Source organism: Cryptomeria japonica, chromosome 5 (assembly GCF_030272615.1).
Source record: "Cryptomeria japonica chromosome 5, Sugi_1.0, whole genome shotgun sequence".
Lineage (NCBI taxonomy): Eukaryota > Viridiplantae > Streptophyta > Pinopsida > Cupressales > Cupressaceae > Cryptomeria > Cryptomeria japonica.
Genome location: NC_081409.1, coordinates 148,858,196 through 149,002,374, shown reverse-complemented (window position 1 = coordinate 149,002,374; position 144,179 = coordinate 148,858,196).

Here is a 144,179-nt window from a genome sequence, read left to right as displayed (position 1 = left end):
CATAGAGGTATGTTGATCGGTATGGTAGAAGACAAGTAGGTATTGCGACTGTCAGTAGCATCACTGGTAAGAGGTGATATGAAGTTGAGTGTTGGCATGACAAGTTGTTACCGATATAAAGGTAGGATGTTTTCTTGTGATAATGTTTGTGTTAAAGAAGAAGAGGGACAAAGAGATCACAAACCACTAGAGGTGAAGATGTGTTACCAGTGTAGTGTGCACTATTGGTTAGCAGTAGGAGAAGGTCTCACCAGTAAGGGATTGTGTCGGTATGATTTTGTTGAATGTTCAAATGTAAACCGACTTTGTGTGGGTGAGTTGAGTGTATGCCGATGTGATGCCAAGTGGGGCTAAGGTGGAAAGCATGCAAAGATCAGTGAAGTTTCCATCGACATGGTTGTTGGAACAGTTAGTCGACATTAATGAAACAACCACAAATCACGGGTCAATAACAGATTGATGCAACTCGAGGAAGAATGAATGATAGAGAAAGATCAAGGAATTTTTGGCACCTGGATCGAAGCAAATAAATCAGATCGCAGGAGGACCTCGATAAGGAAATGGCTGGGTCATAAATGAGTCAAAAGATTTCAAGGCCAAAAAATCATGGTAGGGATTGCTATCTTTAGCAAATATGCATTGGATGATAGAAAACGTGTACAGATACATTTATCCAATGCAGGCGATCGATCCAAGGAAGATTGGATCGGATCTAAGGAATATTTGGTCAGGAGAATGAAACCCTAACCACCCTTAGTTTAAATTTATTCTTGGCAGGAAAGCTCAAGATCAAATATGATGACCTGAGACTGTGATCAGTGCTACTGAAGAGTGAAGGTAAGTGTGAAATTGTTGTCTAAGAGCCGAAGAGAAAAACAATTGATGTGTTTATGAGTGAAGACTGTATCAGTAATTAAAAGCATGGTAAACTGATGTAAGGAACAAACCGACAGAGTTACCATAGGATGCAGAGGTGAAAATCTGAAGGAAGCAACATCTAATAAAGAGTGATCAGTGTGAGTTGAATTGAAAAGACATTGTGAGAGGGGACTTAGAAAAGTTAGAATCAACAGCAAAGTAAAGTTGTAGAGTGTGTGAAGGAAACACAGATAGATAAGGTTGAAACCAGTAGAGCAGAATATTGTAAGGTTTTAAAAATTCTTTTGCAACAGGGATCTCATTTGTATAACTGAGTTGGTCCTTAGTGTAGGGGTTGTATCTCCTTTAGGTTGTAGCCTATAAATTGTGTAGGGGTTGGTGCTCATAAATCAGGGGTTGATGCTCCTTTGGTTGGTGCCCTAAACTTGTAATCAGATCTTTTACATTGTGAGGTTGGATTGGAGCAAAATATCTCCAACAACTATTCTCACTGAGGTTTTTCCCACATTGGGGTTTCCTCATATATCTGGTGTTGTGTGATGCATCCTTGTGAATGAGTTATGTTGATGTTATAGAAAATCCTTTCACACACTTAGTTTGTACAGTTTGAGCTACTGTTTAGCACTCAACTTGTTTTATTTATTACCGATATATCCCTATTGAAGAAAAAATATTTAAATCACTGATTCACCCCCCTCTAAGTGATCCATTGTTTGAAACAAAGGGTTGCCATGAATACCAAAGGGGGAGAATGTTGGCATTTGACTGAACTAGTAAATGATTGATTGGTGAATGTGATGAAGAGATTGAGATTCATGTTTGATGACTAATTCTTGTGTTGTCATTGATGGAAATAATGTTTTGTAGTCATCTAAGTCTTGGAAGACAACCAGTAAGGTTTAATCGGTACAGAAGACAGTTTAATAGAGAACCGGTAATTAGGACTCCAATTGGTAAAAAAAGAATAGAGTTGCATTGATGCAACCAGTACAGGTGATTGATAAAGAGTTGGATGATGTGGTTTTAAAGAAATGATGGAGATAGATATTTGGAGCTATGTTCTTGACCGCAGTGGCAGATTGAACTGGACAAGTGAGATTTGATGTATAGAGTAGGCATTCTGATGAACACTTAACTGGTAGTGATAAAGTCACTTAAATCGACAAAACGAAAGAAGTTTTGTTTTATTTTTGGCTTGTTATGTCGGTCGCTGACACAAGTTCGGCGTGCAATATTATTTTGTCTAGATTCATTGAACCTAGGAAATTGTTCCAAGGTTGTAGCCGACTAAGTTGATGTCTATAAAAAATTTAAAGAGTTATGAGATAGATATGCGTATGTTGATGAGATCGAAGGCGAATATTGAGATTTTGATTGTGAGGATATTAGTGAAGCTCTGTATTGATGTGTTGTTGAAGTTTTGAGGATCTGAAGCAGGTCTTATTAGATACAAAGGTATTATATGAACATCATTTGAACTGTTGTTATCCTGACAGTTACAATAGGAAAATACCTTAATTGGGTAGGTCCTAACAGGCCTTAAGACTCTGATATAGAAGTACCTGGTTAAGGGATTTACAATGTGACTCATAACCGAGTCTGCTCCTAACAGGGCATATTTGTAAGACCTTAACCGATCAAGATTTCTATTCTGCAGAAAGTGAATCTTGTGGGTATTAACTCCCATCATGGTTTTTCCCTTTTGGGTTTCCACGTATAAACCTTTTGTGCTATGTGGAAATTATTTTATTGGGCATTAGCTTATGTGGTGATATTCCTCTTATGTTTGTTAACTTTTAAGTTGTTTAAGTTGGTGATCGAATTCATATTGTTTTTGTTTTCACTGATTCACCCCCCCTCGTAGTGCCTTATAAATTTATCAACAACATCTGCATCAACATGAATTACTAGAATCACATTATCATTATATTGAACTTCAAGAACACTAACTACAATGACTATCAACCTTGAAAAATAAACTGTGGAGCTCCAAATCATGAACCACTTAAAACAAAGATACACATCAATGTCCCAAACATTCCTCCAAATCCGCATAACAAGATATTACAATGCAGAGCAATACAGATCAAAATAATGAAAACTTCCATCACTGAATAATAGAAGAACTAGACACAACATAGACACCCATAACTCACTCAAATATTCATGCGGACCTCTTAAAATTACATTGAAACATCTATGCACAATCCTATACAAACCCTTTAATCCACAAACTCTGATCATCACAATATAGAACAAACAAACACACTGAACTTCACTACATCACTATCACAAACAAAGAAGTATGTTGACATCAATGACAACACATCTCACAAATATCTCCAAGCACATATTTTCAACATACTATGAATAATCTCTCCAAACATCCAACATAAACTACATGTATAAAGGAGCAATAATCATCACTTGCGAGTGGCTATAACACCCACCATGATGGCAACAAACATGCAATAGATATGCAGAAGCTTATGCAGTTGCAACACCTGCATTCTGTTAAAATAGATTCTTCTATATAAGCTCACATGTGTTGTCTATTAAGGGTTCATAATAGTAATGAAATACAACACATTGTGCCTAGTTCATATTTTGTGAGTTTGGTTTATGTGTTACATTTCATTTAAATGCTTCCTGTTTTAATAATATGGATGTAATTAGTGTATGTTGCATTGAAATTTTATGGTTACTAGCATAGTGTTATAGATTTTGTACCATATCTTGCACTCTTTCAATTTCTGCAATTGTTTATGTTTGGTTATCATACTATGCTTACCAGTGAACAATATTTAGAAGAATTAAAGGTTTTAATAAGATAATCAAAGCATGTTCTAGCGAGCCTTAGTGGGTGCTTCTCACAAAGATATTTGAAATCTATGCTTTGTGTTCTGTAACCTTAAACAATTTGTTCTCTTTCCAACAATAAAAGGTTTTGTAGTACTTTGTGTTATTTTGAGATGTTTTGATTATTCTTGAGAGAGAATTTAAAGTGTTGTAAAATATTTGGTGTATCACTTTAAATTTAAGTTTGTTTATGCGATCATCCTCTCCCTTTTCATCCCTCATAAATAAATGAAGAGCCAACTTCTAAAATCTCATAGGTTTTTCAATGAGGTGCATTTAGTCCCCAATTCATTGAACTTCACATAGGGTTATTTACTTAAGTTGTGAAATTTAAGGATCAACAATAAATATCAATAAATATATGGTTTTTCAAACTAGTAACATGACATGAAAATGGGAGTAATTGGTTATTAAAAATACAACATATCGATATGTGAAAATTAAGATCCTTGGAAATGGCTATGGATGGTGAATTTGTAAGTTTTCAAGTAAGGTCATAAAAAATAGATATTTGATGAGACAAGGATGTTCTAGATTGAATTGATTGAGTGATTAAGAGATGGAGGGTGGAGAAAGAGTTCTACTTAATTTTAAAATATATTTGGGAGATAGTTGTGAGATGAATGGTGAGGAATAAGAGAAACATTCCAATTATTTTATTCATTTTTGGATTCTTATAGGAGAGATTTAATTAATTAAATGATGAGGAAATATGATTGGGAATAGGGTAATGGATTAGGACTTAGTGAATATTATGAATAATTAGGATATGTAATAGGATTAGGACATGGACATTTTTAGATGCCCATGACATTATTGATAAAATTTGATTTAGTTTTGTGCCTAGTTTAGGGAAATACCTTAACATTTTTATATGGATATTAAAGATGCATTTTGTTCATATTTGAGCTCATGTACCTATAATTGTATGCACTTAACCCTATTATTTTTCCTTATCCCAATAATTGTGTTCATGCAATTCTAGTCTAATTGGTTTAATTGTTTGGTTTTGATCATTATCCAACTCTTATCCATAATATAATCTTATCATACACAAATGCAACCAAGTTATCTAATATAGGTCATGCCCATGGGCATGAGGTGACCCTCAGAGTCACAACCATGATCTAAATAGTTATGAAATAAAAATCAAGCATTTAGATAATTGACCACATCTTATAATTTAGTGCTAGACTTACTTTGCGCAAACATCCCTGATTTGGTGTTGACTTATATATATAAAAGGGAATTCACTACATTCATTTTTTAAAAATATATTAAAATAAAAAATCATCATCTTATATTAACAAAGAATCATTGGTTGGCACTCCCTCAGGGGTGGGCGATATGAGGTTAGATATAAATTCTTTTTGACAACTATTAGCCACACTCGGTCACATAAACTAGAAACTAGGGGTGGGAAAGAAAATTTTCAAGTTGTGCCCCTTACATTGGATTACTAAGAGCCCCTACAAGATCCGTGCATTATAGAGTCAATAGTTGTAGGGAATCGTTCGGTTCTACCCATCCCCAATTGGTCCAAAGAGTATATTTATCTATTTTGTTGACACGAGAAAGTGTTTGTTGACCACTATTCATTGGTTGGGGGTAGGCATGTTACGTATATAATCTAGCATACTAGTTTGGGCCCTTACCTTGTTCTAATGTAGGGTGACAGAGCTATCTTGTCAAGTCAAAGAACTAAGGGTGGCCTTGTGTCTCCTTCTCTATTCAATTTGTTTCCAAGTTGTAGGCCCATAATATAGACAAGCAGTGGTTCCACCAAGTGATAAGTATGGCCCCCCCATCCATATAGTTATGAAAGAAAGGCCCAAGTTCAAAACCTATAAAGGGGACAACTAGAATTGGAGGGCTCTCAAATTCGTATTACATAACTAAAAGAAAATAATAGTGGAAGAGTGCCAATCAATGATAAGTGTGGAAAGTTGTTTGTGGGGAAACTTGCAAGTAGAGTTTGTGGGGAGGAGTATTCGACTTTCTATTCTACATTTACATATACATAAAAATTTAGGGATCTAGCAATTAATATGACATATTTGATCATATTGAACATAACATACATGAATCACCTAGCAAGTATTCTAGAATCCACATACATGTTTAGGCTTGTTCACTATCAAGGTATTTTTAACTAATTATAACTTGCTGAAAAAACATCGAGACTAGAATAAATACTATAATCATTTATTAGTTTTGTTTTTAGAGAAATCATGGGGTAGAATTTAGATTGTTTCATGGGTTGAGTTCACATGCATAGATTACATAAAATAGGGTATCTAGTTAGATATAAAATTGTACAAGCATCCAAAGATAAAACTTTGAAGATTATTCTCATTCTCATTCATACATAGAACTATCAAACATATCTCGATACTCTATGACATTAGCGTCACTATCTTTATTAATTGACCCTAAATTTCTAATTGTAGAGATAAGTATTCTCTCTTTTATGTTATTAATATCGATAGACATTCTACAATGACAACATGAGTTGTGCAATAGCATGAGTGTGTTAAACAAAAATTCTTACCATTTGCCTTAAATTTGATAATCATTTACATATCAATTTATTTTTCAAAGACAAAAGACCTAAAGCCCAAACTTAATATTAATATAATTTAAAAGTATAAATATAAAGAACCTCTAGTTTTAAGAACACTAGAAATACAAAACCTTCTAAGCTCCCAGATACAACACCTAACATGAAGCGAAGGAGCACACTAGAAAATTGGATTCCCTAAAGCATATTTGCAAAATTATTGCACAATTACAAAGAGACCCACAAAATCACCCTCATTTACATTTCGTCGGATATGTAGGTTAGAGATTTGAGACAAAGTTGAGGATCCAATACTGGTCATGGTGACCCAATAAATTAGAGCATGAGAAAAATGTGCATTGAAGTAGAGCTAAGGGATCAAAAGGAATCATGGGGGCCTAGTTAACAAAATAGAAACCTGATGGTTTATGAGTTATTTTCCCCACAACCTCATTTTTTGAGTCAGTAGCCTCCTTCAGATGGTCATAATGACCACCTTTTGTAACCAAAGCTTGGTTTTGAAATATGTTAGTAACCCTTCTCTTGGCATGAGGCTCAATGGGAGACTCAAGTGGGCACTTCTAGAGACAGATATCTTTAGGCTCATGAGACTAGTGATTCAGAAGACAATGAAGAGCATTGAACATTGAGGAGAACTTGTAGACCATCGACAACTCCAAAATCTTTGAGTAAAGAGACATTTTATTTTCAAATAACTTGAAATTGTTAGCGTCCAAACTTATTTTGAAAGAATCATAAATCTTAACATAAATTGGGTTCTTTTTGAGAAATTTTATGGGGAAAATCCCCTAATCCAAGCCTTTCCTTCAAAGAGGTCATAATTTTTGATAATTTTTTCTAAAAATTCACCACATACAAAACCCTCATTAATGTATTGAAGAGATAATTGAACCATCATACTATAGTTTTGCATCAGGTCAAAATAGTTGGAGAGAAAAATAAACACCACTTGAGAAGGGTGAAAGTAGTGCGGGGCTTTAGGGTTTAGGAATTCGTCACCAATTAGGTTCTAAATTGTACTTTTTGTCTTAATTATTTATCTAAAATAGAAAAGAGTTATTTCATAATGACATAGATTCTTTTCTCTACTGCATCATCTTTTTTTAAATTTTTTTAATAAATTTAAGTATTTTTCCTTGATAAGATAATCAAATTTATATTTTAGTGTTGATGACTTACTTTCAATAAAAATAAAATAGAAAAAATAAAAAATAAAAAAACTATTTAAATGATACATATCTTTCAAAATTCACTTATAGATCTACAAAAGGGTATATATATATATATTATAAGAGTAGGAGTTGTTGAAAAATTCGATATATATATATATATATATATATATATATATATATATATATATATATATTATAAGAGTAGGAGTTGTTGAAACATCTCGAATTTTTTAGAATTTTTTTTTTTTGGTGATTGGACCCTAAGTTGTATAAAATATCCATTTAGTAGACACTTCCACTTGGAAAAGTTCTGGCCCACATATAAGTTAGCTATAATGAATCTATATAGACCATATGTTTGCCTAATATTACTTTTTAGTTAAAAATACTTAAATTCATTTGTGCTGATAAGTTGGCCTGAAACGTGACATAGTTTTGTACTTTTACTAGATTCACACATGTCCAATAGCTAAAATTTCTAGATTTCCTTTCGATGCTCCATAAAAATATAGTTCAATAAAACTTGAAGGTGGCTGTTTCCAACGAGTTGATTTTTTGTCAACTATGTTAACCTTTTTCTTAAGGAGACTTCCCATGAATGGGAGGGAGATAAGGTTCCATTTTGAAAGGATAGAACTATTGGACATTGTTGCTGCTAGGATATGTTGTTGTCATTGATGTCAAATATATTCTTGTGATTTATTTCCCCGATGGTTGTAGAGTGGTTTATTGGAATCATGGTTCGGTATATGGATTATTCGTAGTATCATTATTTCTTTCTATATTGGTTTCAATTATCTGGAAGCTTAATTGATCATATTATATGATCCGGTTTGCAGTTTAATTTTTCTGATCAGTACTTTGTAGAGTTTGGTATTTCCTCTAGTATATTCCGGTGTGATAAGATCTTGTGCTACAATTTTGGGAAAATGTTTTGGATGTTCATGTGTATCTTCATTTCAGATGGATCATGATTTGGTGCTCTGCAAGGTATCTTTCTAGTCCGAGTTGTTGTTGTTTGAGTGTTCTTGAGTTTTAGGTGTTGATTGATGAAGATTTGATAAGTGGTGTTGGTATAGCTATTATGGATGGTTCTTGTTGGTATTTTGGTATGGTTTTGTCATTGATGTCAACACCTACTAAATACAAGCACTTTGAAGATCCAACAACATTCATACAAGCAAGTAAACTATGCAACAGTTACTGGTATATGGTTCACTGACAGGATATAATGTTCACCGATACCTGGAATGATATGGAAGACACTTGGTAATGTCGAAGACATCGTGTGGACACTTTGTTTTGAAGAATTAATCATTGGTATATTCATATTTGCATATTTGCTTTTACCGGCAATTAGGTCCAGGTTATCTAGGGTTACATCGGTAGGTTTATCTTTTCTAGATCAGCATGGCACGCTATGGAAATGCATTAAGCCAACATGTTTAATCGGTTATTGCATCGGATATTATATTGTTTGTAAAATGATTTTATTGTAATATCCTATAGAGCCGACCTACTAAAATTGGTCTTAGGGTATGGTATAAATGCAAGATCTTATTTGTAAGATCAAGTGTGGAATGCGAAAAAGAATTGAGTGAAGGTATATGCGAGATCAAGCAGGGATATAGACGGAGACATTGTTTGAAGGTGAAGTTAGGTTTTTCTAGAAGCATATCAGCATTACACCGGTACTGAATCCAACATATGAAGATGCTATTTTGTGTAGTACATTCTTATTGGATTTAACCATCCAACTGTAGTCAATGTGACTCCCATTTTGTGATTGAGCAGTGAGCTCTAGGTTGTTTGCCTTTCTGCATGTGCAGACCCCATTTATGTACACTTACTATCTATAGTAGTATCATCTGATTGTGGGTAAGGTTTCCCAACGTGGTTTTTCCCCTTACAGGGTTTCCACATACAAATATTGGTGTTATGTGTTGTGGATGACTTTATGGTTATGTTTCATGCATCAATCCTTATCGGTATAACAATTTACTGTTAACACTGTCTACCAGCATATAGAACTAGTTTACCAGTATTAAGCATTAAGTTGATTAATTAGTTTTTGGTTAGAATTTATTAAGACAACTGATTCACCCCCGCCCCCCCTCTCAGTTGTCTCCAGGACCTAACAATTGGTATCAGAGCTTAGTCCTCTTTTATAGAAGTTTAACAACTTGAGGAAATCCAATGTCTACTAATTATTTCAGGAAGGACAGTCCTAAACTTAATGGAACCAACTATGGGATATGGAAGATCAGAATGGAGAAACATCTGAGTTGCATTGGTAAAGACATCTGGGAAGTTACTAAGAATGGTTATACTACTATTGTAGCTGGTCAGACTGCTCCAACTACCTTAGCTAAAGATGAAGAAAATGACTGCAAAGAAAGAGAAGCACTTTTGAGTGCATTATCAGATCAACAAATCATGGGATTATCAGATAGGTCTACTGCTAAAGCTATTTGGGATCATTTGGAAACACTGAATGAAGGATATTCCACAGTCAAGATTGTAAAACTTGAAACCTTTTGAGTCAGGTATGAACATCTGAAAAGGGAAGAAGATGAAAGGATTTCTGCTTTTATGGAAAGAGTATATGAAACTGTTTTGGGTATTAAATATTGTGGAGGAACCTTGAGTGAGGATGAAATTTTTTCAAAAAATTTAAGAGGTTTGCCACTTGCATATAAAATGAAGGTTACTGTTATAAATGAGTTGAGAACAATGCCTAATACATCAGTAACTAGGGATACATTGATTGGAAAACTTTCAGCCTTTGAAATTGAGGAATTTGGTCCTGTTGCTACTATAAAAACTGATTTAGCCTTTAAAGCATCAACATCATCTGCTCCATCATTTGACAAATCAGACTGGAGAGCCTTTTATGCAAAAGAACTTGAAGAATCCAGAAATGAGAATGAAGAGCTTGAAGAAATTGAAGCACTATTTGCAAGGAAAATGCCAAAAGGTCCAATTGGAAGTAAGTATGAAGGTAAAGCACCCTTTAAATGTTATAATTGCAATAAGATTGGTCATATGGCTTCAAGATGCCCTGATAGAAATTCTATACTAAGAGAAGAAGCTAGAAGAACATACAAGCCTAATCCTGAATATCAGAGACACGGATTTAAGAAGAACAAAGATAAATCTTGTTACATTGCTGATGAAGGTGTGACTAATGATTCTAATAAGGATCCAGCAGACAATGGATGGGTTTTTGTTGCTATAACAGAAGATCAACCGACACCTGCTGCTCAACCGGTAGAACAAGCCCTAGCAGCTAAAGTTGAAGCAAAGGATGAATGGATCATTGACTCCGGATGCTCACATCATATGATTGGAGACAAAGGTAAATTCTTGAACTTTCAAGAATACAATGGAGGTTTAGTAAGATTTGGAGATGACAAAGCTTGTTCAATCAAAGGTAAGGGTTCAATATCTCTTGATGGTAAGCATAACACTGACAATGTCTACTATGTTGAAGGATTAAAACATAATATTTTAAGTGTTGGTCAATTAGTTGAGAAGGGATTTCAGTTACAATTTAAAAATGGAAAATGCAAAATCATGAATAGAACTGGTTTGGAAATTGCAACCGGTAATCAGACTAGAAGCAATATCTTTCATTTGAATAACAGTGAAAAGGCATGCTTAATTGTACATATAGATGAAATTTGGTTGTGGCATAAGAGATTATGTCATGTAAGTTTTGATTGCATGGTAAAAATCAGTACTTCTAAGGTAGTTAGAGATCTACCTAAAATTGTGAAACCTCATAATACAATTTGTAAGGAATGTCAATTTGGAAAACAAGTTAGAGCTAGTTTCAAAAGTATTCCAGAAAAATCCAATCATGCTCTTGATTTAATTCACACTGATTTATGTGGTCTAGCTAGAACAAGAAGCTTACAAGGTGATAGATATTTCATGCTAACTATTGATGATTATTCTAGAATGTGTTGGGTTACTTTTCTCAGAGAGAAATCAGAAGCACTTGGAAAGTTAAAACTATTCAAAGCAATGGTTGAAAATGAAACCGGTAAGAAAATCAAATTGTAGCATCGGAATTAGGAATCATCACAAGATAATTAGATCAATCAAAACACAAGACATGATAACTCAATCATGAGAGCACTCATTGCAAATGAACCTAATCCTAAGCACACTCAATAGAGATATGAAAACAAAGCATTCAAAATGAAAGATTATGCAAACCAAATGCAGAATTGAATGCTCCTTCCATGCGGCTCCATTGTTGTTCTTTCCTCTTCAATGGATTTGTGGATCTCACCTACAAGTGCACACACAATTGAAAGCAAGTAGACGGGATTTTTGATCAAGAGTACTAGAAGCGTAAATTTGATAGTCTGATTAAGGATTAGGGGATTAAGAATCAAGGGATTTGATTGAAGAAAATCATCCAATTTATAGAGAAATTGGAGAAATGACAAGATTGGCATGATGCAATTCAAATGGAAATTGCAAATCAATATGACAAATTATGACAAATTATGCACTTTCCATGCACAATTTGATTGATTGATAATTGATGACAAATTATGACACATTCTATGTCAAAATTGATTGATTATCAATTATGACAATTTATGACAAATTGAAATGTCATTCCCATAGAATTAGGAGAGAAATAGGAGGAATTTGAAATTAGGAAATTAAGAAAATTAGAAAATTGAAATTGATGACAATTAGGAATTAGAAATTGATGGAAAAATAGGAAATTAGGAACTAGAAGAAATTAGGTAAATTAATTAATAATTTGTCATTTATTAATTAATTTACAAGAGGAAGAATAATTAGCCAATTAAATAAAAATTTAATTGTAATGAGAAGACCTAGGATTAATAAATAATTTAGTAATCCCAGAGGAAGAAATGACAAATTGGGTTAAATGAATAAATCATAAAACCCTAGAGGACGAATTAGAAATGCAAAAATGACAATTAGGTCTTGACAAAGGATCGTTGATATTGATTCGATCATGATTTTGAATTGATAAATGACCAATGTTGATAAATGATTTGATTGAGATTGGTTGACAAAAATTAATGACAAATTGACCAAATTGACATGATTGGAAAGGACAAGGATCGATGACGAATCGATCGCAATATGACAAGATCGACAAGGACAAAGATCGACCAAAATCATGACTGAAGGTTGTTGTCGACAAGACCAAATTCAAAGGCGAGATGATAGAAGAATGACTTGATGCTTGCAAATGATAAAAACCAAGTGCGTGACATAGGAGAAATGTTAATGCGACGCAAAAACCTAAAATGAGGCAATGCGCAAATGTTAAAGTATGACTCCGCAAGCGTTGACCATTTTTAGGTGTCTACATTTTGCCCCTCTTTGAGACAATGTGATTTTAAGAGTTGTTTCAAAGAATAATAATGAAAATGCCCCAGACAATAATAATGACATATGCATGCCCCCTCGAGGAATTGGCCGGAAACATGCAGAAAAGAGGTCAATTGATCGATAAAAAAAATGATAGGATCGAACAGACTGATAATCGGAGATCGGATGCAGGAAGGACAAGCAATTTAAGGTGCACAAGACTGCGACCAACATAAGATGGAGAGGACACACGTCCATCTATGTAATGACAAAGGGCTATAAATGAGACCAAGAGGTTGAAAATGGCTCATTTGCACTAGACAAGGAGGAGGATTTGTTGCTCTGGACAAGGACACTTGCAGAGAGATGGAAAACATTCCAATGGTGGATCACCTCGGAGAATGTGTACACACATTCAGACGACCGGATGACGCAGGAGCAGCGGTATGGATCTCAAAAACCCATGTTTTCAATTTCATGAATTTTGATTGCTTTCGGGACATTGGGGGGCCCACAGGGGATGCAAAAGGGGACTTCTGCGCTTGTGTCAGGTGTTCTGCGCTTGTGTAGGAAGACACAAGCGCAATTTACCTGACACAGGCACAGGTTCTCTGACACAAGCGCAAGAGTGCATGAAAACCTTAGTTGTTGGTCGAAATGACATGCAAATGATCTGAAAAGGGGGGATAAGGGTAGGATAGGTCAATGTAGATGAAAAACACCCTGATTGGACATGAAAATGAGGAAATGCAACCCGTAGGAGCAAACCCTGAAACTGACAAAATGATGCCCCGATTGTGATGCAGAGTCGACAATATCCGTTGATCATGCGGGAGAATCGACCAAACTATTTCATGCTACGTCATAGACTCAAGAGCACAGAGAGAGACACATTAGCAGGACTGGGGATATATTATATCACATACATGCCCGAGATTAGGGCAAACATAGGATTGCTTACCGCATTGGCAGAGCGATGGCATTCGGAGACTTCCTCATTCCATTTGGCGACTGGCGAGGTGATAGTGACTCTAGAGGATGTATGGCGCATCCTCCGCATTCTGATACATGGGGAGATGATAGAGTATGACCCAGTGACAGGGACAGATGCATTGTGCAGGCTATTTGAGTGTGACGCAGATGATCTGGACATTGTCGAGAGGGAGATCGGCTGGGAGAGCATGGCTTCCGAGTATGACCGACGATATGTGGTGATAGCAGTTGTGATAGCATGTCTAATAGCAGGCGATAGATGAGGACATGGATTCCCTATTGGATGGGGAAGAGTGCTGGAGCGGATGGCGACAGAGGGGACAGTGTATGCATGGGGACCATGTGTACTGGCTATGCTGTATTTTCAGCTGCATCAGATAGCATATCAGGGAGTTCAGACATTGAGCTGTGGAGTCACATTGCTTCAGGTATGGGCATTTGAGCACATAGCCATATGTCGACCGATTACAGATAGACAGATTGTACCACACCGACCATATGTGTATTGCTATGGTGGAGCACTGAGACAGGGTCCTTTTGGATACATATTGTACTGGCGACATGAGCTGGATAGACTGAGAGAGTTCATATGGAGGCCATATCGAGATTGCCCGAGATGGTCAGATGACAGTGATGAGCTACCATATTGCAGACAGGAGAGGTACCTGATTGGGCGACCAGTGAATCGCCAGAGAGGGTCAGATGACAGTTTGGAGAGACATAGGATGTACCTAGGAGGACTGCATGCTTTGCCCGATCTCATAGAGAGACGAGTCAATGGGGTAGTATGATTCAGCCACACATAGCCTATGTCGACTTTGCACAACTACAGCCGAGACAGTGGGAGTGGAGGTCAGATGTGGTGGATGCTAGGATGACAGAGGAGTATGAGACATGGTTTGCACAATGACGGCCAGTGCCTTTGACTGATCCTGACATTCCAGTACCTAGGAGACAGGAGGACTTCCCACTCATAGGAGAGGAGGGAGATGATGAGGATGAGGAGGATGACGAGGGTGATGATGATGACGGAGATGAGGATGAGGGAGATGGGGATGATGGTGGGGAGGATGATGAGGAGCCAGACTCAGCTGATCAGGAGACATTGCAGGATATTCCTATAGAGCTGGGGACAGCTAGGACAAAGGAGATGGAGATGTGCAGGGCTACCATAGGGAGTCAGTAGGATCACATTGAGACTTTAGAGAGACAGCAGGACCAGTTCAGAGCAGAGATAGCTAGACTCACAGCGGCTCGAGATGTAGCGATTGCTCAGGCACAGCGAGAGGAACAGAGAGTCACTGAGTATATTGGGTCGATTTGGGATGCCGGTGTACGGGAGCTAGGACAGATGCTGGTAGAGACCGGAGAGGAGATACGCCATTGGAGGACACTATATGAGAATGCAGTTCCACCAGAGCAGAGAGCACCTTCATATCAGGCACGATCGAGGACAGAGAGCAGGGCACGCTCTCAGAGGTCATTGAGCAGCATGGGGGTGAGTGGACCTATGAGACCACCACAGCCAGGACCAGGAGGGACATCAGCCGCGAGACATGGCAGGGATGAGGAGGACAGAGGGAGCACCCAGTGACAGAGGCACGTACTCCTTAGATAGTGGACATTATGTAGTTTGTCATTTTGTAGTCAGCCTGGGGGCCATACTTAGGACAGATAGTCCAATTTTGTACTCCGATATTATTTTGACATATGATATGATATGCATCGATATGAGGGGATGCAATGTGTTATGATTTGTAGTTATTTTTCATGTATGGATGACTTATGCATTGTGTATGAACATGTATGGGTGTATTTTTATGTATTTTTGATGTATTTATGAAATGGATAAAATGCTTGATATGATGCTTAATGTAATGCAAATGTACTAACCAAATGAATGCAGGATGCAGTATGTATGGTTGGAAATCGGAGCACTAGACCGAACTGACTATCCGACCGGATGGAAGAAATGTTAGTAAGAAGAAAATGAGACAGAGGACAGTTAGAGATGAAGAAAAACTTGTTTTCAGTAATGCACTTTGTAGGTGAGAACCTTTATTTTTATGTAGCAAAATGGATGCATAGCATCATGGCATGGAAGGCCAGAGCTGAAATGCAACCCTTTTTGCAAAAGACAGGCACATCACAGACAAATGACAATCACAATCAAAAAAAGAAAAGGGATCATGAACCATCTCGGTCACTCTAAATCACTCAGTGACATCATCGAGCGACATAGGAACATGATCGAAGCCAAAGATAAATCAATAAAAAGATAAGACTCACAAATTCAAGAAAATCAGACAACATCTTGATCTTCATTGTCAAAAGTTGAAAGTACTAATAGGACGATCATGCTATCTGGTTTCAGGAAATGCGGTACCCCGTCTAAGACAGGACATAGTCTGGTTTCGAGTATACCACACCCTGTATAAGACCCATGATAGTGTGCTAAGGACAAATGATATTGATGGTAACGTTCGATTGATATGACAATTTTGATCAGTTTGAATGTCTGGTTTGAAGGAAAAAGTTCATCTGTTTAAGCGTGATTTCATTAAAGCACAGCGTTGGATTGATTGTCGTTGGATGTATGCTCAGCGATTTGTCTTATGCACAAAAGGAATAATGTTATTGCAAAATGTTTGTTTTTTGGATTTTGATGTTTTTGAAATGTTTTTGCTGTTCATTTTTTCAGGACGTTATTTGATTTTTAGGGATTTTCATTTTTCAATTTTTAGATACTTTTTTCAGGACTTTATTCGATTTTTTTGAAGATTTTTTTTCAGGACATTTTTCAATTTTTTATGAGATTTTTTCAGGACATTTTTAAATGTTTTTGAGATTTTTTTCAGGACATTTTAAATTTTTTTTTTATTTTGGTTTTTAATGACTTTGCCCCCAGTGTCTAGCAAGGCAAGGAATATGACAGGTGAATAAATAGGCTTGCTGAAATGATGGTGGATAGAAGGAAGACAAAGGCCTTTTATCGTGGAGACAATGCGGATGCAATTTTCAAGGGCTATTGCGTGATGGGACAAGAGACTGGATATGACAATGTAAAGCAGGAACATGGCATTAGGGACATGTCAAGAGGTGTTTGAAACCATGTTTAAATTTTGCGTCCTTATGTCAGATCAAGATCAAGGAATGAAAAAGAGTGTATGGATAGTGATAAGATATGGATAGGATAAGCAAGACCAAGAATGGATAAGGGACATGGATTGAAGGTCGGGATTGGCTAAGGGACAGTGGCAGAAAGTTGCAATAAGCTAGGGAATATGGATGAAAGGTTATAATAAGCAAATGGATAAAGACCAAAAGCTATGATGGACTGAAAGCTGCAAACAAGATGCATGATGCTCATGATGATCCTCAACCTTGTCAAGATCAAATGTGGAAAAGGGAAATGGACATGATGGACAATAGGATATGAAGGGTAATGACATGGTATGATAGGATAATGAAGGGCAATAGGATATGATAGGATAAAACCTGCCCCCAAGTGTGGTGTGCAAGAAGTTCATAGATTACGCATGATGCCTGTTTGCCAGGTTTTCATCATCGTACTTTCCCAAAGCACCTGTTTGCCAGGTTTTCACTAGTGGACGAATTATTTTTCTTTACTTTTTTTCTTTTTCTTTTTTTCTCTTTTTTTTTCACTTTTTTTTTGTATTTTGACTTTTCCAATAGAAGATGGACACATGATAGGGGATGGAAGAAGGACTCAAGCATATTTTTTTTTTGGATAGTAGCCTTGAAATAAGTGGACCATGACCTTTAAAAGTATGCTCAAAGACATTGGTAGGATAAGGACATGGAAAATAAGATGAAACTAAGGCAAGGATTTATGCAAATGATTGGACCAAAGGGATCGAAGGATGGAAAATATGCATTGGATAATGGATAGGGTATTGGAAGAATTGGGCTTCAGTGGATGGAAATGAAGGCAAGATCGACATTGGCACACACCTTGAGGGGTGATGGATTGATGGAGGAAAAATGGATTTCAGATTGTGAGATTTTGACGAAGGAAGGCTATGGATTTTGGGACATAAGGGCCCAAAATGGATGAAGAAGGCAGCGGAGGAACAAATTTGAGAGGTTTGGATGGAGGAATAGCAACTTTGGATGCCAAGTTGGGTTGTTCTTTTTGTGCTTCAAGGAGCTTCTTGGGAATCCACATGGTTTTTGATTTTTCATGCTTTTGTGGTTCCTTGGAGTGCATTGCTTGCACAAGGGATTTAGGAACCCATATATATTTTGACTTTGCTTTATTTTGCTCAGTGGGCCTTTGTGGCCTTTTGGATATTTCTTTTTCTTTATAGATCATATTTTTCTTTGTTTTGACATGTCGATTATATTGGACATGTTGATCCTTGAATACATGTGGATTTTTAGACTTATGACTTTTATACTTGGCATCCAAATTGCTTGGAGGAGGAAAGGAATGCATGGTTGGATATGAATGAAATGGATTTCTTTTGTATGGATGGAATTTACTCAAGGATGTGTGCCTTTGCTGATGTTGCATAGGAGATGGAGGGATATAGGGACCTAGAATGGATGGAAGGGATGATGGGGAAGGTGGACATTTCGATTTTGACTTTGAAGGGATACCAACGCCTTGAGTGTGAACTCTGTAGCCATGACCATTAGTATATTCTTTGATATGAAGGGGTTCTTGCTCATGGAGGTCTACTCCTTTGCCTTTATGAATATCTTGACTTGTAGGAGACTCTTTTCTTTGGGACGAAGACGCGAGTCCATTATGAGGTGGATATGATATGAGAGAAATAATGAGATCTTGTAGTGGATCGGATTGCACCAAAGTGGAAGAACCCATTGTGCATGTCGAGGGTTCATGAACATCTTGCACTGACATGTTAGAATCATGAAGGGGATTAGGATCATGAGGGGGACTAGGATTGTGTAGTGGACATGGTTCAATGATAGGCTCTTCAAGAGATAGAATGGGAGAAATAATGGGATCATCAAAAGAAATGCGATCTTGGAGTGGATATGCTGGAGCATTAGGACAAGGAGATGGAGGAACAAGTGGATCTTGTGGAGGATCTAAAGGAATAATAGGGTCTTGTGTTGGAAATGAATTTGGAAGGATACTTTGATCTTGACAAGGAGGAAGATCATTGGATTCCCCTTTAAAATTGCTTTGCTCTTGACTTTCAATGGGATCATCGGAAAGGATGGAAGGGATATCTTGATCTTTCTGAGGAAGTGGAATGTCAATAGGATTTGAAAGGACATTTTTTTCATGAAATGGAAGGGGGTCATTTGGGATTGGATGAACTGGGATATCTTGATCTTGCTCGAGGAATGGAGTGTCAATAAGACTTTGGATAGGATGGACAAGAATAGGGGAATCATTGCGAGTGTCTAGGGAAATGGGATCCTGGTCAATAATTGGATGGGATGATAAGGTTTCAGGATCTTGATCTTGATTTGTTTTAAGACACATTTCTTCATGCTCTAAATTATCCTCTTGACATGAGGTTGAACTTTGGATATGCATGGAGGATTCTGACAAGGAATCAATGATTTGGCATGAAGGGGATGCACTTTGAATATTTGTGATGGATTTTGGCGAGGAATCAATGCTTGAAGATGAGGAAGAAGGACTTTGAATGGGGTCCTCTAAAATAGGTAATGGCAATAAAGTGCATGGTTGCATTGGGTCTTGTATATCTGAAACATGACAAGGATGTGCATCATGAATTGGATTATTTTGGCAATCAATTATGGATAGCTCTTGGATAATTGCATCCTTGGGGGTATTGTTTGATGAGGACAATATGGAAGATTCTTGGGAAACTTCTAAAGGTGTAGGGATAGATGCCACTGGAGAGTCAATTTGTTTATGGGGGGATGAGGCATTGCTAGACAAAATTGGACCACCTTTCTTTCGAGGTTTTGACATGATTGGACCTGGAATTTGAACTTGTTTTTGGTTTGATGTCATGTTTTGATATTGGACTTGGTTCAATTGTTCTGACATGTTTGAAACTTGGCTTGGTGTGTGCTGCAACCTTTGTTTTTGAATGTTTGGCTCTAATTGTTGATATTGATATGTTGATTGAACTTGTTGATATTCCACCATTGGTTGAACCATTTGTTGACATTGTATAGTTGGTTGGACATATTGTTGAAATTGGACCATAGGTTGTATTGGTTGTATATTTTGAACAATTTGTTGTGATGGTTGAAAATCTGATTGATAGTAAACACCTTCTTGTTCTTGTTGTGGAGGCACATAATGTTGAAATTGATGTTGTCTCCTTTCTTGAAATTGTTTCATCATCTCTATTTGTGAGAGGAGAGCTGGTATGTCTGATCCTTCAAGAAGAGATCTTACATCAATTGGCTCAATCTTTGGATTTTGACCTGGAAATTTTCGAAACACTTTAGACATTTGTGATCTATTCTTCACAATGTTTTTCACTCTTTGTTCCAAAATCTCATTTTCTTGAGCTAGTTTCTCCTCTAGTTTTTGTATTTGGAGACTTGTTTCATCATAAAAAGTTTGATCAATATTGCCTTGTTGTTGGGTTGGATAGAATTGTGATTGCATTGTTGGTTGATATGTCAAACTTTGTTGCATCATTGGTGCTTGGAACCTTGTTTCAATAGACATGTCACTATGCAAATGCAATATTTTTGGTATTTTTCAAGGACAATGTATGATATGCAACTAAATGCAAACTAAAATAGATGAAAATGCAATCTATGGCAAGAGTGCAACCTATGTTTTTGGTTGTTTTTCAAGATTTTGACAAACTTTTTGAAATGCAAATCTAAAAGAGACCCTTAGGAAATTGAAATGATGTCTAGACCTTAAAGGACAAAAGGACCAAGTGACAAAAGGACAAGATGACAATGTCTCCCCTATATGCTTGGATACTAAGCTAGGTTTGACGAAATGATATTGATGACAAAAGGACAAAAGACTTGATAAGGTCTAGACTTCTTAACAATGACTTAGGGTTTATCAAAGATTTGGATTACTCAAGTATGACAAGACCTAGCTTTGACACTATATGCAAAAGGACAATTACTATGATATGATAATGACTTAAGCTTAATGAAGAGACCTAAGGTATGCAAATATGAATGTATGACAATGGTATGACTTAAATGGAAGTGGACACATGCAAAGGGATGACCCTTATGCAAAGGAGTATGACCTAGATGAAACTTAACCTTGGTACTTGACAATGACTTTGCAAAATGCAAACCTAGGATGAACCTAAATCTAAGTGACATGTGGTGTTGAGACAAGATTTTGAAAAATGTTTGACAACCATGTTTGAAGGTGAGTTTTAAACTTTGTTGAACCTTTGTTGGATGAATGTCTCTTGTGTTTAATCTTATGTTGGATCAATTTGTTTTTGCTCTTTGAAATGGGATGCAATTCAACTTTTGACAAGCAAAGAATACAAGATATTGCAACTTAGACTCAAGATAATCATGCTCATTTCCACATTTCCTATGGTAGGCAAGGACATTAGGTACTTGAGAGGTAGACTCATTATGGGATTCAAGGAGAATACATAGATGCTTGACCCCACGGGCTCCCCTCCACGGCACTCACTTCTCAGGGCAGCCAAGCATCAGTCCCCATGGAAATCTCCCCATGGCGAACTTAGTATCTCTTCCAAGTATCCGAACTTGTCCTTCTCAAGCAACTAGAAGGGTTTTTGGCCTCTAAAACAAGGTGTTTAGTAAGGATTTCTGTTAAGCATTACTCCTTGATGTCACGCAAGCGTGATTGAGACATTAAGCCCATCAAGATACCAAACAAATGTAGTCGCGCAAGCACGATTTAGACCAGGAGGCCCTACTTAGATGTTGATATGAGAAAGAGTCCAAGGGTCATCACTTCCCAAGTAACTGCAATTCCCACGTAACACTTCCTTCAAAGCTTTCGCTCATCGGGTATTTTTTTATAGTGAGTTAGAATGCCAAGGAATTCTAGCCGTACTCACTTTGGGTCGTTCCCTTCTCACGATTATCACTTGCTTGCAAAAGAAAAGTGGTCGGGAAGGCAGGCCCTCTAAAGGAGACAAATAATCAAAGACATGAGCATGGTATCGAAGATCTGGATTTCTGATCACCCTAAGAAGGATGAGAGCATACTCTCCTACTCCAATGTCATACTCAACAATCAAAGCAAACAAATGTTCATTCCAACCTATTTAGAAATCACTAGGTGCCTAAAACATTAATTTCAAACACAAAGTTTAGTTGTTTCTCCAAGGCAACCTGCAAAACCCAAGTTAGAAGTTTGATATGCTTATTCTTTGACTATCGAACCTGCATAAAGTATGTTAGTAGTTTGTGAAATAATTCTTTGTCAAGCGTTTCGCCACAAAGCTACCAACAATGTTAGAAAATCAAGAGAAATAAATCACCATCAAAATTAATCCATAAATTTTGTGATTCTTTGTCCTCTTAGATTAATCTATGTGAAATTTATCAAATTTACCACCCTAGATTAATCTAGATAAAATTTGCATGAATGCATGATTAATTTGCCAAGCTAAATTAATCTAGATGAAAGTTGCATGATTTTGTTTTTTTCAAAATTTTGACCATTTACAGAAGCGTAATTAAAAATGTCATAACTTTGTCAATATTTATCCAAATTACAAACCGTAAAATGATCTGGAAAGGTAACAATGTGATCTAATAAACCCAGAAATCGTTTATTTTAATTCTGTACGATATTTTTTACGTTATCAATTGATTATGACTATTTTTTTCTTCGAAGAAAAATCTGCAATTTCTCCACAAAAAAATCTGCAACTTCACAAAACATTCAAAAAAATATTAGATCCAAGCATGTTCATGTCAGGTTCACCAATTAATGTAGCATCAAAATTAGGAATCATCACAAGATAATTAGATCAATCAAAACACAAGACATGATAACTCAATCATGAGAGCACTCATTGCAAATGAACCTAATCCTAAGCACACTCAATAGAGATATGAAAACAAAGCATTCAAAATGAAAGATTATGCAAACCAAATGCAGAATTGAATGTTCCTTCCATGTGGCTCCATTGTTGTTCTTTCCTCTTCAATGGATTTGTGGATCTCACCTACAAGTGCACACACAATTGAAAGCAAGTAGACGGGATTTTTGATCAAGAGTACTAGAAGCGTAAATTCGATAGTCTGATTAAGGATTAGGGGATTAAGAATCAAGGGATTTGATTGAAGAAAATCATCCAATTTATAGAGAAATTGGAGAAATGACAAGATTGGCATGATGCAATTCAAATGGAAATTGCAAATCAATATGACAAATTATGACAAATTATGCACTTTCCATGCACAATTTGATTGATTGATAATTGATGACAAATTATGACACATTCTATGTCAAAATTGATTGATTATCAATTATGACAATTTATGACAAATTGAAATGTCATTCCCATAGAATTAGGAGAGAAATAGGAGGAATTTGAAATTAGGAAATTAAGAAAATTAGAAAATTGAAATTGATGACAATTAGGAATTAGAAATTGATGGAAAAATAGGAAATTAGGACCTAGAAGAAATTAGGTAAATTAATTAATAATTTGTCATTTATTAATTAATTTACAAGAGGAAGAATAATTAGCCAATTAAATAAAGATTTAATTGTAATGAGAAGACCTAGAATTAATAAATAATTTAGTAATCCTAGAGGAAGAAATGACAAATTGGGTTAAATGAATAAATCATAAAACCCTAGAGGACGAATTAGAAATGCAAAAATGACAATTAGGTCTTGACAAAGGATCGTTGATATTGATTCAATCATGATTTTGAATTGATAAATGACCAGTGTTGATAAATGATTTGATTGAGATTGGTTGACAAAAATTAATGACAAATTGACCAAATTGACATGATTGGAAAGGACAAGGATCGATGACGAATCGATCGCAATATGACAAGATCGACAAGGACAAAGATCGACCAAAATCATGACTGAAGGTTGTTGTCGACAAGACCAAATTCAAAGGCGAGATGATAGAAGAATGACTCGATGCTTGCAAATGATAAAAACCAAGTGCGTGACATAGGAGAAATGTTAATGCGACGCAAAAACCTAAAATGAGGCAATGCGCAAATGTTAAAGCATGACTCTGCAAGCGTTGACCATTTTTAGGTGTCTACACAAATGTTTAAGATCAGATCAAGGAGGATAATTCACATCTAAGGACTTCAATACATTCTGTGAAGTGAATGGAATCAGAAGACAATTATTAGCACCTTGGACACCAGAACAGAATGGAGTTGTTGAAAAGGAAAAACAAAACTATCTTGGATGTAGCTAGAAGTATGTTATCAGACGCAAATCTACCACATGTGTATTGGAGAGAGGCAGTTAGCACTGATGTCTATACATTCAACAAAGTTCACATCAAAGCTGAAACCGGTAAGAATGCTCATGAACTATGGTTTGGTAACACTCCTACTCTTAAGTATTTCAGAATTTTTGGAAGTAAATGTTATATTAGAAGAGATGAGTATATTGGCAAATTTGATCCTAGAAGTGATGAAGGAATATTTCTTGGTTATTCATCTAAGAGCAAGGCATATAGATGTTTTAACAAGAGATTGCAGAAAATTGTTGAGAGTACAAATGTAAAGATTGATGAACAATTTAGAGGAACATCAAGGTATATAGACTCTGAACCGGCAATAGAAATTGTGACAAGTGAACCTATACTGAATCCATCGGTACAGAATGAAGATCCAGTTACCCCAGTATCATCAAAAGATTCCACAGTAATTGAAGAACAACAACAAACTAAGACACCCTGGTATGTAAGATTGAATCATTCTGAAGATCAGATAATTGGAAACAAATTTAAGGGAGTTATGACAAGAGAAAGATTGGCAAATGAAGAGGTATGTCTTATTTCTCAAATTGAACCATCATCTATCAATGAGGCATGTGAAGATAAATTTTGGATTAAAGCTATGGAAGAAGAATTAGGACAAATTGAGAAAAATAATAATTGGACATTAGTTCCCCAGCCTAAAGATAAAATGTAATTGGAACCAAATGGGTATTTAGAAACAAACTTAATGAAGATGGTAAGGTTGTCAGAAATAAAGCAATACTAGTGTGTAAGGGATATTCTCAGAAAGAAGGAGTTGATTACAATGAAACCTTTGCACTGGTAGCCAGCTTTGAGGCAATTAGATTATTTTTGGCTTTTGCAGCTCACAAGGACTACAAAGTTTATCAAATGGATATTAAATATGCATTTTTGAATGGAGATCTTGAAGAAGAAATATATATTGAACAACCTGATGAATTCTCTTTGATAGAAGACAATCATATGGTTTGCAGGTTAAGAAAAGCTCTGTATGGATTGAAACAAGCCCCAAGAGCTTGGTATGCAAGGTTGGATAAGTATCTTTTGAAGATTGGTTTTACTAAAGGAAATGCAGATAGCAATTTATATTACAAAATAACTAATGATGACATCTTGATTATTGAAGTCTTTGTTGATGATATAATCTTTGGAGGAGAAGATGGATTATGTAAGGAATTTTCTATTGAAATGCAACAAGAATTTGAAATGTCTATGATTGGAGAAATAAAATTCTTTTTAGGTTTACAGATTTCTCAGACTGATAAAGGTATATTTTTGAGTCAATCCAAGTACTTGAAAGAATTACTAAAGAAATTTTGGATGGAGAACCCTAAACCGGTAAGCACACCTATGACTACAAATGACAAATTATCTCAAAGGGATGAATCTACACCTGTTAATCAAACTAGATAGAAATCTATGATAGGAGGTTTACTGTATTTGATACAAACCAGACCTGATATTATGAATGCAGTATGTATTGTTTCTAGATTTCAGAGTAATCCTAGGGAAAATCATGAATCGGCAGTAAAAAGGATTTTCCGGTACTTACAAGGCACAACAAATCTTGGATTATGGTATCCTAAAGATGAAAATTTTGATCTATGTGCATACACAGATGCAAATTGGGCAGGAGATGTGGATGATAGAAAGAGCACCACTGGAGGAGCATTCTTTCTTGGAAAGAGATTAGTTTCTTGGTTGAGTAAGAAACAGAGTTGTACATCTTTATCAACATCAGAATCAGAATATGTTGCAGTAGCAACTAACTGTACACAGGTATTATGGCTTAAGCAAATGTTGAAAGACATAAAGGTAAAATGTAAGGAACCTATTACTATATATTGTGATAACACTGTAGCAATTGATATATCTAAGAATCTGGTATTACATTCTAAAACAAAACATGTTTCTATCAAACTGAATTTTCTAAAGGAAAAGGTTGAAGAAAAGGAGATAAAACTAGTTTATGTGAATACTAAAGAACAACTTGCATATATTTTCACAAAACCTTTGCCTAAGGAGACTTTTGAGGATCTCAGAGATCAGCTTGGAGTCATACCACCACCGATAGAGACTTAAACAGTTGATGATTGTCATCAACCGACAGAATTAAAAAGACAAATCTTTTATTCTGGTATTTGATGAGGAAGCTACTTCTCAGGGGGAGTAGTTGGTATTTTGTATGGTCTTAAATTTTGTAACTTTGGCATTTGATGTCAAAGGGGGAGAGATATCTATGGAAAAACACATTATCTTTTTGGGGAGAGATTTTTTGAAAAACACATTTAAGGAAGAGATTGGTATTGAAAATAATCTTTGGATAATCACATGTTACTCCCAGGGGGAGAAATGGAGATTGTAGGTTTTTGTATTTGGCATTTCTATTTTGCCACTTTGATGGTTTTTCCATCTTGTGTTGCCATCAATGCCAAAGGGGGAGATTGTTGGTATTTTGGTATGGTTTTTTCATTGATGTCAACACCTACTAAATACAAGCACTTTGAAGATCCAACAACATTCACCGGCAAGCAAGTAAACTGTGCAACAGTTATTGGTATATGGTTCACTGACAGGATATAATGTTCACCGGTACCTGGAATGATATGGCAGACACTTTGTTTCGAAGAATTAATCATTGGTATATTCATATTTGCATATTTGCTTTTACTGGCAAATAGGTCCAGGTTATCTAGGGTTACACCGACAGGTTTATCTTTTCCAGATCAACATGGCACGCTATGGAAATGATTTATTAGTGTTGTAAATGCACTAAGCTAACATGTTTAATTGGTTATTGTATCGGATATTATATTGTTTGTAAAATGATTTTATTGTAATATCCTGTAGAGCCAACCTACTAAAATTGGTCTTAGGGTATGGTATAAATCCAAGATCTTATTTGTAAGATCAAGTGTGGAATGCGAAAAATAATTGAGTGAAGGTACATGCGAGATCAAGTAGGGATATACACGAAGACATCATTTGAAGGTGAAGTTAGGTTTTTGTAGAAGCATATCAGCATTACACCGGTACTAAATCCAACATATGAAGATGCTATTTTGTGCAGTACATTCTTATTGGATTTAAGCATCCAACTATAGTCAGTGTGACTCCCATTTTGTGATTGAGCAGTGAGCTCTAAGCTATTGGCCTTTCTACATGTGCAGACCCCATTTATGTACACTTACTATCTGCAGTAGTATCATCTGATTGTGTGTAAGGTTTCCCACCATGGTTTTTCCCCTTACAGGGTTTCCACGTACAAATATTGGTGTTATGTGTTGTGGATGACTTTATGTTTATGTTTCATGCATCAATCCTTATCGATATAACAATTTACTGTTAACACTGTCTACCGGCATATAGAACTAGTTTACTAGTATTAAGCATTAAGTTGATTAATTAGTTTTTGGTTTGAAATTATTAAGACAACTGATTCACCCCCCACTCTCAGTTGTCTACGGGATCTGACAGTTCTAATGTTCTTGTTGGTGTTTCTTGATCATGTTCTATTTGTTTTGGTGGTCTGTATTGATTCTTGTGTGCATTCTTGGTGATTTTTTTGATCTGATGATATTCTTCGTGTAATGCAGTATTCTTGGTGGTGTAGCATGTTACGGTTGATCTTGGTGAGATTTTCGGTGGTGTTGTGTGTTTGGAGATTCAGTTTAGGTCCATGTTATGTCATGTATATCATTATATTGGTCCGATGGTCGATCTTTGTATCATGTGATATAATTTTTGAATTGTGAGATGAGGGTTTAGTCGACCTTGTTGCCAAGGTCGATGATCTGTATAAATATATAATCTAGTAATGTAACTTGAGTATTGGTGTTGTGTCTTAATTATCTGAGAGTGGTATATGTGGTGCTTAAGAGAATTTATCCTTCGGTGTGGTGTATGGAGCAAATATTGTTGCAGGGTAGACAAATGCGCTCAACTAGAATTGTCATCAAGCATAAGGAGATGTTATATTTGTAGTTCATGTAATCCGGATTGTAGTTCGATCATTATTTTAAGGTAGTGAACCTTCCCTAAGGGTTGTAGACTTTTGGGTTATCATATCTTGAGCAGTGAGCTCTAGGTAGTGATCCTGAATGCATATGCATTCCCCATTGTAATATTTACACATACTACTGTAGACTATCATTTTATTTTGGGTAGGTTTCCACCATGGTTTTTCCCTAAACTAGGTTTTTGTGTTAAAATATTGGTGTTGTGTGTTGTTCTATCAATTTTCTTATCTTTGTTGTTACTACAGTTTATCAAATTTGTATTTGAGGTCAAGTTTTATAATTCGATGAAAACTGATTCAACCTCCCGCTCTTAGTTTTCCTTCATTGTTGTTGCCAACAATTCGTATCAGAGCTAGATCCTCAGGAGGAATCTTGACCACTTGAGGAGATCTGGGATGACAATTGGAGTTATTTTCTTTAAGAAGGAGAGTTTGAGATTTGATGGAAGTAATTCTACTATATGGAAGAACCAGATGGAGGTGCACTTGAAATGTCTTGGAGAAGATTACTAGAAGATTACAAAGGATGCCTATTATGTTCCTTAGAATGGACCGGTTACTGCTGCTGAGATCAAGGATGCTGAAAATAAAATTAGAGCTAAGGAAGCATTGCTGAGTGCCTTGACTAATTCTGAGGTGAATAATGTGATGGGACTTTAGATTGCGCATGGAGAAGCTTGAGACCTTGTATGAAGGAGATAAACAAGTCAAATTTGCTAAGTTTCAAAGTTTGAAAGGAAGTTATGAGATGTTGAAGATGGGAGAAGATGTGAACATAACAACCTTCATGGATAAGGTGAATGACCTTGTCCTAGGTATTAGATGTGCTAGTGGAACCATTGAAGAAGATGAAATTGTTGCTAAGGTGTTGAGATTATTGCCTCCTACTTACAAACATAAGGTAGCTGCTATTGATGAAATCTGGTGTGTGACTACTATGAGAAGAGATATGTTGGTTGGAAAGATTGTTTCATTTGAATTGAGTGAGTTTGGGGAGTCACATGAAAAGTCTGAGACAACATTTAGAGCATCTATATCTAGAAAGCATAAGTATGATCCAAAAGAATGCAGAATATTCAGATATGAAAAAGAGAGAAGAGAAATGGAAGAGCAAGAAAGAGAATTGGATGAGCTTGATATGTTGATTGCCCAAAGATTGCCTGAAGGAGCTAGTAAGTATGATGGAAAATTACCTCTAAAATGTTTCTCTTGCAATAAGATAGGACATTTCGCTTCTAGGTGCCCAGAGAGAATGTCTAAATATGTTAGGCATGATAAATATAATAAGCATGATAAGAAAGATATATATGAGAAGAATGAAAAGTATGATAAGCCTTACAAGCCCAACTAGAAGTTTAAACATCAGAAGAACTATTACTATATTGTTGATGAAGGTCTTGTTGTAACCCCAAAATTCTATAATAATTCTTAGTACCCTTGGCATGTTAGTCATCACCAAGCTTTTGTATTTAAGATGGTGAAAAGATGAAGCTGAAGAAGTTTTCTTTTACCTAGCATAAAACCCCACATATTATCTCCATTATGCACTAGTCCTATGTGAAGAATGCTTGATAGACCCAAGGAAGATAAGTAAAATAACCTTCATTGAGCAAAATTTCATGCACATATCAAGATATTTAACCTGATCTAATAAATCAATGTTAAACATTAATATCGGGACAAAATTACTAAACATGAGGTCATGGCTGTCTATCAATAGAGTAAACTATTCTGACATGTGTCTTTCAAAATACGTTATGTCAATACAAATTTCATCAGAATCATATACAAGATTGGGGTAAGTCTAGAAGGTTATCCAGATGATGCAAGTTATCCTGACAAAGGAAAATAAATGAGAATTTATCAAAAAGTGTTATGCAAGCATATCAGAATGACTAATGAAATCGGAATAGTACACCAACATTGTTATGACTATTGAAGTTATCCCAATGGTAAATAGATAAAATGATATCGAGAAAGTTATTCTGATTATGAATTCACAATTGAGAAACTGATATCGGGGAAACCTATGGCGATAAAAGAAAATGAAGAAAGAATTCCTATCGGTATAACTAATAAGATCAGGATAATGAATCATCCATGATCTGATAGTATAACTTATTCTAAAAGTGAGTGTATGAAATGGCATTAGAACAACCATTCTGATAGCAGACTCTCAACCAAAATATCTATATCTGGATGACTTATAGTGATAAGAAGAATCAAAGGTGAAAATCGTAATCGGGATAACTTGTGAAGTCGAATATACAATTTTTAGAGATCTCGATGGTTAAAGTGATATCGATAGGCATCACCCAAGATATATTCGTCACAGTTAACCCAAAAAATTAGGATAAAGCTAGTGATGACTTGTCGGTATAACCCCTACTGAAATGGCATGAGAGAAAAGTAGTTATAAACACTGCCATATTTATCTACATCGACAAAATTGTCAAAACGACGCCAAACTTAGAGGCATCGATAGAAGAGAGTTAAGTCGATAATACACGTCAATTGAGCAATTCAAATTTCAAAAATATTACTCCATTGATTAGCAAATTGAAGCATTTATTGTTGCATGAACAACTTAAAGAGATCCAGGGAAAAGATGAAGCAGATCCTGAATCTGTGCAGAATTGTGAAGATCTGATGAAAATCCATAAAAAGTATCTGGAAGCACTGAGATCTGAGGGTGTTGATTTCCTTAGTGATGGATCAAATGACATCCTACCCCTGCTCAATAAACATGGAAATAAGAAGAAGAAGATGGATTGGCTTTGGGAATGGAAATAGGTGCTCAAGGATGTAATGAAAGCTGCCAAATTTGAGGATACCGACAAGGTGGAAAACTACATAGAGGGCATGGTGTTGATGGAGGTAGAGGCATGACATATTATTCATGACCATGACACTCACTTTAGCAAGGAATATCTGACACATTTAACCAAAGAAAAATTGTGCTTAACCAGATGATAATTAATTTCTTTCCAAAACAATGTTTAAGTTTATTTCCAAAATACTTTTTCAAAGGGTATAACCCCATGATATGTTATAATTACTTGATGTAATCATTTGCAATCAGGGGAGGTTTTTCATAGTTTTGTTTTTACAAGTTTTTAGAAGTTGAAGTTTCAAGTAGTTCTTATGTTTCAATAACAAGACTCTTATACAAAAGTAATATCAAGAAACTAGTTTCCTTCTTTGCAAATTGTGTTGTGGATGCTTTCATTTCAAGTCAGTTCTCTATTATTATTATCTAAGGTTGATAATTGCTTCTCTAAATCTCAGTGGGAAGAAATTATATGTTGTTACATGGTCAGATCATCAATATACATATGAGAATTGTTTTCCTTGCTATGTCTTGTTTAATTGGTCTTTCAAAAGGAATTTTAAATTCAGTTAAACTAACTGTGAAGTATATCATATAGTTATATAACATTGGAGATTGGGTTGTTGACAGATCCATCTAAAGGAGGATTTAAAAATTGTCTTTCAAAGTTATACATAAGGTTTGAAAGTGAAAGACTATATTGCCCAAAAGAAATAGGGCACTGGTCTATTGCATACAAATAATTTATCTACACTTTTCAATTTCATTTCTATGTTAGTAGGAGATTGAAGTAAAAAGTAGGAGAAGTCAAATAACCAAAAGCAGTCAGATAGTTCATCCCAAAGATATATGCCACTTTGAGATAAACACTAGGAGCAAAAGATACATAGTGCAATCTGCTATAAAAAGCACCAATTTGTTGAAATCGATTGGTGAGAAGGTATACCCGCCTAGGTCTTGTAGAGCCTAGAGTGAGGGAGTTAGAAACTTTAAAAGGTTCACTTTGTTAGTTGGTCGAATTAATTGGAAGGTTCGAAGAAGAGATTTGGCATAACCTTAGGACTTTTCCAATCTATTGATTTGAGAACCAACAGATTGGCGACTTTTCTGGGGAAACAAAGAAAGAAAGAATTGTGTTGTGGGAAAGAACTCAGGAGAAAATAATAACAAAATATTCCTCTTTAAGAGAGCTAGCAACTCTAATATAAGAAAACAAATTTGCATGTATGGTAGGAGGTCTCTGAGATAAGGATTTCCCTTCATACAATTGGAGTCCAATAAAAAATAAAATAAAACTAATCAAAAGAAAAACAACTCACTAAAATATCCAATGGAGCCTAGAAATGTATTCCTTGATGAATGGTACAATTAGTATAATGTTGAAAAGGAAAGCATTCAAAATCCATCTTTCAATGCACAAAAAGATTTTTTTTTAGCTGGCAGAGGAAGTGAAGACATGGATTTGACCGTTGTAGATAAAGCATGAAAATAGAAGCATAAAGCTCATCCACAAGGAAAATTTAATACTCCTCCTGGTTTCTCTTTTGGAGCCTCTAGCTCATGTTTAAGAGATTCTAGAATGAGTTGTACAAGTTCAGAAAACCCAAATGGATTACCGGGGTGGTTTGAAGGACTAATAAAATAGGTTATGAACACAACTATTGAAATGAAAAATCAGGGAATGACACAAGAAGACTTCAACACTTGTGTCAGGTTAGGCATAAAACTTGATGAAGATGACTTGGTCCATGATTTACAAAGACATAATAGAGAGGGCGTAAGAGTAAGTCAATCCCAAAGGCCCCATCAAGGAGGAGATTTTGTACTAGGGACAAATGGTGGAGGTCATAAATTCAGAGCATATAAAAACCCTTTATATCAAAGACATGACCAAAATCATACGCTAGGTAATTTTTCCCAAAATCAAAGCCATCCTCAATATATTTTGTGTTAGGTCCCAGAGATAACTGAGAGGGGGGGGTGAATCAGTTGTCTAATAAATTCAAACCAAAAACAACTTAACCAACTTAATGCTTAATACCGGTAAACTAGTTTAATATGCCGGTAGACAAATTTAACAGTTAATTGCTATATCGGTAAGGATTAGTGCATGAAACATAAAGACAAAGTCATCCACAACACATAACACCAATATTTGTACATGGAAACCCTGTAAGGGGAAAAACCTTACCTGAATCCGAGGAAGATACAAATGAGGACATTGTATTTATTGCTATCAAAGAAGACATATCATATCAGAAGGCATTGGTCTCTCACTTGGATAATTTAGATGAGTGGATTATAGATAGTGGTTGTTCACGCCACATGACTAGTGACCAAAGCAAGTTTCTAACATTGGAATAATTTGATGGAGGTGTTGTCAGATTTGGGAACAACTCTCCCTACATCATTAAAGGGAAAGGATCCATCTCCCTGAATGGTAAGAGTGGTGTAGATGATGTCTATTAGGTTGAAGGTTTGAAACACAATCTTTTGAGTGTTTCTCAACTCAATGACAAAGGTTACCCATTAGAATTCAAGAATGGAGTTTGCAAGATCTTTGGAAGCAAAGGTGAATTGATTGCAATAGGAAAACAAACTAGAGGTAACTTATTTCATTTAAACTCTAAAGTCAATAGTTGTTTGATTGAAAAAGTAGAAGATAGTTGGCTTTGGCATTAGATGTTTTTCCATGAGAACTTTGATAACATTGTAAGACTCAGCAAGTCAAAATCAGTAAGAGGTTTTCCATAGTTGGCCAAACCAGTGAATACTTTGTACAAGGAATGTCAGCTAGGGAAAATGACATCCTCAATCTTCAAGAGAAAATTAGATTTGGTTCATACTAACCTATGTGGACCAATGAGGACTTGGAGTATTCAAGGTGATCGGTACTTCATGATATTTACCGATGACTTCTCAAGGATGATTTGGGTCACATTCTTGAAAGACAAGACAAAAGCATTCAACAAATTTAAGGCATCTGAAGCCTTGGTTGAAAAAGAAAGTGGAAGGAAGCTAAAATGTTTGAGAACTAATCAAGGTGGTGAATTTACTTCAGAGGAATTCACTAGATATTGTAAAAACAATGGGATCAAGAGGCAACTATCTACACCAAGGACACCACAACATAACGGTATTGCAGAAAGGAACAACCGGTCAGTAGTTGAATTTGCTACGACTATGTTAATTCGAGGAGGTGTAGCTAAGACATTTTGGAGAGAAGTTGTCAGCATAATTATTTACACTATGAACCAAATACTGGTCAAAAGAGGTAAGGACAAAACACCCTACAAATGTTGTTATGGTAGATCACCAAATGTCAGTTACTTCAAAAATTTTGGTAGTAGATGTTCTATTAAAAGAAGTGATTACATTAGAAAGTTTCATGCCAAAAGTGATGAAGGCATATTTCTTGGTTACTCCACCAAGGGAAAAGCTTACAAGTGCTACAACAACCAGACTAAGAAGATCATTGAAAGTGTCAATGTCTGAGTAGATGAATTTCCTGAAAAATCTTAAGAAACTAGCAAGAAGAAGGAAGAAGAAGAACTAAACACACTATTTTTGGAACCAGAACTGATAAAGCCAAAAGTTAGAGAACTAAACTCAGAAGCCCCAATTCAATCGAAATAGGAAGGTCCAGCAGAAGATGAAGAAAGTAAAGAAGAAGAAGAACCTGATAATCAAGATCAAGTTATTACAAGGTATGCCAGACTTAATCACAGCCCTGATCAGATTATTGGAGATAAGAATGCAGGTGTGTTAACTAGAAGAAGGCTAAGAGAAAAATCTTGTATGATCTCCACCATTTAGCTTAGAATAACAAAAGAAGCATTTGCATATGAAGACTGGATCAAGGCAATGTAAGAAGAACTTGATCAGATAGAGAAGAATAGTACATGGTCATTGGTACCCAGACCGGAAAACAAGGATGTAATAGGCACAAAGTGGGTATTCAGAAACAAATTGAATGAAGATGGAGTAGTGTTCAGGATTAAAGCCAGACTGGTATGCAAAGGATATGCACAAGAGGAAGGTGAAGATTATGGTGAGACATTTGCACCAGTAGCAAGATTGGAAGGAGTAAAGACTCTACTTACATTTGCAACATACAGAGGATATAAAGTATATCAGATGGATGTTAAACCAACATTCTTAAATGGAATATTGGAAGAAGAAGTATACATAGAACAACCAGATGGTTATGCATTAACAGAAGAAAAGGATATGGTGTGCAAGCTACATAAGGCACTATATGGTTTGAAACAAGTACCAAGAGCATGGTATGAAATATTTCACTCTCACTTAGTAAAGATAGGTTTTCAAAGGACCAGTGAAGATAGTAACATATATCTCAAGATAGAACGAGATAAAATAATGGTAAGTGAGGTATTTTTTGATGATATCCTTTTTGGAGGTAATGATGATATGTGTCATGATTTTGCTAATGAAATGAAGAGTGAATTTGAGATGTCATTAGTAGGTGAGATAAAAAAATTCACAGGTTTGCAAATCCAATAGATGAAGGAAGGAATTGTTATCACATAATCCAAGTATGTGAAATAATTGTTGAAAACTTTTGGAGTGGGGGACTATAAACTAGTTGGAACACCAATGGTTATAGGTTGTAAATTGGCAAAGGAATATGATTCTGCATCAGTTGATGAAAAATAATATAGATCTATGATAGGTAAGCTACATTACGTTGTCCACAACAAACTTGACTTCAGAAAGATCCAAAGGAGTCACACATGATTGCAACCAAGAGAATTTTCAGATACTTGAAAGACACAATAGATTATGGATTATGGTATCCATATGCAGGAGACTTTGAATTAAAAGTCTATACCGAAGCAGATTGGGTAGGAAATGTTGATGACAGGAAAAGTACAATCGGAGGAGAATTTTTTCTTGGAGGTAGATTAATGTCTTGGAGCAGAAAGAAACAGAGTTGTATCTCTCAATCAACAACAGAAGTTGAGTATGTTGCAGCTTACATAAATTTTACCAAAGCAATTTGGATGAAGCACATATTGGAGGGTTTCAAGCTGAAGATATCATAAATGGTAAGAATTTTCTATGATAACACCTATGCTATAAAAATTTCTAAGATCCCGATGTTGCATGCTAGGACAAAGCATATAGAGTTGAAGTGCCATTTCTTGAGAGAGAAAGTTAAAAGTAAAGATGTATCACTGGAGCATGTTTCCCATAAAAAATAGCTAGCAAATATTTTTACTAAACCTCTACCTAAGGCTACATTTGAATATATTAGAGGTGAGTTAGGGTTTTTACCCATACATGAAGTCAACTGAGAAGATGTGGAAGACATTAATCCCAGAGCCTATTGAAAATCTTGAAGGAGGATTGGTGAAGAATGGAGCTAGTCCATAGGGGGAGCAGCTAATTGCAGATCGATGAAAGTGTGGATAAGAAATAGAATGGTTTATCTTCACTTTGGCATTGTTGTCAAAGGGGGAGAAGAAATGTATATGATTGATAGATTTATATGTTAAGGAGAGAAGAAAAATTGCAAACCAGTTACTAGCTAAAGATATGAAGATACAGTTGAAGGAGAGTATATGTTGACCAGAGAGTATGTTGACTAGAGAGTATATGTTGAAAAATGTAAACCAAGATTCCTATACCTGTGTATGCGCTTTACTCTCAATCATGACAATAAATGGTATTGATATTTGTATTGCCATCAATGCCAAAGGGGAAGAATGTTGGCATTGCATGAAGATTGCATTGAAGAAGTATAGTGTTGTCATTGATGTCAATAGAAACTGGTAATGAAGTAGTATAGCAACCAGTAATCAAGTAGTAAAGCAACCGGTATTGAAGACGTGAATTTCAACCGGTAACCCTAACCAGTTGGGAAGCAGAACCCTAACCGATGGAGCTTGGAGATCGGTTGTGGTGATCTATGACCGAATGATGATTGATGATGAAGATGCCATGTAAGCATGTTGCAAGTGACGAGTTTTCAAAAGGTTTTGGCCCATAAAGATAACCGTTTATCTTGGGAATAATCAAATGCATAGTATGAAGTAAAAAATGTGTGATGAGTTACAAGATTCAAAGTGCGATGATCTAGGAGTGGTTGTAGATGCCTAGAATAATTTAAAGTTGGTTTCATGCAATCTAATAGTCAATATTGAATCGATGTGTTTGTAATCTCTATGAGAATTGTAGGGTTTGTGTTGTGTTACCGACCTAATGTATTTTCTTATAAGGTTGATGATTTGACTCAATGAAGTGTTGGAAAACTTGATTAAGTGTGAAAGAGATTGTTGCCAAACCAGGAGGTGTGTCTACAAAATGATGTGAAGGAAGATAGGAGTATTAAAGGATCTGATTCAACAAGGAAGTATTATTTCCAGATCACTCAAGAACCTGTTGTTCTCTAGCTATTACAACAGTAAAATCCCTTCATCGGGTAAGTTTTAATAGGCTTGTTGTTAAAATTCTATAACCAAGTGATCCATTAGCAGGGTACTTGTAGTCAATCCCTTAACGGGGTGGTCCTTAACCAGATATGTTCCTAACAGAACACTATTATATAAGCTTCTAACCGATCTTGGCTCGTAATAGGGGGAACTTCATAAGAATTCAAAATACTTGTGGGTATTCATCCCCACCATGGTTTTTCCCATTTGGGTTTCCACGTGAAAAATCATTGTGTCAAGTGGTGAGAGATTGTGTGGATGTGTTTTTTTGGTATGGTTGATATGAATGATTGGTAAATCTGCATAGATATATCTAAATTGTTGGAAATGATCTGAAATGTGTTATTATTGGTATTACTAAAGTTGTTTAAGGTTTTTGTCAAATTGTATTTAAGTTTCATATCTGTTTCTTTATATCACTAAAGTATTAGGTCAACCGGTAAGGTTTAACAGTGCAAGTGTAGATTTGTTAAAGTGTCTAAACTAGTATACTTTGTGAGTTGTTTTTGAGTTGGAAATAAATTTGGTGAAAGCTCAGTTAATTTTCTATCTATTGATTCACCCCCACCCTCTTAGTAGTTGACTAGATCTTTATAGTTTTATCATATTATCACAATCGAGCACCCCCTTTCACCCATCCTTTTAATGATATAAACCCAAGGCCACTATTATGGAGGTTAATTTCAAACAAACCTGGGATATAATGCTTTGGATGGATTTGTGAACATTGATCATTACAAGAAGTTTGATTTCTCAGGAGTAATAGGTTACCCACACCCTATCTCAAATGATTTAAGAGCTGCTATTCCAAAACTCACAAAGAATGGAGCCATAACAGGGGAAGGACATTGTAATGTGTTTGATACTATGATAGAAGATTTTGGTTTTTCACCTAAATATGTTAAAATGAAATTATTTATGTAGTCAGTGACTAAAGATGCAAGAGATTGGTTTAGGGCATTAACAGATGCTTCAATCAGCAGCCTAGAAGAATTCAAAAGCCTCTTTTTGGAACAATATGGGGATCAAAACAACCTTGAATTTACTCTACATGAGATTATGACCATATAGAAGGAGCATACTGAATCAGTAATTGAATTTAACAAACGGTTCAATAAGGTGCTAAACAAAATTCATGACATATGAAGTCGGTGACTGAAGTAAGCATCCTCCATTATATGAGTGAATTTGATAGAAAGAATAATTATGAGATTAGATAAAAGAACCCATGTACCCTACAAGAGGCCCTGAAGATCATAATCACCATAGAAAATAACAAAAGAGTTGTTGGTAGAGTTGGGAAGAGGGATGACACAAAGTTGTATAACCCAAAAGCTCCTAGATAGAACAAGGAGGAAGACATGTTTGATAAAGTATTAAGTGCCTTAAAGATTTATCTATGAAAGTATGTAAACCCGATAGACCATAATTTTATAGACATGATAGACCAAAACTCCATGATATGCCTTACAACACAAATTGGAAGGATGGAAAACCAGAAGTTCCAAAACAAAACTCTAATAAGGATTTACCTGATCTGATTAGTAAAGGAAATTATATGACAGAGGACAATCCCTAGTGTAATGCATGTGATCTACCACATTCTCCACTATAATGTGTGGTGGCTCAAAGTTTGCAAAGTGAAGAAACAACATATGATCAATATGACCCTAATTAGTCAATACATACAATATCAATTTAGCCTTTTGATGGGGTAAATGATTATGACTCATCCGAAGATGATTATGAATATGATGTAAATGATCAAAGGTATAATCATTAGTGCTACATGCAACAAGTGTTTTCAAATCATGATGAAGAGGAGGACCCAAGGTTAAGAAAACCTACAGAAGAAGAACAAAAGGCATTGACCATTACAGTTGTGGCTCAAGCGAGGAGTGATTACAATCTAAGAAATAGAATTGTGAATCCAAATTAGGGGAAACCTAGGGGGTTATTTATGAAATAAAGCAACATGAAAACCAAATCATCAGCCACAACAGTAGCCAAGCCACAAGATGGAAATATTGCCAAAACAAAAGAAATCAACATTAAATTAGTCAAGAAATTGAAGAATGAACATATTGAGAAGATTGAGTCAAACACTTCATCTTTCAACATCACTAATGCATTATAATAGATGAAAATTTTAGTTCCTCTATTGGAGATGATGAAATTCCCTGGATATAGAGAAGAAACCATGAAAATGATATCTATTTTTCCCAGAGATTCGTATAAAGAAAAAAACCACCAAGCTCAAACAAAGGAGCAAGAAGAAGAAGTTGCACCTTTGGTATACTTGGGAACCATAATAATAAAAGATCCTTCACAAATAATCCCCTTTTATATGTCATTGATGATTAACAATAAATTGGTAAGAAATTGCATGCTAGATTCAGGAGCTACCATGAATATTATGCCTTTTGAAGTAATGAAATAATTGGGGATGTGGGTAGATACTACCTATGGAAAGTGATTCCATGGACAATAGGTCTTTCCTAGTGGTGGATGTCATGAAGCACATATAATTCAAAATTGTTTCCTACCCTGAGGATTCAAACAAAATAGATATAATAGTGGTGGATGTTCCCCCTAACTATGGGATGTTATTGTCTAGACAATGGTTAGGCTTGGTGGGAGGTCATGTTCAATTAGACCTATAATATGATAATATACCAATGAATGGGAATGGAGTAAGAGTAGAGAGGAAACCAAGATCCTCTTACATCATTGAAGACATAGACCCTAAACAAAACACCTATTTTTGTCATTCAGATGTGGAAAAATTCACAGTCCAATTGAGAAAGCTTGAGATAAAAAATACAGACCCCATTAGCTTTAGTCTCATGAAAGCATGAATCAGATATGGAGGATATATTTTGATGGGGCTTATAGAAAGGAGGGAAATGGAGTAGGAGTTTTTTTTTATTTCACCAAAAGGAAAAACATATAAATATTCATTCCTTCTATCATTTTATTGCACCAACAATACAATAGGATATGAGGCTCTTTTATTAGGATTAAATTTAGCATCCAAGTATGGGATAAAGCTCCTCAATATTTATGGAGATTCAGAATTGATCATTTCACAAGTCAAATCCAAGTATACCACTAAGAACACCAGACTAAAGAGATATAAAAATGAATGTTGGGATACTATTGAATGTTTTGACACCTTTTCAATAGAATGGGTTGATAGATCCCAAAAATTCATGGCATATTTTCTAGCTAATGTAGCCATCAAACAAGATGATATAACATGTTATGGTATATCTAAGGTGGAATTTAAAACTAGACCTTTTGTCCTAGATAACATATACAGTTGGCAAGTTTTTTAAAATGATGAGGATTTACTAAACTTCCTACATTGTATAGATAAATATGAATCCCAACAAGTTGATTTCATTCTTATGTGGAGAAGATTGATGGGAAAGAAACTATATTTGGGAAAGAAATAGTCCAAATAAAAACAAACAAGATCCCTAAAGGTCTTTTTTCCTTGGATAGGATATTTGACAAAGATGGCAGGATAGAAACAAATGCAGCACCAATTAAAGATGAGGATGTTGAAAAGATAAATCTTGGAACAAAGAATTCCCCCAAAAAATTTCTCATTGGTAAAAGGCTCACACCAAAGATAAGGGAGGAATTAATAGCATTGTTGAGGAAATATATGCATGTATTTTCCTGGTCGTATGATGATTTAAATACATATAGGGAGTGTTAGACACAATGCACCATTGAGAGGGGGAGGAGATGAATCAGTGGTTCTCTTTCACTTTTCCTTTGTCAATCCTATGTGAGCATACTGGTTGTTAGATCTAACTATGAACAAAATTACCAGTTAGTGAGGAGACTAACAAAAATGCAAATACTCACAAAGAGACATCACATAACACTAGGATGTACGAGGAAAACCCAAGATGCAAAAAACCTCGATGAGCAATGTTGCTGGAGTCTACTGCTCCAATACAGCCTCACAATGAAAACTTTGTTACAAAGTTTAGGGCACCAACCCAAGGAGCACCAACCCTTGATTTTAGGTCACCAACTAAAGGAGCACCAACCCCTGACTTTAGGGCACCAACCCAAGGAGCTACAACCCCTGCACCAAGCTACAACTCAGTGTTCACACTATAAGCTTCAATGACAAAAGTAGTTATCTTGTTACAAGTGAACCTTGCAACCTTTTCATATATCTTACTCTGTCGGTGAGATACTTTCTCTGCTACACCGACTTACTCTCCTACTACTCTTCACCTACTGCTTCTCTACTGAATCTCCTCCATAAACTCTTTGCACTTTACTGGTACTATACTCTACCGGTTCTCTTTCCTCCTTCTCTGCAACTCTCTTCTCAGGTGTTTTTGAGCACTTGGCTGATTTGCTCTTACATGCAGAAGTATCCCACTTTGCAGTAGCACAATGATCTTCTTTCCAGTAGCATCTTACAATCTCTTTGGTCTTCATACTTATAGACTAGTCTTCCTGCCAAAAACCCCATTCAAAATCTGGGCGGTTAGGGTTTCCTCACAATCCTTAAGGTCGATCAAATCCAATCAGATCTTGCTCGATCTGATCTACATAATATTCACCTGCACAAGTCCGCCATCAATGCGCTTTCCAAAACATGCTTTCCATCTTTAGCAGCCTACAACCAATTTGTCGGTATACATCATTAATGCCTCTGTTGTTTCCTTCTCGAGCTCTTCTATTAGCCTGATCTTCTTGCTTCGATCTAGGCACCAACTACTCCCCTGATCTTCTTTGTTGGTTCATTCCTCCTCCAGCCACATGCTTCTAACTTGATTCCACAAATCACGGGATCCGTTGTTAGTGTGCACCAATTGAGTTACCTAACTCCACATGACACTTCACCAACCTCTGAGAGCTTTCCACCTTGATCCCATGTGGCATCCATGTCGATTGACAGCCAGCTTGGCACTCCAAGTCGATCCAGGTAGGATAATCGATCAATCACCATACCAGTTCCTTACTTATGTTGGTTTGCAGACCCTTTCAGTCTCAACCATTCTACCAGTTATCTTATCATCTCTGCCCTCATCTTGAACTGTCAATGGAACTCTCAATCCGGTCTCCAGACAGGTAAATCCAAAGTATGTTCATTCCCATAATTGGGAGGTCTTCTGCATCTGCACCTCGCTTATATAACTGGTGGATTTGCATACCGGTTACCACTCTTGATGACACCATGTCATCAACCTTCACAAGACTCCATCTTCAATCAGGTCTTTTTACTTCAGACTGTATCTGCTTTATCTTGCCTTTCTTCCCAATCAATCTCATTCATTTCTCTACTGGTTTGTCAAGGTGATAAATACTTCACACTTCTCTTTCCAAACTATAGTGCACTCAATGCATAATAGGAGATAGGTTCCACTTACTTGGTGGAGTAACACCATCTTCTTTCTGCCATATGCTCATGTGACTTGCCTATTTATACAACATCTCTTCAAATAGGCATATGTGATCTTACGGGTGTTTTGCAACACAAGGTGATATCCAAGATATCACATCATGTACTCCTCCATATTAGTGTTGCACATACATCTCTACTACTGGTGATCATCCCATAATGGTTGACATCAACGACAACACAATGCCAATAGGGAGGACCATTTAGATAGAAGAAGAGACAAACCACTAAATCCCAATGCAAAACCATTTAGACAAAAGCAGAGACCTATTAATCCCACCTTGTTGCCTAAAATGAATGAAGAGATATTAAAAACGAAGGAAGCAGGGATAATCAAGTCAATTAGATAGTCAACATGGGTTTCAAATTGTGTTCCAATACGGAAGAAGAATGGTGACATTAGACTGTGTTGATTTCAGTAATCTAAATATATCCTCCTTAAAGGATAATTACCCAATGCCAAACATGGATGCACGCTTGCAAAAGATAACAGGATGTGAGCTATTGTCAATGATGCATGGCTTTTCTATTTATAACCAGGTAAAAGTGAAAGATTCATTATAGTTTAAAACTACATTTACCACCCCGTGGGGACATATGTATACACTAGAATGCCTTTTGGTTTGACAAACACATGACCTACTTTCCAAAGAGCTATGGATGTAGCATTTGCAGAATTGATCAATGTGATCATAATAGTATATCAAGATGATCTCACCGCATACTCAAAGAAATTTGAAGATCATTGTAGCTACCTTGAAAATATATTCATAAAAGCTCTAGAATATGGTATCTCTTTAAACCGCAAGGAATGACATTTTGGTGTCACAGAAGGGAAATTACTGGGACATATAGTTTCAAAGGAAGGGGTGAAAATTGACCCAGAGAGAATTGATGCCATTGATAGAATTCTCATTCCTAGAATAGTCAAAGCCATATAGTCAGTTTTTGGACAAATAAACTTTGTGAGGAGATTTACATCTAATTTTGTAAAAATTGTGAAACCTATATCTAATATGTTGAAGAAGGGTGCAAAATTGGATTAAAAAGTGAAGTAGGGATGCAATTGTGGGTATTAAAAAGGCAATTAAGGAAGCTCTTGCGCTAAAGTCTCTTGATTTCTCCAAGCCACTCCAAATATTTTTTTTTGCCTCTTATCACACCATTGTTGTTGTTATGTTGCAAAAGAATGATGAAGGTCATGAGAAGCATATTGCATTCTTTAGCAAAGCCTTGCAGGAAGATGAATTGAAGTATGATATTTGAAAAACAAGCCTATGCATTGATTAAAGCAGTGAAATTTTTCAGATCATATCTAGTAGGGGTGGAAGTGGTGGCATATGTTCCTAATGCAATAGTCAAGGACATATTCAGACAATCAGAGGTGACTGGTAGGAGATGTAGATGGATAAATCAAGTACAAGAATTCAATATAAACATCCAAATAACAAAAATAGTAAGAGGACAAGGGTTATTCATATTGATGGTTGAATCGAATTTGGAAGTTGCCCAAGTTAATAATGTCAGCCTAGAAGATGTTGTTATAAGTATAGAACAAGTTCCTTGGTACTCAAATATCACCTACTACTTGAAACATATGCAATGTCCTAAAGGTTTAGAGGAAAACCAAAAAAGATCACTCAAGTTATAGGCAGCTAAGTATTGTTGGTATGTGGCAACTGATCATCAAAGTATTGTACACTCAACAAAGTATTGTTGATGAAAAATGACATTGTAATCAAATCCTAAAAAGGCCGACTTCGTTTGGTGCCCTAAAAAAGCATGTTATAAGCGACTATGATGCTTAAGGAATTGTGAGGTTGATGTACTATTTTTGCTAGATAATAAGAAAGATTGGACGGATGTGTATGGTGGACGTAACCCATTCTGGGTGAACCATGTTAAATCTCTATGTTATTTGTGTCCTGTTTTATTCCTTTATCCTTTGTATTTAAATTTGCATATAATTGTTAGTTCATATTTGCTTCGGATCTGCTTGAAACCCTAACAATTGGTATCAAAGCGAGGTTTTCTATAAATTGGTAGGACTCTCAGATTTGAGTGGGAGCAATGGAGGATTCCAAATTCAAGGTCGAAAGTTTAACGGCCAAAATTATCAGTTATGGAAAATTCAGATGGAGGATTACCTATATCAAACGGATTTGTGGCGGCCGCTGGAAGGAAATGGAAAGAAAACGACCACAATGTCAGATGAAGAGTGGGACATTTTAGATAGAAAGGCACTGGGATCCATTCGATTTTGCCTTGCACCATCTGTAGCATTCAATATAACAGAAGCAAAAATGACTGTAGATTTGATGGCGACATTGGCTAAGTTGTATGAGAAACCCTCAACTTCGAATAAGATATTTCTTATGAAGCATTTGTTTAATTTGAAAATGAGTGAGGGAGGATCTATAGCATAGCACTTAAATGAATTTAATACAATTACCAGTCAATTGTCTTCGGTAAAAAATACCTTTGCAAAAGAGGTTAGGGCTCTCTTGATTTTATGTTCTTTTCTAGAAAGCTGGAATAGCTTGGTTATGGTTGTAAGTAACTCTGTCTCTGGTAAAAATACTTTGATATTTGATGATATTATTGGTGTTATCCTAAATGAGGAAATGTGAAGGAAAAGAACAGGTGAGACTTCAACATCATCAAATAGTGCTTTGAATGTGGAGAACGGAGGAAGATCAAAGGAAAGAGGAAAAGGCCTTGGGAATGAGAAGTCACAAGGGAAGTCAAAGAAAGGACTCTCTCAATCTAGAGGAAAGAAAGATTGCTAGTACTGCGGAAAGCCTGGTCTTCTAAAGAAAGACTGTTGGTCTCAGAAAAACAAAGAAGGAGACAAAAATGAAAATGACAATAAGGAAGCTAATATTGCAAGTAATACTTTACAAGATGCTTTAATCTTATGTTTGGATTAGGTTAATGATTGTTGGGTAATAGATTTTGGGGATTCATTTCATGCTACACCCCATAGAAAATATTTTCAAGATTATGTTCAAGGTGATTTTGGACAGGTATATTTGGGTGATGATGAGCCCTGCCAAATGGTTGGAAAAGGAAAGATAAAGATCAAGTTGCAGAATGGAAATGACTAGTTTCTGTAGGAGGTAAGCCATGTTCCTAATTTAAGAAGAAATTTAATTTCTATAGGGCAACTAGGTAGTGAAGGTTGCATAGTTACCTTCTGAGATAGTATCTGGAAGGTCACTAAAGGTGTGAAGGTAGGCACATTATATTTGTGTACTGGTAACACTTACTCTACCTTAGCTGCTACAGATAAAGTTACTGTAGAGACAGCAACAATAGATGTTGCAAGAACAGATTCGATAATGTGGCACCATAGGCTTGGGCATATGAGTGAGAAAGGGATGAAAATCCTTCACTCCAAAAATATATTGCCAAGACTAAAGAAGATTGATTTAGAGTTTTGTGAAAAGTGTGTTTATGGTAAATAGAAAAGAGTCAGATTTCTCAAGGTTGGGAAAGAGAAGAAGAGTGAGAAGTTAGAGCTTGTGCATTTAGATGTATGGGGACCGACTCAGGTATCATCTCTTAGTGGCTCTTGTTATTATGTTATTTTTATTGATGACTCAACCAGAAAAACATGGGTATATTTCTTAAAATAAAAATCAGATGTTTTTGAAACTGTTAAGAAATGGAAAGCTTTGGTTGAGAACAAGACGGTAAAAAAGTTGAAGTGTCTCAGATCAGATAATGGAGGTGAGTATTGCAGCAAAGCATTTGAAGAATAGCTCCTTAAATGGGATTCGAAAGCAGAAGACAGTTCCAGGAACTCCACAGGAAAATGGTGTGTCAGAGAGAATGAATAGGACTATCATGGAATGCGTGAGCAGCATGAGATTGCATGTTGGATTGCCCTTACATTTTTGGGTAGATGTTGTACATATTGTTGTCTATTTGATAAATAGAGGACCTTCAATCCCTTTGGATAGTGGTATTCTAGAGGAGGCATGGACTGGAAAAAAGGTAAATTATTCCTTTCTGAAAACCTTTTGTTGTGAAGCTTTTGTCCATGTTGATAAATAAAATAGAACCAAGCTTGATGCTAAATCTCAAAAATGTACCTTCATTGGATATGGGATAGATGAATATGACTATCAGTTATGGGATTTTGAAAATAAGAAAATAATTAGAAGTAGAGATATTATATTCAATGAGAAGGTCATGTATAAAGAATAGATGCAGGAAAATAAGCATGAACATGACAAATAAGAATATGTGGTGTTGGATGAGATTCCTAAAAATGAAATGCCATAGGTACCTGATGCTCAGCAACAACATATTGTTCCATAAATTCCTGCAAGTGTTAGACATTCTACAAGGTTAAGTAGACCCCGTGGAAGATTTTCTCCTTCCTTTTATTCTATTTTATTAACTGATTCTGGTGAACCAGAATAATATGAAGAAGCAATGTAGGTGGATGCCAAACAACAGTGAGAGCTAGGCATGAAAGAGGAGATGGACTCCTTGATGAAAAATAAGATTTGGGACTTAGTCCCTTTACCTGCAGAAAAAAGAGCTTTGCCTAACAAATGGGTTTATAGGCTGAAGGAGGAGGAAGGAGGTCAAAAAAGATTTAAGGCCAGACTTGTGGTAAAATGTTTTGCACAGAAGAAGGGTATAGATTATGATCAAATATTTTCTCCAGTTGTAAAAATGACTTCAATTAGAAATGTACTTAGTCTTGTGGTTGTAGATGATTTACATCTTGAACAATTAGATGTCAAAACCACTTTTCTCCATGGAGATTTGGAGGAGGAAATTTACATGTTGCAACCACAGGGATATGAGGTCAAAGGTAAGGAGAACTTGGTGTGCAGGTTGAAGAAAACTTTGTATGGCCTAAAGCAAGAACCCCGACAATGGTATTTAAAATTTGATAGTTTCATGGCTGAACACGGTTATCATAGATGTTATTCTGATCATTGTGTATATTTTAAGAGATTGGATAATGGTAGTTATATTATCCTGTTGCTTTATGTTGATGACATGCATGTTGCTAGGTCTAACATGCAACATATAAATGATCTTAAATAAAAATTATCTAGGTCATTTGCTATGAAGGATTTAGGTATAGCTAAGCAAATTCTCAGTATGAGGATTACATGGGACAGGAAAAATAGAACCTTGAATTTGTCCCAAAGTGAGTATATAAAGAAGGTGTTGAAAAGATTTAACACGTAGGATGCAAAAGCAGTTAGTACACCTTTGGCTAGTCATTTCAAATTGACTAAGGAGATGTGCCCAAAGGCACAAGAAGAGGTAAATAAAATATCTAACATCCCGTATTCATCAGCTGTTGGCAGTCTGATGTATACAATGGTATGCACAAGACCAGATATTGAACATAAAAAGGGAGTTGTGAGCATGTTTATGAGTAATCTGGGTATGGAACATTGGAATGTTGTGAAATGGATTCTTCGATATTTGAAAGGAACTATTACAAAGGCATTATGTTTCAAAGTATCTAATGTTGCTCTGAGTGGATTTGTTGACTCTGATCTGGTAGGTGATATTGATTCATGGAGGAGTACTATAGGGTATGTATTTACAATAGGAGGAACTGCAGTCAGTTGGATTTCTAGGCTGCAAAAGTTTGTTGCACTTTCAACCACTGAAGCTGAGTATGTTGTTGCTACAGAAGCCAGCAAGGAGATGATTTGGTTACAATGTTTTCTAGAGGAATTGGGTCAGACATAGGAGGATCACCTATTGTATATTGATAACCAGAGTGTCATTCATCTTGCAAAGAACTCTGCTTTTCATTCAAGGACAAAGCACATTCAGCTCAGGTACCACTTCATCCAGACTATTTTGGAGGAGGGTCAGTTATGGCTTGAGAAGATTCACACAAGTGAGAATCTTGTCGATATGTTCACGAAGGCAGTTCCACAGGAGAAGCTGATTTCTTTATCAGTTTCTATTGGTCTTCTTGATTGATAATTGTGGAATTTATACCAATCAAGTCCAAGTGTTTTATCCAGCGGATGCTGCAAGTACAATGGTGTCATCTAGTATCAGTCTCCAAGTGGGAGATTGTTTGGTGTGGAGCCTGATCAGTCTCCAAGTGGGAGATTGTTGATATGTAGCAACTAATCAACAAAGTATTGATCAGTCTCTAAGTGGGAGATTGTTGATATGTTGATGAAAACCGACATTGTAATAAAACCTTAAACAGGCCGACTTTGTTTGGTGCCCTATAAACGCATGTTATAAGCGGCTAGGATGCTTAAGGCATTGTGAGGTTGATGTACTATTTTTGCTAGATAATAAGAAAGATTGGATGGCTATGTATGGTGGACCTAACCCATTCTGGGTGAGCCACATTAAATCACTGTGTTATCTATGTCCTATTTTATTCCTTTATCTTTTGTATTTAAATCTACATATAATTGTTAGTTCATATTTGCTTCTAATCACCTTGAAACCCTAACAAGTATGTCTTGATAAGAGGGGACTTATATTGGAGAAATATAGATGGTGTGTTGTTATTTTTCTTAAACCAACTGTTGGCCATATAACAAGGATATTGAGAAGGTTGTTGATGATTATGGACATAACTGATTAAAGATGTTTTACTGTCTTGATATTATTATTTTGTCATTGATGTCAAGAAATTGATTTTCTAATTCAATATGATGTTGCCATATCTTAAGAAATATGATATGAAGATTATAAAGAAGTCGGTAAAGACATAGGAAAGAATATGATGAATAAAGGGATAAGTTATTCAATGGGCAACTCTATCGAGTCAGACAATGATGAGATCTTGATGTTTTAGATTGTTTTAACATCATACATATGTTGTAAAATGTAAAGGTTAATACTACACTATGTTATCAGGCAAAGAACCTAGTCGGTAAACCCTAAGGTTATCGCAGTCGGTTAATGAAGACAAAATGTCTATCGAGTAAATTTTAGTATTCAACGAGTTGTAACCGAGCTATAAAAAAATGCATTAAATGTTTACATGTGATATTTAATGAAAGAAGCTGATGAGCTAGAGCGGATCAATGATTGGCAAGCCGTGGAAGAAGTTTGTTAACAAATCTAAGGCAATGGAAAGTCGGCAAGAAGATCTATAGCTCAGATTGAACCGCATTACCCTAACACAAGTTCCAAGATGATTGTGCAAGTTTTGAGGCAGGGTAAAACATTTTTCAGATCATAAGATATAATGAACCTGGACAAGATTGAAGATCTGATGGCTATGATTGATCATGGGAAATGTGATCAAGGAGATTAAGCGGTTAGATGATTGTTTATAAATAAGAAACTGTTGATAAACAGTGGATGCGGGCAAGTGTATGCACAGGGATGCTACATAATGATCACCGAGCACAGAAGCTTGAAGACCTGTTGGAATAACAGAGTATTGATGCCCAATAGATAAACAAGAATAGTTCTATGTCTAGATTGTGTTGAACAAATAAGAATCTACTCTAGCATTTTAGATGTAAAGTTGCAGATAGATTGTATTACTGTTAGCTTGTGAAAGTAACAGGAAATCTCTTAACCAAGTGGACTTAACAGTCTTATAAGTAAATCCTCTAACAAGGTGACATTCTAAATAAGTGTTTGAAATCCTTTGACAAGGTCACTTCTAACAAAGTGAAGATCCTAACAGATCTGAGGGAAATCCCTTAACCGGGTCACATCTAGCAATGTGTTTTGTAATCTTTAATAGGATTAGCTTTTAACCGAGCATACTCTAGAAGAGTATATTTCTTAGTGGGTCTGAAATCCCATAGTGGTTTTCCCTATTTGGGTTTCCACGTTAAATCTGGTGTTATGAGGTTTATATTGTTCATATGCTTTTGAGTTTGCATGCTTGACATTTTTTATTCTATGACTGATATATGTTACCAAGGTTGAATCTGATGTTTTCATTGATGATTAAGTTTGTATGATTCAGCCCCCCCCTCTCATCTTGTTGGCTATTGGATCTGTACTTATATTAAGTATCAAAACTATCAATTGGTATCAAAGCCTTGGACTCCGAAAGGAAAGTTTAAAGGCACTTGAGTTAAAGATCCAAAGATGTATAAGAGGGATGCACCTAAGCTAAATAAGTCAAGTTTCTCTACATGGCAGAAAAGGATGAAGCTACATCTATAAGGAGTTGGAGAATATGCTATATACTATCTGGAGAATGATTTTGTTACACCGAGCACCTATCCATTGACTATGGAAGAGATAAAGGCAAAGCAAGAACACATTCAAGTAATGATTGAAATAACATCTACATTGACCAATTCTGAGTTTCATGATCTAGAAGGCTGCAATGATGCGAAGGCTATGTGGACTAAGCTCATATCTGTATATGGAGGAGATGAACATGTTCAAAGAGAAAAAGTTGATAGTCTAAGAGGACAACTTGAATCTATAAGGATGAATGAAGGTGAGAACATAACCCAGTACAGTACAAGACTAAAGGAGATTGTAAATCAAATCAAGGGAGCAGGAGGAACTATTGAAGAAAAGGATGTGACAAGTAAGTTGTTAAGAACCCTTCTACCTGCCTATGCAATCTGAGTCTCTGCAATCAATGAATTAAGGTCTATACCTAATATGCCAGTTTCCTTGGATGCTACTATTAGTAAGCTACATGCATTTGAGTTAAGTAATTTTGATAACAGTGGGTCATCGGTAAATAAAGTTGAATCTGCATTTAGTTCTTTTCATCTGAATGAATCTAATGATTACAATGAAAGAAAGTATAAGTACTCTGGAGGAGATCATAGTGGAGCAAGTGAAAGATTTTGGAAGAACATGGAGGAGGTACACAAACTGTATGAGGAAATCAGAAAGCAAGAAGAGTTTGAAGCACTATTAGCCAAAAGGTTACCAAGAGGCAAAGGTAAGTATAAGGGAAAACTACCCTTGAAATGTTTCAATTGTGACAAGATTGGACATATGGCTTCTAACTATCTTGATAAAGATTTCACTGAAAAGAGAGATTACCAAGATGACAGACAGAAAGATAATCATTACAAAGGTCACCGAGACTTCAGAAGAAGAGATAGAAAGACCTGCTTAATTGCTGATGAGGAATCTGAAGATGATAAATCAGATGAGACTAATACAGAGGAAGTTGTTTATGTGGCTATCAAGGATGGATCAGATGAAGACAGGTATGAAGAAAAAGCCCTAATGTCTCACATAAACACTAATGATTCTTGGAATATAGATAGTGGATGCTCACATCATATGACAGGAGATAAACACAAGTTTGTTATGTTAGAAGATTATGATGGAGGCTATGTTAGATTTGGTAATGATGCACCATGTCCGGTAAGAAGTAAAGGATCCATAACACTTCTTGATAAAGCAAGATGCGATGATTTTTATTGGGTTGAAGGTTTGAAATATAATTTGTTGAGTGTATCACAGCTAAACAACACAGGTTACTGAATAGAATTTCAGAAAGGAATTGTCAAAGTTCATGACAAAAATGGAAAGTTAGCTACTACCAGGACACAAACAAAAGGTAATACATTTCACCTTGACTCTACTCACAACAAGTGCTTGCATGCAAAGATTTATAACACCTAGTTATGGCATAAAAGGTTTTGTCATGTTAATTTTGATAATCTGATCAAGATAAGTAAGAAGCCTAGAGTAAGAGGTCTACCGAGTCTTGAAAAACCTGAGAATGTTATGTGTCGAGGATGCCAAATGGGCAAGATGACAAGATACAGCTTTACAAGTAAGTCCTACACTTCTAAGGGAATTTTAGATCTTGTACACACTGATCTTTGTGGTCCTATGAAAGTTCAAAGTTATTATGGTGATAAGTAATTCATATTATTTGTGGATGATTATTCAAGGATATTGTCAGTAATGTTTTTAAAAGAAAAATCAGAAGCTTTTCAAATGTTTAAGTGGTACAAGGCTAGAGTTGAAAATGAAATAGGAAGACAACTGAAATGTCTTAGATCAGATAGAGGAGGAGAGTTCACATCTGATGAGTTCAACCTATTTTGCAATGATCATGGTATTAAAAGACAAGTCTCTGCACCGAGCGCTCCACAGTAGAATGGAATAGCTGAAAGAAGAAACAGATCTATTGTGGATTGTGCTAGAACACTGATAATTGAGAAGAAGGTTCCACAAACATTTTGGAGAGAAGCAATAAGCATAGCTGTTTACACCTTGAACCGAGTTCAATTGAAGAAAGGTACTTTGAAGACACCTTATGAAATCTGGTATGGCAAGAAACCTAACGTAAGTTGTTTTAAGATCTTTGGAAGCAAATGCTATGTTCATAAAGATGATAGAAATGGAAAGATTGATAAAAAAAGTGAAGAAGGAACATTTCTAGGATATTCTTCTAGAAGCAAAGCATTTAAATGTCTGATCAAATCATCTAACAAAATAGTAGAAAGTGCAAATGTGAAAATTGATGAATTTGCAGAAAGAACTGATGACAGGAATTCCAAAGAACCAGAAGACTATGATGAATTTGTCTATGTGCAACCGAAAAGTCCTACCGAGATAACTGTTGAAGGAAATAAGGAAGATATCCAGTTACCGAGTGATGAAGAGGATCATATAGAGCCTACCGAGCCTGTATTAGCCAAATATGTCAGAAGACATCATGCACCAAGTCAGATTATAGGAGATAAGGATGATCCAGTGATGACAAGGAACAAACTGAGACAGAACACATGTTTGATATCTGAATTTGAACCAAAAATAGTAAAAGAGGCATTCAACAGTTAAGATTGGATAAATGCTATGACTGAAGAGATTGATCAAATCAAGAAGAATGACACATGGACACTAGTCCCAAGACCTAAAGACAAAAATGTAATCAGTATAAAGTGGATCTTCATAAACAAGCTAAATGAGAAAGGAGAGGTCATTCGGAACAAAGCAAGATTGGTTTGCAAAGGTTATGCCCAAGAAGAAGGAATTGATTATGGTGAGACTTTTGTACCTGTTGCTAGACTTGAAGGAGTTAGAACATTGTTGGCATATGCTGCTTTCAAATACTTCAAGGTATATCAAATGGATATCAAATATGCATTTCTGAATGGAATATTAGAAGAGGAAGTTTTCATTGAACACCCTGAAGGATTTGTTGAAGACAATAATAAAAATCAGGTATGTAAATTGAACAAAGCTTTATATGGTCTGAAAGAAGCCCCTAGAGCATGGTATGAAAGACTACACTCTTATTTGATTAAGATTGGTTTTATAAGGACAAGTGAGAACAGCAGCATGTATATGAAGAATGATGAAAATGGAATACTAATCTCAGCCATATTTGTTGATGATATTATATTTTTTGGAAATGACTCTTTATGCAAGAACTTTGGTAATGAAATGAGCAAAGAATTTGAGATGTCATTAATCAGTGAGATAAAGTATTTTATAGGCTTACATATACTGCAAATAAAAAATGAAATTTTCATTACTCAATCCAAATACATAAAGGAAATCTTGAAGAAATTTGGAATGGAGGATTCAAAGCCAGTAAGTACTCCTATGACTACAAACTGCAAACTATCAAAGAATGATGAATCTAAATCTGTTGATGAGACACTCTACTGATCCATGATTGGAAAACTACAATATGTTGTTCACAGCAGGCCTGATATAGCACATGCAGTAGGTATTGCTGCAAGATTCTCTATAGATCCTAAGGAAATACACATGACAGCAATCAAAAGAATTTTCAGATACTTGAAAAGCACTAAAGAATATGGCTTAGTATATCAGAAAGGAAATGATTTTGATTTGAAAGTCTATACTGATGCTGATTGGGTAGGCAACATTGATGATAGGAAAAGTGTTGGCATATGGACACTCCAATGAGACATTGTGTGTGATTGAAGCTTTTGTCATTGATGGCAACCTTGCAATCCTATGGCAACAACAAGACATTCTACCGACAAAGCATTATTCAAGCAAGATAGTGCACTGGCATCAACAAGACCACTCTACAACGGCACCGACACAGAAGAAAAGACGTATACTGACACAGAGGCTGACAGGATTTTTGATATGTAATATTTTGTTTATTATTGTAAGCCAACTTGGAAAATTGTAAAATGACTCTTGTATATAAAGGAGATCATTGTAGACATTTGTAGGGATAGGTAAGCGAGCATAAAGAAAATTATTAGACAAACCTAATGTGCGGATTATAGGTCAAGGGTATATGTAAAGAACAAAGCAAGAACCAGTACTGAATTTGGCATTAAAGATGCTATTATAAAGGAGTACAGAATATTGGATTAGTATAATCCTCATTGTAAGTCAGTGTGACTTCTCACTGAGCAGTGTGCTCTAGGCAATTGGCCTTCCTACATGTGCAGGCCCCTATTGTAAGTAATATTCTCTTATTGGCCAGTAAGCGAATATTGTGGGTCACAAATCCCACTGAGGTTTTTCCCACACTATGTTTTCTCGTTAAACATCTTGTGTTATGGTGTTCTTTTCATATGGATGTTTTTGATTTTGTTTATTACATTAATTCTTGCATACTGGTACATTGTTACTTTATGTTCTGCATGATTTTAAGAAAATTTTAATACCGGTCAGATACTGATTCACCCCCCCCCCCCTCTCAGTATCTGTGGGAACCCTAACAATTGGTATTAGAGCTTGGTCCTCTATTTTCAGTAGCCTAACAGCTTGAGGAAGATCTTGACACCGGTAAAAATGGAAAATTTGATGAAGCAACTTGAAGGAGCTCTTACTGACTATGATGCAGAGAAGTTGAAAAGTATCAAATTAGAAGATGATTTAAAAGCAGCTCAGGATATCATTCAGGCACTTCAAGAAAATCTTACTGTTACAAGAAATAAGAGAAGAGAACTTTGTGAAAAATTGCAAAATGAGAATGATGAAAAGGAATCACTTAATGATATGATAAGCAAGTTGAAATAAGAGATCATGACCACAAAAAATGAAATGCAGGATATGACTATGAGATTTTGCAAAGAGATTGAGGACAAAAAGAAGAATGAAGAAGAATTGACCAGAAGACAAAGTGATGCAGCAAATAAGAATACAAGACTTAGCTATGAAAATGACATGTTGAAGATAGATCTGATGCATACTCAAAATGACTCGAATGAACTAATGAGACAAAAAGAAATCTTGGAAAGGGAATTGGAAACTGCAAATCAACACAAAGAAAAATTCAAGAAAAGCTCAGAAGAACTTGGTAGAAGAACTTGGTACCTTATTGAAGAATCAAAAACCCAAAGGTGACACTTCTGGAATTGGATTTGAAGTTGGAGAAAGCTCCGGTACTGCATATACTTAGGATCATAGCAAACTGGTAAGACCTCCTAATACTTATAAATTCAATGGAAAATATTTTAACTGTAATAAATATGGTCATAGGGCAAACGAATGTAGATCTAGGAATTATCAGAATATCAATCCTCCCATTGGTCAATTCTCCAAATGCAACAAAGTTGGTCATAACTCTGAAAACTACAGAATGAATGTAAGATGTTATGTTTGTGGAAGATTTGGACATTTATCAAATCAATGCAGAACACAAACCGACATAGGTTATGGGAAAGTTATTTAGCAAAATAATGTAACTTGTTATGCATGTAACAAGATTGGTCATATTGCTAAATTTTGTAGAAGTAAAGGTACACCAGTAGACAATAAAAGTACTAGCTTGAAAGGTAAAGAAAAGGTTGAAGAGTTTAAGCAAGAATTCTCAAAGCAATGGATTAGAAAAGCTGATCTAAATATTGGGAATAATCCTCCACCGATAGAACCAACAAATGCTCCACCAGCAAATAAAGTTAAGTGAATACATTACCGACAAGCAATTAATGTGGTAGGTAGCGAAAAAGACTTTATAAAATAAGGTTTTGGCTCCATTTCATTTCACCGTGATTTTAAACTTTCAGAGAGCGCGAAGATTTCCGAGCTAAGGCATTTCGAGCAAGAAGCAAGCACACTCCAAGCAATCATTCATCCAAGACAGAAAAAGGTATTTTATCATGGCATCCACCTCTGCAATTGAATAAATAGCGAACCCTACTATTGTGGAAGTAATTAAAAGACCTAGGCCCATATTTCAATTGGTCCCCGAAATAGCAAAGAAAGATGATACCTTAGGTGCATTCTCTCAAATCCCCAAAGGTGTTGTATATGCTAAAGACCCTAGAATGTATATTCACTACAATATTGAAGAGCTAGGAGACGAGGAAATCAAAACCATGTACAAAACCAAGATATGTGATGAGATATGTGATGGTACCAGCAATATCAAAGCTGAACACAAAATCATTGAAACCCTAGGATTCACAGAAATCCTTAGTATTCCTGAATTTCCTAAAGATGTGATTAGGATAGTATTAAGCGGAGTTCATGGAGAATTTTTTTGGTTAGATACAATTCATAAGATCACCAAGCAAGCGGTAAAGGCTGTCACAGGGTTACCAGCCACCGGTAAAAGACCAGATAAAAACAAGAAAGTTTCAAATGATTTAGTCATTGACCTAACAGGTGCAACAACTGATAAAAGATCTTGAAGGGTTAATGATGTAAAGGATACAAATGTGAGATTCATAAGCATGATATTAGGTTACAAAGCCACTCATGCCAATAGACTCAACTTAGTTTCAAGTTTATGCATTAAGAGTGCTTATGACATAATAACCAACAATGCAAAAATTGACATCTGTGAATGGCTAAAGGATGAACTGATAGACAACCTTGGAAAGATAAAGAAGGATAAGAAAGGAACCTTCAGATTTGGAAATCTGTTAGTGTGTCTAATGCTTCATATAACAAAACAAGTTCCCAGTATAGGATATAAAGAATTCGGATATGACATGTCATGCCCAAACTTTTGGGGACAAACATAAATTTTTTTTTTTTTGTAAATACTCAACTAAGTGTGATTAACTAAAATAATGCAACTAGTTTGGTCTTAACTAAGTTTTTGAGTGAATCATCACAACTAAATTAATCGGGCGATAAAATTATCTAAGCTATAAGCGAGCTATTATCTCTCCACGAGAGTTATCACTGATCTTCCATTAACAAATAATTAAGTTCATTCATCAATGATCACAAACTAAATATATAATTTCTAAAATTAATTGTCCAATAATCTCCTATAGTTCTTTAATTTCCCGGGGCCTAAATAAAAGGATCTAATTATTAAATTTAACAACTCTATCAAATAAGAACTCCATAAATTAAAATACTTTATAAGTTTGAAATTTAAATGGGCCTCCTGACCCTACAATTATTGTTGTGTTATTATTTTTTTCTTTTTCTTTCAGGGGTCTATTCTACCCAAGAATTTAAAATCTTCCTCTTACAATGCTCCTACATTTATTTACTAATTTAAAAGAGCATTAGTTAATTTTACAACTAACTAATTGAATTTCAAACAACTATAGCGAATTTAAATTACTTATATATATATATATATATATATATATATATATATATATATATATATATATATATATATATATATATATATATATATACATATATATTGGTATATATATATATATATATATAAGAATATTCTAGAAAGAGGGGGGGATAGCTCTTATTTTATTTTATTATTTCACCCCTTTTTGTTATCACTCCCACACACACACATCTTAGTTTAAAACCTAAATGTGTTTGCCCTAACCCGAAAATAGGGTTAGGGCATGTGTGTAAAAACATACTTGCCCTTTTTTTTTTTGTGTGTGTGTGTTGTGTGTGTGTATCTCCTTTAATTTTGTAAGTGTGTGTGTGCAGTGGCGGTGGCTCGAGCATCATCTCTCGGCGGAGCCGAAGTGAAATGGCAGAGCGTGAGAGAGAGAGCCGAGCGGAGGGGCATCTTTTACTTATTCGCGGGCATGGGTGGAGGCAGTGCGGAGGTACCGCGGGTTGCAGATAGCACCGCCCACAGTCTGTGGCTCTCGCAGGCTGCGGACAGTGCCGCCATAGTTTGCGGCTCACACAGTCTGTGGACATCGTCGCCCACAGTCTGCGGGTTCCGCAGCCTGTGGATGGCACCACCCGTAGCTGCGGGCTCCCGCAAACTGTGGGCGCCGCCGCCCAAGGTTGCGGCCCCCTACATGTAGTTCGATATTTTTTTTTTTAAAACCCCTTCTTTTTGGGTTAAAATAAAAATGTAATACTTGTTTGTTTTTTTAGTTTTTTTTTTTCATATATATATATATATATAACGGTAAGAAAATGCAACCTATTTAGCAAGTTTATCAGTTTTCTCCTTCTTCTTTAGTATTATTAAATCTGTAATACATCACTTTTTTTTTTTTAAAACAGGTTTTCAAAAAAATGAAGGAAATATATATATATATATATTTGTATATTACCCTTTTATAACTCATTTGGGCAAGCTTGGGCGATTATTATCCTTGTATATCTTCTAATGCATGCAAGAATTTTCTAATACTTATTTGTAATTTGTAAAATGGGGAAAATATATTTTATTTTATTTTCAAAGAAAATAGTTGAAGAAATATATTTGAATATTTTTTTGTTTAAAAACAGCATTCTGCAAACTAAAATTTACAATGCATCCTAACAGCAACCTAATATATATATATTTTTTTTTGTGGGCAAAATAAACTAAGACTAAATGCTAATTTTTTTTGAAAAGAAATAGCCTACTATAATAAGTTTCACTTTCTGCATTAAATGGGAAAATAAATGACTGATTTATTTATTTTGCAGCAGCATAAATAACAAAATAATCATGTAGTAATAAACTAAATTTTATTTTCAGAATACACAGAAATGCATCTATTTCATTTTTTTTGCAAAACAAGAAGATTTAAATACAAGCTAATACTTTTCTCCTTTCTTTTTGCAAAACTAACCAAGTAGGAAAAATATATATTTCTTTAGCAAAGGTAGATACAAAGTAAATATGAATACAAATGGGTTTGAAAACCCAACAATATTTTTCTTTTCATGGTAATATGAATAAAATAACTACACTTCTTTTTTTGAAAATAAATACAACATAGCTCACATTCCTTTTTTTTTTTTTTTATACAAGCTACGACATTGAATACATTTCTTTTTTTTTTCTTCAACACTTTTCTGCAACATAAAACAGCAACAAGCTCTTTATTCTCTCTTTTCCCCATCCCAAGCAACCTACAATAAAACACAACTTGACCATGGAGAGCTCACCTCCCAGCCTAGGCTTACTAGAAGCCACCCCCGAGCTTGGAGAACCAAGCACTAGACGGGTTACAAACAAGCAAACATCACAACAAAATAAGGCAAACACTCAACATACATCTTCCCTTCCCAAGCTACACTTTCACCACATTTTGTGATGATCATTCCATGGGTGGAAGTGGACCAAGTACCATTGGGGAGATTGCAAGCCAAAATTTTACAATTCAAGCCACCTCATGGCAATACAAAATACAACAAAAGATACATCCACATACCTTATGCCCCCCAAAGGCTCAAAGGCCATATTTTCTCCCCTTATGACCCCCAAATGCATACACAAGGCTATGCAGCAAGGGTCACAAAGGACACCCTTGAGATCATTCTCCATAAGGAGAGCCTCTCACCCAAGGCTATCATACTCCTTCCACCCCAAGACCATCCTACTCCCCCAAGAGTAGGAGGTCTTGGACACTCCCAAAAACAAGAACACATAAACAAAAACATAGAAATGAAAGCTTACACTTTCTTTTTCCAACAACAATTTACATAAACACATCTCTTTCAACAAGCTTTTCTTTCCTTCAACAAAACAACATAAACAATAAATAAGAGGAAATAAAACCAACCTTATTTTGCCAATAGGTATGTTAGATTTAGTTGGGGATGAGCTGCCCAAATCCACACAAACTTTCCTCCAATCTTTTTCCCAAATTCTATTCTACAACTAATTTTCAAAACAAAAGCATAATCTCCAACAATGGAGAGTGGGTGATTACTCACTAAGTCCCCAATCCTTGCCTAAGAAGGCTTCTCACACACTTCCCAACCTCTTGGGTGAGGTGAGAGTTCCCATTGGTTGCCCTTCCCAACCTCTTACACATTACTAAAACTGGAAAGGGAAAAGGTGAGAGAAGATGGGGAAGAGAGTTTGACATCAAAAGGGAAGGTTGTCTATCCTAGGAGGAACTTTCTAAGTTGAATTTTCGCTCACCTTGGAAAAACCACTTTTTGAGGTGACTAAATAGTCACATGGGAGTAGTCACATGTTTCAAAATACCCCTAACCCATAGGTATACCCTTTGGACCTTTGGAAAAGCCCTAAAACTGACCCTAGGAGTCCATTTAACCCCTTAGAAACCTAGCTGAAGTTTACCTACGGGTCAAACCTGAGTTGACCACTCCCAAGACTCCCTACCCAAGGCAAATTTGGGACCACATTCATGTTTTTGAATGGCTTTGGTAGAAACAAAACTCCCTCCAAGAGACAAGTCAAAATCAATGACACTAATCAACACATGTGTCAAGTGACACAATAAAATACAATATAAAAATCACACATGGAATTTTGTCTCTTGTAGGATTACACATATACATAAAAATTAATTTTAACACTCAAGCATCATGCACTTCACAAATAAAATACATTACAAACAGGGTGTTGTCTCTCCAAATAGACAACCCCTGGCTTAACAAACGTACATTGGTCTAGGTTTAGTTCTCCATATAAATTCCATGGTCACATGGATAATTTTCCTGCGCATCTCAATTAACACATTAGTAATTCCAAATAATCACAATTATACATAATTAAATACATGGATTTCATTGCACATCAAACACTCATACATTTGGCAACAATAATTCAATATCTCATTCATTCAAATTCGATTCCACATAAGCAATTAACATAATTCTCAAAATTGAACCATTCATAAAATAAGCATCATTTTTCTATCATCAAAATGAAGTCCTGCAATTCCAATAACGACATTCACCATTTCAAAATAATTCTATTCTAGCAACATATAAAGTTTCATAATCATCAAGCATAAAATAGAGCATCATCATATGTCAATGTGATCCAAATCATGAAATCATATAGGTTCTAAATCCATAAAGCATAAAATAAAGCATCCATAATAGTCTCAATATGCAAATAACTGAAAATATCAAACTGAGTCGAGGTAGGGCCTCACATGACATACCGGTAGGAAAGCAACTGACAGAATTGTTCAATACCATGGGCGAGAATAAGGAAAACAACATTCATGACTTTTTCCAAGCACTAAAGACAAAAATGAAGAAAAGGACAAGGTTATCACAGAAGATTGTAGACAAATACAAAGATGATATATGCTTTGTTATTAAAAAGGATGAAATATGGATGGAAGCAGTCATCCCCAGGACAATCTGGGTAACAGAAATGGGCTATGAAATAGATGACCACATAGTTGAAACTTATGCCAAAGCACTTTTGGAAGCCCCGAATGAACCTAAAGAAGAAATATTTGGTAGTGTTGAAACCATAGAAAGCCAAATTCAATCAAAGAAAAGAGTGAAAAAGGTTGAGGCATTTGTGAGAAAATGATCCAGACAAGCAAAATCCATTAAGGAAGATGTATTAAAGAAAACCAGCATAACTGAAGATGAGTTGGCAGCCCCACAACCTGAAGCTCATCTATCACCAGTAGGTACTTCCTCAGAAGAAGATATGCCAGCAACCTTTAAAAGAGTTGTTAGGAAAAGAGACCCCTCACCGGAAACCACTCCTTAACCCAGAAGGACAAGGCAAAAGCAACAGGCTGTGAAATCTCCGGTCAGAAAGGTCACACCTAAAAGGAAGCTGACTCCTAAGAAAAAGAAAAAGTCAAAAACTGACTTGGCACCTCTAGACATTTTGTTAAATGAGATCACAGAGGAAGGAAAACTGAAGAACATAGGAAAAATTTATGACACCCTATCGGCTGATGAGAAAGGGCAAGTTGAGGAGAGTGTAATACTACACATGGACATGTTTAAAAAGGTTTTGATAGAAGTCATAAATGAAATTCTTGATGACTTATACAAAAGACTTGATGCTAGAAGGCAAGGAGTAATTGAACTGGACAAGAAAATAAAAGTAGAAAAACTACTTGCCGTATATCGGGTAAATTCCCCAAAAGAAATTGATGATCTGATAGCTCAGGCCAACCGGACAGTTTTTTCCACTGCACACCAACATACTTCACTGATGGTAGGTAGAGTTACAGAGGTTTCAGAGGAAACAGAAGATGGTTGGGACATATTTTTGGTTGAAAAAGAAAAACAAGAAGAATATAGGAATCCCAAGCTTATTAAGGTATATCAAAAGGATAAGGACAAAGGGAAAGGGAAAATTTGTGGACCTCCAAGCATAAAGGTTAAAGATAACCTACCTCCACCTATAAAAATTACAATCCTTGAAAACCAACCGGTAGCTGAAAGCATGGATACAGAGGATAACAATACAAATCTTGAAGTCCTATTCACTGTAAATGTTGATACCCAAAAGATCAACATAACAGTTGATAAAGACCCAAGTGAAAAATCAGATATGGCCAAAGAGCCTCTGGTAATAGGAAATACAGAGCAACCGACAGTGGATATAGGGAAAAAGATGGAATCTAAAGCACAAACAGAGAAACCGACAGAGCTAAAGGCTCCAGAACAGATGCCATCGGTAAGAAATGAAGCAGGAAAACCAGTGCTAAAGGAAATGCAGACACAAACTGACCTACCAGAGGTCAATACAAGCATGGTCACTTCCACCAGTACTCAGTTTGTTGGGTCACCATCAAGGTCAACAAATGTGACTGAGTTATTACTTGAATCCATCAAGAAAATAACTGACTATAGCTCACAAGCTTACAAAGCAATAGATGATTCAATACCAATTTTGAAAACAATCGCTCCTAATTGTAATATGGATAATAAAGATTCTTTAGGACAATTGGATACACTATGTAAATACATTTCTGGAAATATTGAGCAAATAAAGGTAGAATCTGTAAAGGACATTGTAGAAAAGGAGAAACAGAAATTCTTTGAGGAAGAAATTAAGAAGTGTAACAGAGATTTTGACACACTTCTACCAGAACTGTGTAGTTTGTTAAAAGAGTACAAAAACATGTACAAAGACACATGCAAAACAAACTTCCTGACTATAGATATAGACAAGAAGATAAGCAAGACACAAGAAGAGATAAACAAGCTTGCAGACAATTTTGTCAACTCACCAGATTCATTATCTATTTTTGAAGATAAGTTAGCAAATTTTGAGACAGAATTACTTAAACAAGAGAAAGAGAAAGAGACAATAATAAATAAGGCAAAATACTTGAGATCTAAACTAAGTCCAAGATTGGATTATCTAGCATCTCTATGGAAGGAAATCTTAGAGGCATTAACACCAGGAAGTAAAACACCGGTAGAGCAATTGCAGCATCTCATCGGCACTGTGAAGAGAACTGAAACAGCAATAAAAGATAGCAAAAAGTTTATGGATAGTATAAACTTAATTTTGGGCGATCTTTTTCAGATAATAACTACCCAACTACAAAGTTGAGGTTATGGACCGGTATAACTACAAACTCTACTAACATCTTGACAACCTTTGTCATTGATGCCAAAGGGGGAGTAGTAGGATGAGAAAATTCAAAACACAGGGATCATATGCTCAGGAGGAGTCCCTCATTTTTTTGGTAAATTTTTGGTCTACACATTTTTGGACATCTTTTTGGAATTTCTCATGAGTGTTGCCATCAATGCCAAAGGGGGAGATTGTTGGCATATGGACACTCCAATGAGACATTGTGTGTGATTGAAGGTTTTGTCATTGATGGCATCCTTGCAATCCTATGTCACCGGTAAGACATTCTACCAGCAAAGCATTATTCAAGCAAGACAGTGCACCGGCATCAACAAGACCACTCTACACTGGCACCGGCACCGACATAGAAGAAAAGATGTATACTGCCCAAAGGCCGATAGGATTTTTGATATGTAATATTTTGTTTATTATTGTAAGCTGTGTTATCACTGTTTTTAAAATTGGGTTCTTCTTTCCCCATAATTGGCTATGGTACCTTGAAAATTTTCCGAATGAGGTGTAATCCTAAGTGCTTCAGCTTTGTTCTAAACCTTAGGGGTTTAAGGGTTTTAATTTTTTAGACTCTTTCCTTGCTAAGCCCTCTGGTTTCTATTTTGCCGTTACTTTATTTCACTTAAGTCATGGGTCGTGGGATTGTAGGAAGTGTCCCCCCTTGTTATTTACCTAGGCGGTTATGTTGATTATTTGAAAAAATTTCGCCTTGTATTATTTCATTCTAAAGTGTCGGGCCTAGTAAATGCCGATCAACTTGAGAAAGGATCCGACGGTCAGCGCTATTTCACAAGGGTTAAGTGCTCACCCTTTAAGGCCGCGAAATAGCGAGAATGAATATCAGTCGTCCATGTGTCGTGACGGAGGAGGTAAAAGGTATAGTTGTCAGAGGTAGCTGGAGCCCCGTGGCTTTCTTCTGGCGTATTAAAAGGTAGCACGTGGCACAAGTCACCACAGTCAGCGGGCCCACCATTCCTCAGGACCAAGGGTTCAAAAGTGGGCCCCAAAGATGAGACAGCTCATAGGTGGAGATGACCTGGCAAGGACAGCTCTTACAATTTATTGAGACCCCGTGGCTCCTTCCAGCGAATAAAAAATTGACAAGTCAGCTCCGACAGTGATAAGGCGCCAGGTGTCCATGACGTGTCCATGGGCCCACCATCTCTGAGAGCCTTCTTAAAAGGTTAAATACTGATCGACTGTAGAGATGATCCGACGGTCAGCGCTATTTTGCAAGGGTTAAGTGCTCACCCTTTAAGGCTGCGAAATAGCGAGAATGAATATCAGCCATCCACGTGTCATGATGATGACATAAGCGATAGACCTGTTGAGACAAAAGTGGGACCCCCCATGGTTCTTCTTCTGGCAAGTGATAGAGCGACAAATCAGCATAGCAGGTGACTAGGTGCCAAATGTTAGTGACGACTCAGCAGGCCCACCATTCCTGAGGACCTTTTCGAAGGATTAAAAGGTGATCAACTCGAAGGATGATCTGACGGTTCACACTATTTCGCAAGGGTGAGGTGCTCACTTCTTAAGGCCACGAAATAGCGAGAATGAATATTAGTTGTCCACGTGTCATGATGATGACATGGCCAAAAAGGGGAAAATATGGGCCCGCCACAGTATAAAGGGAGATATTTGGTCGGTATCAAAACAGAATGCGAAGGGATTTTCTAAGCCAATGGTCGGATGCCGCGTGGTATTATGTAGCAAATAGAAAGACGGGACCCAGACTAAAGACAAAGCCGTCAAAATGAAATTAACAGTGAGACACTTGTAGGAAGGCTGCGACCCGTTGGAGCCAAAATATGAATTCTCGTATGAATTCGATTTTGAAGGGACGGTCGAAGCATGCGGAATCAATGTTATAGTTAAGGCCCAGAGTACAAGCATTTGATTTCCTAACAACCAAATGTAGATGTCTTTTAAAAGATTTTGCAGAAGAATAACACAAAGTTATCTTTTTCAAATACAGAGGAGGTGAATCAGTTGCAGAGTGAATTCCTTCAAGCAAGCATTAGGTTCTTTCTTATTTTGCAGCTATTTTTGTGTGGTGTAATAAGTGAAATTATTCTCGTGTTACAGGATTGTTTAAGAAGTGATATTCATCTTGTTGCATTTTCAAATGGCTCCTAAAAGGGAATTTTTTGGCAAGGTTAATTATTTAGAAAGAAATGTATGTGATGACTTTTTAGAGCAGTTGACGCTATCAACTAACCAGGCATCTAAGGCCAAAGAGTTAGTACCCAGGGCTCCCCGTCTGAAGATTGGAGAAGGATTGTATGACAAAGGCAATTGGTTGAGAGACTCACAGGTTGGAATGTCCGGGTTGGGGCAATTCTCCTGCTCCTCAAAACAGTGTTTGGGAACTAGATGTTGGGAAATTAGTAGTCCCAAGAGTATTCATGGATACAGACTTGTTAACCCAAATGGCATTAAACTATGATTCAATCACAAGGTGCATCCGGGATGTAAATGGAAAACCCTCGTGGAAATCAATGCAGAAGAATCGAGAACAGCGTTTGGGCTCAGTGAGTTTACAAGCTTCTTGGAACCCATAAACTTCACACAATTAGCCCAGGCGTACAGTGCACAGAGGAGTCATCTTCGGAATGGGCCTCTTAAAGAACTTTTTCTGAAAATAGGAGGGTTAGCAGTTGTAGGGCCTAACACACAAGAGGCTTTTTCATTGAGTATGTTTACCTTGAGGGCGAAAGGGATGTATTGGGCACTTTGCCAAGTTCTAGGAGAGGATGCTGAATCAAATATGCCAAACCATTACTTGTTAATGATTGTTCAAATTTTGAATCCCTCTCTTGCTATTACATTTGATTATGCTTCTTATATTGCCGATGCTATCCATGGAGGGTTGATAGGAATAAAAAAGGAAAGGTGGATAGGCCATTCAGATGGTACTCACTCTTGATGCACCTTTTTCTCTTCAAAGGTGGTGATTATTTCGCCAGTGGAATGGACCTGGTAAAAGAAAAGGAAGGAGAAAAGATGCCAGTACAACTATGGAGTACTGTGTTGTCATGGGACAGAGAGGATGCTAGCTTTCTAAAATTCGATAAATATTTTGCATCCAAAATAAGGACTCTCCTTTGATCTGACAACCCAAGAGTCCCCAAGGTTCTTCTGGAATTCTTAAGGCCAAAGGAATTCGCAGAGAATATCAAGATAGTTCATAACTGGGGTGATATGTACTTATATCCAGTCTCCACAGTTTTCAGAGTTTTTGGTTTCAGAGGTACCCCATTTTTGTTACCCTACCAGGTCCCCCTCAAAGTGGGAATAGCTGAGATTTTTAGACAAATTGGTGGCCTACAAGAGGCAGAGCTAACAGGCAGAGGTAAAGGAACAATTTTCCCTGCAACTACAATAGCCCACCAATTTGTAATCACCAAGGGAGGCTAGAATTGTTTTGAGGATTTCCTCAAACCCTACCATTTGTCCACTGCAGTGTCTAGATGTGCTGATCCTGAGGACTTTTACAATGGTGTGTTCCGGAAGAAAGTAGCATGCAGAGGTAGGCCTCATCAATTCCACTTTCCTGAAGACCTCATCAGGAATGAATTTGATTTAGATGAACAGGAGTTGAGGAAGGAAAAATGGGTGGCTTACAAGAAAGCCCTGGATTTTGTGCATCAATTTGATGCTAGCTATGACCCATTGTCTAGCTTCTTCCCATTGGAAGAGAAGATAAAATTTTTGATTATTTGCTTTGAGGATGTGATGCAAACAATAAAGGAGAAGAGGGAAGTCGTAATTAAGAATAACCCTGAAAAAGCAAGAATGATTTTAGGAAAATCAGCTTCCACTAAAGCAATCCCTCCTGGTGATTACACCCTGCATAAGAAAGCAGGTTACAGTGTGTTGGTGTCTACAACAGAGGAACCCTCTTCATCCAAAGGAAAGAGGAAGATACAAGAAGTCATTGACATCCAGGATAGCCCAAAGAAGCAGAGGGTGGGGAAGGAAGTGCAATCAGATACACCCCTGTATTCCCCATCCCAATCCCCTCTCCACATAGGATATGAGCAAGCAGCAACTGAATACCTCTCTCAGTTGGGCAGCTTGGGGGAGATCGCATACACCTATGATGAAGTGGAAGAAGGGATGCCAGAAGAGCCCACTGAAGCACAGATGGACATCACTTCAACTGAACTCAAAGGCCAGGAGTGGGATCCTGAGATAAAGAAGGCCACTAGTGCCTTTCTAGCTGATGATAGCTTTGTCACATCTGAAGCATTCATGCAATTTATCTGGAAGCAGCATATAGATAAATATAATGCTAGATGTGAAGCAAGAAAGGCAGAACAGCCTAATAAAGATCCAGCCTCAGTGGAGGAAGAAATAAAATAGGAGATGATGGAACAATTCAAAACCATCACTCCTGAACAGGGAAGGGATCTAGTAGCACAAGCTAGAGTGCTCATTCTACCAGAATGGAATATTGCTGATGCTCTGGTACTAGATGCAGTAAGAAAAGAGACTAAACCCATGGAAGGGGTTACATTCAGTAAGGACAATGCTGCACTAGTCATGTGGTCCCTTAAAAGAAATGAGGATAAGAAAGGTAAAGATATCTCAGGGACAAGTCACATGGGTGGACTGATGATTAAAAGAGTAGAAAGTACAGGGGTAGTAGAGGCTGCTAGCACTGTGTTAGAGACAGCCAAATTCAGTGTTGTAGTGGCTGAGAAGGAAGCCAAAGAAAAAGAGGCCCTTCAGCTTAAATTGGAAACAGTTTTGAAGGCTTATGATAGTGCTAAGGAGGAGATAAGAGGCAAAGATAGCATTATTGCCAAATTGCAGAGCCAGCTGGTAGGACAACGCCAACAAGGTGAGTCTTCAACATTAATGATCACCTCTTCTCCTACAAGACCTCCACCTGCTAGCCCTATCATTGAACTCCCACCATCTCCTGCGCCTTCCAGCTCTCAAATGATTGAGATAACTCCCCAAGAATTGGAGAATCTAAAGCAGACTCAGGCCTATTATGCGGGGAAGTATGAGGAGAAGATAAAAGCCACAATCTCCAGTTGTGCAGACACTATAAATGCTTCACTGCTTCACAATAGTGTAGGAAAGGTCATGGAGATATGGAATGAATTAAGAAGAGATAAGGCCATTTTGACACCCATTTTTGACAGATGGAGGCCTAGGGAGAAAGATTTAGAGTTCATGTGTGTTTCCTGTGATGAAGCAAGGGCCAATCCCATTATAAAATCTACCTTTGATATCACTAAGAGTTTATTGCAATTGGCAACAGAGGTGGATAATGTGGAAAGAAGGGTTAAATTGCTTAAGAAGGAATACACTGATCAAGTTTGTGAGTTGCTCCCAGGGATTTTTGCCAATCCGGATCAGTTGAAAGATAAACAAATATGGCTTAAAGAGATCGAAGTCAAATTGTCAGCAAGGGTAAAGGGAATCATTGATCTTGATGATACCTCTTTCTTTGCTATAACAATACAGGAAATAGAAAAAATTAAGTCACATTATAGCTTTCTTAATTCAGAAGTCAACAAACTAAGAAATTCTTGGAAAAGGTTGACTAAAAGTAAAGATGATGTGATCAATTTTTCATGGCCGACAGAAGAGACATATAATGAGTGGGAAGTTAAATATTCCACTCATGATCCGGAGCAGTTGGAGAGCGCCCCTGAAAAGCCAGAAGAGGTTGCAACTGAACAACCTGTTGAACAGACTGCAGAGGTTGAAAAGAGCGCATAACTGCTTTACGCAAAAATTGTAACCTCATTAATTTTGGAAATAATTGTAACAAACTCTCCTCGAGAAGTCCGAAGCTTTGTGCATCCATGTTGTTATAAATGGATACCAGGACTAGAGGGAAGGGGATCACAAAATTTTGTAAGAAAACGCTGCAGAAAAATTATCTGAGCTTTTCAAAGTTAATGGAGAAACAGAACTTTTTTGTAAAATCTTTCGAATGAGTATCAATATGCAGGCCATTAGTTTTGAGTAGAACTCTGTGTTGTCTTCAAAGTTATTTCACAAATTTATTTGTTGTTTTCATTCTGAAATAATCTAGGATTTTTCTGTTTGAATGGAATTGCAAAGCAATCTCAGTATAAGTGTTTCTAGCTTTTCTCTTTAGGAGGGAAATTAAATATGCAAGACCACTTATACCGGTAAATTCTTTGGGAGGAACTTTGAATTTTGAGGACCATAGTTTATTGTGAAATGATAAAATTCTTGTATATGTCAGGCACATGTAAGGATTAATAGAAACCGAGCAGATGGGAAGCATATAGATATATTGTTTTAGGAAGTTTTATTTGAAGTTAGGTGACTCTGTGACCTTGGATAAGGCACTGGTATTAATGGAGGTTGTTTATTGCATACTTTGTTGATCAAAATGCTGAAGTCAAGTATCGTATTCATGCTTTGTTTTCAGTTACTTTCAAGGTGAATAAATCCACTGGTTTCTGGACTGGTTTGCTATGGGTTCGTTGCTTAAGAGTGTGAAGTTAATTTCACAAAGGGTATACCCACCTGGGCTCAAAGAAAAGCCCGAAGTGTAGAAGGTCAAACCAAACCTTGTCATATGTTGTCTCTAAAATTTCTTTATCCTTGATGTCTTCTCGGCACCCATTTTAGATTGTATTATTTTAAGGGCATTGAAGGGGAATCAGATTTTGAGAACAACAAAAGTGGCGACTCTACTGGGGAGAGTTATAATAAAGATAAAGATATAGATCTGCGCCGAGATTTGTGGAGAGTATTGTTGTGTTGCGAGTAAAACTGCTTGTTTTTATTTTTTCCCATAGTTTTGTGGGTGGTGACTCTGTTACCATTGAACCAGTCCTTGTGAGAATACAAATTTTTGTTTAAAAAGAAAGACAAGCAAGATTCAAGGAAATAAGAACACAAGATCATTCATGAAGAAACATCCTCGTGAAACCTTGCAAGAAGGTCTGCCAGAGCAGTCACGAAGAGGCCAGAAGAGATCTGTGATGCATGAGCCATCAAATGCTGCGTGGGTGCAAAAAGGCAACAATACTGGTAAGATGCCTGATCGACCTATCTATGCCAAGTCAAATTCATCTTCTAGAGATTCAGAGCATGATATTTTAGGTTTCCATTCAGGATTGTTTGGAAATATTGATGATGCACCTGTTTTAAGTCGAGACCTATCTCATGTTAGTGTTTTCGTAAAAGATAGAACCAGTTCAAATGCAATTAGGCACTCTGTTCCTAGGACAGTAGATGGGAACATTAGCCTGATTGACATAGATCAAATTAATGCATCAGACTCTGAAGAAAATTATCTTGATGAGGATAAAATGTCTCAAGAGATTGAAGAGTTAAACAAAAGAGTTCATCATTTAATATCCCTGAGAGCCCAAAAGGAGGCAAATAAGGAAAAGGAAGTTAAAGCCAAAATAATGGAGAGAGATAGGCTTCTTAGGCAGATAGCTGATCTTGAAGTGCTTGCTAGGGAAAAGGAAAAGGGTGATGAAGAGGGCCCAGTGATTAGGAATATCTTAATCCCTAATATTAGACCAGTTTCTAAGTCAGTAGCCCAGCCACATAAGGAAGCATCTAATGACTCCCAGCTTCCTAAAGTCAATTTAGACAAAGGGAAAAAGATATGGGTAGATGATAAAGTAGAGTCTAAAACTACAGAAGGGATTTCTCATAGGATCCTAGCACATGAGAGAGAGATGGAAAGGATGAGAAAGGAAAAGGAAGACCTCCAAATGGAATTGGAAAAGGCTGAGTTAGAAGCAGCAAATCAGGAAGTTAAAAGAAAGATAAACTACTTAAAAGCTCCCCCTATTAAATTCCCATCGAAAGATCTTAGCAAGCCTAATCCCCAACACATCTCTTTTCCTCAGGTCAATACTCAACCTGCAGTACATGCTAACATTGCCTCAGCAAGCTAGATACCTTCAAATAAACAGTACACCCAAACATCTCAATCCCCAATCCCAAAAGCTAAAATGATCATGGGGAATAATAGTACTGTTTCCCCTTTCCAAAGAAGGCCAATTAATTTAGAACAATATAGGCAATTGTTTTTTGATGGGATCCCAGGGTATCCAAATCATGTGCCCACTGAGCTAAGAGATAAGCTCCATAAGTTTGCTGGGAACAATGCAGTCAGTGCTGAAGAACATTTGAAATCTTTTGGGGATCTGATAAATGATTATGAGATAGCAGATGAAGATGTCATTATGAAACTGTTTGTTCAATCCCTGGTTGATGATGCAAGAGATTGGTACAGAGGTCTTCCAGTAGCTAGCATAGGTTCATGGGAAGAGTTCAAAAATTGTTTTCAAGAACAGTACGGTGATAAGACTAATGTGAGTTTCATGCTGAATGAGTTCAATAATATTAGAAAATCTGAAAATGAAATAGTCACTGATTTCAATGCTAGGTTCCAAAAAGCTATGCATAGATTGTATCAGGTAATGAGGCTAGATGACAATATGTGCCTTAATACATATTACAATGCATTTGATTCCAAAATGGCTTATATCCTGAGAGATAAAAATCCTCATAACCTGAGGGATGCCTTTAGAATTGCCATAAATGTAGAAAGTAATAGAAAGGCATCTGGAAAATTAGGAAAAAGGATAGATGGAAGATTATGGTATGAAACCAAACAGCAACCTAACAAAGTTGCTAAAGAGGAGGATAAAATAGAAAAACTAGTTACTGCTATGAAAGATTTGACTACTAAGGTCAACAAAAATGATAAGCCTCACTATAACTGACAGGATAGACCTCCTAGGTTACATGATATGCCATACAATACAAATTGGAAGGATGGTAAGCCCCAAGTTGAGAAGCCTAAAATTGCCCAAAGCCAAGATACACCAGATCCTTTGAAAGGGAAAACTGTTAATAATATAGAAAATACTCCTTAGTGTATTGCTTGTGATGGACCACATTCTCCCCATCAGTGTGCAGTGGCTCAAGCTTTGGAAGAATCCATGAGACCAAAAGCAGAGCTTGACATTAATATGTTTGAAACTATCATAGAAAGTGATGAGGAATCTATACAAAGTGAGTACAGTGATGTGCTAGATAATGAAAGGTTAGTGCAAGGACAGTTAGCCTTAGGTTGGCATCCCACACTGAATGTGGTAACAAATGAAGATGAAGAAATTCATCTTAGGAGGCCCAGTGAAAAAGAAGTTAAAAATCTCACTAAGACTGCAATTGCCAAAGAAAAACATAACTACAACCTGAGAAGCACCAAGAGAGATATTGATCAAGGTGAGCCAGGTTCCATGTTTGTAAAAGAAGTCACTAAGAAAGGGGCATCAAGCAGTATTACTGCTACTTTTAAGGCTAGTCAAGAAAAAGAGGAACAAGTTAAAGATTTACCAAGAACCACAGATGCCAAAAATGCTGGTGATGTGCAAAAGGCAGAGATAATAAAAAAGGCCAGTCAATTTAAAACAGAAAAGGTTAAGGTAAATACTGAGAAATGTAATAATTCTACATTTGATATGGCCCAGGCTCTAACTCAAATGAAAGTCATTGTTCCATTAATAGAATTACTAAAGATTAAAGAACATAAGGATGCAGCTTTGTCTTTATTCTCTGGTATATCTGATAGTGACTCGGTATTACCCACTGGCTCGGATAAAGTTGGAAAGGATCAAGAGCTCCAAACCCCAGAGGTATATGTTGGAACTACTATCACTCAGAAGCCTTCTCAGGTGGATCCCTTTTATGTTACTTTGCTAGTCAATAACCGGTTAATTAAAAACTGCATGATAGATTCAGGAGCAGCTGCTAATGTAATGCCCTATGGTGTTATGAAAGAATTAGGATTGTCAGTAACTACTGTGTATGGGAAATGTTATGCCATGGATAACAGAGAAGTGCCTGTGATAGGTACAATGAAAGATGTAGAAGTAAAAATAGTTGCATTTCCCGAAGCTACTTATAAAATGGATGTTATTGTCAGAGATACTAAACCCCACTATGGCATGTTACATTCTAGGCAGTGGGCAGCAGCAATGGGGGAAATGTTCAATTGGACTTGTCTTATGCTACTATTCCTATTGGTGGCAATCAGGTCAAACTATACAGGGAGCCACGAGCTCCTAAGGTAATTGAAAAGGTGGACCCTAGTATGCTTAATTGTATGATTGATGTGGATTTAGATAACTTCAGACTTCAGCCATTATCACCCCAGTTGAAGAACACTGACCCAATTGTAGTCGAGTTACAAGCACAGCAGTATGGGTTGTGGCAGATGTATTTTGATGGAGTTTGCTCCAAAGAAGGATCTGGAGCAGGGGTTCTTTTTGTATCCCCATCAGGTATAACTTTTAAATATTCATTCTTATTGGCATTCCAGTGCACAAATAATACTGCAGAGTATGAAGCCCTGTTATTAGGACTTGAGGTTGCAAAAAGGCATGGAATCCGATTGTTGAAAGTGATGGGTGATTCAAAGCTGGTTGTCTCTCAGGTAAGATCTAAATATGCATCTAAGAATGATAAATTGAAGCAATATAAGCATGTTGTTTGGGATATTATTGAATATTTTGATGCCTTTTCTATCAATTGGATAGAGCGAGCAAAAAAATATTATGGCAGATTTCCTAGCTAATGTTGCTTTAAAAAATGATGATGCAACACTAACTGGTATTTCCACTGTGGAAATAAAAGCTAGGCCCGCTATCCCTGATAATGTATATAATTGGCAAGTTTTTGCTGACGATGAAGATATTCTTAGGTTTATCCAATGTGTTGATGATTATGATGGACAAAAAATTGATTGCAATGCATTGGTGGAAGTGGTGGATGACAGAGAGACAGTGTTTGGAAATGATATTGTCCAGTTGGAAACTAACGAGATACCTAAAGGGTTGGTGGAGTTAGAAAGTATGTTTAGTTATAATGACAGTCATTTACACCAGCAATCTACCACCAAGTTAGAAGAGTTGGAAGAGGTCAACCTGGGGACAGAAACATCCCCCAAGTTGGTATATATTGGAAAGAAATTACCCCCTCATGTTAGGACTAATCTTATCAATTTATTGAAAAGGTATAAGCATGTATTTTCTTGGTCTTATGAAGACCTAAAGGCGTATAGACAAGATCTTTTTCAGCATGAAGTTCCTTTACTTCCAGATGCTAAGCCATTCAGACAGAAACAGAGACCTATCAACCCCTTATTAGAAACAAAAATGCAACAAGAGTTGACAAAATTGAGAGAAGGGGGAATTATTAAACCAATAAGGCATTCTTCATGGGTCTCTAATTTGGTCCCAGTAAGGAAGAAGAATGGAGACATCAGATTGTGTGTGGATTTTAGGAATCTGAATGTTGCTTCCCTAAAAGATAATTATTCATCTCCAAACATGGAAGCAATGCTACAAAGAGTGACAGGTTGTGATCTTTTGTCCATGATGGATGGTTTCTCAGGATACAATCAAGTGCTTGTAAAGGAGTCTGAACAGTTTAAAACAGCTTTCACTACTCCATGGGGAACCTATGTATATGTGAGAATGCCATTTGGATTAAAAAATGCAGGGGCTACATTTCAGAGAGCTATGGATGTGGCTTTTAAGGAATTCATAAATATCATTATGGTGGTTTACCAAGATGATTTAACTTGTTTCTCAAAGAGAGCTGATGATCATTGTGGACATCTAGAGAAGGTGTTCGATAAAGCCTTGGAATTTGGTGTATCACTGAATCCCAAGAAATGTCATTTTGGGGTCACTAAAGGAAAGTTATTGGAACACATAGTTTCCAAGGAAGGGGTAAGAATAGACCCTGAAAGAATTGAAGCAATTAACAGGGTCTCTGAACCTAAAAATGTGAAAGGTATTCAATCCTTTTTAGGCAAAGTGAATTTTGTCAGGAGATTCATTGCAAATTTTGTTGAGATAGTGAAGCCTATTGTCAAGTTGCTCAGGAAGGATGCAAAGTTTCATTGGGATCAAGAAGCCTCAAAAGCTTTTAATGAGATTAAGAAGGCAATCCAGGAAGCACCAGTGTTGAAATCCCCGGATTATGGTAAGCCTTTTTCTCTGTTTTCTTTTGCTTCATATCACACGGTGGCTGCAGTATTACTACAAAAGGACAATGAAGGATATGAACATCCCACTATGGCATGTAATATTTTGTTTATTATTGTAAGCCGACTTGGCAAATTGTAAAATGACTCTTGTATATAAAGGAGATCATTGTAGACATTTGTAGGGATAGGTAAGCGAGCATAAAGAAAATTATTAGACAAACCTAATGTGCGGATTATAGGTCAAGGGTATATGTAAAGAACAAAGCAAGAACCAGTACTGAATTTGGCATTAAAGATGCTATTATAAAGGAGTACAGAATATTGGATTAGTATAATCCTCATTGTAAGTCAGTGTGACTTCTCACTGAGCAGTGTGCTCTAGGCAATTGGCCTTCCTGCATGTGCAGGCCCCTATTGTAAGTAATATTCTCTTATTGGCTAGTAAGTGAATATTGTGGGTCACAAATCCCACCAAGGTTTTTCCCACACCGAGTTTCCTCATTAAACATCTTGTGTTATGGTGTTCTTTTCATGTGGATGTTTTTGATTCTGTTTATTACATTAATTCTTGCATACCGGTACACTGTTACTTTATGTTCTGCATGATTTTAAGAAAATTTTAATACCGGTTAGATATTGATTCACCCCCCCCCCCCCCCTCTCAGTATCTGTGGGAACCTTAATAAAAAGCACAAGTGGAGGAGCTTTCTTCTTAGGAGAAAGACTAGTGAGTTGGCTTAGCAAGAAACAAGGATGTATTTTTCAGTCAACAGCTGAAGCTGAATATGTTGCTGCAGCACTGAATTGTACCAACATTGCATAGATCAAACAATTGTTGGAAGGTATAAATGAGAAAGTTACCGAGCCAGTAACTATATTCTATGACAATACTAGTGCAAGTAATATTTCAAAGAACCCTGTTATGCACTCTAAAACAAAGCACATATCTATCAAATATCATTATCTTAGAGAAAAAGCTCATGAAAAGAAAGTGGTGTTGGAATATGTTAACACAAAGGAACAAATAGCTGATATCTTCACCAAGCCACTACCAAAGGACACTTTTGAATTTCTTAGAAGTAAGTTAGGGGTCCTACCCCTATCTCTTACTCACTGACCGAGTTCGGTGAAAGCATCACTTTGATGAATCTATTGAATAACTTTTAGGGAGCTGATGCTGGAGTGATACACTTTAAGAATGTTTTTCTAAAAGTGCACTGGAACAATATTGGGATAATACAGACAATGATACAGGGAACAGGAATTGTAAACAAATTCTCTGACCGAGACTCAGTTGATACACATCAGCAGGAAATAACTTCTTACAGAAACAACTTATGTTTTAGTTCTTTTCTTTTTGGCATTGTTGTCAAAGGGGGAGAAGACTACCAGGGGGAGAAGACCTACCCAAGGAGGAGAAGACTACTAGGAGGAGAAGACCTGAGAAGATTGAGAGAAAACCAGAAGAGAAGTCTGATGTATGGGGGATCGCATTTCAGCATTTTAGAATCACAGCAATCCGAATTCTTAACGGTCAAATCAATTGGTTTTGCCATCAATGCCAAAGGGGGAGATTGTTGGCAATATAACAAGGATATTGAGAAGGTTGTTGATGATTATGGACATAACTGATTAAAGATGTTTTACTATCTTTATATTATTATTTTGTCATTGATGTCAAGAAATTGATTTTCTAATTCAGTATAATGTTGCCATATCTTAAGAAATATGATATGAAGATTATAAAGAAGTCGATAAAGACATAGGAAAGAATATGATGAATAAAGGGATAAGTTATTCAATGGGCAACTCTACCGAGTCGGACAATGATGAGATCTTGATGTTTTAGATTGTTTTAACATCATACATATGTTGTAAAATGTAAAGGTTAATACTACACTATGTTATCAGGCAAAGAACCTAGTCGGTAAACCCTAAGGTTATCACAGTCGGTTAATGAAGATAGAATGTCTACCGAGTAAAGTTTAGTATTCACGGAGTTGTAACCGAGCTATAACAAAATGCATTAAATGTTTACATGTGATATTCAATGAAAGAAGCTAATGAGCTGGAGCAGATCAATGATTGGCAAGCCTTGGAAGAATTTTGTTAACAAATCTAATTCAATGGAAAGTCGGCAAGAAGATCTACAGCTCAGATTGAACTGCATTACCCTATACAAGTTCCAAGATGATTGTGCAAGTTCCGAGGTAGGGTAAAAAAATTTTTAGATCGTAAGATACAATGAACCTGGACAAGATTGAAGATCTGATGGTTATGATTGATCATGGGAAATGTGATCAAGGAGATTAAGTGGTTAGATGATTGTTTATAAATAAGGAACTGTTGATAAACAGTGGATGTGGGCAAGTGTATGCACAGGGATGCTACATAGTGATCATCGAGCATAGAAGCTTAAAGACCTGTTGGAATAACAGAGTATTGAAGACCTATTGGAATAACAGAGTATTTATGCCCAGCAGATAGACAAGAATAGTTCTATGTCTAGATTGTGTTGAACAAATAAGAATCTGCTTTAGCATTTTAGATGTAAAGTTGCAGATAGATTGTATTACTGTTAGCTTGTGAAAGTAACAGGAAATCTCTTAACTGAGTGGACTTAACAGTCTTATAAGTAAATCCTCTAACAAGGTGACATTCTAAATGAGTTTTTGAAATCCTTTGACAAGGACACTTCTAACAAAGTGAAGATCCTAACAGATATGAGGGAAATCCCTTAACCGGGTCACATCTAGCAATGTGTTTTGTAATCTTTAACAGGATTGGCTTTTAACCGAGAATACTTTAGAAGAGTATATTTCTTAGTGGGTCCAAAATCCCACAGTGGTTTTTCCCTATTTGGGTTTCCACGTTAAATCTGGTGTTATGAGGTTTATATTGTTCATATGCTTTTGAGTTTACATGCTTGACAGTTTTTATTCTATGACTGATATATGTTACCGAGGTTGAATCTGATGTTTTCATTCATGATTAAGTTTGTATGATTCACCCCCCCCTCTCATCTTGTTGGCTATCGGATTTGTACTTATATTAAGTATCAGAACTATCACCAACATCAATCACAAGTGGTGTTGAAAGATATGCACAATGGAGTGTGTGGAGGATATTTTTCAGCTAAAACTACTGCCTACAAGATTCTAAAGGTTGGTAATTATTGGCCTAGTGTTTTTAGAGATGCATTTACTATTAGGCCCAATATGGAAAGCTAATGTACTGAGAGGGGAGGGGTGAATCAGTACTTCAAATCTTTTCTTCAACAATAACTTTACTGTTAAGCATAAACTGAAAACTGTTGTAACATAATATAATGCTAAAACAAATAAATAACAATCATACATGATTCACTCCATAACAAATATATTTTGGTTACGCAGAAACTCTTGGTTAGAGAGAAAAACTACGGTGGGGATGACACCCACAACTTCACTACTGTAATAATAAAGGTTGCTCAGTCAGAGCTACATGTTTATCTATTTCTGATAGCTTACCTTGTTAGGAGTATCAAGATCTTTAGATTTACCTTGCTAAAGGATTTTACAACACTTATTCTAAATGTTGGACCTGGTTAAAGGCTTTACAATTTATAGACTTTGTTAGAGTCTTTTACCCTGTTAAAGGTTTCTCTTACAACTCAAAATATTACAATCAAAATCTTACAAAATATCTGCAACTTCACATCTGAAATGTTATAGCAAATTCTATGTGCTCAAAATGAAATTACCTTGCTTATAGCATACCTTGGTAAATCATAAATTAACTCGGTAAACCTTTCTGTTTACTCTATTCCTTGACTATTCTCTGAAATCCTTCTCAGTGACCTCTGTGTATCTTTGTCAATTGTAACAGTCATAACACTCAGTGCTTTCCCATGATTTTTCTTTTCACATATGTCTTTCTTCACACACACATATTTGTTCCTCAATTCATGCTGTATAAATAGATCTCTTGTAACGGTGATCTTGTTCATGCTTCAATCTTACAAACATGATTCATCGAATGAATAACCATACAAAATTATTTTCTTTGGATAGATGTCCTCAAAATCATATAAAATCTATAAGTGCAATTTCCAATGTGATAATGGTTCCCTGTTCCTCGATCTTGTAACACGTTTCCACATATGTGTCCAGGTTCAATGAATCTAGTAACACATTTTACTCGATGTGTATTAACTCGGTATACCATCTTTGCTGCTTAGTAGTCATAGAACATTACTCGGTAGACAACTCGGTGTATACTAGACTTTGTGACTTGTAACTTCTGTAACTGACTGCTCTGTGCTTACTGACTGAATATTTTGGTAGTAATAACTGACTAGGGTATATAGAATGACTTTGGACATAAAACTAATGACAACTTAGTAAATAGTAACAATCTCCCCTTTTGACATTAGGTTTGAAATGTTTAACAAAACTTCTTTCAAAGTCATAACTCAAAGATTCTATATACTTACAAAATTTAACTAAACTGACAGTATATACAATTGTCAACAAAATAGTATACTCAGATATACTCCCCTTATCAATATACTGTACATAACTCTAATTATGCATGTGTTGTGATCAATATTCTATATTCACTGCTCGGTTCACTACTCGGTGATCACTGCTCCCCCAGTCAAAATTATCTATATACTCGAATATGCTGATCTACTTGGTATAATCCTCTTGTATACACTATACCCCCCTTTTCGACAAACATCAAAACTAGTTACCATTCGGTGGAGGCAACTGGTAGAAAATGTATTTATACTTTGTTCTTGCATCGATGAGAGCGACAGAGAGTGCATCCTTGACACTATCCATGAGTGAATTCTGAGCTGTAATATCAGCTAATAGTGAAATCAAACCATCTAAAGTGCTCCCTTCTAGCTGAGTGGATAAGGAGGTAGCCTTGTTGATATATTCTTGGACGGAGGACAAGTGTGGAATGAATAAGGTTTGAAGAGTCATAATGTCCATCCTTATTTTTTGCTCTTCATTCCTAAGTTCCAATTGTTGAGCCATGAGCATTTGTAACTTGGTATAGAAATTTTGAATAGAATTTGGCTCAGTGGTCAATTTATTGGAGAGATTAGTGATCTCTTTCTCAATTGCTTCTATTTTATTCTTGATATCTTTAATGAATAAAGAAAATGTACAAAGTTTCTGAAATAAATAAAGAATGTGCTTGAGTTGAGGGGACAACTCAACAATAAATTTGACAAGTTTTACTTTACCGATAGCAATGGATTTCTGTACCTCTTCAATCATTTTTGTAGTGAGCCCGTTGTCCTTCAATTTGCTCAGGTATTCAGATGTGTCTACTCCAGATGTTTCGATCTTATTGAGGAGTTCATCCAGTTGAATATGGATGGCTGCATCTTTTGTCACTATAGCTTCAGGTAGCATTTCTGTTAATAGTGCTTTGACCTTCTGAAGTACTCTATTTTTCTTTTGTATAGCCATTTGTTTCTCTTGTTCGGCTTTGGCTTTGCATAGTTCACCGAATTCAATAAGTGCTTGCCCTTTTAATTTGGATATGTCTACATTCGGAAACAATTGGTTTGGACAAATCTAACTTGAAACTATTCTTTTTCATTTTCTTTTCTTTAGAGGAGGAGGCTTTCACCGGTTGAGCTAATACAATGGCTTGGGAGGCTTTTTCACCCTCGATAGGTTGCTCGGTAGAGGCAACACTTTTGTCAATTTCTTTAGCCTCAGATGTAGCCTTCGGTGAATCCTTGCTCGAGGTCTCAGTTGTAACATTGTCAGTACTTGAAGGGGCTTGAGAAGTTTGTTCCCTGGTGGTCTGAGAAGTAGCTTCTCCTTTGGTAGACTGTTGACCCTCTTTTCCATGTTCAGTATCCTAAGGTGTCTCGGTTGAAACATGTTGACTTACCAGAGGATAGGACTTGACTTATTCCAAAACTAATTCACCTGATACCAGTTTGGTATAAGCATTCCCTTCTATCATTTACTGTTCCTGTACCTCGATATCCATGACATCCTCATTAGGTTGTATAGTTTCAGTGGGATCTTGCTTGGTGATATCCACTATTTCAACTTCACCTTGCTCATCAGCACTCTTGATTCAAAAAATTTCTTGCCATTTTTCTTTTGTTTCTTTCTCTACTTCAAGATAAAGGCCATTCATCAATTTCAAGGCTCTTTGCTTGACTAGGAAGTTAGTCTGGTAGTTTTTCAGATGTTCATTTATCTCATCTACTGACATGTCTGGAAAGAGATGTACCAGACTTCTTTCTCTCATCTTCTTTTCTAAGTCCATAGCATATTTCCACCTGTTATCAATGTGTAAGTACAATGCTTTTGGAAGATAATTAGTTACTTCCAATGGGACTAATCAGAATTTAAGAAGTGTACATACAACTGACTCTTCTATTTGCCTCTTTTCTTCTTCTATCTGAGAGTCATATTTGACATACCTAAATGACCCAAATCCACCATATTTCAAATTGGCACAAAAATTATCAACACTATGTACATCTTCCTTTTTACTTTTGACAATCTGAATTTATTTTTGTCTTCAGATTCGGTGTCACTTGACTCTTTATTTAAAATTAGTCTTCGAGTAGACTTCTTATAAGTTTTTGTTACCTTAAGCATTGCAACATTTTCCTGCTTCTTACTCGGTGATGCTGCAGATGATCTAGTATTGGGGCGCTTCACTAGAGGAGTAGGTGATACCTATGATGTATCCTATTTCTTCCTTTTCAAAATTTTGCCTTTTGGCAACTTGGTGCTCAATGTAATTGTTGCTTCTTGGGCTTCAGATTCCTCCTCAGTGATGACTTGATCGCTCTTGATAGGAGTGGAGGAACAACCTTCTCCAAATTTCTTTGTTAATGCTTTAATCATTTTTGTTGCTTTCCTTGTAGCCTTTGGTACTACAATGCTCATTTTGACTTTTTCTTTAACTTCTTCATATGTACCGTATCTGATCTCGGTAGCATGCTTTGGCAATGCAAGAAAGGCATCTATCTGTTGCTGTGTAATGTCAAAATCAATCTCATAACCCATAGGCAGAAAAGATTGAGTTCTTGGTTCTACCGCATTGACATAGAAATAGTCGATGTCCACTTCAAAACATATATTATCCTTATATTTTTCCACTAACTGGGGTGGTATCCTGTACCTATTATGCATCTTTTCTTGAAACTTGCTAAAATAATCTTCCATAATCTCATTGAAGTTATCACCTAGCTATTTGATGAAGTCATTGATTTGATGGGTGATTGGTCGGTGTAGCTCCCAAACTACATTACCGACTAAAGGAAAGAATTTCTCAAAATAGAAAAACATGCATACCAAAAGTGATCCAAACTTCAATGTGTTTGCCGAGTTGTTGTTCTTTGGCTTTCTTATGGTGTTGAGATTTTCAAACAAATTTTTCAACAACACTTCACATAGATCAATCTTCATACCTTTATTCACAATTTTATAGGATAAATCAACAGCAGCACAGGGTACATTGTTTTCCCTTGCCGACTGAAAGAAACAATAACCTATGACTCTAATTGCAAACTTCAGCTCTGCATCTATGACATTGTTCAGTTTCAGACCTCTGCAATTAGATTCAACTCTGGTTAAAGTGATCAATTCCTTTTGTGAAATCATTTTCTGAGCTCGGGCATGGTCAAAAATAGGGTAACCAGTGATCTTGAATGGTTGCTCCTCTAACCACATAAAGTCATCATGAACTCTACTCAAAACAAATTTGACCCATTGGGGTTTGAAGACTTGTGGGTAGGTTAGGACTTCGGTCAATCCCTTGACTTTAATATGTTCAAACTTGCTATCCAGTTTTCCATCGGTACACAATTCATCATACGTGTCCTTGATCTCTGTGTGACCTAGTTCCTCAACACGACACTTAGTGAAGAATCTAACATCCTCAACTAATAAAACCCTATCCGAAATGAGTGATTTTGCAGTTTTATCATCCGGTTCAGATGCTACTTTGGGAGGTAGTGAGTATTTTAGTGAGGGCTTCTCAATGTTCTCAACAACAACGGGTTTCTGAATCTTAGGAGCCATTTCAAACTTTGGATAATCACTAACAAAAGAGCCTTAGGGTTTGAAAACTTTTAACCAGCAGATGCTTTCCACTTAGTAAATATAAAATAGATTTTCACAACTGATATGATCGATTAACTAGCTTGACAATGCATTGTGATTGATATAAATACCTTGAATTTCACTTCGGAAAAGATTTGATCACCTTTGAATCACTTCGCTCTGCTTTCTAAAAACTTCGTAAGTGTAAAATGACCGTGCAAAAGCTTTAAGAACACATTTTACCTTATCAGGCTTCATGCAGTTAGGTCAAAAAACATTAAATGCACTTGGTTCCACTAAACCGATTTACCTTCTTTTTTTGCTTTTACCGAGTAGCCAGACTTCCTACATTTACCGACTTGACAGGCTTCCTGCATTTACTGACTTGACTAGTGCTCCAAAAGACTTGATTAAATTTCAAACTTGCTAATGCATCTTAGCTATGCAGCATTTGAATTAAGTACATGATAAAATAGGAACTATTAAGATTTAACCTTGAGAGAATCCAGTCCCTTCATACCTTTACCGATTAATTTGGAATAGATACACCTAACTCAGTAGGTAAGGTGCTTTCTTCATTTGACAAAATTTCCTTCTTTTTCCAAATCATCTAGAATTTGTTTTTTATTTCTTCAATATCTCCTCTAGGTTGATCTCTGCAATCTCTAGCCAAGTGTCCAACTTTGTGACAATGAAAACATGTCATACCAGGATTTCTCCATGATCTTCAGTTGTTCACTCCAAACCTTATAAAGAAGTTGCCAATTATATGTCCGTATCTTCCACAGCATTCACACCATATCCTTGTATTATAATCTCATGGTACTGCAGTATACTGTCGGTTAAGATCTGTGTGAGTTCGGTAGCCTCTAGTATTTTCTCGGTGTGCAGACCAGATATAGTTCTTCTGCTTAAACCAAAACTTCTCGGCACTGTGTCCATATCTATTGCAGTTTTTACAAAACCCTTTGAATTTTGCCTTCTGATAATTGTTAGCAGACTTTGTCCTACATTGGTTAGATGTGTGACCATATTTATTGCAATTGTAACAATAACCATTGGACCTAGTGACATTTGGTTGCTTACCTTTTCTGATTTGGCACATGTTGGCAATATGTCCTTGTTTTCCACAGTAGTTGCAAATAGGCTTCTTTCCTTTGATGTTCTTCTTATTTACGGCTTGCTTTGATGATTCTCCTCTCTCGGTAGTGTGGATTCCCTTCTCAGTAGAGTCTTTTCCATTGTAACCGAGTCTTGCATCTTTGTTGTGTCTTCTTGTAGTTAGTTGCTCATCCAACATCCTTGATGCTTCATAACTTTTCTTCAGTGTTTATTTGGATTTCTTCTTTGTTTCAAGTTCATCGGTTAATCTTGATATTTCAAGTTTCAATACTTGATTCTCATTTTCTTTCAAATTTGCTTCATGATGTGCATAACCCAATTGATCAAATAGATTTTGTTGAATTCCAATCATCCTTGTGATTTCATCATTCTTTTCAGACACTAATGCTTCAAGCTGTTGTTTTTCTCTTTCTGTATCTCTTATGTTATCCTCGGTTGTCCTCAATGCATCAAGAGTTTCAGTCATCTGTGTGCTGAAATGTTCGTGTTCTCTTTTCATTGCTTTTAGTTGACCAGTCAGTGCTTTGTTCTTTTATTTCAATGCTCCAATCATTTCTTCAGTCTCTTCAAATATACTGTTCTCAGATGATGTCTCAATTTGTTCCACCAGCTCTTGAGAGTCCTGCAAATCATCAGACAATCTTCTTCTAACTTTCAATGATCTTTGCATTTGTTTCTGCATTTCTGCAATCACTTGATTAGCATGATCCAATTCATTTTGAAGATTCACAATTCTTCAAGATTGTTTGTAGCCTTCCATTGATAAGATGTTTCTCTTTAGGCAGTTAAACCCTTTTCCAAGATTAAAGCTCTGATACCAATTGTTAGGCCCAATATGGAAAGCTAATGTACTAAGAGGGGAGGGGTGAATCAGTACTTCAAATCTTTTCTTCAACAATAACTTTACTGTTAAGCATAAATCGAAAACTGTTGTAACATAATATAATGCTAAAACAAATAAATAATAATCATACATGATTCACTCCATAACACATATATTTTGGTTACGCAGAAACTCTTGGTTAGAGAGAAAAATTGTGGTGGGGATGACACCCATTACTTCACTACTGAAATAATAAAGGTTGCTCGGTTAGAGCTACATGTTTAGCTATTTCTGATAGCTTACCCTGTTAGGAGTATCAAGATCTTTAGATCTACCTTGCTAAAGGATTTTACAACACTTATTCTAAATGTTGGACCTGGTTAAAGGCTTTACAATTTATAAACTTTGTTAGAGTCTTTTACCTTGTTAAAGGTTTCTCTTACAACTCAAAATATTACAATCAAAATCTTACAAAATATCTGCAACTTCACATCTAAAATGTTATAGCAAATTCTATGTGCTCAAAATGAAATTACCTTGCTTATAGCATACCTTAGTAAATCATAAATTAACTCGATAAACCTTTCTATTTACTCTATTCCTTGACTATTCTTTGAAATCCTTCTCGATGACCTCTGTGTATCTCTGTCAATCGTAACAGTCATAACACTCAGTGCATTCCCATGATTTTTCTTTTCACATATGTCTTGCTTCACACACACATATTTGATCCTCAATTCATGTTGTATAAATAGATCTCTTGTAATGGTGATCTTGTTCATGCTATGATCTTACAGACATGATTCATCGAATGAATAACCATACAAAATTATTTCATTGGATAGATGTCCTCAAAATCATATAAAATCTATAAGTGCAATTTCCAATGTGATAATGGTTCCCTATTCCTCGATCTTGTAACACGTTTCCCCATATGTGTCCAGGTTCAATGAATCTAGTAACACGTTTTACTCAGTGTGTATTAACTTGGTATACCATCTTTGCTACTCGGTAGTCATAGAACGTTACTCAGTAGACAACTCGGTGTATACTAGACTTTGTGACTTGTAACTTCTGTAACCAACTGCTCTGTGCTTACCGATTGAATATTTTGGTAGTAATAACTGACTAGGGTATATAGAATGACTTTGGACATAAAACTAATGATAACTTAGTAAATAGTAACATTTACATTAGTAAGGAAATGCGAAGCATGTCAAAACATTTCAGGGAAATTGAGATATCAAGGAGCCTTACCATTAAGACCAATGCATGTTGAAGATCCTTTTTAGCAATGGGCGATTGATTTCATAGGAGAGATTACTGGCAAGTCAAGTGGAGGTCATAGATGGATCCTAGTTGCCACAAATTACTTTAATAAATGGGTAGAATCCATTCCTACTAAAAAAACAACCAGTAAAGTGGTTATCAAAATTTTGATGGAAAATATATTGACTAGGTTTGGTATCCCTTCTAGATTTATAACAGATAATGGCATGTATTTTAGATATGTTGAATTCAATAAGTTATGTGAGGAATATGGCATTACAGTATCTTAGGCTTCATCATATCATCCCAAAGGAAATGGTCAAGCCAAATAAAGAAATAAAAACATTTTGAAAATCATAAGAAGGATGCTTGATAACAACAAAAGGGCTTGGGATTCCAAATTAAACTTAGCTCTTTGGGCAAATAGAATTACCACTAAAAAATCCACAGGAAAATCCCCAGTTGAGTTGGTATATGGGAAACAATCTATACTTCCATTGGAAAATTTATTACCAGTCTGTAAGTTTGTGAATGAGGAAGACCTTTTGGATCCAATGGAGGAGAGGTTGATACAGTTGGCACAACAAGATGAAATGAGGTGAGAAGTGCAAAAGCCAAAACTTAAAGTCCAAGTACAAGTGAAACAACTTCATGATAGAAAATTAAATGATAGGAAATTTCATGAAGGAGAATGGGTTCTTGTGTGGAATGTTAGACAATAGGAAAAAGGAAAACATGGAAAATTTGAATCTTTATGGGTTAGGCCATATGTTGTCACATGCAAAGGAGGTGAAGATTCATACTACTTATAGAACACATCAGGAGAGGAACATGAATTGCTAGTGCATGGACAATTCTTGAGTCACTTCATTTCTTAGGAAAAGGAATTAGTTTCCATGCATGGTAGATTAGCATTCATTTCACCATTCCATCTATACATACCCCGAATTACCATCCCATCATTAAATGAATATGTGTGACCCATACTACTTGGTCTTCTTTGCCCAGAGATTGACCTAGATTCTTGCAGGTATTCTATTAAATACCTCATCCTCAGACAGAGCCACTATTGTAACCACAAAATTCCATAATAATGCTTTTTACCCTTGGAATGTTAGTCATCACCAAGCTTTTGTATTTAAGATAGTGAAAAGTTGAAGCTATAGAAGTTTTCTTTTACCTAGCATAAAACCCCACATACTATCCCCATTATTCCCTAGTCCTATGTGAAGAATGTCTGGTAGACCAAAGGAAGATCAATAAAATAATCTTCATTGAGCAACATTTCATGTACATATCGAGATAGATAACTTGATCTAATAAATCAATGTTAAACATTAATATCGAGATAGCATTATCGAATATGAGGTCTTGACTGTCTATCAGAGTAACCACCAAAGGCAAAGAAGCGGTATTTTGTAATGTCGATAGAGTAAACTATTCTGACATGTGTCTTTTAGAATATGTTATGCCGGTACAATTTTCATCGGAATCATATACAAGATTGGGGTAAGTCCAAAAGGTTATCCAGAGGATGCGAGTTATCCTGACAAAGGAAAATAAAAGAGAATTTATCAAAAAGTGTTATGGAAGCATATCATAATGACTAATGAAATCAGAATAGTACACCAACTATGTTTCTACTATTGAAGTTATCCTGATGGTAAATAGATAAAAATGATATTAGGAGAGTTATTTTGATTATGAACTCACAATTGAGAAACCGATATTGGGGAAACCTATGATGATAAAAGAAAATGAAGATAGAATTCGTATCAGTATAACCAATAAAATCAGGATAATGAATCATCCATGATCGGATAATATAACTTATTCCAAAAGCGAGTGTATGACATGGCATCAAAACAACTATTCTGATAGCAGACTCTCAACCAAAATATCTATATCAAGATGACTTACAATGATAAGCAAAATCAAAGGTGAAAATCTTAATCAGGATAACTTGTTAAGTCGGGTATACAATTTTCAGAGATGTCAATGGTTAAATTGATACCGATAGGCATTACCCAAGATATGTTCAGCATAGTTAACCTCAAAATCAAGACCAAGCTAGTGATGACTTATTGGTATAACCCCTAATGAAATGATGTGAGAGAAAAGCAGTTATAGACACTTCCATATTTATCTGCAATGACAAAATTGTCAAAACGGTGCCAAACTTAGAGGCATCAATAGAAGAGAGTTAAGCCGATATCACATGTCAACAAAACAATTCAAATTTTGAAAAGACTACTCCATTGATTAGCTGATTGAAGCATTTATTGTTTCATGAACGACATAAAGAGATCCAAGGAAAAGAGGAAGGAGATCCTGAAGCCATGCAGAATTGTGAAGAACTGATAAAAATCCATAAAAAGTATTTGGAAGCACTGGGATCTGAGGGTGTTGATTTCCTTAGTGACGGATCAAATGACATCCCACCCTTTCTCCCTATAAAGATGGAAATCAAAAGGAGAATGTGGATTGGATTCGGGAATGCCAACAGGTGCTCAAGGATCCAATGAAAGCTGCCAAAGTTGAGGATACTGACAAGGTGGCAAACTACATAGAGGACATGGTGTTGATGGAGGTAGAGGCACAAGATATTATTCATGACTGTGACACTCACTTCAGCAAGGAATATCTAGCACATTTAACCAAAGCACATTTGTGCTTAACCAGATGATCATTTGTTTCTTTTAAGACTAATGTTTAAGTTTATTTCCAAAAGACTTTTTCAAAGGGTATAACCCTATGATATATTGTAAGTACTTGATGTAATCATTTGCAACCAGGGGAGGCTTTTTTGTAGTTTTCTTTTTACAAGTTTTTAGAAGTTTCAAGCAGTTCTTATGTTTCAAGAACAAGACTTATTTAAAAGTAATATAAAGAAACTAGTTTCCTTATTTGCAAATTGTGTTGTGGATGCTTCCATTTCAAGTCATTTCTCTATTATTATTATCTAAGGTTGATAACTTCTGCTCTAAATATCTGTGTGAAGAAATCATTTTTTGTTACATGGTTGGATCATCAAGATACATCTGAGAATTGTTTTGCTTGTTGTGTATTGCTTAGTTGGTCTTTCAAAAGGAACATTAAATTCAATAAAACTAACTATGAAGTATATCATATAGTTATATAACATTGGAGATTGGGTTGTTGATAGATCCATCTAAAGGAGGATTTAAAAATTGTCTTTCAGAGTTATACATAAGGTTTATAAGTGAAAGACTCTATTGGCTAAAAGAAATAAGGCACTGGTCTATTGCATAAAAATATTAATTCAAATCATTTATCCACACTTTTCAATTTCATTTCTATGTTAGTAGGAGATTGAAGTAAAAAGTAGGAGAGGTCAAATATATGTAAATTTGAGATAAACACTAGGAGCAAAAGATATAGTGTACAACTTGCTATAAAAAACACCAATTTGGAGAACTAGTTGGTGGGAAGGTATACCCACCTAGGTTGTGCAGAGCCTGAAGTGAGGGAGTTAGCAAATTTAAAAGGTTCACTCTGTTAGTTGGCCGAATCAATTGGAAGGTTCGAAGATAGGATTCGACATAACCTTAGAATTTTTCCAATCTATTGATTTCAGAAACAACAGGTGTTACAGATAAAGAGTCTGAAGCAGATGAAATAGTGTTTATTGCTATTAAAGAAGATGGATCGGTACCTATCAATTCCACAAGATGCACTATTGAGGAGAAAGCTTTAGCTGCTAAACTTGAATAGAAAGTTGAATAGGTGATTGACAACAGTTGTTCACATCATATGACCAGTGATGAAAGAAAATTTGTGAGTATGTAAAAGTATGATGGTGGAATAGTAAGATTCAAAGATGACAAATCCTGTGTGATCCATGGTAGAGGTTCTATTTCCTTTGATGGTAAGCATAACATTGATGATGTCTTGTATGTTGAAGGTTTGAAGAATAGTCTTTTAAGTGTTGGACAGATGGTTGACAAAGGTTATGATTTGCAATTTAAGAATGGAAAATGTAAGAGCCTAAATGCCTTCGATATAGAGATTGTTACAAGCTAGGGTTGTCATTGCACCAAAAGAGCAACCTGTCAATGCCCAATACAACCACTAGACTTATAGAATCCACAGGAGGCTGTTAAACCTTGTCACAAATCCTTGCGAGGGATGCTAGCCCACTGCCAACAATCCCCTCCCAGTGTCACTCGCCGTAGCTTGCGTGATTCGAACCTATGACCGAGCTTTGATACCACTTGTTACAAGCTAGGGTTGCAGTTACACCAAAAGATCAACTTGTCAATGCCCGATACAACCACTAGACTTATATAATCCATGGGAGGCTATTAAATCTTGTCATGAATCCCCATGAGGGACGCTGGCCCATTGCCAACAGAGATTACATCAAGAACTAAGACTGGAGGTAATATCTCTCATTTGAATGCTGGTGAGAAAAGTTGCTTGATTTCTCAGATTGATGAAAGTTGGTTATGGCATAGGAGAATGTGTCATGTTAATTTTGACTCAATGATTAAGATCAGTTCTACTCAAGCTATTAGAAATTTACCTAAAATTGTTAAGCCTGATAATCTGGTATGTAAGGAATGTCAAATGGGAAAGCAAACAAGAATTTTTTTCAAGAGTAAGTAGTATACATCTGATGGATTGCTAGATCTTGTGCATACAGACTTATGTGGACCTACTGCAATAAGAAGTGTGCAAGGTGAGAAATATTTCATGTTACTGATTGATGATTATTCTTGGATGATGTGGGTTGCCTTTTTGAGGGAGAAATCAAAAGCATTGGACAAATTTAAGATATTCAAAGAAAAGGCTGAGACTGAGAAAGGACTAAAGCTGAAATGTCTGAGATCAGACAGAGGATGAGAATTTTTCTTCGGTGAGTTTAACTGATTCTATGAGAAGCATGGAACTAGAAGACAATTATATGCTCCTAGAACCCCACATCAAAATGGAGTTGTTGAAAGGAAGAATAGGACTATCTTGGATGCTACAAGGACTACCCAAAGCTCTATTGGAGAGAATTTGTTAGCACTGTTGTTTACACATTCAATCGAGTTCATATAAAAGGTGATTCTGGTTAGACTCCTTATGAGCTATGGTTTGGTCATGTTCCTACTATGAGATATTTTAGAATCTTTGGTAGCAAGTGTTATATCAAGAGAGATGAGGATATAATAAAGTTTGATGCAAGAAGTGATGAAGGAATTTTCTTGGGATATTAAACAAAGAGAAAAGCCTACTAGTGCTACAATAACAGACTGAGAAAGATAGTGAAAAGTGCAAATGTGAAAGTTGATGAGAACCGTGGAAAAGAAATCAGAGCATGCGGATATGATGATGATCAGAATGTTGTCTTAAAGAAAATTCAGACATAAGAATTGAAGCAAAATGATCCGGTAGAGACATTTAATGAGGATGTTGTTGCTATCGGTGAAGAGGTGTAGGAACCTAAAAATCTGAATAATCATAAGACTCTGAGGTATGTGAGATTGAATCATTCTAAAAAATCAAATTATTGGTGATAAAAATAAAGGTGTGATGACTAGGAGAAGGCTAGCTTGTGAAGAGATATGTTTGATCTCTAAAATTGAACCTAAAAATATTGTTAAAGCTTGCAAAGATGTAAATTGGATAAAAGCTATGAAAGAAGAATTGAATCAAATTGAAAAGAATAACACATGGGAACTTGTGCCTAGACCTAAAGACAAGAATGTGATTGGTACTAAATGGGTATTCAGGAACAAATTGAATGAAGTTGGTGAAGTTGTCGAAAATAAAGAAAGAATGGTATGCAAAGGATATTCATAGAAAAAATGAATTGATTATGAGGAGACTTTTGCTCCAGTAGCTAGACTTGAAGTTGTTAGACTCTTGCTTGCATATGATGCTTATAAAGATTTCAAGGTATATCAGATGGATGTCAAGTCATCCTTTTTGAATGGTGATCTTGAGGAAGAAGTCTACATTGAGCAACCTAATGGATTTTCATTATCAAATGATGGAGATATGGTATGCAAACTAAAGAAAACTCTCTATAGATTGAAATAAACCCCTAGAGCCTAGTATGCTAGATTAGATAAGTATTTGCTGAAATTGTGATTTAATAAAGGTACTGCTGATAGTAATCTATATATCAAGATGGAGAATGATAACATTTTGATTGTTGAAGTTTTTGTTGATGACATTACCTCTGGAGGAGATGATAACTTAAGTATGAAGTTTGTCGATGATATGCAAAAAGAATTTCAGATGTCTATGATAGGAGAAATGCAATTTTTCTTAGGATTGTAGATTTCATAGATTGGAAAAGGTATTTTTATATCTAAAGCTAAATATGTAAAGGAATTGCTAAAGAAGTTGGGGTTAAAATATTCTAAACGAGTTGGAACTCCTATGGTGACTAGCTCCAAATTGTCTAAGAATGATGAATCTCTGAAAGATAATTAGACCTTCAATAGGTCTATGGTTGGTGTAATTCTATACCTAACTCAGACTAGACCTAACATTATGCATGTTGTGTGCATGGTTGCTAGATATCAAGCTGATCCGAAAGAGAGTCATGTCACTGCTGTAAAGAGGATATTCAGATATCTAAAAGGAACTATGGATTATGGTTTATGTTATTCGAGGAATGATGATTTCATGTTATATGCTTACACTGATGCTAATTGGGTTGGTGATGTTGATGACCACAAGAGTACCTTTGGTGGTGCAATCTTTTTGAGTAAGAAATTGGTTTCACAAGAAAGTAAGAAACAAGATTTAGTTTCCCTATCTATTGTTGAAGTTGAGTACATTGTTGTTGCTAGTAATTGAACTCAGGAATTTTGGATGAAACAAATGTTGAAGGATGTCGGAGTTATATATGATGAGCCTACTACCATGTATTATGACAATTCCATTGCTATTAATATGTCAAAGGACCTAGTGCAACATTCAAAGACTAAACATGTATCAATCAAGTATCATTTCTTGATAGAAAAAGTTAGTGAAGAGGAAGTGGAGATAGAGTATGTGTCTACAAAGGAAAAAATTGTTGATATTTTCACAAATCTTTTGCCTATAGATACAATTGTCTATTTGAGATACAAGTTAAGGGTATCTACCTTCCTAATGGGAACTAGATGCATTGATTTGCATCAATCCGGTGGACTTCGCAGTCTTATCTTTTTGTCTAAATTGATGAGTTTATGTTCCTCCTCTGATGGAGTAGTCTGTTTGTGGTTTAGTTGAGCTGGTTGTAATCATGATTTGTGTATTATAAAGGGGAGAGTAAGTTTGGTTTTCTATTTTGAGAACCTTTGTCATTGATGTCAAAGGGGGAGAGAAAGCATGTGAAAAACTATCTTATCTACTATTGGTAAGCCCAATCTTAGGGGGAGATTTTTGGAGATGTTTTCTTTCTTTGCTTTGACTATTTTTCACATCCATATGTTGTCATAAATGCTAAAGGGGGGTATTGTTAGACATTGTTGTTGCTAGGATATGTTGTTGTCATTGATGTCAACATATTCCTGTGATTTATTGCTCCAGTGGTTGCAGATTGGTTTATTGGGATCATGGTTCGATATATGGAGTATTCTTAGTATCATTATATTTTTCTATATTGGTTTCAATGATCCAAAAGCTTAATTGATCATATTATATGATCCGACTTGCAGTTTAGTTTTTCTAATCAGTACTATGCAGACATTGGTATTTCCTCTGATATATTTCAGTGTGATCAGATCTTGTGCTGCAATTTTGAAAGAATGTTTTGGATGTTCATGTGTATATTTATTTCAGATGGATCTGTTGGCATGTGATGAACTGGAATGTTGATATAATGATAATGTATGTTGTCATTGATGTCAATAAGTGCAAGTGAATCGATATGCAAATTGGAAGAAGTTGGTGAACCGATATGAAGAGATGCAGTAAACCGATGTCGGCATTTCACTGAGTGTGACTACCGGTTGGTAGTCTCAACCCTAGGGTTTCTGGTTTGGCAATATAGCTTGTGCGATACAACCGATGACATTCTGTGATGAGTTAGCTAAGAGATGAAGATGAGATTGAGATGCCAATTCATCTTTGTGCACGTGAAGGTTTTCCTTGAGGATCTTGCATGCGAAGATCGACTGCATTAAATGTCTACCTCGGAAATGAACATTCTTCTTAGCGGTATGAGAAGAGAGTGTGATAGGTTACTGATTCCCATGAGTGATGAAGAATGGATGATGCAGATTGTCTTGTGATCTGTTTGAAATTGTATTGCTCTATGCAAAGTATTTGGATGGTCGGGATTGAACCGACTATAATAGTGAACCTAAAAGCTTAGGGTTTAGGGTTATACTACTGACATAATTGTTGTCTATAAGGTCGATGATGTTTGTTATTGTAAGTTGTTGGAAAAAGTTGTGTGTGTATCCGAGTGATGAAATACTTGCCAGACAAGTGAGAGAAAACTTTAGAGTGTGATTAAAGAGTAGAGGAACTGAAAAGGATCTGCTTAGCATATAGTGTTGTTATCAGATCAAAGTTTTACCTGTTGTCTTCTAACCATTTCAACACAAGGATAATCCCTTTGTCGATTAGCTTTAATAGGCTTACTATAAATCCTCTCACCAGGTGACTCAAGTTTACTGAGTTCTTTAAATCCTCTAGCAAGGCAACCTCTAACAAGGTATATAGCCATCACTTAACTGAGTGATCTTTGACACAATCAGTTCCTAGCAGAACCTTATTGTAGTCTTTAATCGGACTAGGATCCTAACAGAGTGAGCTTAAAAAGAGTTCAAAACAAGCTTGTGGGTATTCATCCCCAGCTTGGTTTTTCCCATTTGGGTTTCCACATGAAAAATCTATGTCATGAGTTGTGCTTTTTTTTCATGTGATGAGTAAGTATTCTTTGTTTAAGTTATTATGCATGCAGAGCTAATGGTTATGGTATTCTTGATACACTACATGCATATGTTTATGAGTGAAGTAGTTATCAAGTATTAAATGTATCTGAAGGGTTCCGTTTTACGAGTTTATGTTGTTTGAAGTCTTACTGTGTTTAATCGGTATTGCCATGGTTAAGTTCAGTAATGAAGACAACTGATTAGCATTGTTTTAACTTGATAAGTTGTGGAGAAGTTTTTGTACGTACTAATTCACCCCCCCCCCTCTCAGTACCAGTTAGGGTATTTGTTGTGCATCATTATTCATCAATTGGTATCAGAGTAACTCCAGGTCCTCAGTGATATAAGCTTAACCGCTTGAGCTAAAAGATACTACCTTAATGATGAAGAGGGAAGGTCCTAAGTTCAATAGAGATAACTTCAAAATATGGAAGCATAGAATGAAGATCTATATCAAGAGTTTGGGTGCTCAACACTGGAGCTATGCTGAGAATGTCTATGTAATTTCCATTGGCACTTTAATCAATGATCAGAAAAGAGAGATTCAGGAAAATGGGCAAGTCATGGAAGCCCTTATTAGTAGTTTGTCTGATATTGAGTTCATTGATGTACAAGATAAGGAAACTCCTAAAGATGTATGGGACACATTGGAAACTATTTATGGCGGTGATGAGCATGTAAAGAAAGCTAAGGAAGAGATCCTTAGAGGTAAATTTGAAGACATGAGGATGGTTGAAGGTAAGACCATTCAACAATATGGCATAAGGATCAAGACTGTTGTTGGAGATATCAAGAGCACTGGTGGAACAATTGATGATGCCACCGTTGTTAGTAAAGTCTTGAGATCATTGTTACTAGTCTATGCAATCAAAGTTGCTGCTATTCAGGTTCTAAGGTCTATTGAAAAAACCAAGGTATCCTTAGACTCTATCATTGCAAAGCTAACTGCATATGAATTGAATAGCTATGATGGTAGTGCTCAGAAGATTGAGTCAGCTTTTAGAGCATTTGTTGCACCGACCAGAAAAGGAAAAGAAGTAAGTACTAGTTATGAATCCATACAAAGAAGAGGTATGGATGATGAAGAGATTCTGATGGTGTTTGAAGCTCTTCTTGCCAAGAGACTTCCAAAAGGTACTGGAAAATATAGAGGTAAGCTTCCTTTAAAAAAAAATTCTTGCAATAAGATAGGACATATAGCTGTTAACTATCCTAACAATGAGAATAAGGATAAACTGGAGAGGTTTAGAAAGTATAAAGGAGGAAATAGAAGAAATTGTCTTGTTGCAGTGGATGAAGGTGTTACTGATGAAGAATCTAAGGATGAAGAGAATGAGGACATAGTGTTTGTAGCTGTAAAGGAGGAAGTGCAACCCAAGAAAGCCTAGCAAACAAGCCAGAAGGCTTAGTCTACCGGTACTGCACCTGCATCATGAACAGTTACACTCTCATCTTGTGAAGATATGATTTCAGAGAATAAGTGAGGATAGAAACATCTACCTAAAATCTGAAGGTGATCATATTTTGATCTGTGAACTATTTGTAGATGACATAATCTTTGGAGGAGATGATAAAATGAGTCATGCTTTTGTAGATGAAATGAAGAAAGAATTTGAGATGTCTCTAATTAGAGATAAAGTTCTTCATTAGTTTAAAGATAAAGTTCTTCATTGGTTTACAAATTCAGCAAATGAAGGAGAGCAAACTGGTTGGTACATTGATGATGACTAGCTGTAAACTGACTAAGGAAGATGATTCAGCATTGGTGAATGAGAAGGAGTATCGATCAGTGATCGGTAAGATGCATTACGTGGTGCACAATAGACCAAATATTGCACATGCAGTGGGCATAGTAGCTCCTTTTCAGAAGAGTCCAAGAGAATTACACTTGGTAGAGGTAAATATGATTCTTAGATACCTGAAAGGGACTGTTGACTATGGATTGTGGTATCCATATAATGGTGATTTTAATCTCAAAGTGTTTATGGATGTAGATTGGGCAAGTAATGTAGACGACCGGAAGAGCACAACTAGTGGAGCATTCTTTCTTGGTGGAAGATTAGTCTCCTAGACAAGCAAGAAGCAAAGTTGCACTTCTTAGTCTACATCTAAAGCAGAATATGTGGTAGCATTTATAAACTGCACTCAGACAATTTGGATGAAACATGTATTGGATGGTTTCAAAGTACCTATATCTAAACCGGTGAGTATATTTTGTGACAATACTAGTGCAATCAATATTTCCAAGAATCCGATATTGCATGCTAGAACTAAGCACATTAAGCTCAAGTTGTTGGCATTTTGATGATGTTGTGATTGTCATTGATGGACACACACTTGTTTTGAGATCACTTTCTTTATGTATGAGTTATACTCAACCAGTATTTGTTCCCACCGGTATTATGTATTATAGTCTTTAGACTATTGGTGTTTTGTAGAAGATGTTTACCGGTCACAAACTGACTGAAGACCCAAAGCGGTATGAAGACCTCAAGCGGTTTGAGGATCTCAAGTGGTATGAAGGAAAAAAGCAGTAGTTAACATTTTTCCAGTCTTCATTTTTTACAACCGGCAATCGGTAAAATGTATGAATCGGTATTACTCTGTGATGAGTTACCAACCGGTATTTCTATGATGAGTTATCATCCACTGACACTTTGGTGGTGATTTTGTGTCGTGTTACCAAATGTGTCTAGATGCACTAAACCTAGGAACTTGTAATGTAATACTATTGGACCGACATGAAATCAGACTCCTTTATAAGTACATCATGTCTAGGATTTTAGTAGTTGATGAGGTTTTGTATGTGTGATCACAGAAGAGTAGATTAGGTCTGTGTGAAGAGTAGGAGTGTGGAGATAGTGAAAGACTGAAGTAATGTTGAAATGCATTAACAATGAGCTATCATGGATCTAACCAAGCATAATATGCTAGTATCGAGATCACTCACCTATTGATTACTCACATCTTCAACAAGTCTGAAACCCTTAACTGGGTAGGCCTAGCAAAGCCTTTGTAAATCCTCTAACAAGGTAATTCACAACTGTGAATTTGAAATCCTCTCACAAGGTAGTCTTTAACAAGACTTATCTCCTAACAGAGATTTAGATTCCTAACAGGATCTGTTCTGGTGAAGAATATTGTATGACCTTAATGGGTCTAGTTTTTATTCTATGGATAGTTACTTGTGAATTTTTTCTCACCATGGTTTTTCCCATTTGGGTTTCCACATCAAAACTTCTTGTGTTATGGTGATTGTGGTCTTTTGGGTAAATGCTTTGTTTTCTATTTGGTTTGTATTTATCTTAACCAGTTTATTTGTAAATTTGTCATACCAGTTATCTGCTAAATTACTTAAGTGTTTGAGTTCAGTATTTTTTGGTATACTAATTCACCCCCCCCTCTTAGTATTCATCAATTGGTATCAGAGCCAACCTTTCTATAAGTCTAACCACTTGGAAGGAGATATGGGGGAATACACTGTGAGAGAACTTACTCATTATCTCATTCAGACTGAGAAATCCTATGATGAACTCAAAGTCAAGTATAAAGCCTCTTTGGAAAAAAGAAGAAAGCATGCTAAGAAACTAATGGAGCTTACTGAAAATAGTTCTTCTGATGAAGAAGACATGGAAGCCCTAGTTGAAGAAGTTGAAAAATTGAATGAATCCAGTGCCAACCTGAGAAGGGAACTGGAAGGACTGACTATCAGAATGTGTCAAGAGCTTGAGAACCAAAGGAAAGCAAAAGATCTAGTAAAAGACAAAGATCATGAGATCTCTAAGCTGAAGCAAGAAATCAGTGCCCTTACCGCTCATCTCCAAGAGAGCAAAATGGAAAAAGAAGAAATGCAAGGTGAACTAAACATGGCTATTTTTGAGAATGCAACCTTGAAGGAATCCAATGTTGCTATTTCCAAGGAACTCATTGAGTTAAAGGAAATACTTGGCAAATTAAATCAGAGTACTGTTAAGCTACAACAAAAGCTCAAATTAGGAAAACTAGTAAAGAATACCACTAGACTTGGTTTCTCCGGTTATGAGGAAGGTGAGACCTCTGGAACACAAGATGTAGCATCAAAGAAGAAACCAACATCAAAGGATAAAGGTAAGCAAGAGTTTAAACCTATTTGCTTTAATTGTCTCAAAGAAGGACATACTGCTAATGTGTGTAGAAATAAGGCCTACAATAATTTTCCTTATTTTCTAGACAATAAGCCTAGATCTAATAGATTCAATGGAAACTGTTATGCATGCAACAAGTTTGAGTATAGAGCATTTGAATGCAAGTCTGTTATGCACAAAATTGGGACATTGTTGGCATATGTGTAGAGTATGATGACATGATGATATTGTATGTTGTCATTGATGTCAATATGTTGAAGAGTGAACCGGTATATTGAAGTAAGCAACTGGCAAGAGATCTGGTATGATGTTGTGAACCGGTATATGTGGAAGAGTGAAGCAGTATGTTGGTCCAAGTGAACCGATATGTTGGAATGTGAACCGGTATATGGAATGTTTTGTATCAAGGTTTCATATGGTATGACTACCGGTTGGTAGTCTCAACTTCAAGGTTTTCGGTTGAAGTGTTACAGGCCTGTGTGATTCAACCGATGACATCGTGTGATGAGTTAGTATTGTAATGAAGAACAGATTGTGGTGCCACGTCAACCTTGTCCGTGTGAATGATCTTGCATGAAGGAGATTGATCCTATCTACCTCAGGAATGTGTGAAGTCTCTGTAAATGGTGGAGAAGACATGATAGGTTATTAGCCTCCAAGAAGCGGTGAAGAATGAACATTGGAGAACATCTTGAGATCTGTTCAAGATTGTTGTAATCAATGCAATATGGTCAACGGCTAGGATTGAACCGACTGAATTGCTTAACCTAAATATTTAGGGTTTAGGGTTTATGCTACCAACCTATCTGTTACCTATAAGGTCGATGTTGTTTTTCATATTGAAATTGTTGGCAAATGTTGTGTGTGTATCTAAGTTCAGAGATACATGATTCTTGCCAGACCAGATAAAAGAATAGATACCTGCAGAGTGTGATTGTAGAAGGAAGGAACTAAAGTGGATCTACATTAGAATTGAGTGTTGTTACCAAATCATTGTAATATCTGTTGACCTCTAACTACTTCAACAGTTGGAAAATCCCTTAACAGGGTATCTTTAACCGGCTTGTTGTAAATCCTTTAACAAGGTGATTCAAAATCATTGAGTTCTTAAAATCCTCTAACAAGGTAACCTTTAATAGGGTTTAACCCTTAACCAGGTATTTAGCCATCCCTTAACCAGGTCATCCCTAGCAGGATCGGTTCCTAACAGAACCTATTGTATTAGTCTTTAACCAGACTAGGCTCCTAAAAGAGCGGACTTCAAAAGGGTTCAAAGAACAACTTGTGGGTGTTCATCCCCACCATGGTTTTTCCCAGTTGGGTTTCCACGTGAAAAATATTTGTGTCATGTGTGATGCCTTTTCATGTGATGCTTTGTTATTTTCTGTCAAGTGGTAAATCATGTTGAACTAGCAAGTTATTATATTTCTGATGGTAGAGTACTTGTTTATGCATAAGGGTGAAGTGGAAAGCAAAGAGTTATCGGTGTATGTCTTTCACATTCTTACTTTGTTTAACCGGTAGTAATCTAGTTTAGACCGGTGTTATTGCTTTCCAGTAAAGTGCAGTGTTTTCAGTCAAACTGGCTCAAGGAAAAGTGTTTTTGTCTGTATTGATTCACCCCCCCTCTCAGTACTAGTTTGGTACTAACTGTTCATCATTAATTCCAGAACTCTTTGTGAATCAGAATCCAAGCCAGTATAATGCCTATGACAATCAGTCAGGTGGTGGTGCTATCAAGCGGCAACCGGTTGAAGAGTAACCTATTTGATCTATCATGGTAGTGGTCACACTGCTGCAACATGCAAAAGGAAGAATGGTAGAATGAATAGTGGAACATGGAGAACACCTGGAATGGTATGCTATCATTGCAACAAACTGGGACACAGTGCCAGAACCTCCAGAATGAGAAAGAACCTATCGGATGATATATCGATCACTCTAGAAGGGAAGATTGACGTTGAAACCGTTCAAGAAGGAATGAATAAAACAAGGAAAAAGAAACCTAAAGAAGTCTCACAAGATGAACCAGTTTCTGCAACTAGTGTGGAAGTCTCTGAACCGGCAAATTGAGCTTTAGAAAAGCTTAGGGGGAGCATATCGGTGAAATATTTGAATCCCTAGTTTATATCAGTAAAGAACTTAATGTTGGCATATGCACACTCCAATAAGACATTGTAGGTGATTGAAGGTTTTGTCATTCATGGCAACCTTACAATCCTATGACACCGGCAAGACAGTCCACCTGCACTAGCAAGATCAGAGTCTACACCGGCACTCACATCACCGGTACCGGCAGTGAAAGGTAGCATACTGGCATAGAGGCCGGTAGGATTTTTGTTGTAATATATTTTGTTTATTATTTGTAAAATCATTGTAAGCTGACTTGGCAAGTTGTAAAATGACTCTTATATAAGAGAGATCGTTATAGAATATTTAAAAGTAAGATAGAGGAATGTAATTAGGTGAAATAAGGCAGACCTATTATGTGAATTATAGGTTAAGGGTTTATGTAAGAAGCAAAGCAGAAACCGGTACTGGATCTGGTATTACAGATGCTATTTTGAAGCAGTACAAGACACTAGATTTGTATAATCCATTTTGTAAGTCAGTGAGACTTCCCATTTTGTATTTGAGTAGTGAGCTCTAGGCAGTTGGCCTTCCTGCATGTGCAGGTCCCTCTTGTAGCAGTAATATTCTCTTATTGGCCAGTAAGTGAATATTGTGGGTCACAAATCCCACTGAGGTTTTTCCCACATGGGGTTTCCTTGTTAAATCCTTGTGTTATGGTGTGTTTTTCATGTGGTTGTTTTTATCTCTGTTTATTGCATTACTTTCTGCTTACTGGTACACAGTATTAATATGCTCTACATGTTTTAAGTTAAGAAAATCTATTAACTGGTTACAGTCTGACATTCAGTGGATTTTATATTTTGACTATTATGGATACTTTATTTTGATGCATTTTGAGACTTAGAACTTATATGATTTCAGGATTTGGATAACATTGCTATAATTTGATGGTTTACTTACATGCTTTATGAGATAGAACACTACATGATTGTTAGATAGGATGATATTGCAATGGTAGATGTCATTATTTAATTTGCAGGACTTTACTATGATAATAGAACAATGATGTCTGGTTTAGTTTATGTGAATTGGGATGAAATTTGCTTATGTGAAATTGCTTGATGAAAGATGTATTTAATCTGTGCAGATGAAAATTTTATGCAAGTGATGATGTGTATTGTTATACTTTTGAATTATATTATATATGGATATTTGGAAGTACTAATGTGTGAATTGAGCTGCGCAGGAAATTTACCATGTGACCATGGAAAATTACGAAGAACCAAACCTAGACTTATGTATGTTCGTAAGCCCGGGGTTGTCTATTTGGAGAGACAACACCCCGTTTGTGTTGTATTTTATTCATAATAGTATATGTTGCATGAGTGTTGAGTGTTATTTAAATTTAATGTGTAAAAACCACAAGAGACAATTTCATGTTTTATTTTGTAAAAGTGTTTTAATTGTGTCACTTGACACATGTGTGGATTTAATTTAAATGTTTTATTTTTGTCTCTTGGTGGGAAAGTGTTTAACTATAGTTTTTCTTAAATAATATAATGTGTTGTCATAAATACTTTGGGAATATAATCTTTGGAGTGGTCAACATATGTTTGACCCGAAAATAAACTTCAGAGGGGTTTAAAATGGGTCAAATGAACACCTAGGGGTAGTTTAATAGGGTTTCCTAAAGCCCATAAGGTATACATAGGGGTTAGGGGTAATTTTAGGCAAGTTTCTACTTTTAAATGATCTTTTTGACGCTTTAAAAATTGGCTTTTTTGAGTTGTGCGAAAATTGAAAATTAGAAGTTTAAATCTAATTGAGATTTTTCCTATTCGAATGAGAGTCTTTTTGTATTCTGCTTTTCTTTCTTTTTTTTGGTTTTTTTTTTAGAAACTTGTGAGAACTCAGAGAATGAGCTTCTTAAGCAAGATTTTGAGAATTTGAGGGTAATCACCCACTCTCCATTTTTGGAGACAAGAGAAATTTTGAAAAGAAAAAATTAGTTTTGGAATAGAAAATTTAACTAAGGGTAGAAGAAGAAGATCCGTGGATTGGGCAGCTCTTCCTCAAATATTATACTACCATTGGGCAGATTAAGGTTGGTTTGATTTTTCTTTAAAAAAATGTCTATTATCTTGTATGCATTTGAGTGTATGATTTGTGAAGAAATCTAAGCTTCTTGAATGGTTTGTTTAGAATTTCATTTGGAAATTTTGCATTATGTTTTGTTGTGCTTTGGGAGTTTTCTCAAGACCTCTTACTCTTGGGAGAGAGGAGGATCTTTTGGGTGGTAGCAGTGACAACCCTCGAGTGAGAGACTCTCGTTTGAGAGCGATCACAAGGGATCTTTGTGTGACCCTTGCTGCATGGCATGTTTGTGCAATGGGGGTCATAAGGAGGGATATAAGGCTAGAATGCCTTTGGGGGGCATAAGGAATAAGGGGTTGAGATTCTTGATATATTTATTGTGCCATGAGGTGGCTACTTGTTTTTCCATACTTGCAGTTCTCCTCAGGGTATTGGTCCACTACCACCCTTTGAAAAGATCATCACCAAAGTGTGGTGCTATGAAGCCAAGTCGGGAGTGTGTCTGAAAATCTGTATGTATTTTGCCTTCTATGTGTTTGCATGTTTGTTACCCGTCTAGGAATTGGTTCTCCGAGCTCGGGGGTGGCTACCAGTTAGCCTAGGCTAGGAGGTGAGCACTCCGTGGTCATATTGTGTTTTATTATGCAGGAAAAGTCAGGAGAAGAGAATAGGAACAGTGAAAAGATGCAGAAGATTATTGTTGAAGATACTTAAATCCATTTGCAGATATTTGTTTAAATTTGTTAGTAGAAATATACCTTATTCGTTGAATGAGAGGCAAGTTGTAATTTTGAGATAGGACATGTGATTTAATATTGTAGTTAAATAAAGAAACATCTTGTAATATTTGCAGAATATATTTTCTACTTTGAAAAAAAGAAAGAGTTGCTTTGATTTGCATGCAAAAGTCTTTTTTTGAAATATAAAAGAAAATCAGCGTTTTAATTAATTTTTATCTTCATTCTACTTGCAGAAAAAAAATGGATAGTATTTATTGTTAATATTATAATGAAAGAATGCATGTTGTTTTAAAGGTGAATATTGCAGTTTATTTTTCTATTGTGAGATCTATGTTTTTTTTTTATCCTAGAAAATAATAGTAGCAAGAATGAAATTTCACAATGAAGTTTAAGAATAAAAATCAAAGCATTCATCTCTTCTAATTTCTAAATTTGAGTTCATTAAACTTTAGAATATTTTTTTGTTGTTGCTATTAAGTTATTGATTTCTATGATCATTTTATTGCAAGTTATAAATCTATAATTATTACCTTGCTGTTATCTTATTAAATTTATTCATCTCCAGCAATATCATAAATTTTGCCTTTGATAATACTCAGAAAAGAAAAAAAAATCAGAGTGTTAAATACATAGGAATTTCTTCTAATCCTTATATTCATAAAACAAATGAAAAAGAGAGCCTAAGTTTATTTACCATATATATATATATATATATATATATATATATATATATATATATATATATATATATATATATATATATATATATATATATATATATATATATATATATATATATATATATATATATATATATATATATTAATTTAGCATTATAAGGTTTCTTTATTATTTTGTGTCTTTTATAAAAAAATTTGCATATTAAATTAGCTTTGAGCTTTATATATATATATATATATATATATATATATAATAAACAAAACGCAGGGGCCGAGCACTTTGCATCGCACGGTGAACGGCGGCGAGCCGTGCACTGTGCAATGCACAGTGACCGGTGGTGTCGCGCATTGTGCAAAGCACAGTGAGCGGTGGTGCCGCACACTGTGTGCTACGCAATGGGCGGCAAGGCCGAACACTGTGCAGTACATAGTGGGCGGCCATGGCCACGCCACCGCCTTGGAAGCCCTCCCCGTCGCTCCTCTATAAACTTGCATCAAAAAAAAAATTGTGGCTGCCGCCATGGGGTTTCGGCCCTGTGGTAAATAAATGGTAATAAAAAAAAAAAGATTAAACCCTAGCCCGTGTAGGGCTAGGGTAAGTAAAATAATATGTTTTAAATTAATTAAAATTAGAGCAATTTTATATTAAAAAAAAAAAAGAAAATCCCTAATTAGGGTTGGGAGGCATATTGAATATTATATTTGAAGGGTATTTTTTAGAGGTTTAATATATATATATATATATATATATATATATATATATATTCTGGTTATTTTTTTTGGAGTAAGTATATAATAGAGATTTAAATATTTAAATACCTCCGTATTGATTACTAATAGGAAGTAAAAGAAAGAGAAATATATAAATTTAAGAAAAAAGCCTAGTCTTATAATTTTAAATGTATTTAATGTGTTAAATGCTTAATATTGCCCTAGTTAATTTAATTAGAGCATTAAAATTTTAAAATGGATGTTTAGACTATATAGTTATATTGGAGATTGAATTAATCTTCCTCTCCTAATTCTTTAACGTGATTGATTTAATAAAATTTAATGACTAGGTATCTCGTGGAGATAAAATTAGACCAGTTAGATTTTCGCAAATAAAATTAAACAATAATCGATGCTTGGTTCGTTTCAGAATTAGCTCGAATATAGATATGGCAAATGCATTAACGCTTGTCGTGTGAGCGAACTTGTTAATTAATTAGTATTTTAAAAATAAAAAAAATCGTTCCGTTTTTGCCCTAAATTTTGGGCATGACAGATTTAAAGGCTACTTGGGATATTATTTAAGCACTTCAAGAAAATCTTACTATTTCAAGAAACAAGAGAAGAGAACTTTGTGAAAAGATGCAAAATGAGAATGATGAAAAAGAAACTCTTAATGATATGATAAACAAGCTGAAACAAGAGAACATGACAACAAAGAATGAGATGCAAGATATGACTATGAGATTCTATAAAGAAATTGAAGATAGAAAGAAGAATGAAGAAGATTTGACTAGAAGACTAAGTGATGCTGCAAATGAAAACACAAGACTCAGCTATGAAAATGATTTGTTGAAGAGAGATCTGATGCACACTCAGAATGACTCCAATGAACTGATGAGGTAGAAAGAAGTCTGAGAAAGAGAATTAGATACTGCAAATCAACATAAAGAGAAATTCAAGAAAAGCTCAGAAGAACTTGGTAACTTGCTAAAGAATCAAAAACCTAGAGGTGACACTTGTGGAATTGGATTAGAAGTTGGTGAAAGCTCCGGTATTGCAAACACACAAGATCATAGTAAACCGGTAAGACAACCTACTACTTATAAATTTAATGGAAAATGCTTTAACTATAACAAGTATGGTCATAGAGCAAATCAATGTAGATCTAGAAATTATCAGAATATCAACACCCCCACTGGTCAATATTCAAAATGCAACAAAGTTGGTCATAAGTCTGAGAATTGGAGAATGAATGTGAGATGTTATGTTTGAAGAAGATTTGGACACCTATCTAATCAATGCAGAACACAAACCGGCATAGGTTATGGGAAAGCTATTCAGAAGAATAATGTGACTTTCTATGCATGTAACAAGATTGGGCATATTGCTAAATTTTGTAGAAGTAAACGATCACCGGCAGACAACAAAGGTCCTAGTTTGAAAGGAAAAGAAAAAGTTGAAGAGGTTAAGCAAGAATTTTCAAAACAATGGATCAGGAAATTAGAAATGAATGTGGATAGGAATACTCCTCCACTGGTAGAACCAAGCAACATTCCACCGGCAGAACAGAGTAGCACTCCACCAACAGAAGTCTCTTCATCAAATTGAAGAAATTTCCTTGAGAGTTTGGCAATCAATGAGACATATGCTATTATTCCCTTGGTTGATGGTAAGAAGTTGAATTTACTTCTATACCGATAGATATGTTAAGTGATTACTTAACCGGCAAGCATTAAATGTGGTAGTTGGCAAAATTGATATTATAAATTAATGTTTTTGGCTCCATTTCATTTCACCGAGCATTCAAACATTCGAAGAGCGTGAAATCTCCAGAGCTAAGGCATTTCAAGCAAAGAGGCGAAGCACTTCAGCAATCAATCCTTCCTAAGGTAGAAAAAGGTATTTATAATCATGACATCCTCCTCTGTACTTGAATTCATAGCAAACCCCACTATAGTCAAGGTAATCAAATGACCTAGGCCTGTATTTCAGTTAGTTCCCAAGATAGCTAAAAAGGATGACAATGTAGATACTTTTTCCCAAATTCCCAAAGGAGTTGTTTATGCAGAAGACCCTAGAATCTATATCCATTACCATATAGAAGAATTAGGAGATGAAGAAATCAAGGACATGTACAAATCTGTTATCTGTGATGATTCTAGTAGAGTAAAACCTAAACACCAAATTATTGAAACCCTAGGATTCACTAAAATTCTCAACATTTCGGATTTCCCCAAGGAAGTTATTAGGATAGTGTTGAGCAGAGTACATGGTGCATTCTTTTGGTTAGATTCAATCCATAAAATTACCAAGGAAGTGGTAGAAGCTGTAACAGGGCTACCCTCCACCAGTAGCAGACCAGATAAAACAAAGAAGATCTCAAATGATCTGGTAATGAACTTCACTGGTGCAACATCCGACAGAAGGTCTCTAAGGGTTAATGATGTGACCGATATAAATGTTAGATTTGTTAGCATGATCTTAGGATACAAAGCAACACATGCAAACATACTTAACTCAGTTTCAAGTTTATGCATAAAAAGTGCACATGATATGGTAAAAGAAAATGTGAAAATTGATGTATATGAATGGCTAAAGGATGAATTGATTGACAATTTAGGGAAGATCAAGAAGGATAAGAAAGGAACTTTTAGATTTGGTAATTTACTTGTATGCTTAATGCTAGATATAACCAAACAAGTGCTCGATATAGGTAACAAGAATCTTGGATTTAACATACCGGTAGGAAAACAATTATTAGACTTATTCAACAACATGGGTGAAAACAAGGAAAAGAATATCAATGAGTATTTTCAAGCACTAAAGGCTAGAATGAACAAAAGAATCAAACTTTCATAGGAAATTGTTAACAAATATAAGGATGAGATCTGGATGAAAGCAGTTATCGCAAGAATAATTTGAGTTACTGTGATGAGCTATGAGACTGATGACCACATCATTGAAACATATGCTAAAGCACTTCTGGAAGCACCAAATGAACCCAAGGAAGAAGTATTTGGTAGTGCTGAGACCATTGAAAGCCAAATTCAATCTAAGAAGAGAGTAAAGAAAGTGGAAGCAACTGTGAGAAAAGGTTCAAGGCAGGCTAAGGCTATAAAAGAAGATGTACTGAAATAAACCGGTATCACTGAAGATGAGTTACAGGCACAACAACCAAAAACTCATCTATCACCGGTTGCAACTTCTTCAGAGAGTGACAAGCCAGCTGAATTTAAAAGAGTTGTAAGGAAAAGACAACCTTCATCGGTATCCACACCCTCACCTAGAAGAACTAGACAAAAACAACAGGTAGTGAGGTCTCTGGTAAAGAAGACAACCCCAAAGAAAAAGCTAACACCTAAGAAGAAAATGACTAAACAAAACATTGCTCTGATTGACAAGCTCTTGGATGAAATCACAGAAGAAGGAAAACTCAAGAACATAGAAAAATTATATGATACACTATCAGCAAATGAGAAAGAGCAAGTTGAAAATAGTGTTATTTTACACCTGGATATCTATAAGAAGTTTTTAATGGAAGTTGTAGATGAACTACCAGATGAATTATTCAAAAGACTAGAAGCAAGAAGACAATCTATTGTAGAACTTGACAAGAAGATCAAAATTGAAAAATTACTTGTTGTCTACCCAGTCAACTCTCCAAAAGAAATAGATGTTCTGATTGCAAAGGCCAACTGGTCAGTATTCTCTACTGCACACCGGCATATTGCACTAATGGCAAGAAGAGTAAAAGAGGTAACAAAAGAAACAAAAAATGGATGGGATATATTCCTTGTGGAGAAGGAAAAGCAGGAAGAATACAGGAACCCCAAGCCTATCAAAGTCAATCAGAAGGACAAAGATAAGGGTAAAGGAAAGGTTGGTGGACCTCCTGGTATCAAAATAAAAGATAACTTATCCCCACCACCTCTGATTACTCCACCGGTAACAACAACAGAAGACCAACCGGCAAATGAAAGTATGGATGTATCACAAGAGGATACTAATCATAATCCTGAGGTACTGTACACAGTGGATGTTGATACTCAAAAGGTCAACATTGTGATAGACAAAGACACAACTGGTAAAACTAACATGGCTAGTGAGCCACTGGTAGCTGACAACACTATTAACAATGAAGGTAAACCGGCAGATGATAGCACAGGGAAACAGATAAAGACATAGACAGAGAAACAAGCAGAGCAACAGGCTCCAGAACAGGAATAGGTTCATGTGGAAACAGTGCCACCGACAACATGAGAGAAATAGAAACCCTTGCTTAAGGAAATGGAAACATAGACTGACCTACCAGAGGTCACTACAAGCATGGTTACTTCCTCCACTGGTGGAATTCAGAATGTTGGTTCCTCCTCAGCAGGCTACAAATCAACCAATGTAACTGAAGTTCTTTTAGATTCTTTGAAGAAAATAACTGATTGCAGTTCACAAGCCTAAAAAGCTATAGATGACACAATCCCAATTTTGAGGATGATAGCTCCAAAATGCAACATAGATAATAAGGATTCTTTGAGTCAAATTGACACTTTGTCGAAGTATATTACTGACAACACAGTGACAGTTGAACAAATAAAGGAACAAACATTCAAAGATAGGTTGGAAATTGAAAACTTGAAATTCTTTGAGGATCAAATAAAGAAGTGTGCTAGGGAGTTTGACACACTTCTACCAGAACTATGTAACATATTGAAGGAATTTCAAAACTCTATAGAAAGATACTTGCAAGACAAACTTTTTGACAGTGGACATAGGCAAGAAAATGAGTAAGATACAAGAAGAAATAAATAAACTTGCTGACAATTTTGTTAATTCACTTGATACATTATTAATTTTTGAGCAAAAGATAACAGGTTTTGAGGAAGAGTCACTGAAGCTAGAGAGAGAAAAGGAAAGAATAATAAACAAGGCTAGGAATCTGAGACTAAGACTAAGTCCTAGACTGGACTATCTAGCATTCTTGAGGAAGGAAATATCTGAGGAATTAGTACAAGGACAGAAAACACCGACAAAGCATATGCAGCAACTCACCGGTACAGTTCAAAGAATAGAGGCAGTAATAAAAGATAATAAGAAGTTTATGGCAAGCATAAATTTGGTTTTGGCAGATCTCTTTCAAATTGTAACCACCCAGCTACAAGGTTGAGACAAAAAACTACAACTCTATTGACACCTTGACAACCTTTATCATTGATGCCAAAGGGGGAGTAGCAGTATGAGAAAATAATCAGCAAAAGACTTATCTGCTCAGAGGGAGCTCACATATTTTTGGTAATATTTTTTGGTACACATTTTTGGATTACAAATTTTGGATTTTTCTCATGAGTGTTGCCATCAATGCCAAAGGGGGAGATTGTTGGCATATGCACACTCCAATGAGACATTGTAGGTGATTGAAGGTTTTGTCATTGATGGCAACCTTACAATCCTATGACACCAGCAAGACATTCCACTAGAACTAGCAAGATCAGAATCTACACTGACACTCACATCACCAGCACCGACAGTGAAATGTAGCATACCAGCACAGAGGCCAACAAGATTTCTGTTGTAATATATTTTGTTTATTATTTGTAAAATCATTATAAGCCAACTTGGCAAGTTGTAAAATGACTCTTATATAAGAGAGATCATTATAGAACATTTAAAAGTAAGATAGAGGAATGTATTGAGGAGAAATAAGGTAGACCTATTATGTGAATTATAGGTTAAGGGTTTATGTAAGAAGCGGAGTAGAAACCGGTACTGGATCTGGCATTACAGATGCTATTTTGAAGCAGTACAAGATACTGGATTTGTATAATCCATTTTGTAAGTCAGTGAGACTTCCCATTTTGTATTTGAGCAGTGAGCTCTAGGCAGTTGGCCTTTCTGCATGTGCAGGCCCCTCTTGTAGCAGTAATATTCTCTTATTGGCCAGTAAGTGAATATTGTGGGTCACAAATCCCACCGAAGTTTTTCCCACACCGAGTTTCCTCGTTAAATCCTTGTGTTATGGTGTGTTTTTCATGTGGTTGTTTTATCTTTGTTTATTGCATTACTTTCGGCTTACTGGTACACAGTATTAATATGCTCTACATGTTTTAAGTTAAGAAAATATATTAACTGGTTAGATACTGATTCACCCCCCCCCCCTCTCAGTATCTGTGGGAATCCTAACACTTAACCAGTAAATGTTACCTGTCAATCGGTAGAAGATTTTGAAGCAGTAAAAGGCAAAATTAGGGTTTGTACCCTAGCAGTGGAGCATTTATTATGGTAGGTGAAGAATTCGTTTAAAAGGAATTTTCAAAGTCATTTTCACTTATCGGTTTACAAGCGAAGAAATTTTCAAGAGCAGAGCGATAAAGAGAAATTTGACTTGCGATTCAGAGAGAATTCAAATCTTGCAAGAGAATCCAAAGATATTTTTAATCAATCGGTGAAGAACACTAAGCGGTAACCGAGTAGTCAAAGTGGTGTGTCGTGAGCTGCATTGGCAAACTCTAAATTTTGAATTTGCAAAGGTATTTCTCAAAATTCTTGTTAATCATGGCTTCTGCATTGCACTCCAGCTCTCGTGTACCCATGGACTCAGCTGAATTTATTCAAAGGAAAATTAAATACAATGCCCTATCCCAAATACCTACCAGAGTCATTGTTGAAGAAGATATTTCAAGGTACATTAACTATAAATTGGAAGACCTAGGATCCTTAGCAATTCATTCCCACCTAGGTCTGTTTTGTGGGGATGACAAGAAAATAAAACCAGAATACAACATCCTAGAAAGGAAGAACCTACATAATGTTGTTTATTTTCTTGAAGAGTTCACTGAAGAACACATCTGCATCATCCTGAGTAGAGTACACGATGACAAAATGTATCTTGAGAGGACACATGATATAACACCAGAAGAAATTCATGCAGTCACTGGTTTCTGCAACATTGGTGAGGTGCCCACCCTAAGGAAAGTCATCAAGATTGAAATGACTAAGCTCATTGGTTCTCTGAGTGGCCAAAGGGGAATGACTGTCAATCCCATCAAGGATGACTTGGTTAAGTATGCATGTATGGTGATTGGCTACATAGTGTTTTATACTAGCCGAAAAAAATTTGTCCCTGCTGCTACAGTGAATGCCGTATATAGAATGATTAAGGAAGATGCCTCATTTGATTTGTGTACCTATTTGCAAAAACAACTTCTACTAAACCTGAAGTCCATCAAATAGGACAACTCTGAGGTTTAGATTTGGACAACTTTTGGTTGGCCTATTTTTCTACTTCCAAGGCTATTTCCCAGGAGTTGGTGATATTCAATGGTTTGCTGACCAACCAGTCACTAAACAAATTAGGGAAAGTCTCCAAGCAGTGGGAACCAAATATCCTGAGGTCTTGAATAAATACTTTGATGAATTCAAGTGGAAGATGAGTCAGAGGATGAGGATATTTGGAGATATTGTTAAGAAATATGAAGAGGACATCTGCTTTACCATAAAAGTAGATGAATGTATAATGGAAGTGATAGAGTCTAGAAAGGAAGAAGTAGAACCTATGGGATATGAGGTGACTTATGACATGTTAGATGGTATGCCTCTAACCTACTTTCCTCGCCTCTTGGTGCAAAGAAAAAGCAAACTAACACCTACTTAGGGAGGATAACACCGGTTGTAGACCCTACAGTGAAAAAGGGAAAGGCAGTGCCATCGGTATCGGCACCAGTTACCTCAGCAAGTCCTAAAGTGACCAAGCGGTCACCTGCCAAGAAGAAACCAAAAGTTGCACCTGCTAAAGTATTTGAAAGAAAGCGGAAGGCCAAAAATAACTCACCAAAGTCTAAGGATACCGAACTAGAAGTGCAACCCAAGAAAACCCTGCAAACAAGCAAGAAGGCTTAGTCTACCGGTACTGCACCTGCCTCTAAGACATTGTCAAAGGACTTTAAAGAATATTAAAAGAAAGGTGCTTGATAAATTGAAAGAATATTTTGATTATTTTTCTGACAATGAGAAGGAAGAAGTAGAGCAGGAAATGATAAAATATCTGTGTGTAAATGACCAGTCGCCATCTAAAATTAGCTCGGTGACACCCGATTCATTTTACAGTTCTTTAGACAATAAATGGCGCATTTCCATTGAGAAAGAACAGGAAATAAGGGAGAAAATCTTTCCTTAGTATTTTCCTGATGCCTCCAATTCTGAATTATTTGAAATTAAGGACAAGCATAAAGGTCTTTTCTTCATGAGAAGAAGAAGACTCAGGCTGCTAGAAGGGAGAACCTTTGAAGTGGAGAAGGACATGCGTCTACATGCCAAAGTTGTTGTCTGGTTGCATCAAGTGTCTGAGGCCAACAAGAAGGCCAAACAAGATGCTAGCCTATCCTTAGCTAAACTGGATGGGGTATTTGATGGTGAAGGTGAAAGAGTTATAGAATAGGTGGACACTATTGATGTTGATGCATTGGATGTTGAAGATGTCACATAGGAAATAGAGAAGGAGAAACAGGACAAGGAAAAAGCAGACAAGGAGAAACAGGACAAGGAAAAAGAAGACAAGGAGAAATAGGACAAGGAAAAGGTTGATAAGGAGCAAGTAGAGAAAGAGGAAGAGAAAAAGAAAGTGGAAGAGAAGAAAAGAAAAGAAGAGGAAAAGCGGAAAGAAGAAGAGAAAAAGGAAGAGGAGAAAAGAAAAGAAGAGGAAAAGAGGAAAGAAGAAGAGAAAAAAGGAAGAGGAGAAGAGGAAAGAAGAGGAGAAGCAGAAAGAAGAGGAGAAGAGGAAAGAAGAGGAGAAGAAGAAAAAGGAGGAAGAAAAGAAGAAGCGGGAAGAAGATAAGAAGAAGGAAGAACTAAGGAAAGAAGAAGCAGAAAAGAAAAGAGCCGTAGAGAAGGAGGAAATAGAGAAAGCCAAACAAGTAGAGACTCCAAAGGCAATCAGTGGTCAAACCAAACCAGTTGACATCACCAACCCTATCAACCTCCAATCTATAGATGAATCAGAGTTGTTGCAAAGCATAAAGCTTACACAAGAAAGATTAGAAACTTTGAGGAGGAAAAAGGAACAGGATGTTATTCAAACTGCGGTTGACACTCTCACCAGTTTGATTCTAGGTACTAACCTCCCCAATATCGATTCCTCTCTGGACAAACTGAAACTTCTATGTACTGTTGTAAAGGACCAGGTTCAATGTCTGGAAGATGTTTTTGAATCAAATGCCAAGAATAAGAATGAAAAGGCATTAAACACTGCCTTGGTCAAGACATTGAATGAGCTTCAGTCTCAACTTCAAAAATAGCATAAGGATATAAGAGATGCTATCGATGAGGGAAAACTACTGATGAGCAAAATCAGACAACCCCATCTATTTTGTGATGATGTGCTTGCACAAAAAGATAAACTCCAATCAGAGCTACAGACGTACATAAGCAACTTCAAGACGCCATATGATTCTTTCACTACATATGGGCAAACCATTCACCAGTATTAGCTTCAGTCTACCAGGATAGAATTGGATATTAGAAACCGGTCAAGAGATTTGCAAGAACTCCAACTGGTCTTATTTCCTAGACTGCAAATTCTTCAGAAGTGCTTTCTCAATCTGGAAGCCTTAATGGTAACTCAAGAGATGAGTACCATTGATGCCATGGAAGAATAGGTATCTCAAATGTAGACAGAAAGTGAGGTTGCTACATCATTACTTAAGTCATGGTCATTAGACATGAAGAATTTTTTGCAGGATTTTAAATCGGTTTTTGACAAGTTTCATTCCTTATTGTCATAAACATTTACTCCATTTTAATATTAATGAGAAACAGGGGTTATTTTGCAGTACTTTGTCATTGTTGGCAAAGGGGGAGTAGTATTTAAAATTTTTGTGCATGCTATGTATACTTTCATGTCATTTCTTTAAGGGAGTAGTATACATTGTAATTTTTGCAAAAAGGGATAGTGTATATGCTTAGGGGGAGTAATTTTGCATATGGCATATTTTTGTTGTAAAAACACTTAGATGTCAAAATTTTCCTAAGTATTGCCATCAATGCCAAAAGGGGAGATTGTTCGCATTTTGATGATGTTGTGATTTTCATTGATGGACACACACTTGTTTTGAGATTACTTTCTTTATGTATGAGTTATGCTCAACCAGTATTTGTTCCAACTGATATTATGTATTATATCCTTTAGACTATGGGTGTTTTGCAGAAGATGTTTACCGGTCACAAACTAACTGAAGACCCAAAGCGGTATGAAGACCTCAAGTGGTTAGAGGATCTCAAGCGGTACGAAGGAACAAAGCGGTAGTAAACATTTTTCCAGTCTTCATTATTGACAATCGACAATCGGTAAATGTATAAACCAGTATTACTCTATGATGAGTTACCAACCAGTATTTATGTGATGAGTTATCTTTCATTGACACTTTGGCATTGATTTTGTGTCATGTTACCAAATGTGTCTAGATGTACTAAACCTAGGAACTTGTAATGTAATCCTATTAGACCGACATGAAATCAGACTCCTTTATAAGGACATCATGTCTAGGGTTTTAGTAGTTGATGAGGTTTTGTATGTGCGATCATAGAAGAGAAGATTAGTTATGTGTGAAGAGTAGGAGTGTGGAAATATTGAAAGACTAACATAATGCTGAAATGCATTAACAATGAGCTATCATGGATCTAACCAAACATAATTTGCTAGTATCTAGATCACTCACTTGTTGATTACTCACATCTTCGACAAGTCTGAAACCCTTAACCGGGTAGGCCTAGCAAATCCTTTGTAAATACTCTAACAAGGTGGTTCACAACTGTGAATTTGAAATCCTCTCACAAGGTAGTCTTTAACAGGACTTATCTCCTAATAGAGATCTAGATTCCTAACAGGATCTATTCTGGTGAAGAACATTGTATGACCTTAACCGGTCTGGTTTCTATTATGTAGATAGTTACTTGTGAGTTTCTTCTCACCGTGGTTTTTCCTATTTGGGTTTCCACATCAAAACTTCTTGTTTTATGGTGATTGTGGTCTTTTGGGTGAATGCTTTGTTTTCTATTTGGTTTGCATTTATCTTAACCAGTTTATTTGTAAATCTATCATACCGGTTATCTGCTAAACTGCTTAAGTGTTTGAGTTCAGTGTTTTTTGGTATACTAACTCACCCCCCCTCTTAGTATTCATCACAAGTATCATTTCTTGAGAGAGAAGGGTCAAAACAAAGAGGTTGTATTACAACATGTTTCTAGTAAGGAGTAGCTAGCAAACATATTCACTAAGCCCTTACCGAAGACTACATTTACCTATTTGAGAGGTGAATTAGGGGTTTTACCCCTTCATGAAGTCAACTAAAGTTGTGTGCTCCACATCAGTCAGGTACTATAGTGTCAAATCTTTCAGGATTGATTTGTTGAAGGATGCTACTCCATAGGGGGAGTAGCATAATGGAGAATGGAAGCTTGTGCCTCCACTTTGGCATTGTTGTCAAAGGGGGAGAAGATATCTGATGATGCAAATACACTAGTCTATGATGTTTACAATTGCAATACTACACTGAGTATTGCCATCAATTCCAAAGGGGGAGATTGTTGGCATATGATGGATCGACATATTGATATGATGATAATGTATGTTGTCATTGATGTCAATAGGTGCAAGTGAACTGGTATGCAGATTGGAAGAAGTTGGTGAACTGGTATGAAGAGATGCAGTAAACCAATGTCGGGGTTTCACTGAGTGTGACTACAGGTAGGTAGTCTCTGTAAATGTTATTGCAATTTCCAATTTAATGAGCAAGTTATATGCAAGATGGTGTATTTAAGATTTTGGTATTATGACTATGACAATAATATTGTTGTCTTTTTTTTGTTGTAGGCATGGAGGATGAACATGTATCGATTTCAATGTCATCCCCTTTCTTTTGAATGATGCATATATAGTAAGGTAGTCACAATCAAGTGGCACCTTGATCGGACATGTCTTTTAGACATGTCCGACCAAGATGTCACTTGGTCATGACTCTTACAAATATCAATCGATCCACTCGGTTCTATGATAACTAATCGGTGCCATTGTAAATGATAACAAATCGATATAAACACACCCGATAATGAATCGGTATCAAAGCAAACAAGCCCGATAACTAATAGCATTACATATGCTATCAGGTTAATACCCTGATAGTATATTAATGCCGATTCATAAATGAATTGACATTAATATGCTATCGGGTTACTAGCCCGATAGCATTTAGATCGAAACTTAACTATGTTAAGAAAGTCATCAATCTAATCCATCTTTATCCAATGTCAATATCATAATCATGATCAATGTTACAGTCCGATAAACATATTTAGTTTGGAAAGCATAAATCAGAAAATCTAATAGCACAGGTGAGTAAACCAAAACAGAATAGAGGAGATGAACGGGTTAGGAAAGTCTTATCTTGCAGAAGCTACTAATGCATTAACACTCCCTCTTAGCTTTGGAAGATAGATAAAGTAACCTGCATCACATTTCTTTTCCATAATGTTAGTCTCCAAGAATATATATCATATATACATATGATATGAAGTACCATCAGGACATAAGATACAAATATAAAACATCACTCTAAGTATGTGACTTAGAGTATCACCTAACCATGTGATATAAAAGATTCATCATTTCATTATAACAAGATATCACCTGAACACATGATATCAGTATTGCCTAAACACGCAATACTAAGGATAAACATATGAGGATGGTTAGATTCTCATCTTATCTAGGTTGTGATATGTGCACAAACATTTTATACAAATGTTTTATCACAACACCATCATGGCACATCCATGACATACCAGAGATCCAACATGATAACTAGTTTAGAGAATCATAAGATCATCACCTTATGATGTCTACATACAAGTGTTCTTAATCTGAGAGATCGTCACCTCTTAGATATGAACACAGGGGGTGAAACCCAGAATGTCTCAACATGACAAAAAAGAAGTTTACACATTAAAAATCTTAGTTACAAAGCAGAATACCTTTCTATCATACCTAAACCTTTTCTGAAGTGATCAACCTTCACTCTGGAAAGTGGTTTGGTTAGAATATCTGCAGTCTGATCTCCTGTACTAACATATTCCAATTTGATCACATTTTTGTCTACCATGTCTCGTATATAATGGTATGGAATCTCAATATGCTTAGATCTGTCATGAAATACTGGATTTATAGAAAGCTTTATGCAGCTCTGGTTGTCACAGTGGATGACAATGGGTTTCATGGGTTCACCAAATAGTCCCACAAGCAACTTCCTAAGCCATACTGCCTCTCGAGTAGCCATGGAAGCTATAATGTACTCAGCCTTGGTGGAACTCTGTGCTACAGAAGACTATTTTCTGTTGATCCAAGAAATCATGGCTGATCCTAAACTGAAGCAACACCCTGAAGTGTTTTTCCTGTTAATCACACTTCCAGCTCAATCTGAGTCTGTAAATCTATGTAGGTCTAGATTGACTTTCTCATATTTGAGACCAAGGTTTAGAGTACCTTTTAAGTATCTCATAATGTGTTTCACTGTAATCAAGTGGATTTCCTTAAGCTCACACATAAACTGACTTAAGGCATTGACCGCATAATAGATATCTGGCCTTGTATTCACCAGATACATCAGGGACCCAATCATCTGTTTGTAGAGAGTAGGATCAGTGGATTGTGACTCTGCTAATGCTTCCTTAAGTTTATGTAAATTTGTTTCCATGGGAGAGGTCATAGGTCTGCAGTTATGCATTCTGAATCTCTTGAAAATGTCCAAGGTATACTTTCCTTGGTTTAGTATAATATTTTCATAATTTTGCCATATTTCCAAACCTAGGAAGTAATGAAGGAGTCCCAAGTCCTTCATATCAAATTCTTTAGATAAATCTTTCTTACACTGATCTATGAGGTGATTTTCTCCTATGATTAGTAAGTCATCAACATATAGAATCAATATTAACATATCACCTTTATTTTGTTTGTAGTAGAGATTTGGATCTGCATCATTTTTAGAGAAGCCTAGTTTAGAGAGATAGGTGTCAATTCTTTCATACCAGGCCCTGGGGGCCTGTTTAAGCACATAGAGAGATTTCTTGATTCTGCATACATGAGACTCTACACCCTGAATTTCAAATCCTTCAGGTTGCTCTAGGTAGACTTCTTCTGAGATCTCACCATTAAGAAATGTTGTCTTAACATCCATCTGGTGCACCTTCCACCCTTTTGTTGCTGCAATGGCTAGTACTTGTTCTTACTGAGGTATATCTGGCTATAGGTGCAAAGGTTTCTTCATAATCTATTTCTTCCCTTTGAGAGAACCCTCTAGCTACAAATTTGGCCTTGTGCTTTTCAATACTACCATCTACAGCATGTTTGATTTTAAAAATCCATTTAGATGAAACAACAGATTTCTTAGTAGGCCTAGGAATGATCTCCCAAACATCATTCTTCATAATGGACTGATACTCTTCAGACATGGCATCCTTCCATACTTGATGTTTAAGTGCATCTGATACATTGTTTGGTTCAGCTTTAGAGAGATCATTCATAAGAGCAATATAGCTAGTGAATTTATTAGGTCTTTTTCTTTCCCTGAAGGTTCTTGAAGGAGCAGCAAACTTCTGAGCTTCTGCTACAGTCTTGGTTGCCCATAGAGGTCTTTTCTTGAGGTTTTCTCTAGGTAGGATTGGAGTTTCACCTATAGTTTCCTCAAGATACTCCCTCTGAAGCTTAGGAGTAGGATCTTCTTCTATGTTAGGAGTGGGGATATAGATTTTAGGCTCTATTGTACATAGGGCTCTTTTAAAGGCTAAATCTTCTTCAAAGATTACATCCCTACTAAGTTCAATATTTCTTTGACCATGTATATATATTCTATGGGCCTTGGATGTTTCACTATATCCTACAAGTATTCCCCTTTTTCTAGAAGGTTCTAGTTTTAGTCTTTTCTCTTTAGGTACATGTATATAGGCAGGACACCCAAATATCCTAAGGTGGCCGATATCTGGCTTTAGTTTGGTAAATACTTCTTCAGGAGTTTTATCTTCAAGATGTGAGTGACGACATATGTTTTGTATATACACAGCAGTGTTGGTTGCTTCTGCCCAAAGATTGATATTTAGATTCTGATCAAGAATCATGGCTTTGTCAACTTCTACAATTGTCCTATTTTTCCTCTTAGCTGCCCCATTTTGTTGAGGATTATAAGGTATTGTTAGCTCCCTCTTAATCCCTGAGTTTTTACAAAAATCTTTAAATAATTTTGATGTGTATTCCTCCCCATTATCAGTCCTTAAGATTTTAATTTTATTTCCTGAGTAGTTCTCCATCAGTGATTTAAACTCTTTAAACCTACTAAGGATCTCTTCTGATTCTTTACACTTCAAAAAGTAGATCCAAGTTTTCCTAGAGTAGTCATCAACAAATATCACATAATACAAACATCCTCCTAGAGAGGGAACAGACATTGGTCCACATACATCAGAATGAACTAACTCTAAAACTTTGCTTGTCTTCCTAGTACTATTATGGAAGGCACCCTTGATATTTTTACCTAGGACACATCCCTTACATGCCTCTAAATGATATTGCTGCAACTTAGGTAAACCTATGACAAGGTTTCCCATAGATGATAAAGCTCTATAATTCAGGTGGCCTAGTCTTCTATGCTAGACCTCATTTGCATTTGTTTCTTCATGAATTAGGGCTAGGTTGGACTCTGTGCACAGCTCATACAAATAGTCTTGTCTTTGACCAATGACTTTATCTTTCTTGATGGAAGAATTTCTTGGCCAAGCCAACACCTTGTTCTCCATGAAGGTTACTTTGTATCCATTATCTTCTAGGGCTGATATGGAGACTAGATTTCTCTTGATGTCGGGGACATATAGTACTCCTTCGAGTTGCAATGATATGTTTGTCTTCAGTTTGATGGTACAGGAACTAATTCCTCTAATTGGATGTGAGGAATCATCTTCGATGGTTACTTCCTCATCATTATCCTCTGTCATGGAGTCTAGCACTTCTCTAAACCCTATAATGTGTCTGGATGAGACACTATCGATCACCCAGGAGTTAGACTTATTTGATGCATGGCTTGTAAGTGCTGAGTAGAGGACATAGTTCTGGGATATTTCTCTTTTAGATTTTCCTGCACTGGCAAATGTGGCTTGTTTGGCTCTCTCTGGACATTTTGCAACAAAGTGCCTGAACTTATTGCACCTATAGCATTGAATATGTGATAGGTCTCTCTTTGAAGTGCTCTTTCCTTGATGACCCTTCCTCTTCCTAAATTGCTTCTTCTTGGTTGTCTTATTTGTGTTAGTATTTAGAACTTGAAGGTCTTCGTCTATGTTCTTTTGTTTTATTCCCATCTTGTTCAATCTTGATTCTTCTTGGAGACAATCGTCCTTTAATCTTTCAAACTTAGGACACTTGGACCTTGCACTGATGCCTTGGATGAATGTACTCCATCCACTAGGCAACCCATCTAGAGCAATGAGTGTTAACTCTTTGCTTTGGATCTCGTAATCCAGAGTTGCTAGTTCATCTCTTAGAATTGATATCCACATAAAGTAGGCATTGATTTTCTCCCCCTTGTTCATGGTGATATGATTTATTTCTCGTTTTAATGCTAGAGTTCGACTTGCATTTGATATCTCAAATGTGCTTTCAAGTGCTTTGAACATTTTATAGGTTGTCTGATGTTTTCTTATGATGGGAATTATGTTGTTTCTCACCCCATCAACTATTATTTTTATGGCCTTTTCATTTCCCTCAATCCATGTTGTTTTGTCAGGTTCATTTTCAGGTTGGTCATTTTTAGTTTGAACAAATGAATCCACTTTGTTCTCCTTTAAGATCATCTGGATTCTCAACTTCCAGGCTGAAAAATCATCGCCACCTCTGAGTCTGTCTTCGAATCTGATAGTGCTGGCCATTGGAGAAATATGATGTAGTAAATAACCTTGTTCTTAAATTATTCACAAAATTTAATAGCCTCAAGTTCGATCAACGTGGCTCTGATACCATGTAAATGTTATTCCAATTTCCAACTTAATGAACAAGTTATATGCAAGATGGTGTATTTAAGATTTTGGTATTATGACTATGACAATAATATTGTTATCTTTCTTTTGCTGTAGGTATGGAGGATGAACATGTATCAATTTTAGTGTCATCCCCTTTCTTTTGAATGATGCATATATAGTAAGGTAGTCACAATCAAGTGGCACCTTGATCGGACATGTCTTTTAGACATGTCCGACCAAGATGTCACTTGGTCGTGACTCTTACAAATATCAACCGATCCACTCGGTTCTATGATAACTAATCGATGCCATTGTAAATGATAACAGATCGATATAAACACACCCGATAATGAATCGGTATCAAAGCAAACAAGCCCAATAACTAATAGCATTACATAAGCTATCAGGTTACTAGCCCAATAGCATTTAGATCAACGCTTAACTATGGTAAGAAAGTCATCAATCTAATCCATCTTTATCCAATGTCAATATCATAATCATGATCAATGTTACAGTCTAATAAACATATTCAGTTCGAAAAGCATAAATCAGATAATCTAATAGCATAGATGAGTAAACCAAAATAGAATAGAGGAGATTAACGGATTAGGAAAGTTGAAAGCACTATCCTTACTTTCTGTAGTCTCATCTCTGGTGTTTTTGCCTTTAATAGGCTTTTCAATGCACTTCCCCTTTAGCATTTTATAAACCAGGAACATGAGCCCCTGGTGGAGGGCATGATCACCTTTATGGTCCTTCTGGATCTCCTTTATAGTATGATCCATTGAACAGGCAAGGTAATAGGGAAGGCTAACCCTTTCACCATGACGAAAATGGTTGAGAAGGACGAAGTGATGCCCATATGCCCTGGTAAAGCTACCATCTAAGGTAATATATTCAATAGAAGCAAATAAGACAAACCTCCATGGCTTGCTAATTCTCTTTGGGGAGTGGTAGGAGTTGTCAATTTTGATCATCTTTCTTCTCTCACCATCTGTAACAGGAAACTTGTCTGCAGCTTCGTCTGATATCCCTATGTCCCTGTAAAATTTCATACCCTCGATAGTCATCCCCATGGCCTTAGCGATAACCTCTTCATCTACATTCATCATATGTGATCCAATCAGATTTTTTCCATTTTTCCAGTTCTTGATGAAATAGCTGGTGATTGTGGGTTCCTTCCCATTTAGTCGTTCCATGAAAACATTGAGACCACCTACTGAAGGATACCCCAGACTTCTTCGTTCTTTCTCCATTCAGAGTAGGACGCAGATTCAAATCTTTTCTTGTTACCTCCCATTTTTCTAGCACCTTCCTTGCAATGCCTTCTCTCGTTTTGATAACTTTTCCTCTGGTTTCTATGGTTATTCTGTAAGAGCGCCCATAATCTATGCCAAATAATAATGATATGACACCTATTTAATATCTCATTATCTTCAAGCAAGCCCTGCATCAAAAAAGGCAGAAAGGTCATTAGAAATAATGTTTAAAAGTACCACGTTGCCTTGTATAGCTTTGGTCCTGATTGAGTAAGGATTTCATTTCACTTGCAATCTCCATTTCACCATAACTAGTAATGATGTCTCCCGATTGGCAAGCCAGGTTTGCTGCCCAATCAGCGCAAGAGTTGGCCTCCCTGTAAACATGTGTAAAAACACACATTTCAAACTCTTCATTGATTTTTCTAGTAGCTTTAATAGCATTACTATTCGACCATGATGGTGGGAATTTCATATTTAAACAATTGATAATGTTTAAGGAGTCTCCTTCACACCAAACTTTAGTGCAATTGGCTTCTTTGGCAAGGATAATCCCATGATAAGCCGCCATGGCTTCGGCAACATGATTGGTCTGATTTCCTATAGGAATACATTTTATGATTTTACATATTCCCCATTCATCCCTTAGGACCACTCCACATCCTGCAATGATGAATACTAAGAGGGGGGGTGAATTAGTATGCCAAAAATCTTTGCACTAAAACACTTACACAGTCTAGAGATAAATCGGTAAAGCAGTCTGACAATCAAACTGGTTATCACACATACAAACCAAAATGCGAATAAACCATTCACCCACAAAAGCAATACAACCATAACACAAGATATTTGACATGGAAACCCAACTGGGAAAAACCACGGTGAGATGGAACTCACAAGTCACTATCTGTAGAATAGAAACCAGACCGGTTAAGGTCAGACTGGTTAAGGTCTTACAATGTTCTTCACCAGAACAGATCCTGTTAGGAATCTCAATCTCTGTTAGGAGATAAGTCTGATTAAAAACTACCTTGTTAGAGGATTTTAGATTCACATGTGTGAACCACCTTGTTAGAGGATTTTACAAAGGCTTTGAGGCCTACCCGGTTAAGGGCTCCAAACTTGTCGAAGATGTGAGTAATCAACAAGTGTTTGATCTATCTACTAGCACAAACTGCTTGGTTATATCCAGTATTGCTCACAGCTAATGCATTCCAGCATTACTTCAGTCTTCTCTATCTCTCTCAGTTACAACTCGATCTTCTCAGATAAGATCACTCTTCACTTCCACCTTAAACCCTAGCTCAACATAAACCCTATTCGCAACTTCTTCAACAACAAAAAAACCTTAGACATGATGTCCTTTTAAAGGAATCTGATTTCATGTCGGTCCAATAGGATTACATTACAATTTCCTAGGTTCAATGAATCTAGACATACTCAGTAACATGACACAAGAATCACTGTCAATGTGTCGAAACCATCAAATAATCGGTGGATTGGTAACTCATCACAAAATTCCGGTTGGTAACTCATCACAGAGTATTACCGGTTCATACAAAATGCCGGTTGGTAACTCATCACAGTGTTACCGATTCATACAAGATGTCGGTTGTCGTTTTGACAAAAATGAAGGCTGGTAAGAATGTGTTGTGCTGCTTTGCTTCCTTGTACTGCTTGTGATCTATGAACCGCTTGGGGTCGACATGCTGCTTCAGACCGGGAAACACATTCTGCAAAATCACTACTAGTCTAAAGACTAGAATACAACATACAGGTTGGAACAAATACCGGTTGAGCATGAGCTCATACATATAAAGGGGATCTCAATACAAGTGTGTGTCCATCAATGACAATCACAACATAAACATCAAAAATGCCAACAATCTCCCCCTTTGGCATTGATGGCAACACTTAGGAAAATAAAATTTTGACATCTAAGTGTTTTACAACAAAAACTTGCCATTACCAAAATTGCTCCCCCTAAGCATATACACTATCCCTTAATCAATAGAGTGTATAGCAATTTTGCATTCAGAGCATAATCATCAGAGCATATAGCATATATCAAAGCATATATCAAAATTGCAAAATAGATACTTCTCCCTCTGATATACTTCTCCCCCTGATATATCAAAATTTCAAAAATTTAAGACCATCAAAATTTTAAAACCATATACTTCTCCCCCTTTGCCAACAATGACAAAATACCGTTGCAAAAACCTATTTCCATATATATATAAAAGATTTTATGACAATAATGAATAATACTTGTCAAAAACCGCTTTGTAGTCTTGCAAAAATTGTTTCATGGAGAGAGACCAGGACTCAAGTAGGGAGGTCGCCACTTCCTTCTCTATCTGCATTTGTGATACCTGTTCCTCCATGGCATCTATTGTGCTCAGATCTTGGGTGACTGTCAGTGCTTCCAGGTTCAGATAGCATTTCTAAAGAATTTGTAGTCATGGAAGTAGTACTAGTTGGAGTTCCTGCAAATCCCTAGACCTTGTGCTAATCTCTTGCTCTATCTTGGCTAACTGGATCTGGAACTGGTGAACGGTTTGCCCATATGCCGCAAAGGAGTCGTAAGGAGTCTTGAATGTGCTTAAGTAGGACTGTAAGTCCATTTGAAGCTGTTGCTTCTTAGCTAGCACATCATCACAAAATAGATGAGGTTGATAGATTTTGTTGAGTAGCAAGTTTCCCTCATCCAAAGTACTCCTTATGTCCTTTTGATCCTTTGATAGTTCAATCCTAATCTCATTCAGTTTCTTCACCAGAGCAACATTAAGAGCCTTTTGGTTCTCTTTCTTTACATTGGCCTCAGCTGCTTCTTCTAGGCTCTGCACCTGATCATCCACTACAGTACACAGAAGTTTGAGTTGTGCTAGTGATGAATCAATGTTAGGAAGATTAGTACTGGGGATTAAACCAGTAAGAGTGTCTACAGCTGCCTGAATAATGTCTTGTTCCTTTTTCTTGCGAATGATCTCAAGGCGCTCTTGAGCAACCTTGATGCTCTGCATAAGCTCTGATTCACTTGCAGATTGGAGATCAATAGGACTAGAAAGATCAATCGATGAGGATTGACTTCCGGTTGCCTTCGGAGTCTCCAACTGAGAGCCTTTTGCCACTTCACGTTCCTTGGCTTCTTCAACTCTCTTCTTTTCTGCTTCTCTTCTTTTCTCTTCTTCCTTGTCTTCTTCTGCCTTTTTTTTCTCCTCTGCTCTCCTCTTCTGCTCTTCCTTTTCTTCTTCTTCCCTCTTCTTCTTCTCTTCCTCTTCCTTTTTCTTCTTTTCATCCTCTTCCTTCTTCTTCTCTTCCTCTTCCTTCTTCCTCTTCTCCTCTTCTTCCTTCTTCCTCTTTTCTTCTTCTTCCTTCTTCTTTCTTTTTCCTTTCTTCTTCTTGCTTCTTCTTCTCTTCATCTTTTCTTTTCTTCTCTTCCTCTTTCTTTTTCTCTTCCTCCTTCTTCTATTTCTCATCTTCATCCTTCTTCTTTTTGTCTTCTTCCTTGTCTTTTGTCACTTGCTGTGTGTCCACAGCTTGTTCACCACCCTGATCAGCCTGTAGCCCCTATTCAGTTCCCTTAGATGGTATATCCTGAGTAACATCTTCTGTATCCAAGGCATCGACATTTATGGTGTCGATTGGTTCCTCCACCAGGTTTCCTTCCTCATCAAAAACTTCATCCGATTTGGAAATAACCGGTTCCTTTTCCGCTTGGAGGTTGGCCATTCGAGCTTTGTGTGAGCTGATAGCTTGGGCCATGTGTTGATGTGTATCCTTTTCTACATCATCAACTCTCCCTTCCAACAACCAGAGTCTTCTTCTCCTTGTGAAGAAGAGACCTTTATTTTGATCTAATACATCAAATAATTCTGAATTTGAGAGTTCAGGGAAGTAATGTGCTTAAACTTTCTCCCTAATCTCTTGTTCCTTTTCAATGGCAATGTGCCATTTATTATCCAATGCTTTATACAATGAATCCGGTGTCTGAGATTTAATCTCTGATGGTGACCGGTCATTTTTGCATAAATAAAGAATAATTTCCTGCAGTACTTCATCTTTTTCTTCACTATTGAAATCATCATAATAATAAATTAAATCATGAAGTAACTTTCTCCTAATATTCTTTACTGTTCTTTGATAATGTGTCAAAGGTTTGTAAGAGGAGATATCTATATTTACCGATGCGGATGTTGTCAGTTCATTCTTCTTCACCTTCTTGGTCTGTCTAGCCTTCTTTGGCTGTTCATCAGACTCAGTTTCTTCAGAGTCTAGTTCATTTGCCTTAGTCTTCCTCTTTCTTTCGAAGACTTTTTCTGGTGTTACCTCCAGTTTCTTCTTTTCCAGTGACCGCTTGGTCACTCTTGGAGTCTCAGTGGTAGCTGGTGCTGATGTCGCAGGCACTACCTTAGCTTTTTTGGCTGCCGGTTCTTTTCCCTTCTTCACCAATGGTTCTTCAACCGGTGCGATCCTCTCCAAGTAGGTTTTGGTTCGCTTCGCCTTAGGATCAAGAGGCGAGGCAATAAGGGTTGAAGCATACCCTTGCAGCATGTCAAACATGACCTCATAGCCCATAGGCTCCACTTCCTCCATTCTAGGCTCAATAGCCTCCATTAGACATTTGTCCACCTAAATAGTGAAATAGATGTCATCTTCATACTTCTTCACTATGTCACCTGAGATTCGCATCCTCTGACTCATCTTTCTTCTGAACTCATCAAAGTATTTGTTCAGGATCTCAGGGTAGCCGGTTCCAATGGCTTGCACACTTTCCTTTATCTACTTGGTTACCGGTTGGTCAGGGGACCACTGGACATCTCCTACACCCGGAAAGTAGCCTTGGAAATAGAAAAACAACCCTACCAATAGTTGTCCAAACTTAAATCTCAGTGAATTGTCCTTTTTGATTGCCTTGAGATTTAACAGGAGTTGCCTCTGCATACCAGTGCATAAGTCAAATGATTTGTCCTCTATAATCATCCGATAAGTGGCATTTACCGCTGCAGCAGATACAGAATTAATCCTGTTGGCTGAGAATGTTCTGTAACCTATCACCATGCAGGCATATTTTACCAGTTCATCCTGGATAGGATTAACTGTCATACCTCGTGAATCACTTGTCGAACCGATGAGCTTGGTCATTTCCGTTTTGCTTACCATTCTCAAGGCTGGTACTTCCCCTGTGTTGCAAAAACTGGTGACTACATGAATTGCCTCAGGCGTGATATCATGCGTTCTCTCCAGGTACATCTTGTCACCATGGACTCTGCTCAGGATGATTCTGATGTGATCCTCTGTGAAATCTTCCAAAAAATACACCGCATTATGGAGTTTCATCTTCTCTAAGATACTGAACTACGGTTTGATCCTTTTATCCTTTCCGCAAAATAGACCTAATTGAGTATGAATGGCTAAAGACCCTAGGTCTTCTATCTTGCAATCAATATAGTCAGAAATTCCTTCTTTGACTATGACTCCAGCTGGAACTTGTGACAAAGCATTATACTTGGACTTCCTCTGAATGAAATTTTCTGACTCAATGGATGTGCTTGAACTGGTATGAGATGCAGAAGCCATTGAAGAGTATTTCAAGAACACGAAAAATACCTTTCTAACGCAAAATTAGGGCTTCCTGATTCTGCTTTGCTTCGTTCTCCGTCGGATGCCAAATCACCGCTTTGAGTTCTCCACTACCGCTTGCAAACTAGATTTGAATCTCTTTCACAGCTATCCAATTTCTTGAAATCTAAGCTCAAATCACCTTTTCTTCACTCTGCACTTGAAAACTTTCCTTCGCTCGAAAAACAGATAGTGAGAAATGATTTGAAAATTGCATTTATACATATCTCCCACCTACCATCATTAATGCTCCTATATTAGGGCGTAAACCCTAATTTGCCTCTTTACCGTTTCCGGTCTTCTGCCAAGTGATAGGTGTAGCATACCGGTTAAGGTCTTTTACCGGTGTTAACTGGGGATTCGAAAGCATTTTGCCATTTTCTCCCCCTAAGCCTTTGAGGCTTAGTTTGCTGGTTCCAATATTTCCACAGTAGGTGCAGAAATCGGTTCCTCCTCCAATAATACTGGTTTCTTCTTCCATATCTTCTTCATGTCTTCTTGAACTTTTCAACATCTATTTCTCCTTCCTGAGTGACCGATATATCATCAGATATACTTTTTCTACCTCTGCAGAATCTTGCAATGTGACCCGGTTTGTTGCAGTGATAGCAAACAAGGCCAGGTGCTCTCCAAGGTCCATTGTACATGTTTCCATTCTTCCTTCTGCATGTTGCAGTAGTGTGACCATGACCATGACAAATCATACAACTTTCTCTCCATCCGGTTGCCACTTGATGACCACCGCTTCTTGACTGATGATTGAAGACATTAAACCAGTTGTGGTTCCGGTTCATAAAAGATTCAGGACCAGTTCCTTTGATCCTTTGAGGATATCTTCCAGTGTTATCCATTACAGACCTGCATTCAAATGCTCTATGCCCAAACTTGTTGCATGCATAACAATGACCATTGAACTTATTGGATCTAGGTACATTGTTGATAAAATAAGGAAAATTATTGTACGCTTTTCTCCTACACACATTGGCAGTGTGTCCTTCTTTAAGATAGTTAAAGCAAACAAATTTGAATTTTTGCTTACCTTTTCCTTTGAGTGCTGATTGCTTCTTTGATGCTTCAGCATTTGTTCTTGAGGATTCTCCTTCCTCATGTCCAGAAAAACCAAGACCATTGGTATTCTTTGTCGGTCTAGATGACTCAAGCTTTTGCTCTAACCTAATTGTACTTTTGCCAAACTTATCTAGTATTTCCTTTGATTCAAAGAGTTCTTTGGAAATAGCAGTGTTTGTCTCCATAAGACTTGCATTTTCAGAGATGGCAATGTTCAGTTCTCCTTGCATGTCTTCTTTCTCCATTCTGCTCTCATGAAGGCGAGCAGTTAGTGCACTAATCTCATGTTTCAACTTGGAGATCTCATGATCTCTGTCTTTTACCAGATCTTCAGCTTTTCTCTGGTTCTCAAGCTCTTGGCTAAACCGAATAGTTAGTCCTTCCAACTCTTTTCTCAAATTGGAGTTTGAATCATTTATCTTATTCACTTCAGCAATCATAGCTTCCATGTTAGCTTCATCTTCAGAACTGCTTTCAGATAGTTCCATCAGCCTCTCTGCATGTTCTCTTCTTTTTGCTTGAGATGCCTTGTATTTGACCATAAGATCATCATAGCCTTGCTCAGACTTAGTGAGCTGTTAAGTAAGTTCCCTCAATGTGTATTCCCCCATATCTCTTTCCAAGTGGTTAAACTTATAGAAAGGTTGGCTCTGATACCAATTGATGAATACTAAGAGGGGGGGGTGAATTAGTATGCCAAAAATCTTTGCACTAAAACACTTACACAGTCTAGAGATAAACTAGTAAAGCAGTCTGACAATCAAACCGGTTATCACACATACAAACCAAAATGTGAATAAACCATTCACCCACAAAAGCAATACAACCATAACACAAGATATTTGACGTGGAAACCCAATTGGGAAAAACCACGATGAGATGGAACTCACAAGTCACGATCTGTAGAATAGAAACCAGACCAATTAAGGTCTTACAATGTTCTTCACTAGAACAAATCTTGTTAGGAATCTCAATCTCTGTTAGGAGATAAGTCCGATTAAAGACTACCTTGTTAGAGGATTTTAGATTCACATGTGTGAACCACCTTGCTAGAGGATTTTACAAAGGCTTTGAGGCCTACCTAGTTAAGGGCTACAAACTTGTCGAAGATGTGAGTAATCAACAAGTGTTTGATCTATCTACTAGCACAAACTACTTGGTTATATCCAGTATTGCTCACAGCTAATGCATTCCAGCATTACTTCAGTCTTCTCTATCTCTCTCAGTTACAACTCGATCTTCTCAGATAAGATCACTCTTCACTTCCACCTTAAACCCTAGCTCAACATAAACCCTATTCGCAACTTCTTCAACAACAAAAAAACCTTAGACATGATGTCCTTTTAAAGGAATCTGATTTCATGTCGGTCCAATAGGATTACATTACAATTTCCTAGGTTCAATGAATCTAGACATACTCAGTAACATGACACAAGAATCACTGTCAATGTGTCGAAACCATCAAATAATCGGTGGATTGGTAACTCATCACAAAATTCCGGTTGGTAACTCATCACAGAGTATTACCGGTTCATACAAAATGCCGGTTGGTAACTCATCACAGTGTTACCGATTCATACAAGATGTCGGTTGTCGTTTTGACAAAAATGAAGGCTGGTAAGAATGTGTTGTGCTGCTTTGCTTCCTTGTACTGCTTGTGATCTATGAACCGCTTGGGGTCGACATGCTGCTTCAGACCGGGAAACACATTCTGCAAAATCACTACTAGTCTAAAGACTAGAATACAACATACAGGTTGGAACAAATACCGGTTGAGCATGAGCTCATACATATAAAGGGGATCTCAATACAAGTGTGTGTCCATCAATGACAATCACAACATAAACATCAAAAATGCCAACATGCAACCCCCGGGTTTCCCTTAGAGGCCCCATCAAAATTCATTTTCATCCATCTCCTAGGCGGACTGATCCATATCACTCCCTCTCTAGGATTACTCTGGATGCTCTCTTGAGCTTTTAATCTCCATTTTTTATAGACAAATTGATCCTCCTTAGTGTTAGGATTATCAATACCACCTATAATATTCATGTTTTCCACTATACTTCTTCTTATTTTTTCAAACACAATGTTAGCCTTAGTATTCTTCTCTTTGAAAATTCTATCATTTCTCTCTTTCCATATACCCCAGCATACGTGAGGTAAAGCAATTCTCCATAATAAGGTAGTGGTTTTGTTTTTTGAAGGATGATGCCATGACTTGAAAATCTCCTAAATCAAGTTGGGGAAGCTCCAACTGATATCTAATTGATCCAAACAACTTCCCCAAACATCAACTGAGAAGGGGCAATGAAAGAGCATATGACTTATTGTCTCCTTATTCTGCTTACAGAGAGTACAGAAACTTGGCATGCTGATACCTCTTTTTCTGATATTCTCTGTAGTAAGAATTTTGTCTTGAAGGGCTATCCAAAAGAAAATGTTGAATATGGGGGTAAGACCTTTCACCCAAGCTTTAGCCCAACAAGGACTTTCCATGTTATTGTATTGTTGATGATAAAGAGATGCCATAGTAAAAGTACCACTAGCTATGAGTTTCCAAATTAACTGGTCTTCTTTTTCAATCCTCATCATTGAGTTCATGACTTTGTTCAAACTACCCAAAGACTGATCCACTTGAGATAAGTCTTTCCACTATCCATCTTTCCAATAATCCTCCACCTTGGTTCCAAATCTTTCCTTGCATTGGTTCTGATATCTGTTCCACTCAAGGTTTTCATTTAAAGGGAGCTCCAAAAGCCAAGGGTCCTCCTAGAACTGAATAAGATTCCCTTTCCCTAACTTCCATTTTGTGCCTTTGATAATTAAGTCTCTAGTCCTAGAGACATTTTTCCAAATATTGGATCCAATTGGGATAATCTTTGCTTTGAGGAAACTTTGAAGATTCGGACATTGGCTTTTATATATGTTGTCCCATATTTTTTTCCACTCTCCTTGATTTATATATCCCCTCCAAATCTGCTTGGCCATAAGGTATTCATTTATGTCTCTTATTCTTCTAAGGCCCAGACCGCCTTTATTCATAGGCTTGCAGACCTTCTCCCAAGCAATTAAGTTCATTCTCTTCTTCTCCTCAACCCCTGTCCATAAAAAGGATCTCTAAATTTTTTCAATGGCCTCAGCATACTTAGTAGGAATCCTAAACAAACTGATGGCATAGAGAGGGATACTTTGAAGAGTGGTTTTTAGCAATTGAACCTTACCAGCTTGACTAAGTAGAGCTCCCTTCCATCTAGACATCTTTTTATGAAATTTATCCACCAAGGCTCCCCAAAAGGTATCTGAAGGATCTTGACCTAAGGGGAGCCCCAAATAGGAAGCAGGCAAGCTACCAATTTGGCCACCCAGAATGTTACTAATTTTAATCCTCCTTCTCTCCGGGGTATTAATAAAATAAACAAATCTTTTAGACCAATTTATAAGCTGACCAGTAGCCTCTCCATAGTTATCCAAAGCCTTTTTTAGTCTTCTCGCATCCTTCACAGTGGCTTTTCCCATTATTATAGAATCATCAACAAACTGCTGATGAGAGCATATTTGATCTGTCAAAGAAGGATTCAAACCACAAAATTCCCTTTTCTCAACCAGCTTTCCAATACATCTCCCCAGACATTCCACCATGATGATAAAGATCACTGGAGATAGAGGGTCCCCCTACCTGAGACCTCTTGAAGCTTTAAAGAAAGCAGAGGGGGAGCCATTCATTAACACAGAGAAAGTAGCCAAAGAAACAAGTTGCCTGATAAGGCCAACACTCCTAGGATTAAAACCAAAAGCAGAAAGAACATCCATCATAAAATCCCAATCTACTCTATCATAAGCTTTAGAGAGGTCAAGCTTCAGAAAGAAACCTTCTTTTTTAGAAAAGGCTAGAGAATGGATATTTTCATGAACAGAGATAATAGAGTCCAAAATTTGCCTTCCCCGGACAAAACCACTTTGCTAAGGCGAAATAATGGAAGGAAGCAATTTTAGAATTCTAGAGGTAAGGACCTTAGAGATAATCTTATAGATAGAGTTGCATAAGCTTATAGGTATGAAAAGATCCATTGAATCTGCCCTCATCTTTTTGGGTATAAGAGCTATAAAAGTACCATTAACTTCTTTCAAAAGTTTTCTAGCACCAAAAAACTCTTTCATAGCTCTAGTAACATCATCTCCAATAATATGTCAGTACATTTGGAAGAAGAACATGGGAAAGCCATCCAGACCTGGGGCCTTGTTGCCCTCAAAGGAATTAACAGCTGTCAGAATTTCATAATGGGAAGGAATGGCAATTAAATGATCATTCTGATCATCCCCCAAAATGGTAGGTATACTATCCAGAAGTTCCCTTTGGGCCTGTATATTCAAATTCTGATCCTTAGCAAGTAAATTAGAGAAAAAATCCATAGCAGCCTTGCTCATGGAATCATCATCTTCAACACATCTGCCATTCACTTTAATCTATACTATTCTATTTATGGCCTTATGTCTTAGGGTGGACATATGGAAGTATTTAGTGTTCCTATCCCCCTCCTTTAACCAGACATTTCTCGATCTTTGTTTCTAGTAGGTTTCCTCTTTATCTATTATTTCATGATATCTCATTAGAATTGTTGTCTATAAGGTCGATGATGTTTTTTATTGTAAGTTGTTGGCAAAATTTGTGTGTACCCGAGTGATGAGATACTTTCCAGACAAGTGAGAGAAAATTGCAGAGTGTGATTACAAAGTAGAGGAACTGAAAAGGATCTGCCTTAGCATATAGTGCTATTATCATATCAAATTTTTTACCTATTGTCTTATAACCATTTCAACAGAAGGAAAATCCCTTTGTTGGGTAGCTTTAACGAACTTATTGTAAATCCTCTAACCAAGTGACTCAAGTTCATTGAGCTCTTTAAATCCTCTAGCAAGATAACCTTTAATAGGGTACATAGCCATCCCTTAACCGGGTGATCTTTAATAGGATCGATTCCTGGCAGAACCTTATTGTAAATTCTTTAACCAGGCTAGGCTCCTAACAGGGAGTGCTTCAAAAGAGTTCAAAACAAGCTTGTGGGTATTCATCCTCACCATGGTTTTTCCTATTTGGGTTTCCACGTGAAAAATCTGTGTGTCATGAGTTGTGCTTTTTTTTCATGTGATGATTAAGTATTCTTTGTTTAAGTGATTATGCATGCAGAGCTAATGGTTATGGTATTGTTGATACACCACATGCATATGTTTATGGGTGAAGTAGTTATCAAGTATTGAATGTATCTAAAGGGTTCAGTTTTACTGGTTTATGTTGTATGAAGTCTTACTGTGTTTAACTAGTATTTCCATGGTTAAGTTTAGTAATGAAGACAACCGGTTAGCATTGTTTTAACTTGATAAGTCTTACTATGTTTAAATGGTATTGCCATGGTTAAGTTTAGTAATGAAGACAACCGGTTAGCATTGTTTTAACATGATAGGTTGTGGAGAAGTTTTTGTATGTACTGATTCACGCCCCACCCCCTCTCAGTACCAGTTAGGGTATCTGCTATTCATCATTATTCATCAATTGGTGTCAGAGCAACTCCAGGTCCTCGGTGATACAAGCTTAACCGCTTAAAGTAAAAGATCCTTCCTTAATGATGAAGAGGGAAGGTCCTAAGTTCAATAGAGATAACTTCAAAATATGGAAGGATAGAATGAAGATCGATATCAAGAGTTTGGGTGCTCAACACTGGAGCTATGTTAAGAATGTCTATGTAATTCCCACTGGCACTTTAACTGATGCTCAGAAAAGAGAGATTCAGGAAAATTGGCAAGTCATGGAAGCCCTTATTAGCAGTTTGTCTAATATTGAGTTCATTGATGTACAAGATAAGGACACTCCTAAAGATGTATGGGATACATTAAAAACTATTTATGGTGGTGATGAGCATGTAAAGCAAGCTAATGAAGAGAGCCTTAGAGGAAAATTTAAAGACATGAGGATGGTTGAAGGTGAGACCATTCAACAATATGGCGTAAGGATCAATACTGTTGTTGGAGATATCAAGAACACTGGTGGAACAATTGATGATGCCACCGTTGTCAGTAAAGTCTTGAGATCATTGTTATCGGCCTATGCAATCAGAGTTGTTGCTATTCAGGAACTAAGGTCTATTGACAAAACCAAGGTATCCTTAGAATCTATCATTGCAAAGTTAACTACATATGAATTGAATAGCTATGATCGTAGTGTTCAGAAGATCGAGTCAACTTTTTAGAGCATCTGTTGTACCAACCAGAAAAGGAAAAGAAGCAAGTACCAGTTATGAATCCATGCAAAGAAGAGGTATGGATGATGAAGATATTCTGATGGAGTTTGAAGCTCTTCTTGCCAAGAGACTTCCAAAAGGTACTAGAAAATACAAAGGTAAGCTTCCTTTAAAAAAAATTCCTGCAATAAGATAGGACATATAGTTGTTAACTATCCTAATAATGAGAATAAGGATAAACCAGAGAGGTTTAGAAAGTATAAAGGAGGAAATAGAAGAAATTGTCTTGTTGCAGTGGATGAAGGTGTTACTAATGAAGAATCTAAGGATGAAGAGAATGAGGACATAGTGTTTGTAGTTGTAAAGGAAGAAGTATCTAACAAGAAAGCACTTGTCTCTCACATTGACAACTCTAATGAGTGAATAATTGATAGTGGTTGTTCTCACCACATGACTGGTGATCAAAGAAAGTTTTTGTCTCTAGAAGAAAATGAAGGAGGTGTTGTCAAATTTGGCAATGATGCACCATGTATGGTAAAAGGAAAAGGATCCATCTCACTAAATGGAAGGAGCAGTGCAGATGATGTCTACAGGTTAGAAGGTCTTAAGCATAACTTGTTGAGTGTTGCTCAGTGAAATGATAAAGGACTCATTTTGGAGTTCAAAGGTGGAGTTTGCAGTATAATTGTAAAATGTGGTGAACTTATTGCCACCGGTAAGCAGACCAAAGGTAACTTGTTTCAGTTGAATGCCAAGATAAGTTGGTGTCTGATGCTGAAGTTTGATGACAGTTGGATATGGCATAGGAGACTTTGTCATATGACCTTTAATAATATTGTAAAGGCTAGTAAGATCAAGGCAGTAAGAGGATTGCCTTTGCTGAATAAACCGAAGAATTCTTTGTGCAGAGAATGTTAACTTGGGAAAATGTCTTCCTCAACTTTCGAAGGTAAGTCTTTTTCAGCAGAAAACTTACTTGATCTTGTGCATACTGATTTGTGTGGTCCTATGAAAACTAGAAGTATTCAGGGAGATAGGTATTTCATGATTCTTCCAGATGACTTCTCAAGAATGATGTGGGTCACATTCTTGAAAGACAAGTCTAAGGCATTTGGAAAGTTCAAAGCCTTTAGAGAATTAGTAGAGAAGGAAAGCGGTCAAAAGATAAAATGCCTAAGAACTAATCAAGGAGGTGAATTCACTTCTGATGAATTCAACAAGTATTGTAAAAATAGCGGTATCAAGAGGCAGTTGTCTGCCCCAAGGACACCACAACAGAATGGCATAGCAGAAAGAAATAACAGGACTGTAGTTGAAGCGGCTAGAACAATGCTAATCCAAGGAAAGGTTGCTCACACTTTTTGGAGAGAAGCGGTGAGCACTGCAGTCTATACTATGAACCGGGTACTCATCAAGAAAGGTAGAGTTAAAACCCCTTATGAGTATTGGACCGGGAAAACTCCCACTATGAGTTATTTTAAAGTGTTTGGTAGTAAGTATTACATCAAGAGAGGTGAGCATCTAAGCAAGTTTGATGCTAAATGTGATGAAGGAATATTTTTGGGATATTCCACTAAGAGCAAAGCTCTCAAGTGCTACAATAATAGAACCTAGAAAATTGTTGAGAGTATTAATGTCAGGGTTGATGAATCTCTTGAGGAACCTGAGGAAACCTACAGTGAGGAAGTGGAAGATGAACCAGGTATAGCCTTCTGGGAACCGGTTAAGAAAGAAACAAGTAAAGATCTCAGTGTTCCTATACCGGTAGAAGCTGCAGTAGGTGAAGAAGAAGAATAAGTAAATGAAGAAGAAGAGGAAAAGCTAGCAAAACTAGCCAAAGTCATTCCTAGGTATGTGAAACTACATCATGATCCGAAGCAAATCATAGGAGATAAAGATGCAGGGATACTCACAAGAAGATAGGTGAAAGAAAACTCTTGCATGATTTTTGAATTGGAGCCCAAGACTTCCAGAGAAACACTTATAGATGAAGACTCGATTAAGGCAATGGAAGAGGAGCTAAACCAAATAGAAAATAATGCAACATGGTCTATGGTACCTAGACCAGAACACAAGAATGTCATAGGTACCAAATGGGTTTTCAGGAATAAGCTAAATGAAGAAGGCACAATTGTGAGGAACAAGGCAAGACTTGTATGCAAAGGATATGCTCAGGAAGAGGGAGAAGACTATGGAGAAACCTTTTCTCTTATGGCTAGACTGGAAGGTGTCCGAATGCTACTTGCATTTGTAGCATTCAAGGGATTTAAGGTTTATCAGATGGATGTGAAGTCTATGCTCTTGAATGGAATCCTAGAAGAGGAAGTGTATATTGAGCAACTAGATGGGTTTGCCTTATCTGAATATAGTAACATGGTGTGTATATTACACAAAGCTCTGTATGGATTGAAACAAGCACCTAGGGCATGGTATGAATGGTTACACTCTCATCTTATGAAGATAGGATTTCAAAGAACAAGTGAGGATAATAACATCTACCTAAAATCTGATTGTGATCAGATTGTGATCTGTGAAGTATTTGTAGATGACATAATCTTCGGAAGAGATGATAAAATGAGTCATGCTTTTTCAGATGAAATGAAAAAAGAATTTGAGATGTCTCTGATTGGAGAGATAAAGTTCTTTATTAGTTTATAGATTCAGCAAATGAAAGAGGGTATCTTTATTACCCAGTCCAAGTATTTCAAAGAGGTATTCAAGACCTTTGGCATGGAGGAGAGAAAATCGGTTGGTACACCGATGGTGACCGGTTGTAAACTGACTAAGGAAGATGATTCAGCACTGGTGAATGAGAAGGAGTATTGGTTAATGATCGGTAAGATGCACTATGTAGTGCACAACAAACTAGATATTTCTCATGCAGTGGGCATAGTAGCTCCTTTTCAGAAGAGTCCAAGAGAATCCCACTTGGTAGCAGTAAAGAATATTCATAGATACCTGAAAGGGACTATTGATTATGGATTGTGGTATCCATACAGTGGTGATTTTAATCTCAAAGTGTTTACCAATACAGATTGGGCAGGTAATGTAGATGACCGCAAGAGCACAACCGGTGGAGCATTCTTTCTTGGTGGAAGATTAGTCTCCTAGACAAGCAAGAAGTAGAGTTGTACTTCTCAGTCTACAACTGAAGCAGAATATGTGGCAGCATTTATGAAGTGAACTCAGGCAATTTGGATGAAACATGTATTGGACGGTTTCAAAGTACCTATATCTAAACTGGTGAGTATATTTTGTGACAATACTAGTGCAATCAATATTTCCAAGAATCTGGTATTGCATTCTAGAACTAAGAACATTGAGCTCAAGTATCATTTCTTGAGAGAGAAGGTTCAAAATAGAGAGGTTGTATTACAACATGTTTCCAGTAAGGAGTAGCTAGCAGACATATTCACTAAGCCCTTACCGAAGACTACATTTACCTATCTGAGAGGTGAATTAGGGGTTTTTCCCCTTCATGAAGTCAACTAAAGTTGTGTGTTCCACATCAATCAGGTACTACAATGTCAAATCTTTCAAGATTGATGTGTTGAAGGATGCTACTCCATAGGGAGAGCAACATAGTGGAGAATGGAAACTTGTGCCTCCACTTTGGCATTGTTGTCAAAGGGGGAGAAGATATCTGATGTATGGGGAGAAGATATCTCGTGATGCAGATACACTAGTCTATGATGTTTACAGTTGCAATGCTACATTGAGTATTTCCATCAATGCCAAAGGGGGAGATTGTTGGCATATGATGAACCCATGTTGATATGATGATAATGTATGTTGTCATTGATGTCAATAAATGCAAGTGAACCGGTATGCATATTGGAAGAAGTTGGTTAACCGGTATGAAGAGATGCAGTAAACCGATGTTGGGGTTTCACTGACTGTGACTACAGGTTGGTAGTCTCAGCCCTAGGGTTTTCGGTTTGGAAATCTAGCTTGTGCGATGCAACCGATGACATTTTATGATGAGATAGCTAAGAGATGAAGATGAGATCGAGATGCCATGTCATCTTTGTGCATGTGAAGGATTTCCTTGAGGATCTTGCATGTGAAGATTGACTGCATTAAATGTCTACCTCCGGAATGAACATTCTTCTTAGTGGTATGAGAAGAGAGAGTGATGGGTTACTGATTCCCATGAGTGATGAAGAATGGATGATGCAGATTGTCTTGTGATCTATTTGAAATTGTATTTCTCAATGCAAAGTGTTTGGATGATCAAGATTTGACCTACTATAATAGTAAACCTAAAAGCTTAGGGTTTAGGGTTTATACTACCAACGTAATTATTGTCTATAAGGTCGATGATGTTTGTTATTGTAAGTTGTTGGCAAAAGTTGTGTGTGTATCTGAGTGATGAGATACTTGCTAGACCAGTGAGAGAAAACTGCAGAGTGTGATTGCAGAGTAGAGGAACTGAAAAGGATCTGCCTTAGCATATAGTGTTGTTATCAGATCAAAGTTTTACCTGTTTTCTTCTAACCATTTCAATAGAAGGAAAATCCCTTTGTCGGGTAGATTTAACAGGCTTACTGTAAATCCTCTAACCAGGTGACTCAAGTTCATTGAGTTTTTTAAATCCTCTAGCAAGGTAACCTTTAACAGGGTATATAACCATCCCTTAACCGGGTGATCTCTAATAGGATCGGTTCCTAGCATAACTTTATTGTAAAATTTTTAATTGGACTAGGCTCCTAACAGAGCGAGCTTCAAAAGAGTTCAAAACAAGCTTGTGGGTATTCATCCCCACTGTGGTTTTTCCCATTTGGGTTTCCACGTGAAAAATCTGTGTGTCATGAGTTGTGTTTTTTTTCATGTGATGATTAAGTATTCTTTGTTTAAGTGATTATGCATTCAGAGCTAATGGTTATGGTATTGTTGATACACCACATGCATATGTTTATGGGTGAAGTAATTATCAAGTATTGAATGTATCTGAAGTGTTCAATTTTATCGGTTTATGTTGTCTGAAGTCTTACTATGTTTAACCGGTATTGCCATGGTTAAGTTCGGTAATGAAGACAACTGGTTAGCATTGTTTTAACTTGATAAGTTGTGGAGAATTTTTTGTATGTACTGATTCACCCCCCCCTCTCAGTACCAGTTAGGATATCTATTTTTCATCATTATTCATCGGGATCATGATTTGGTGCTCTGGAAGCTATCTTTCTAGTCTATGTTGCTTCTGTTTGAGTGTTCTTGAGTTTTAGGTGTTGATCAATGAATATTTGATAAGTGGTGTTGGTATAGCTATTGCGGATGGTTCTAATGTGCTTGTTGGTGTTTCCTAATCATGTTCTAATTTTTTTGGTAGTCTGCATTGATTCTTGTATGCGCTCTTGGTGATTTTTTTCATTTGGTGATATTCTTTCTGTTATGCGGTATTCTTGGTGGTGTAGTGTGTTTCGGTTGATCTTGGTGAGATTTCCAGTGGTGTTGCATGTTTGGAGATTTGGTTTAGGTCCATGTTATATCATGTATATCATTATATTGGTCTGGTGGTCGATCTTTGTATTGTGTGATATAATTTTGTAATTATGAGATGAGGGTTTAGCTAACCTTGTTGCCAAGGTTGATGATTGGTATATATAGATGAATTAGTCATGTAATTTGAGTATCAGTGTTGTGTTTGCTTTATCAGAGAGTGGTATATGTGGTGCTTAAGAGAATTTATCCTTTAGTATGGTGTATTGAGAAGAGATTGTTGCAGGACAGACAAA